We start from the raw sequence: 132,721 nt of genomic DNA on the forward strand, positions 1-132,721 counted from the left end.
GCTCTTCCAGAAGAGCTGAGTTCAATTCCCAGCATCTGCTTGATAACTTACAACTGTCTGTAACTGCAGTTCCAGGGGATCCAACATCCCTCACACAGACATACATGCAGGGATCATCTTGGTATTTCTGTTTCCTTTAAACCACAGAAATATAAGAGTGCGTTTTATTTTAGTCCCAGGTGTGGGGTGTGGGGCTGCTTTCGACTGTGCACAGCAGCTGACTAAGATTTGCCTCCTGCTCTGGCAGGGTCACGATTTTGCCAGCTGCAGATAGTTTTTACAAATTGTGTGACATTTGGAATTCTGGGGAATTTTCAGAGGATATAAAAATGCCAGAGCCTAGGCCGGGCGTGGTGGCGCACGCCTTTAATCCCAGCACTCGGGAGGCAGAGGCAGGTGGATTTATGAGTTCAAGGCCAGCCTGGTCTACAGAGTGAGTTCCAGGCCAGCCAGGGCTACACAGAGAAACCCTGTCTCGAACAAAACAAAACAAACAAACAAACAAAAATGCCAGAGCCTTGAAAGGTGGGGTGGGTTGTTATTTGTTGTTGGTTGGGGTTTGTTAAGTAGTCATTACCAAAGAAGAAAGGAGAAGAAACTAGATAATCTTGACAGCGAAGATCAAAGTTGTCCCCAGAAACTCGACCCCCCTAATCAGCAGGAAGTAGTCTAGCGATAACATGGCCTCCTTTCCTCTCCATCCGTTTTCCTCTCTTAGTGTGTGAGGGGGTCATGAGGGAGGATAAACAGGGAAGAGAGGAAACCTCAACTTAGCAAGGGACAAGCTACACATGCATGCAGGCAGAATACCAATGCACAGGAAGCTAAATATAGATTATTTTGTAAAAAGAAAAAGATGACTCTTAATGGGGCAGTCTCTATCATTACTTTGTAACACGAGTATTGCAAAGTTAAGAGGCATGAGGGACATCCCTGGGTTTTGGCCCACAATGGTTACACAGCAAGATGTTCCCTGTTGGGAAAAACTGATCAAAATGAACAAAAAATATGTAAAATTAAACAAGAAAGAAAAACTAACAAAACTGATTTTTTCTAAGTCTGTGTAGCTCAGGCTAGCCTTGAATTCATGGAGTAACTCAGACTAGTGGCGCTTTGAACTCAACCGATTTACCCTCACTTTCCGACTGCTGGGATTTCGGACACACACCGACAGACTCCACTCCAGGGTGCTTTTGAGACCTGTTCCAAAGGGCTAATTTCAAACACTAAGATGGAATAAATCAACACACCTTTCAAAAACACACATTTCAGGCCAGGCATGATGGCACAGGCCTTTAGTCCCAGTACAGGTAAGGCAGAGGCAGGTGGATCACTGAGTTCAAGGCTGGCCTGGTGTACATAATGAGTTCCAGGACAGCCAGGGCTACAGGAGAAACCTGTCTTGAAGAAAAATAAAATAAAAAAACAAAACAACAAACAATAAATCCATACACTGAAACGATTTAGCCAGGAAAATGGATGGTGGCTAAGTGTGGCAGTAATTCCAAACCTTGTGAATTCCAAATTAACTTAGTTTTAGTACTGTTACTTTTGAAACAAAATCCCAAACATTAGATTTTACCAAATGAAGATTCAAGAGCCAGATGCTGTGATGAAAGCCTGCTAGCTCAGAGAGGCAGAGAAAGCACCCATCTGACCCCCCTCTTCAACCCACCTCCCAGAAGGAAAAACCGGTTCCCTTCCAACTAAAAGACCCTCCTTTCTACTTCCTGTTTGCCTCTCTGTCCTCCTGACTCCTCTCACATCCCTATGGGTTTTTCCTATGTTCACTACCGGCCAACTGGTTGCTTGTTCCACCTCTTGACCTACAGTTGATGTTTTTCAATCTGGCTTATGGGTTATGATAAACAGAAAGATCTTGGACTAAAGGTGTGTGCTAGGACTGAGCCATAACACACTAGAGACAGGCTTTTCCAGTATAAGATCTAGGTCAGGCAGTGGTGGCACACGCCTTTAATCCCAGCATTTGGGAGGCAGAGGCAGGTGGATTTCTGAGTTCAAAGCTACCCTGTTCTACACAGAGAAACCCTGCCTTGGGAAAAAAAAAAAAGATCTAAGGGACTATAACCAGATATCCTGCAACAAGTCACTGACTGGTCTCCTGCTGTAAAGAGACACTGTGACCAGGTCAACTCTTGTAAAAGAAAGCCTTTAACTGAGGGGCTTGCTTACAGCTCTAGGAGGTCAGGCCATGAACCATGAACTGTCATGGTGGGAGGCGGATAGGTCTAGCCATGGAGCAGTAGTTGAGAGCTTTACATTCTGACCCCCAGGGAGCCAGGCAGAGTCATGAGCTGGATCCTTTTAAATCAATCATCAATCAAGAAGAGGCATCACCCACCGGCTGCCCACCGATCAATACAGCAGAAACGTTTTGAGCAAAGGGGTTCCCTTTTCCAAAATGACCGTAGCTTGTGCCAATCACTGATATGTATATTTGTACGTTTTTCTTCTGTTTTGCTAGGATTAAAGGTTGACCAACTTTTCGGTTCTTTCTACTTCCTGATTATGAACAACGCTTCTACAAAATAAAAACATCATCAGATGTGAATAACTGCACTAAATAAACATCTTTTCCTTATAAATATATACTTTATAAACTCTATCCTTTATACTACAAATTATATATTATATACTCTAAAGCAGAATACTCCGTCCTTGAATATTTTGCTATAGTATCACAAAAAGTACTGAGACTGTGGAAAAATCAATTGATAGGTCATATTATAACTCTATTATTTACACTTAGAGGAAAGTGTTATGGTTTTACTTTAAAAAAAAATGCTCCCCAGAGGTTCCCATGTTTAAACACTTGGTCCCAAGCTGGTAGTGCTGTTTTAGGAAGCTATAGACATTTTAGGAAGTGGAGCCTATATAAAGGAAGTGGTTTCCTGGAAAGTGGGTCATGGGTATGGTAACTAGACCTCACTTCTAGTTCTCCCTCTCCTCTCTCTCTCTCTCTCTCTCTCTCTCTCTCTCTCTCTCTCTCTCTCTCTCTCTCTCTCTCTCTCTCATTCTGAGTCCTTATTCCCCTACGCTGTGAGGAAGCAAAGAGCCACATACTTCCACCCCTGTGGAGCCACCGGGCCACTATGCCTTCCCCATTGTAAAAGGGCCCAGACCTTAGCACAGCTTACTCCATATGAGTGACGATACCATTTGGGTAGTAACCAGCACGTGGATAGCACCACCTGCCAAAATGAAACCGAAGGCCTAATCCAGCCAAGTTCACAGTTCTGGGAAAGTCTGCGGACTAACCTTGCTTTTTGGCCTCTGTAGTTCTGCTTCTGGCTAGCTGTCATTAACTAAAGTATGTCAACCCAGGACATACTCTTTTTTGTACTTAAAAGCTCATCCTGAGAAAGATTCAGTGCTACACCGGGATTCCAAACACCCAGTGAGGTCGTCAGCTGGCTAGTAAAGACTTCCTATTGGCTTCAATCCATGTCTGAAGAGTCTTCTCTTGTGGGTGCCCCACGATACCCACCAGGATGCTCTGCATCCTCTAAAGCTATGAGACAAGGAAGAATCTTTCTCCCTTAAGTTGTGTTTGACCCAGAGTGTCTCAACAGCGATACAAAAGTAACAGAGAATTGGTACCAAGAAATGTAACTGTTGCTGTGAAGTAACAGATGGAGAATTGGTACCAAGAAATGTAACCGTTGCTGTGACTTTGTGGCCCCGTGGCTCATAAGACCTTAGAGATGTTTTATGGGGAGACTAGAGGAAGAGTTTGGTTCTGTGTTCTAGCAAAACCTTAAATACTGTAAGGAGAGATTAATGAGTGCCAATTTGGGAAACCAGAATATAAAGAGAAATGTGCACACTGAAGGCCAGGACCTTAAAACTTAAGAAGGAAACCAGACTCTAACAGGAATGTCTTAGAAGCCATTTATTGTGTTCTGGCAAAGGGCATGACTACATTCTGCCTGTGTCCCTGAACGTTTGAATGAGGATAAATTTAAAAGTAACGGACCAAGTTGAAGGGAGGAAATTTCAAAAACCACACGATAGCCACGCTGCAGGTCTGTTACTGCTTGCCACTCTGTTACTCAAGAGAGAGAACAAAAAGAAAGGGAAAATGGGTGTTGGGGTAAGGGACCAAGCCTGTTTGGATTTAAAGTTGCTGAGACAGGTGGCATAGACAGCACAGGGTGCTTATTAACAAGATCAACACATTAAAGAGAAACCACGGGGGGGGGGGGGGCTGGTGAGATGGCTCAGTGGGTAAGAGCACCCGACTGTTCTTCCGAAGTTCTGGAGTTCAAATCCCAGCAACCACATGGTGGCTCACAACCATCCGTAATGAGATCTGACTCCCTCTTCTGGAGTGTCTGAAGACAGCTACAGTGTACTTACATATAATAAATAAATAAATCTTAAAAAAAAAAAAAAACCACGGACTTTACATTGGGACAATAAGATAAGTGTCTTGTCCCAACACAAAACCTCCAGGATATAGAAATGCAAATTCAGGGCTGGTGAGATGGCTCAGAGGGTAAGAGCACTGACTGCTCTTCCAAAGGTCCTGAGTCCAAATTCCAGCAACCATATGGTGGCTCACAGCCATTCCTAATGAGATCTGATGCTCTCTTCTGGTGACAGTTACAGTGTACTTACATATAATAATAAATAAATTTTTGGGCCAGAGCAAGCGGGGGCCGGAGTGAACAGAGGTCCTGAGTTCAATTCCCAGCAACCCATGCTCACAGCCATCTGTACAGCTACAGTGTACTCGTACACATTAAATAAATAAATAAATCTTAAAAACAAAAGAAATGTAAATTCATTTGGAAAAATAATGCCTAGAAATACAGAGCCATTAGGGTCCTGTAGTAGTTTAAACATGCTTGGCCCAGGGAGTGGCACCGTTAGGATGTGTGATTTTGTTGGAGTAGGGGTGGCCCTATTAGAGGAAGGGTGTCACCATACGGGTGGCCTCTGAGGCCCTCCTCCTAGCTGCCTGGAAGCCAAGTGTTCTCCTATCCACCTACAGATAAAGATGTAGAACTCTCAGCTCATCCTGTACCTTGTCTGCCTGAACATTGTCATGCCTTGATGATAATGAACCTGTAAGCTAGACCCAATTAAATGTTGTCCTTAGAAGAGTTGTCTGGGGGCTGGAGAGATGGCTCAGCGGTTAAGAGCACTGGCTGCTTTCCAGTTCAATTCCCAGAAACCACATGGTTGCTCACAACCACCTGTAATGGGATCTGATGCCCTCTTCTGGCGGTTCTGAAGGGAGCAACAATGTGCTCATGTACATAATAAACTTACTTTTTTTTTCTATTTTTTTCTATTTTTTCTTTTTTTTTTTTAAGATTTATTTATTTTTATTATATATAAGTACACTGCAGCTGTCTTCAGACAATCCAGAAGAGGGCGCCAGATCTCATTACGGATGGTTGTGAGCCACCATGTGGTTGCTGGGATTTGAACCTCGGACCTTCGGAAGAGCAGTCGGGTGCTCTTACCCACTGAGCCATCTCACCAGCCCTATTTTTTCTTTTTTAAAGAAAAGAGTTACCAGGGCTACACAGAGAAACCCTGTTTCAAAACAAACAAACAAACAAAAAACAAAGAAAAAGAGTTACCTCCGGTTACCTCTTCACAGCATTGGAAACCCTAACTAAGACAGGTACTCATGCTAGAAAATGACTCAGTGCTTGAGGCAGGAGTTTGACAAGGAGGGAGAAGGACCCTTAATGAAAACTATGTTTCTCACAGGTGTTACAGTAACAATGGACAATGGGGTTAAAAGGAACATTATGTTACAATGATGAGTCCAGGAGAATTAGAGATGAGAAAGGAAAAATGGACAGGTAGGTATGAAGTCATATGTACCAAAGCAAGACGCAGATAAAACTTGTAAAAAGCAAGGCCGATCGACGTTTGGCAGAATGGGTGGTTAGCTTTCATGAGACTTCCCCCAGGAAATCTGTGCTAGGCACTGTTCTTTTACAAACTCTTGCCCCAGCTGCAGCAAACTGTGACAGACGAATGGTAGATTCTAAGCAAGCTTCAGGAAAGAGATCCCAGCCCAACATAGACAAGGAATTAACTAGGATTAATTAAAAATATGCTGGGCATGGAGGCATACACTTTTGATCCCAGCACTCAGGAGACAGAGGCTATTTACAGAGAAATAGATTCCCGTGGGGGGTTTCTCTCGATATTTCAGTTTGGTTGTTGAGTCTTAAGTAATCTTAGGAGATTTAAGGTTATAAGGTAAGTCGGTGAGGTAGCTCTGTGGGTAAAGGGGCTTGCCAAGGAGCAACGCAGCTGGTTTAGTCCTTGGAACCCAAATGGAGGAAGGGGAGAACTGACTCCTGCAGGCTGTCCTCTGACCTCATCTCTCACGCCATGGCACATAAAGGCATGTACACACACACACACATACACTAAATAAAAAGTAAATAAAAAACAAAATCCTAATAAGACTCCTAAATCTCCTTTAAAAAAAATAAATAAAAGAATCCTTTATTTTATGTATATGAGTACACTATAGATGTCTTCAGACACACCAGAAGAGGGCATCAGATTCCATTACAGATGGTTGTGAGCCATGATGTAGTTGCTGAAAATTGAACTCGGGACCTCTGGAAGAGTGGTCAGTGCTCTCAACCACTGAGCCATCTCTCCAGCCTAAATCTCCTTTGTTTTTCTATGCCATTGCCTATTTTTAGGCTCCTACTCTAGCTGCTAATATCAAGCTAAATTTATATATGTTATTCCTCATAGGCACCTAGAAGTTGTTCTTCAGAAATCATAGAAACATCCTTAAGAAATGGTCCAAGGAAGTTGTGTGGCTCTACAGGAGAAGGGTCCAGGGAATGCTATCATCCAGACTGCTCTGAGAAGTCTTCATGCTCAGGCTAGAGTTAGGCTTCCCTTGTAGAGCCACACATACACAACCGTCTGTCATCCATTTGCCTGGGCTAGGGGTTGCCACCTAGCCTAGTGGCAGACGTGGGACTGTTGAGGGAGAAAACCCAGTGCTGGAACTGAGACAAGGCAAACTAGAACAAGTGTCCACCCTAAACTCAGGATGGAGTCCTGAAGAGAGCCAGGCAGGAAACGAGGACAGGAGAAATCCGGCGAGCTTCTCCCACATAAACGCATTTGGAGGAAAGTCTGTTGAGGTTTTAATCGTCTCAGAGAGCACAGACCTGAATTACGGGAAGTGAAAATTAAAGGCTTTGGAAAGCCTCTGCAGCTTTGTAACTTGAGACCCTGTTTCCTATTAGTGGGCAGGGTTAGAGCCTTGGGATTACAGGTTGTTTGAATCTGCTCTTAAGTCTGGAACCGTGCTCTGTGCCCACAGTCCCAGTCACTCAGGGTTCTGAGGCAGAGGGTCACTTGGATCTACAAGACCAAGCCTGTGCGTAGACAGACCCTCTATCTCAATCTTTCTTTGACTGGCTTTGTGTGAGCTGGAACTCACTATGGAGACTATGCAGGCCTCGAACTCACAAAGATCTGCCTGACTACCTCTTGAATGCATCTACTGCCACACCTGATAGTTGTCTAATTTTTTAAAATTTAATTAAATTTTTTTTTTTGTGGATCTTCAGCCCCCCAACAGCGGGTCACAACCTTCTGTAACTCCAGTTCCCAGGGATCTGACACCCTCTTTTAACCTTCATGGATATCAGACATGTATGTGGTGCACGTACATACATGCAGCAAAACATGCACACACATAAAATAAAGTAAACAAATCTTTAAAAATTAAAACATTGTATTTATTTATTTGTTTTATTTATTTATTTATTTTTACAGTGCTGGAGCTCAAACCTAAGGCCCGTGCATGACACTCTATCACTGAGCAAACCCCCAATTCACTTTTTCTTTCTTTATTTCTTTTTTTTTTTTTTTTGCTTTGTTTTTTTGAGACAGGGTTTCTCTGTGTAGCCCTGGCTGTCCTGGAACTCACTTTGTAGATCAGGCTGGCCTTGAACTCAGAAATCTGCCTGCCTCTGCCTCCCGAGTGCTGAAATTAAAGGTGTGCGCCACCACGTCCGGCTTTCTTTCTTTTTTTTCTTTTTCTTTTCTTTAAATTTATTTGTTATTATCACTGTATCTGTCTTTAGTCATGCCAGAAGAGGGCATCAGATCTCATTATGGATGGTTGTGAGCCACCATGTGGTTGCCGGGATTTGAACTCAGGACCTCTGGAACAGCAGTCAGTGCTTTTAACCCCTGAGCCATCTCACCAGCCCTTGATTTTGCTTTTTTACAACACTGGCTAACGTCTGTTGTGTACATTACTCAATATATTCATGATGCTTTATATGTAAAACATTTAGTCCCTGCAACCACCCTGCAAAGCAGGAACAATGATTATGTAACAGATTAGAGAAGGCTTGAATAGTTTGCCCAGCATCAGAACCTGAATTTGAGCTCTGGGCATAGCACTGTGGAGCCAGGCTGTTAATCATTATACACATTAGCCACACCTCTCACAGCCCAGGACTGCTAATGTAACTTTATAACATTCTATGAATTTTTTAAAACAAATAGAGCCTTCATAAGAAAATGGTAGTTATAGTTAACTTTACCAGAGGAAGAGAGAGCCGGGGTGGGGGGATAAGAAGAAAGTCGCAGGTTCTGCTCTTTTAAAATTTATTATTATTTTCTTAGGATTTATTTATTTATTTTATGTATGTGAGTACACTATCGCGGTCTTCAGACACACCAGAAGAGGGCATCAGATCCCATTACAGATGGTTGTGAGCCACCATGTGGTTGCTGGAAATTGAACTCGGGACCTCTGGAAGAACAGCCAGCTCTCCAGCCCCCTTAAAATTTATTTTTAAATCCATGAGTATGAGGGTTTGCCTGCACGTATTATAAAGGTGAAATGTGTTCCTGGTGCCCGCAGAAGTCAGGGAAGGGCATGAACCCCCTGGAACTGGAGCTGCAGAGAGTTGTGTGGGTTGTCATGCCAGAACATGAACCCCAGTCCTCTGCAGCAGTGTCCTTAAACACCAGAACCATCTCTCCAGCCCCAGGTTCTGCATTTCTGAAGTTAGGGATCAGGGAGTGGTAAATAGAAGTTACCAAGTAGTTTGAAGCCTCAGTGTTGTGCCGGGATGGAAATGATAAAGTGAGGGCCCCTTGGGAACAATTTGGGGATCCTCGTCTAATTTTAACCCTAAGGAAGGCACTGTAGCTCCTCTGATGACTGAGAACAACTCGGCTCCTGTGCAGTCTTTCCTTTTTCCTAGACCTGTCCTGATGTACTTCAGACTTATTTTCTTCTATAGGTGTTTTGCCTGCATGTTTGTCTATACATCACGAGCATGTCTGGTACCCAGGAAAGTTGGAAGAGGGCATCTTGGATCCCTTGAAACTGGAATTATAGATGGTTGTGCGCCACCATGCAGTTGCTGGGACTCGAACCCAGGCACCTCTTCAAGAACAAATGGTTTTAACCATTGAGCCATCTCTCCAGCCCTTTATTTACTCTGTACTCCTCTCAAATCAACTGACCCTGTTCTACCCAGTGATAACGAGAGCAAGAGCTGTAAGAATCCTTGTCCCCTTTCACCTTTCTTTACCTCTGCATTTCTCAGACAGAGTCTCCTGTAGCACGGACTGGCCTTGAACTTTTTTTTTTTTTTTTGGCTTTTCAAGACAGGGTTTCTCTGTATAGCCATGGCTGTCCTGGAACTCACTTTGTAGACCAGGCTGGCCTCAAACTCAGAAATCCACCTGCCTCTGCCTCTCAAGTGCTGGGATTAAAGGCGTGGGCCACCACCGCCCCGGAACCCTTGAATTTCTTATTCAGTGAAGCTGGCCTTGAATTCCTGGTTTGTCTTCCTTCCCCCTTTCAATGGTTGGGGTCATAGGCCTGTGCCACCATTCTTACCTCAGAAATAAAGCACTTCATCGTTCACATAACTTAGGCTGGAATTTAGCTCAGTGGGTGAAATGCTTGCCTAGCATCTGTGAAGAGCTCCGTTCGATACCCACATCTCATGAACTCAGTATAGCCGTGTGTGCCTGTAGTCCTCAAATTGAAGAAGTCAAGGTAGGAGGACCAGGAGTTCAGCATCATTCTTGGCTATTTAGGGAGTTTCCCTTAAGCCATCATAGATTTGTCATTCTCAGGAGGAAGTAGCTCTTTCCATGTCTCAGAGGCGCTTCAGATCAGCTCTGTCAGTGTTTCCCAGAAGTCCGTAGCACAGGAACACACACACACACACACACACTATATGATGAAAATCACTCTGCCTTTCCCTTCCTTTTTTTTTTTTTTTCTTTCTTTCTTCAGAACAGGGGTTCTCTGTGTAGCCTTGGCTGTCCTGGAAGTCCCTATGTAGACCAGGCTGGCCTCGAACTCAGAGGTCCTCTTGCTTCTGCCTCTGAGTGCTGGGATTAAAGGCAAGCACCATCACTACCCACTTATTTTTATTTTTAATTTTATTGTTTATCGTGGCCCTCTCTAACTGCTCCCTCTATGACGCTCCTTTCTCTGGCCTCTCATGTTGATTGTCTTTCAGACTGCTCCCACATTTGCTCAACAGTATCACATTGTCCCTTTCCTCCATGGTTAAACTAGAGTTGTTTCCAACTCTCTTCTCTTTCTTTCCTTTCTTCAACAAATATTTGCCACATCTCTCTTGTACACCAAATGCTGTATTAAATATTAGACATGGCTCATGCAAATAGGCATGGTTCCAGACCTTACATGGTTTTCCTTTAGTGGAGAAGACAAATGTCTAGCAAATACACAAGCAAACAAGTCAAAGCCTAGTTCCCCCCAATCCAAATATCTGCTTCCTTTTTTTTTCTTTTGTTTTTTCTTTTGGTGGGGGCAGGGTTTCTCTGTGTAGCCCTGGCTGTCCTGGAACTTGCTCTGTATGTAGACCAGGATGGCCTCTGCCTCCAAGTGCTGGGATTAATGATGTGTGCCAGGTCCAGCTTCTGTCTGCTTTCCTTTTAAAAATAGTTTTATTTAGGCATAATGAACATATAGCAAATGGTAAAATATATGTAAACTTTGATTTTGTGAATTTTGACAGGAAACAATGATCATAGCCGTATACCCTACCCCGTTTCCCCATTTTTTTTTTAGCCCCTTCTGCCTTTATCTTCCTCCATCCCAAATTATCATGATAGATTAATTGGACTTTTTTGTATTTTATATACATGGAAGCATGTAGCCTGTTCTCTCCTTTTGGCTTGGCCTTTTTGACCTAGTGAGGCTATTTTAAGATTTGGACACACAAGAGTATCTGGATTACCGTAAGATATTTATCTGTCTGCTGATTGATGGACTTGCCCATTGTACCCTGATGCTTTGTTTGTTTGTTCTGAGACAGAGTCTTGGTGTCAAGTTGTGGCCGACCTGAAACTGGCTCTGTAATCATAGGAATGTCAGCCTCTGTCCAACTACAGATCTTTGGGCATAGGTATATTTTCTATTGGGTAAATATCAAACAGAACAAGAACAAATCACTGTATTATATGAAAGATGTCTGCTTAGATTTTAAAGGTATTTATTTTCATGTTTTATAGGGGTGCTGCGTCTGTATGTGCGCCTATGTGCCGGAGGAGGCCAGGAGAGGGGTTCAGATCCTCTGGAACTGGAGTTACAGATGGTTTTGAGCCAGTGTGGGGGTTTGAATAAGAATGTCCCCATTGAAAAAAAAAAAAAAAAAAAAAAAGAAAAGAAAAAAGGGCTGGTGAGATGGCTCAGCGGGTAAGAGCACCCGACTGCTCTTCCGAAGGTCCAGAGTTCAAATCCCAGCAACCACATGGTGGCTCACAACCATCCGTAACGAGATCTGGCGCCCTCTTCTGGAGTGTCTGAAGACAGCTACAGTGTACTTACATAGAATAAATAAATAAATCTTTAAAAAAAAAAAAGAAAGAAAGAAAAGAATGTCCCCATTGGCCGGGCGTGGTGGCGCATGCCTTTAATCCCAGCACTCGGGAGGCAGAGGCAGGCGGATTTCTGAGTTCGAGGCCAGCCTGGTCTACAAAGTGAGTTCCAGGACAGCCAGGGCTACACAGAGAAACCCTGTCTCAAAAAGCAAAAAAAAAAAAAAAAAAAAAAAAAAAAAAAGAATGTCCCCATTGGCTCAGATGTTTCAATACTTAGTTCCCACTAGGTGGCGCTGTTTGAGCGGGTTTAGGAGGTGTGGCTTTCCTGGAAAAGGTATAGCACTAGAGAGATTTTAATCCAGGTGCCATTCCAAGGCTATCTCTGCTCAATATTTGTGGATGGAGACATAAGCTCTTTGTTTGTTTGTTTGTTTGTTTTGGTTTTTTGAGACAGGACTTCTCTGTGTAGCCCTGGCTGTCCTGGAACTCACTCTGTAGACCAGGCTGGCCTCGAACTCAGAAATCCACCACTATGCCCGGTTAAGACATAAGCTCTTCCAGGACAGCCAGGGCTACACAGAGAAACCCTGTCTCGAAAAACCAAAAAAAAAAAAAAAAAAAAAAAAAAGACATAAGCTCTTACTTCCTTCTAACCACCATGCTCCACTCTGCTATCACGGACTCTTAATCTCAAATAAACTCCTTCTGTAAATTGCTTTGGTCATGGTATTTTATTACCACAAAAGTAACTAGTACAGACGGTATGTGGGTATTGGGGGCTGAACCTGGGTCCTCTGCAAAAGTAGAAAGCTCTTAACCTCTGAGCCATACCTCCAGTCCCTTATTTTATTTTAAGATACATACATATGCATATACATATAGCATGTGTTTGTGTGTGTGCAGTACCCAGGGAGGCCAGAAGAGGGCACAAAACTCTCCTGAAACTGGAGTTGCAGACTGATAACTGGGCATCCTGAGAACAGAAGGTGAGAACAGGAGGTGGGAACAGGAGGTGGGAATTTCTGCTCTTAACCTCAGAGTCATCTCTCCAGCTTCAACTGCCCAGCCCTTTTCCCAGAGTATCATTTTACAATTTTACACAAGCAAGTCCCAGAAGTTTAATTTTTCTCTTTATATTCACCAATAGTATAGTCAGACTTTCAATTTTTAGCTATGTAGTGTTAGCTCTTTGTAAATTGACTAAATGGGTCTTTGATTTTTATGGTGCTGGGATTCAAAACCCCACTGAGTTACATGCCTTGCCTTTCATTATGATTTTAATTTGTATTTTTATGTTTAATGATATTAGATATCTTATTTGTCCTATTTTTCTTTTTTCCCCCTTTTCTTTCTTTCTTTTTTTTTTATTAAAGATTTATTTATTCATTTATTTATATGAGTACATTGTAGCTGTCTTCAGATACACCAGAAGAGGGCGTCAGATCTCATTACAGATGGCTGTGAGCCACCATGTGGTTTCTGGGAATTGAACTCAGGACCTCTGGAAGAACAATCGGTGCTCTTAACGGCTGAGCCATCTCTCCAGCCCCCTGTTCCTAACTCTTATCACTTGTTTTCAGTTCTCTCGTCAGTGCCTTTCAAAGAGCATTAGGAAGTCACATGTGGTTCATGAGTTCATGAACGTAATTTCTGTACTCATGAGGCTGAGGCAGGAGGATCAGCTTCAGCTACAGAGTGAGGTCCAAGACAGCCCAGGCTAGACCTTGTCTCACAAAACAAATAACGCATAGTGGATAGCTTTTGTTTTGTAAGGAACGGTGGCTCATGCCTCCTGGGAGGCAGGCAGATGGACAGCCTGACAGATAGAGTGAGATCTTGTCTCAATAAAGATTTAAGATGGGCTATCGTGGTAGCATATGCCATTAATCCTAGCACTTGGGAGGCAGAGGCAGGCAAATCTCTGAGATTTCAAGGCCAGCCTGGTCCACAGAGAAAATTTCAAAACAGCCAGAGCAGTTACACAGAGAAATTCTGTCATGAAAAAATAAATAAAATTAATTAATTAATAATAAAAACCATGAGCCATAAAAGATTCTACGCTTAGCATGTTTGATGTCTCTGTGCTGAGTTCCTAGAAGGGAAAAGAAGTTTCTTGTGTGTGGATTTGTTGCTCCTCTGTTTTGAGTGAGAGCATCACATTTGTAGCCTTGGCTGGCTTCTGGGATTATAGGCAGGAGCCACCATGCTTGGCTAGTTTTTCTTTTTTCTTTTTTTTTTTTTTTTTTTGGTTTTTCGAGACAGGGTTTCTCTGTATAGCCCTGGCTGTCCTGGAACTCACTTTGTAGACCAGGCTGGCCTCGAACTCAGAAATCCACCTGCCTCTGCCTCCCGAGTGCTGGGATTAAAGGCGTGCGCCACCACGCCCAGCTGCTTGGCTAGTTTTTCATTCTGGTGAATACCAATATATTAATCTATTCTTTTATAGGCTGCACATCCAGAATCCTAGCTAAAATAACTTATCAAATCTAGAAAACAGAAAGGGACACACTGCACTCCAAAGGGCAGACACTAAAACAGCCACAATGCAAACACTGGGCGAGGGTGTAAGTGCGGAGGAAAAGACCCGGTTTCAGAAAATAGAACCCGGGTGGACTTGCAGATAAACTGTGTCCCAGCTATGGTGGTGAGTGCTTCTCACTCACCCCTTTTACCTGGTGTACTTCCACCACAGGGGCTGGGCAGCTAAGACTGAGTCTCAGCCTGGCTTGCACGTACTTGGATCTGATTCAGGAATGACACAAAGGACGCCATCCTCCTTTGAATATTTCACAAGCAAGGCTGTGGAGATATTTCTTTTTGTTGCTGTTGTTTTGTTTTTTCGAGACAGGGTTTCTCTTGTGTAGCCCTGGCTGTCCTGGAACTCACTTTGTAGACCAGGCTGGCCTCAAACTCTGAAATTTGCCTGCCTCTGCCTCCCAAGTGCTAGGATTAAAGGTGTGTGCCACCATGCTTGGTGAGATATTTATTTCTATAGCAGCGATTCTGTGACAACTGTTGCAAATATTGAGAACTGGGTTACATCAGAATCAGCGGTGGCAGTGTCCTCATAGCTGCAGGATCCCTTGATTGTGTCTGCAGCCCCGTATTCTTACACCCAGCTGTCGCAGAGGCCTCCAGGGGCTTTTCCAGCCTTGACTGGCAGAAGGAACAGTTTGTCTGGCGCAGATCTTGTATTGCAGAAATGCTGGAACATTGTTGATGCTCTATTGCAAGGGCTCTGTTTCCTCTGTTGAGGGTGGGCTGATACAAGATGGCAGTCACATTGCGTGTGGGAAGAACGACAAAGAACAAAGGCCGTCCATCCTGTGGAACGAAGGTGAATGCAGGAGTTACTATGAGCATGCCGCAGACACTGAGTGACAGTCTAGCTAGACAAGGAAATATCTTCCTGTCCTGAGGAGTTTATGTAACCTGTTGATGTCATGGTATGATGAAAGAGGTATGTCAGGATGCTACATGCTCACAGGGATGTCCCTAGCCATTTTTGGTAGAGAAGTCTTGAAAGAGGTGACCTTTAAACTTGGTTTTTACGCATAAGTAAAAAATTGTCCAGGAGGATGACCAGGAGGAGAGAGGATTCTATCTGCAGGGCTGTTTTGTTTTGTTTTGCTGTTTGAGACAGGGTTTTTCTTTGTAGCCCTGGCTGTTCTGGAACTCACTCTGGAGACCAGGCTGGCCTCAAACTCAGAAATCCACCTGCCTCTGCCTCTCAAATGCTGGGATTAAAGCCAGGTGGTAACACACCCAGCAAAAAAATTCTTTCTTAAAAAATATGTCCCAATGTTGGGTGGTGATGGCATATGCCTTTAATCCCAGCACTCAGAAGCCAGAGGTAGGTGAATTTCTGAGTTTAGGCCAGCTTGATCTACAGAGCAAGTTTATGGACAGCAAGGGCTACACAGAGAAACCCTGCCTTCAAAAAAAAAATTTTTTTTTTTTTTTTGAAGACAGGGTCTCATTATACAGCCCTTGCTGATCTAATTACGTGAACCTGGTTGACTTCAAATCTGTGGCAATCTTCTTGCTTCTGCCTTGGACTACGGGCATGGACCACCAAATCTGGGTAAGAAAGAAATTGAAACGTCTGTGTTCACATTTCCCTCCACACTTTCCCAAGAAAAACACACACAAAAAAGGGACTGTATCATCTGTCTGTCTGTCCGTCTGTCCGTCCGCCTGCCTCTTTCAAGACAGTGTCTCCCTATGTAACCCTGGCTGTCCTGGAACTCATTATGTAGACCAGACTGCCTCAAACTCACAGAGATCCACCTGCCTCTGCCTCCCTAGTGCTGAGGTGGAAGATGTGCACCACGTCTTGCAGACGGGGCGTTCCCAAACACCCATGGAGAGAGTTAGGAATAATATAGACTCTACCATTATATATTAGATGTATAGTATAGAGGCTTTTTAGATGCAGGGTGAAGGATGGTAGTGGTGGTGTCTCTAAAAGGCAGGGATGGGGTGGAGGGGGTGGAGGAAAAAAAGCAAGAGTAAGTGCAAGTGGTTGACCTAGAAGAGATTCTGAGGGACCAAAGAGATGGCTTGGTGGTTAGGACTGTAAACTGGTCTTGCAGAGGACCTGAGTTCTGGTCCTAGGACTTACTCTGGGCAGCCTATAAATCCAGTTCCACAGTATGTGAAACCTCAGACCTCTGTTATATCAACACAGACATGCAAACTACTTTTAAAAAAAGAGAGAGAAAGAGAGAAACCAGGTTTAGTGGGCACACCGTTAAGGTTAAGACAGAGGTAGGTAGATCTCTGTGAATTGAATGCCAGTCCGGTTCCACATCAAGTTCTACGACACCAAACCTAGGAGACCCTGTCTCAAAAACACTGGAGAGAAAGAGGGAGAGGGTGAAAGGGATCGATTCTGGGCTTTCTACAAACCTAAGGGTTGGGACGTCTTAAACTAAGCTCAACTCTTCAGTCATTGTTATTCCCTCACACCTTATGAGAGAATTAGAATGATATGGAAATCTGAAACTGAAGCCCAGTTAGCCCAGTTCCAGGCCAACTGATTACTTGCTAGACAGCCTTTTAGTCTGCTTAGCCACATTCAAAATTAGGATAATAATATGTCCCTCTGATGATGTTATAATGACCAAGCCAGACGATAGACAACATTTCAAATCATAAAACATGCACCAGACAGATAGCTCAGTGGTAAAAGTACATGCTGCCAAGGCTGGTGACTTGAATTCAATTCCCAGAACTCACATGCTAGGAGAGAAGGGGCCGCTGCAAGCTGCCCTCCGACTTTAACACACACACACACACAATTTTTTTTTATCCAGAGTAACAAATTTACACTTAAAACGTATAAAACACTATAATATTTTTTACCATTATTTATCAAATAGTCCATCAATGCTGGTTGGTTTAGTTAGGATTGTTTTCAACTTCTGTTTTATCTTCCTGCCCTGATTTGGTTCAGCTCTTCTCCATTCTCCTCCATTTTCTGTCTGTAGACTTTTCTAGATTCCGAAATGCATTTATGAAAATCTTCCCAAAGAGTGTACTTAAAAGCTGTCCAGAAACTAGGTGTAGTGGCAAACCCCTGTAATCTCAGCACTTGAGAACCTAAGGCAGGTGGATCATAAGTTCCAGGATAGCCTGGGAGGCTTTGCTGTAAAAACACAAGCTACCCTAACCTGGACACAGAACGAGCTACAGACCCAAGTGTGAGTTCTTCAGCCCGGTGCAACCAGACCCAACTCACCTTTTGTTCTCCCTCTCCACACTCTATCCTTTGGCCTAGTTGAATGTTTTACTGTTGCTCAGCCTCCCACATTCTTTCCTAGTTCATTTCCTCCACTCCCACAAGGCCTTTCCCCTTCCTGGTCAACATCCCTTCCATCTCATGGTTCTTTCGTTCCCAGCTTAACTGCCGTCGTCTTCTCTCCAAAGCCTTTCTCCTAAAGCTGTCTTCAGCTTCTCGGTGTCACTCTGTATACATTTCCTATTGCAACATTTATCACAGTTTTGTAAACATTAGTTTGGGAGTCTACTAGGTTTCTTCCAAACAATGAACACCTGGATGGAAGACACCTGTTTCCTCTTCTTTACTGTTTGCGATGGCTGAAGAAAAAGGGGTTCATTTGAATGATTGGAGGCAGGTGAGATAGGAAACGTGGACTAAAGAGGCGTTAAGGTTGGGGAGTATTATATGTGGACCTTTCAGTGCCAAAAGGCAAAGCATGGTTCCGAGTGAGCAGGGTGTTTACAGTGAACGTGATCATGATCTCCTAGTGAGCTCCAGAAGATCCTGAGAGCATGGAAGTCGGGAGGTTAAGCATGAGCAACCAACAGCAAAATGCTGGTGACTAAGAGACCACACAGGGATGGAGGCTGGCTTCTGGGTACCAGACCAGTTTCTCATGGTCCTTGAGCACCCATGATAAGCGAATAGTGATTTATTTCCCTTCTTGAGTTATCGATTTTTGTTCAGTATGAGTCTACAGTTTTATCATCATGTCTCTGCTCTGGAAGTCTCTGTTGAGGGAATCAGGAAAGGGGCTGGAGAGGTGGCTCAGCAGTTAAGAGGCTCTGCTGTTCAGAGGACCTGGCTCATAACCGCCTGTAACTCCAGCTCCCTGGGATCTAAGAGCTTCTTCTAGTTTCCTCCGTGTGCACATAGACACGAGCTCATAAAGACAAAGTTTCTTTATCTTTCTTTCTTTCTTTCTTTTGGTTTTTCGAGACAGGGTTTCTCTGTATAGCCATGGCTGTCCTGGAACTCACTTTGTAGACCAGGCTGGCCTGGAACTCAGAAATCCACCTGCCTCTGCCTCCCAAGTGCTGGGATTAAAGGCGTGCGCCACCACAGTTTATTTTTAAAGTTGGGCAAGTGTATGTTTAGGATCGTGGAGAAGGAAAAGAGGAAGCTATATGTTTGGCTGATTTGTCAATATTAGAAGAGGTACCACACAGGGATGAAGAAGGCACGCTTCCCGTCAAATTTCTATTTATGCTCCATGTTACTTGAGTATTCATGTTAAACAGGTGTGCTCTTTTTGCTCACATATGTATCTTCAATGCTCAGAACAGCATCTGACATATAATAATCTTTTCAAAACAGCGTTTGTTGAATGAATGACTAAAACATTTGGGTGACAACTTGAGCAGTTAGATCTGGTTTCCAGTCATCTGGAGTCTGTGTTACCCTCCCAGCTGTTCTCCATGTACTAGCTTCATTTTCAGGCAGGCTGGGCTTGACGTGATGGCAAGGTAAGCAAGAAGAGCTGTAGGTTTATGGGTTAACAATTCACAAGCCCCAGGAACAGAGAGCCTCTTTCCTGACTCTTCCTTTATAGCCTTGACTAGTCCTACAGTCAGCTTGGCTTAGGTCAATTAACAATCTCTAACATTGGGCAGTCTCAGGCCAAGTCCTGCTCCTTGATAGGGGCAAAGTCCAGCTGCACTTCAGCCAGAAACAGAATCCAGTGGTTCTCTAAAAGAGAATGTGGTTCTATCACCAGAAGAAGAGGTATAAAGGCTGACAGAAATGACAGAAGTCCATCACCTTGTTAGTAATGACAAGCCAGAGCAGAGTTGTTCTCCTATTTTCATACCAGTTGATAAGGTCTTATTCTAAATGCCTCTTTCACCTGTCTCTGTCTGTCAGCAAGCAGCCTTCCTCCTCCCTGGATGTCTGTGTCAAATATATCTCCCTTCCAAGTCTCTTTTGGATGGAATCCCATCCTTCCTAATGCCAGGTCCACGGAAGGGCATGCATGACCTAGATCGCATCTCCTGACCTCTCCAGAAAGCAGGCATTGCCACAGCGTGGAGCGCAGCAGAGTCTATTGGTGAGCCAGCAGTCTTCCGTTCCATCAGAGCTGGAGGGCTGTGAGCAGTGGAAGGACGGAACAGATCGCTTTCTATCAAACCCAAGCCATTTACTTCCTCAGTCTAACCTCCATTCTCTGCTATGCTGTTTGTATGGTTTACTGTATGCATTGTACAGGAACTTGAGACCTGGAGAAGTCTGTGTAAGGCTCCAGAAAAAGAGATACCATCCTTGGATAATAAAATCCTCCGTGAGCCAGGCCGAAATGGACATTAGGTCACAGCAATCATCTTTTTAAAAACGTGCATTTTCTAGGTGTTTTGCCTACGTATCACACGTGTGAAGGTGTCGCGGATCCTTTGGAAATGGGAGTTACAGACAGTTGTGAGCAGCCCTGTAGTTGCTTGGAATCGAACCCAGGTCCTCCAGAAGGACAGCCATTGCTCTTAACAGCAGAGTCATCTCCAGCCCTCACAGGAATAATTTCAACCATTCTTTCAAGCGCAAATTTCCCCCTCCAGTCGACAAAAGCTCAGAAGGTGGTGGTGTGACTTCTCCAGGGTTATATACATGGCTCTCACGATAACTTGCTTTTTTTTCTGAGACAGTCTTGCTATGTAGCTCAGGCTGGTCTCCAATCAAGCAGTCCTTCTGCCGCAGCCTCTCCAGTGCTGGAATTAACAGACCTGAGTCACAGATGGTGGTCTCCCTAGTGTTCCCAGTTAACTTTGCAGTCCGCGCTCTGTGGCTACATCCTCCAAGAAACACAGCGATTGGATGCCCACCCAGGGCCACCAGGGCGCGCTCGCAGCCAGGCGCGAGGCCGCCGAGGGCGGGAGGCTCTGTGATTGGGAGCCGCGGCTGTCAGTTAGCCGCGGGCGGGGCGGTGGGCGGTGGGCGTGGCCTGCATGAATAAGGCGCGCTTCAGCGCGTCGAGCGCTTCGCCGCCGCCCGCCGGACTGCGAGGCGCCCCCTGAGGGGCGGAGGAATCGGGCCTGGGGAGCGGGCGCTGAGGGAGGAGCCAGGTCGGAGCGGCTGAGGGCCCTGGCGAGGAGGTGGAGGGCTGAGGCCCGGAGGAGGCCCCGCCGCGATGGGCAACCTGGAGAGCACCGACGGTGGCCCGGGCGAGCCGTCCTCCGTCCCGCTGCTGCTGCCGCCCGGCAAGACGCCGATGCCCGAGCCGTGCGAGCTGGAAGAGAGATTCGCCCTAGTGCTGGTGAGACCGGCGCTGCTGCCTTCCCGCCGCCCCCACAGCCCCCGCCGGGTCCCGCCCACCCCCGCAGCCCGGTCCACGCCTGGCCGGGCCGGCAGCTCGGAGCGGCCCGTCGGGGGTCGGGGAGGAGGGGTCCCCAAGCCCGGGACCTGCCCGAGGTCCAGACTCCTCCCTCCCCACTTCCCTCAGACTTCCCGGTCCGCTGCCGGAATTCCATTCCCGGGACCTCGCTGGTGGGACGGTGTCGGAAGCTGTTGGGTCCCCAGCCAAAATCAGGCATTTTTCCTCCCTTATGAGAGCGGGTCTCGCGTTCAGACCAGATGTTTCGGGGAGGAAAAAGGGGGATCGGAGAAGGGGCTGGCTGCCTTGGGGGTGGGGGGTGGGATAAGAAGCGATGCCATTCTACTTATTTCAGAACCGCCTGCAGGCATCCTGCTAAGTTATAGTGAGTGGATTTGCCTAGGCTGAACATGTGGATAAGCCATTTGACTAGACAGGTTTTTTTTTTTTTTTCCCCCAATTGAAACAATACACAAACCATCCCGCCTGGTTTTTTATCCCTACCCCCTCGTTTCATGTTAAGCTTTGGTGACTGGTTCGTGTACCACTGCTTGTGGTTCTTTGTAGTCCTTCTGTGGTTTCAAAAGGGATGGTCTCTAAAGATGAACTTTCAGAGCTGACGTTGGGATTCTCCTTTGCCCTGGGGCTTGGACGTTGATGTGAGTGACTCTGAATAGAGAGGTTAGTAGCAGGTATCACTGAGAGGAAGCGGGACCATGTTCAACATGTGTTCAACATGAAGCTTTAAAAAAAAAAAATTGAACATAACGCTAACAGATAAATCTGAAAAACTTGGGCAAATAGCTTTCACTTCTTCCCCCAAAGAGCTATTAGGAGATAGTAATAATTCTGGTGTATTGTTGGTATGGTCTGAAGGACTGACTTTGCCCGTGAGGAGGGATAAGTTGTAGACTTAGCAGCCTTATTGGATTTCATCTGCCTTGGAAGAGGGAGATTAGATCTGTTGGCAGCAGTGGAGCTGTCTAGAGATCCTGGCCTCTGCAATGTGGGGAGCCTCACATCATCATCTCAATGGCACCATCTTGGACTCACAGAGAGTCCAGGATGTTCCACAGAGGTGTGTCAAGGGAAGCAAGAAAGGATGGCCCCTGGCAGGCGCTTAATATCAGGGCACACCTGGAGGGGATCAGTCATGACCTTCAGCTGCCCCAGGGAAGAAGAAGGAAAAAAAAATCAGTATGCTTGCACACCTGTTGTGGTGTATCTGCGCCACCTCCATAGAGTCCCTGGTTTAAGGCACAGGGCTGCTGGAATCAATGTTCTGTGCAAATCACCCCAAGCTCTCCAAGCTCTGCCTAGGTCTTTGTGGGTCAGATCATGTGTCTGTACCAGAAAGCCAGGAGTCTGTGGTCTTGACTCAGCGCTGATACAACTTTCCCAGTCAGAGTGTTTTCCGGAGGAGTGTAGGGGGTGGGGCTCTGTAAATACAGTGGGTTTGGGAAACCTTCATCTGACAGGAGCAGGCATATCCTGTGACCAGGTGTATAGCATAGGGTAATTGCCTTCCTCAGATTTCTGCACCTCAAACTCCTTTTGGGGAATACAGGTGATCTCAGATCTGAGTCACTGTTGAGATAAACTTCAGTTAACATTTACTGAGCATACAGTGGGCAGCAGACTCTGCCAAATCTTTGATTTCCATGCTCATGAAATCTGTAGCACAGTCCCTAGCGCGCGTGGGAAGCTGGGAAGCGCTGCCATTAGGAGAGTGGAGCTGGAGGGATTCGGTAGTAACTTAGTGACAACCGCCTGAACAGAGGCTGAAGGAAAGTTGAAAGTCCATATCCTAAACCAGATACCAGAATCTCGCCCTGCACCCGCTGGTTTTTTCCCTAGAGCAATTGGTTACATTGGAGCTGACAAAGTGGGAAGAGAAGACCTGTAACAAAGGAGCAGCTTGTAGCTTACAGAGAGCGCCTACCCAGTGCTGATGTAGGTTACACACATCAGTTCTCACAGTCCTCCTACCAGGACAGAATTATCACTGCAGCCATGAACAAAACTGTGGTGAGTGCTCCCTTCGGCAGCACATATACTAAAATTGGAACGATACAGAGAAGATTAGCATGGCCCCTGTGCAAGGATGACACGCAAATTCGTGAAGCGTTCCATATTTTTTATAGGGAACTTTCGGGATAGCATTTGAAATGTAAATAAAGAAAATATCTAGCTGGGCGTGGTGGCACATGCTTTTAATCCCAGCACTTGGGAGGCAGAGGCAGGCAGATTTCTGAGTTCGAGGCCAGATTGGTTTACAGAGTGAGTTCCAGGACAGCCAGGGCTACACAGAGAAACTCTGTCTTGAAAAACAAAAACAAACAAAGAGAATATCTAATTTAAAAAAAAAAAAGCTGTGGTGAATAGCCTTTTGCTGTGTAATTTCCTTAGGATAGAAACTTTACATTGAACCTGATTAATTATAGGTTATACATTGTTTCTTATTTTCAAAGAAGTTACTATTACCATGTCTGTGAGGCAGGCACCTGTATGTATGGCTTGAGTGTAGAGATCAGAGAGTCAGTTCTCTCCTTCCACCACATGTTCTGGACTTCAGCTGGGGTTGTCAGGCCTACCCCGCAGGAGCGTCTACCTGCTGAGCCACCTTGCCAGCTCTATAAATTGTTTTTAAGGTCTTAAATACATATTTCAAAGTTTATCTTTTAAAGACAATAATGTGGTATGGTAGCACATTCCTGTAATCTCTTGTGAAGCTAAGGCAATAGAATTACAAACTTAAGGTCTGCCTCAGTTACATAGCGAGACACTGTCTCAAAACCAAATCTTCTTTTTCTTTTTGTTTGTTTGTTTTTTAAGGTTTATTTATTTTATTTATATGAGTGCACTGTAGGTAACTTCAGACACACCAAAAGAGGGCATCAGATCCCATTACAGATGGTTATGAGCCACCATGTGGCTGCTGAGAATTGAACTAAGGACCTCTGGAAGAGCAGCCAGTGCTCTTAAACGCTCAGCCATCTCTCCAGCCCCCAAACCAAATCTTCATCCAACCCCACCCCCCAAAAAAAAGTGTTCTCCAAGTGAGGAAAGAGGATTTTCCTCTTGATTATACATTAATATATATATATGTATACACACACACATATATATATATATAAAGCACATTTGGAAACTACTGAAAGATAGAAGAAAATCATCTGTACTATAGACTAGTAATTTTTTTCCTAGTAAGATTTTGACACACTTAAATATTTTAACAATTAATATAATACCCTTCAGACTATGTCATAAATTGAGTTTTTCTTCTTTTTTTATTAATTAATTTTTTAAATTTCACAAGTATTAATGGTTTTTGTCTGCATGTATGTCTGTGTGAGTTTCCCTGGAATTGGAGTTACACAGACAGTTGTAAGCTGTCTTGTGGGTGGGATGGTTGGAATTGAACCTGGGTCCTCTAGAAGAATAGCCAAAGCTCTTAACTGCTAAGCCGTCTCCAGCCCCCCCACCCCCTTTTTTGTTTGCTTTGTTTTTAGAGACAGGGTTTCTCTGTGTAGCCCTGGCTATCCTGGAACTTGGTCTGTAGAGATATGCCTGTTTTTTGCCTTCTGTGAGCTTCAGTTAAAGGCTGCAGACCACCACTCCCAGCTGAGTTTTTCTGTACAATTTTAAGTATTTTCTAATTTTTAAAACATGTTTGGTATCATGACTTTATGGCTACATAGCACTCCACAGTAGAGTTGGTTACTATGTTATCTTGTACTTTTTCTTTTTCTTTTTTTTTTTTTGAATTTTTTTTATTACGTATTTTCCTCAATTACATTTCCAATGCTATCCCAAAAGTCCCCCATACCCTCCCCCCCACTTCCCTACCCACCCATTCCCACTTTTTGGCCCTGGCGTTCCCCTGTACTGGGGCATATAAAGTTTGCATGTCCAATGGGCCTCTCTTTCCAGTGATGGCCTACTAGGCCATCTTTTGATACATATGCAGCTAGAGTCAAGAGCTCCAGGGTACTGGTTAGTTCACAATGTTGTTGCACCTACAGGGTTGCAGATCTCTATAGCTCCTTGGATACTTTCTCTAGCTCCTCCATTGGGGACCCTGTGATCCATCCAATAGCTGACTGTGAGCATCCACTCATGTGTTTGCTAGGCCCTGGCCTAGTCTCACAAGAGACAGCTATATCAGGGTCCTTTCAGCAAAATCTTGCTAGTGTATGCAATGGTGTACTTTTTCTTTTATCTCTATTTTGTCTTGTGATGAATTTCCTATGCACAAATATTTGTTTTCATCTCTGATTATTGTCTTAGATAAATTCCACAAGTGGCATTATTGGGCCAAAGGTTAAATGTTTTTTCAAGGCCATTGAGACCTATCCATTTTTAAAAATCATTTGTGTGTGTGTTGTGCTGTGGTATATATGTGTGGAGATCAGAGAGTAATTTTCAGGAGTTTGTTTTCTCATTCCACTTCTGGGATTGAACTCAGGTCATCTTACTCTGGAGCAAGCACCATACCTCAGTGAGCTATCTTGATCCCCAAGAACTATCTATACCTTCTCTTAGTTGTATCAATGACTTCCTGTCCTCTATAGTAACTTAGTATCTCTTTTTTCCTCCCATTTATTTCTCTTCCCTCTTCCTCTTTCACAGTGCTTGAGATCTAACTCAAAACCTCCTTCATTCTAGACAAGTGCTCTCCCCATTACCTGCATCCCTGGCCCTTCTTTTCTTCATCCATCCATCCATCCATCCATCCGTCCATCCACCCACTCATCCCTCCCTCCATCCATTCATATTCTGAGAGACAAGAGCTCTCTTCATAACCCTGACCGTCCTGAAACTCACTATGTAGACCAAGCTAGATTCAAACTCACAAGAGAATTGCCTGCCTCTCTAACCTGAGTGGTGGAATTAAAAGTGTGTGCCACAAGGTCTGATCTTTCTTTCCTTTATAAGCCAATTCTGGATGGTTTAGATTTTTGAGAGCTTTTGTCTCTTTGATTAATTCAAAACGCTATCTGGCTTTACTTTGGATTTTCCTGAATATTTTGTCATATGTGTTTTGGCTACCTTTGTCTTTTGTTCTTTATTGGGGGGTTATTGTATATCCACATGTCTATATCATAAATATGTTTTCTGCAGTTTCACATTATAGATCTTTTTTTCTACACATGAAAAAGTATAATAACTAGTTGTTCTGTAAGGATAAAACACTGGAGTTCCTGGAATTGATTCCTGCCCCTTATGCTCTTCCATGAGAAGCCTCTGGTGCTGGGCTTGTTGGGTCTGCGTGTCTCACAGCTGGGGCAGTCCAGGTGGCAGTCACTTACTCTTGAGAGAACTGCCACAGTTGGTGAGAACAGGAACAGGTTCCGGTGGAAATAGCTAGTCTTCAGTGAAGTGAAGAAAGAAGCCAAGGTGGAGAGGAAATGAAACCACAGATCTCTCCCCCCCACCCCCTGCGGCTTCTTGGGAAGGCAGGGTCAAGGTCTTCCCTGAGGTCAAGACCAAGGTATTTGCCCCAGAGCTGACTGCGGTGAACCGGGAGGACCCAGTGCTGTCTGCCTGAAGTCCGCATGGTGCCTGCTCTGTCAGGCGTCTGGCCTCCATTTTGGGGAGACATTTCTTGCATTTGAGCTGAGCTGCAGCAATGACAGGGAAAAGCTGGGGGTTTGTTCCAGTTTAGAAATACTTTTGGAAAAGAGAAAAGACCATTTTCTCTGAAGACAAGGAAGGTGTGGTGGTTACTTAGTCTCCTCTGGACATGAGACTTCAGGACTCCCACTTTGAGCAGCTGTAGATGAAACAGACGGTTTTAAGGTCTTCTGTCTGAGGAAGTGGGGTGGGCAGGGGATTCTAGGATGAAGCTGAACTGGGTAGCTAGGACCCCTGAGTTTTCTGTTTTCCTTCCACCGTGGAGAGTAAGTCCCAGGAGAGGTGTGGAGGCATCTCGCTGACCTAGTCCTCCTGGTACCCCTCCCACACTCCTGGCTACCTCTGTCTTCATTGCTCTCCTCCTTTTGCTGCTCTCTCCCAGGTTCTCTTCACACAGTAAAGGTGTGACTCAGGAACGAAAGGACCTAGAAAAGCATGGTGTTATTGTACTCACTGGCTGGTGAAACAGCTAGAGAGTGGCCGGAAGTGATAGAAGGAAAAGTCCCTGTGACAGGCAAGGGTGATGGTGCAGAGATTCTCAAATCCTGAACGTCCGTGATCTGCGTAGGCTTAGTTTGTAAAGTTCTCAGTGACACTGAAAAGTATTGTAAAGAACTTTAAGTGCCATAGAGTGACTAGCTGAGCTTTTTGCATGGCTGGCTTTAGGCTGGTCTATATCAGTGGGAGTTTAATTCCTACTCCATCCCCTCCGTCTTCTTAGTCACCTCTGACATTCCTCCAGGGCTAGAGTTGTCCTGTTGGTTTTGGCACAGGGTCCCCAGTATGCAGTAACAAGAGGGAATCTTTCTTCCTCCCCCCCCCCCTTTTTTTCTTTTTGAGACAGGGTTTCTCTGTGTAGACCAGGCTGGCCTCTAACTCAGAGGTCCATCTGTGCCCCCCAAGCCACTGAGCTGGGAATAAAGGGTGCCCACCACTACCTAGATGTATACTTTTTTTCTTTCCATCTCTGGGTCAGTCTAGAAAGGAGACCTTCACATTCTTCAGTTAACCAGCCCTTTTCTAAGAGCTGGGCTTGAGCCTGGATTTGGTTATTTTAAGAAATGGGTACTCTGTTTTAAGATCTACTTAGACTTCAGAGTGTAGCTGTTTTATTTATTATTTATTTATGTCAATTTCCTTCCTTGCAGGGAACAGTCCTTCTGCATAGTCCCTATTTCTCTTATTTCCCATGAAACTATTAAAAAAGCACACACACACACACACTAGCTGGTTTGAGATTTGCCAGCTCAGACTTAAAGGCTGTTAGTTTTATAATTGGGAGCTTAGGTTCTGATCCAATTTTTGTAGTCTGTTTTTCATCTGAAGGACTGTAGAGCAAATCTTATAGCTTAAAACTTTTAACTATATTTTTTACTCATTTACTGAGTGTATGTGGACACGTGTGTGCCACAGTATGGATGCCTTGTGGAGTCTGTTCTCTCCTACCATGTGGGTCCCAGGGATTGGACTCAAGGTTGTCAGATTTGGTGGTAAGAGGCCTTCCTTGCCCGCCAGTCCAATCCTGTAACTGACCTGAGCCTCTTTTGTTGTTTACGATATAAGTGAAGGCAAGACTTACTTCACGGTGTTTTAAGGGTACTCCTGGATGTTAACATGGTTTTCAGCTGAGGAAAGGGTTGGCCTATGTTGAAGTTTTGGGGAGCAATTAGGTTATTACACTAAGTGCTCCTATGCTTGGTACAGAAGTCCAGGGTTGTTAAACAAAGTGATCGGGTATGACTCTCGTACTGCTGGTCCCAGCAGGGCTACAAAGAGAGGCCTTGTATTTAATACTTTTTTTTTTAAATGGGATGAAAGTAAAGATAGAGCCATATCTTAATGAACTTATGCCTTAGGAAAGAGTAGACCTTTTTATTATCCCTGTCTACAGGGTTAGTGTCTGGTTCTTCTGATGCAGTTGGCTCCACCCTAAAATCTTATCAGAGAAGTTTGGCATATACATACTATATCTTCCCTCTGGGTCAGTCCATCAGACCAGTGTATAAAAGTCTTGTATTTGGGAATGTATTATCAAGAAATATTTTTGAGCCGGGCGTGGTGGCGCACGCCTTTAATCTCAGCACTTGGGAGGCAGAGGCAGGCGGATTTCTGAGTTCGAGGCCAGCCTGGTCTACAAAGTGAGTTCCAGGACAGCCAGGGCTACACAGAGAAACCCTGCCTCGAAAAACCAAAAAAAAAAAAAAAAAAAAAGAAATATTTTTGTATGGCTAGGATAGAGTTAAGACCGGATCTTTTGTAGCTCAGGCTAGCCTAAGCTCCGAATGGTCTGGCTTCTGCCTTGCCGACGCGAGGATTACAGGCCTGTAGTCCATGTCTAGCTGGATTTGTAGGTACATGTGATAGTGCTGCTTCACTTTGTGGATCACGGATCCCTTTGAAAGTCTTTTCAACTCCAGCGTCTCCTTCTGTGTATGTTGCATATCTGTGGTGTTTCCAGGGGCTTTGGGCCTGTCTGTTCATGGACCTCCCGGGAGGTCCTGGCCTTGATTGTGGAAGGAGGGCGAGGAGGCCCGAGGAGCCTCTCAGGACCAGCAGCGATGGAGTGTGCACTAGGAGAGAGTAGTCAGAGCAGATAAAATGGTGACAGCCAAGGCATCCTGTTGAAGCTTGGCCGGTCCCCATTTAGAGGGAGACATTCAGCCCCTTTGACACTGATTTGACCTTGACTAGGGATCATTTTGGGAGGGACTGCCTACACTTTTGAGTTAGGGGTCTAGCTCTCAAATTCTGGGAACATCTAGGTGGGAGTAACTGGGTGGGTTTTGAACCAGTGGCCTCTGCTTTCATAGTTCATGCTTACCTACTTAATGATAACAATAGACAGACCTGTACCTCTCGACTGCTTAGAATATCTTAAAATATTCGTAAAATATTTTTCGAAGATTTTACGTTTTTTGTGGGCTTTGTATTAAAATAGCACTCAGAAGGCAGAGGCAGGTTGATCTCTTAATTGAAGGCCAACCTGGTCTACATAGGTTCCAAGCCAGCCAGGGCTACATAGTGAGAGTGTTTTCTTTCTGTGTAGGGTCCTCCATCTCCTTTCAGAAATGACTGTTTTTAATACTGGCTGTATGGCCTGGACTTAACTTGCTGAAGTTACTCTTATTTATTGGATGTAGGGCACATGCTGTTACATGGGTGATTTCATTTACCTTGACAACAGCTCTGTAAGGCTAGTTTATGTGTGTTTTACAGGGGATGAAAGCAAGGCTCAGAGAGCTTAACCAGAGAAGGTCTCCATTTAAAGGTCGCTCAGGGAAGCCTCTCTAAAGACATTTCTAGTTGGACTCTTTTTTTATTTTATTTTTTTAGTGCTTAAAGGACGGCTAGAAAAACAGCTTTTCAAATGATGGATGATTTTTTCAAAATCTTTGGTTTTCTTTATAGATTTCAAATCTGTGGAAAATTTTTGGTAAAAATGTTAATAAAATACCAGGCATGGTGGCATCTGTACCTACCATCCAAGGATTTAGAAGGTTGAGGCAGGAGGATTGCTGAAGCTCTCAGGCCAGTCTGTGGTACAGAGTAAAACCCTATCTCAAAATAAGTATCAAAAATGTTAAAACAAAAAGCTAGACAACACCCATGGCTGTTGTTAAAGATAAATTTAGTGCAGATGTTGGGAGAGCTTTTGTCTGGTCATTCTGAAACAGGGTCTTGCTATGTAGCCATGCCTCTCCTATGTGTGTAAGCCAGGCTGTCCCTGTATCCCGGGCTGTCCTCCTGCCTCTGTGTTCTACAGGCATGAGCCACTATGCCTTGTTCTTAGGTGACACTTTTTAGGGCTCTGTCAGTTTGAAATGCATGCTTCTTTTACTTGAGCCATCTTTATTCCGGGAAGTGTTTCTCCAGAAGTGATTACATCTGTGCACAGAGGTCCACATGGGTACTCCGTGATGCTGCTAAATGCTGCTTGCTTCTTTTCTCTTTTTTCCCTTTCCTTTCCTTTCCTTTCCTTTCCCTTCCTTTCCCTTCCTTATCTTTCCTTTCCTTTTCTTTTTTTTTTTTTTTAAATTGAGACTTCTTCCATTTTCCTTGCTGCTCAAAGCAGATCCTGTGAGTACTCTCTAATTTTCTCTTCTTTCTCAGTACACAATCCATATGAAATTCCCCACTGTTTCATCTCTAACAACATACATCAGTTTTTCTCTACTGCCACCATCTCCATCCATGCTGGGATCAGCCTTGCTTGTATTACAGTCAAGCAGCCATTTTCCTCTCTCCACAAAAGAGCTGAATTTAAGATATTAGTCTTTCATCCAGAACATTTCTATGTTAGGGCCTTTGCACAAGCTCTATCTGCTTGGGGTGCCACTTGCCCGAGTCTTTAAATTACTCAGTTTATAACTCAGGGCTTCCACTTTGCAATCGCCACCTACTTCCCAGCCCTGCTTATGACTGTCTACCTAAGAGTCCTACCCTTGATTTTAGCCAAAAAGCTGAGAAGCGATTCTATCTTAGAATCTTGTTCATTCCTCTGTGTTATTTTTCATCTTGAAATTATTTACTTAATTACTTATTTATCCTTTTTCCTACATTACTGACTCCCTGAGGGTGGGGACATTATGTTTGCTTATCATTGTACAGCCAACTACCTGGTATAGGTAAGCATCATTTACTATCTGTAGCTGATGGGAATCTCCAAGATAGGAGTGTGTGCATGTACAAAAATAATAATCTAAAGAGGTAGTTCAGACTGTAATGCTGTATGAGAGAGTATGCACTTAGGTGTAAATGTGTAGAGAAAAGGCCTAAAAGAATCAGAACCAAATTGTGTTGACCATCAGGGAAGATTGAATTTATCAAAAAAATATATCTATATTATGTATTACTCTTTTAAGGAAAAATAGAAGACTAAAAATAGAGTTGAGGGGGGATCTTCAACTTTGAATGGTAATGATAAAAATTTCTCTTGCTTTGCACTCAGTCAAAAGATGAACAGGAGAGGGGGGGGGACACCCATAGGATTGGTAGCTCCTTCCTTCCTGCCTGTCACCTGCCTGTGGTGACCTGGGCATTGGCTCTTACAGAAGAAAGATGTCCGTCTGCCCCAAGGCTGCAACAATTTAGGTTGTTGAGTGGCATCCCGGTTCCTCGGACTCAGGCAGGTTGTATATTTTTAGTCTCTTTCATTTCAGGTCCAGCTAAATTTGCACGTCTCGCCTTGGTGGAGCTGCAGTGACATCAGCAAAGGCAGTGAGCCTCAGCTCTGACTTAGCTGCGCTGGGGCTCCTCAGGACCCTGTAGTAGCATTATTCTCTAGAGTCTTGTCTCTTAGGAAAAGGATAACTAATAGTGCTTTTAAATAATGAAAAACAGAAAAAGACAATGTAATGAACGTGCCACTCTGGAAAGAGGGACAGATGGCATCCAGTGGCCTTCCACCAAGGGAATGTTCCAGATAACCTTTTGATCATATTTACTGGATGGTAGTGGAATGCCAGCCCCAAGCAGTCACTTGGCACAAACCATCTTATTCCTTCATCGTGGCTGTGCAAAGCAGGGATTTTTTTTTTGGTTGGTTGTTTTCGTTTGTTTGTTTGTTTGTTTTTTGTTTTAGATTTGTGTGCATGCTAAAGCTGAATGCAGGGTCTCAAGCATGCAAGGCATCTGATCTACCACTAAGCTACAGCCCCAGACTGAAGCAGTTATTTCTGTGTTGTAGATGGGAAAGCTGAGGTCCTGGAAGGTTAAATGATTCAGGATTAAAGAATCAGTAAGTAACCAGGGTCTGACTCCAAGCCTTCTGACTCCAAAGCCATGTTGTATTTCCATTTGTTTTGAAACATGATCTCACATTGCATGGCACCAAACTAGCCTGGAACTCACTGGCTCACACAGGTGTCTCACTTGGGCCTCATCCTCTTGAGTGCTGGGATTACAGCCACAAACCACACTGGCTCGAGCCCACATTCTTACACGCTCCTCTTCCCAGAGTTGACCTCTTGTTTACAGTCGGGTGACGCACACCTGTAATCGTAGTGCTTGGGAGATGGTGGCAGGAAGACCAGTGGTTCAGGGCCAGCCTCATCTATAGAGCATGTTCAAGGATAACGTGGAATAATGAGAAGCTGTCAAAAAAAAAATGTAACTACAATATAGGTGTGATGGTGTGTGCACTTGGTGGCTTGGAGGCAGGAGGACTGGGTCTAAGTCATCCTGAGAGCCATAGTGAGTTTGAAACAGCTTGGGCTGGGTAATGAGTTTAGAGGCAGCTGGGACATGCAGCAGAATATTATCTCACGAATCCCAACCAAAAAACAAAAATAGGATTGTCTTTGGGAGCAAAGAATAGATTAAGAGAGCCAAGCAAAGACCTCATTTAGATTGGCAAGTCTCAGATTTACTCTGTTCAGTCGCTCCTTTCTATGCACGAGGCACTCTCCTGAGCGCTTTAGAGCATGCCAGAGTTAGAGAGACAAATGAGCATCGAGCACTGTATTTTGAACGGGAGCATTAAGCCCAGCATGTATTCTCAGGTTGTCTGTGAAAGCGTCAAAGTTGGCTTTCCCCATCAGAGGATACGATTTGCCTTGCTCAGCTACATGTCTCTAAGAAACAAAGAGCACTCTTGAGGCCGGGATGTAGCTCAATTGGTAGAGTACTCATAGAGCATGTGTGTGGCACTGTGTTTGAGCCATAAAATGAGCATGTAGTGAACTCCTGTGACCTCTGCACTTTGGAGATTAAGGCAGGAGGGTCAGAGGTTATTTTTACTACATAGTGAGTTCCAGGCTAGCCTGGGCTACACAAGACCTTGTCTCCATAGAAAAAGAAAACAAAAGAGCCACTCAGAGGGAATTCTTGAGGTACTGAGATGTCAGTCAGTCAGTTGTAACCACACAGGAGTCAGAGGAGGGCAAGATCAGCCTGGTTCAGGAATGAAAACAGGTACTGCTTTAAGTCTTGTCTTAAAAGTGACTAGGGTAGTCCAGAGGAGAGAAGGCTGCTCCAGACTGAGCAGGATGGACAAGATTAAAAAGGAAGAATGAGCAGGCTGTTGGGAAGAGCAGCCAGGAAGCCTGCCGTTTGGAATAGAGGAGCCTGGTTACAGAGAAATGAGCTTGGATCAGGATGGATCTTTCATCCACAGAGAGTTCTGCCTGAAGATTTACTGATGCTAGAAAAGGCTCTGAGGAGGCCCTGCTGCCCAATCTTTCATCAGGGAATAGAGATTAGCGATTAGTTGGTAAGTGGTCCCTGACCATTCATGAGTTTGCTCATTGAAAGTTAAATGGTTGAAATATGTGAGAAATAAACGTTTAATCCTCAGAGGTTAGAGAAGCAGAATCGTTTGAATAAAACTGGATTGGAAATGGTCCCACCCATTACACTTGAACCGTATGTAGATGCTTCAATTTATTGTCCAAACTTTAAACTCGTTTTTCTTTTCCTCTTTCTTGTCTTCTTTAAAGGTGGAAGGGCATCTCGTCCTAAGTAATTTGTGTTGTGAACAGTGCTTGGGTTGGGGAGCTGGCTCAGTTGGTGAGATGCTTAGGGCCCGAGTTCGATCTCTAGCACCCACATAGAAAGCTGGCCAAGGTGTTAATGTATCAGGGGTCCAGGGCTGGGGTGCAAGAGCATCCCTGGGTCAGCTGTGAAGCCGGCTTTGCAGAGTCTTTGAGCTCCAGTTGACTGAGAGACCCTGTCTGAGAGAATAAGATGGGAGCCCTTGAGGAACACAGCCAGTGTCAGCCTCTGGCCTCCACAGTCAAGGTCATACATGTGCATAGGCACACACTACACGGACAGATACACAAAAGGCTTTGATTGTGGTAGATTCTCAACAAGCATTTCACTGCATCACGATGCTGTTGCCCTCTGGCTGCTGTCGTAGTGTACATGCTATATTTTGGGAGGCAGGGATGAGCTAGTACCTTTCCTAGCTAATGGCCCCAGCTAGGTATCTGGAGTCATGCTGGACGATTTGACCTTCATCTGTACTGCCACACTGCAGTTGGTCTTCGGCTCCTACTTGGTCTGTTTTAGTAAACCTGGTGGTGTCCTTGCTTGAGTCTTGCAGGACCTAACTCTGTTCTCCATCCATCGTCACTGCCATATGCTAAAATCTGAGGGAACCGAAAGGAGTTGGGTTGAAAAGGATCCTAAAGAGGTCTGAAAGCCGTCAGATGTGCACAGGACCCAGACCACATGGGATCTTGCCAACCGTAGTAAGAATTTGAAAATAGGTGTGGGGACAGTTTTCGGGCTTCATAGTGTTGGGTTCACTGTGGCTGCTGGGAGAGTTCTACAGCCTGTCCTGCCCAGGGCAGCAGTCTGCCTGAGGGCCAGGTTCCCCTCTAGGCTCTGCCAGAGAGGGACGGCCCTCTTTATCTATCATTTCAGGTTTGACTGGTGCTCAGCTCTTAACTGCAGTACTTGCCCTCGGGCCAAAAAGGGCTGTGTCTCTGCTAGGCTGGCCCCAGAGTTTGGCGTGCCTACCCATGGCCTGGGCCTATAATTTGGTGGGTTGGCTGGTTACAAAAATAAAAAGTACGACCTATAACTAAAGCTGAGTGGATTCACTGAAGAGGGAGCTTTTAATTTGCCTGGGCTGTACTTACTGGAGAAGCAAGTCTCCTCCCCAGGCATAGCTCCAGGTCCTTCTTTAGCCCTGCTGTAGGGCCCAGTTAGGGCTTGTGCATAGTAGTGAGATGTGGGGGGCTTTCAGGGAGGTATTTGGAGGGGCTCTTGGGGCTCAACAACAGGCTTGATTTGGTTTCTTAGGAAGTAAACATTCAGTCTTGTCTCACACATTTGTTTCTGCCATTTGAAGTAGCATCCATTTTTTCATTCAACAATATTGAATGTTTTCTGTATTTTGGACATTAGTGATACTATAGTAAATAAGAGAAACAAAGACACCGGCCTCAGAATTCACATTGTTGTTGAAGAGAACACTATAAACATACAAGTGTGTAAAATAATGTCGGTGCCACATAGACAAACGGAGATGGAGAATAACGGGATTGGTGTTTCAGTGTTTTCTGTGATTGAAGTAAAGAAATGGGGGAGAAGGCGAAGTCTACTTCCTTAGGTTCTAGATCCCAGCACCTGAAGGTGCCTCCGAGGACGAGGCTGCCAGTGACAGCAGGCAGCCTGCTGGAGAGGCGAGCAGTGTGCCCTCTGGGGCCCAGCTGGCTCCTAGTCCCAGGTGGGCCCCAGTCAGAGCCTGCGGTGGTTTTCTCCTGGTTTCAAGTGTAATGTCAACTGTCTACAGGGCTGGCAGGGTGCTGATTAGCTGTAAATAGACACTGGCCTTCTCAGGATTTCTCAAGTGTGATTCTCAGAGTTTTCAGAAATGCCCGTGGTTTGGACAGAGGAGAAGTGTAAAGGTGGGTCTGGGAAACTGCTGCAGAGGGGACAGTGGGCTCCTCCTGCCTGTATCCAGGTGTACTTTTCCAAGAGATGAGGGGATTGAATTTGAATCTTTTTGTTTATTTTGTTTTGTTTTCAAAGACAGGGTTTCTCTGCAGCCCTGGCTGGCCCGTAACTCACAGAGATCCACCTGCCTCTGCCTCCTGAGTGCTGGGATTAAAGGTGTGCAGCACTATTGCCCTACTTGGATTTGACTCTTAATGCTGCTGTTTATTAGCTCTGTGATCTTGGCCAGTTCTCAACTGCCTTGAACCTCAACTTTTTCCCCTGTATAATAAGGATAATAGTTCTTACCCTCTGGGGGGTTTATAAGGACTAAATGGCATGGTTAAAAGATCCAAGGCAGTGTCTGGCATAGTGGGAAGCTCTATAATAAGATTTGTTTTGAGCCAAGCGTTCATATGTCCTGAATGATCTCAAACTCCCTAAGTGGACAAGGATGAACCTGAGTTTCTGATCTTCCGCTTCCATCTTTTGAGCATTGGGATCGCAGGCACGCTCCACCAAGCCCAGTTTATACAGTGCTGAGGATAGAACGCAGGGAGGCCCTCATGCATGCAAGGCAGGCCCTCTGCCACCCAACTCATCCCTAACCCAAGAAGGCGTATTCTAAAGGCATTAACCTTTTGAATCAAGAATCTTGTATTAGGAAGCCAAATGAAAATATTCAAGAAAATGAATTAGCGGGGCTGGGGAAAGACCTCAGCAGTTAAGAGCATTTCTTGCTCTTGCAGAGAACCTGGGTTCAATTTCCAATACTCACATAGCAGCTCACAACCATCTGTAACTTCAGCTCCAGGGGATCTGATACCCTCTTCTGACCCCTGTGGACACTGGGCGCACATGTGGTGCAATACATCTGCACAGACAAAGCATTCATGCACACAAGAACATTCTAAGACAGAAAAGAAGTGTGAGTTATTATTCACGGGTAGAGATTATGTTTTCTGTACCTCTGAAGTGCAGAAGCACTGAGGCACACACCACAGTTATCACTTTGCTGTCTGATGTTAGACTAATCATGTCTTATCCATAGGCTTTAGAGATTCCAGGGACCAGGGTATGCAACCCTTGATTCCTGTCAGCCCGCCCCTTAGTGCAGCCTGGAAGAGTCTGATTTGAGGAGCGTTCTGAGCTCTGGGGCTTTTGTCAAGGCCAGACAGTCATCACACACAGGCCTGCTGAGGCTGAGGATTGTGCTCTGAATGGACTCTGGCTTGTTATCTGGATTCATTCTGTGGGCTAGATACACCCCTTTCTTCTCAGTGCAAGCCCTGGGGATCATACCCTAGGATGGATGAACCAGAAGATGTACAGTGAGGAAAGAGCCCTTTGCATTGAACAGATTTCCCCCTACCCCCACCCCCACCCCTGAGACAGGGTTTCTCTGTGTAGCCCTGGCTGTCCTGGAACTCACTCTGTAGACCAGGCTAGCCTGAAGCACAGAGATCCACCTGCCTCTGCCTCCCAAGTGCTGGGATTAAAGGTGTGTGCCACCACTGCCCAGCTGGACAGACTTCTTGTTTGTGGTTTGTTTTTACTGGCCTCTCCTGAGCATGAGCCTCACACAACACTCTTAACCCACAGGTCCTTGGCAGGTTGGGCTTGGTGTGAATCCTGTTCTTTGAGAAGTGCTCACATCTATATGCAGGTTGTATTTGGATGTATCTGGCATGAGTTCTAGATTAGCAGTCCAGTAGTAGCTCCTAATTGCTTCATTTGGGCTTTTTAATTACTGCTGGCATGGTGGGTGACTAAGGAATTAAGAATCTCCTGTACGTTTATAGAGCAACAGGTTCTGGTATGTTCCCAAAGTATGTATCTTCATTTCCCCCAAAATATCCATGCTAAAAGTTGTGAACATAACCATTGGATGTGAGGGGTGGCCAGCTGAAGAGCATCAGGTGGCATTTGGCCTCTCGGTACTTGTTGCTCTGGATGCTCAGGGAGATGTCAGGGCCACACCATAGCCACATCGCCGCTATTACTCTTCTCGCCTGTTTTCAAAGCAAGGCTGTGAAGATGCCTTTCAGTTTCCTTCAGGGACTCTGAGGCAGTGAGCCAAAGATGCCAGTGTGCCATCTAGTCTGCCTAGACACAGGGACAGGGACATTTCAGCCATCAAAGGCTCAGCAGGCATTTATTGAGGGCTTAGAATTGTGTTAATTGCCATAGGACTAAAGATGACTAAGACAGTGTCTACCCCAGGAGCTCAGGCTGGAGGGGGAGCCAAACTCAGGGAACGTGTAATTACAGTATGTAGTTAGGTGAGGTTTTGGTGAACATCGACTGGAAACATGCATAGCACTGGGCGAACATCGCCTGCAGGAGGAAATCTCTGTTGGCCAATGGGCTAATAGGATTTGGACAGAGTCTGGGACAGAAAAAGCACTCCAGAGAGAGGACAGCATGGTCCTAGACATGGAGGGGACAGAGCATGTTGTGTGCCGAGATCTGTCCAGGGCAGCTCACTGCTGTTGTGTAGTGCAGGCTGGAGCAGTAGGGGATGAAGCCTTGGATGTCACGTGGAAGGAACTATACCTAATGCTTTTTCCAAGAGAGTGTTACAAGTAGATTGTGGGTTGTGTGTAAGGTCAGTCCCATGAGTCCCGTGGAATGAAGTCAGCAACGAGGAGGAGTTGAGTACTATATGATGATGGTGGAGGCACAGTGGGACTTCTGGGAGCATGGAGACGAGACCATGAAATTCAGGATGTCTCCTGAGGTTTCTAGCTCGCTTAGTCAGTTAAGTGAAAGTTCCTTCAGTGACAGAACACAGAACAACCTGAGAATGGTAAATGGTGAGGCCTGTCTGAGATATGAAGGCTCAGAACCAGATGTGGGAATAACATCTGCTGGGAAGCTGGAGGTTTACCAGTGGAGCTCAAAAGAGATCCTGGGGGCAGAACTATATATGTAAGGGTTACTAGTGTATTGGTCAAGTAAAACCTGGTCAGTTTATATTCCCACAGCCCAGCCCTTCGGGAACTGGGAGGGAAACTCAGAGGACTTGGTGTCCCAGGGAGCAAAGCGGACATGAGAAGAGTAGAGAGGAGGCTGAGAGAATGATTGACAGGTTTACAGACCACAGGTGGAACTGGAGGAAGTCAGGGACAGCTGGGAAAGTGAGGGATTTGAGGTATACCAGGAATGCTGGAAATCTGGTGACATCTTCCCCTAATCTCTACAGATAACCACACTGTGACCTGACAAGTTGAGTGGAATCCCAGATTTCCCGGCTGTGCTGATAGTGTGGCAGCTTAGTCATTGCTTCTGTCCTGCCTGTCTGGTAAACCCCTGATAGATGGCATGTGTGAAGCCGCTCTCCCCTGCAGAGTGGTTGGCTTGCAGGAGATAATGGACCTGTCCTGCATTAGCTGTTGGGCTACATCTGCTATTTTGCAGATGGGAAAACAGGCACAGAAAGCTGACAACTTTCCTAGTATCTCATGACAAATATTTTAAAACAAATGACCCAGATTCATATTCCTAGTCAGAGTCTCCTGACCAAGATTCAAACCTGCGTCATCTCCTGCTCCCAAAGCCTGAGCTGTTTTTTGTTTTGTTTTCAGGCAAGGTCTCACAGCCAGATCCTGGCTTACAGAGATCTGCTTGCCTCTGCCTCCTAAGGGCTGGGACTAGAGGTGTGTGCCAGCATGTGCTGTGTAAAGTTTGAGATGTTCCTTGGCTGTTAGAGCATGCTGTGTCTCAGAGGACAGTTCTTTCTCTTGTTCTGCGTAGTGACTCTTACTGAGGAACGCTGACAGTCAGGTGTCTTTGCACTGCCTTGCTCAGCTGGTTTCTCTCGGTCTTGCTAGGCAAGGAAGCATGGTTTAGAGATCAAAGCTGTCAGACAAATCAGGACCTTCCTGAATTAGAAATGGAGTTCCCCATGCTCCATCGAGGCTCATGGCAGGACATGGTAGAAGACGCTGGCTGTTGGAAACCACCTGTCTGGGCTTAAATTTGGATTCTAGTACTTTCCCTTTTTTTTTTTTTTTTTTTAACCCCTCCAAGTTTTTTTCTTTTTTGGGGGTGGTAGTGATGGTGGTGGTGATGGCAGTTATTCAACACAGGGTTTCTCTGTGTAGCCCTGGCTGTCCTGGAGCTCTCTGTAGACCAGGCTGGCCTCCAATTTACAGAGATCTACCTGCCTCTGCCTCCATCTCCCCAGTGCTGGAATTTAAGGCGCGCAGCCCCACGCCCACTGGCTTTATGACTTCATATGTGACTTTGAGCGAGTTGGTCTCCAGTTCTTACTGGGTTACAGGTGAAGGAGCATTTGCTGCAGTGGTTGCTGAGGGCGGTCACGGAGACAGAGTCTGAGACAAGTGCTAGTTACGAAATGCTTGGTTCTACCTCCCTTCTAACCTCTGACCCTGACTAAACATGCCACCTAGGGCGCCTCACACTTCCATGTGGTCTCAGTGGGTAGTCCTGCTTGGCCAGGGGCTTGCTATGTAGATCAGGCCTCAGGCTTAACAGATCTACCTGCCTCTGCCTCCCGAGTGCTAGGGTTAGAGATATACGTCACCACATGTAGCCAAAAGCTACTCAGGGTCTCCTTATTTAATTTTTAAAAATGTCACATTTACATTTAAAATTTTTATGTATAAGGGTGTTTATGTGCCTGTGTGCACTGTGCGCTTGCCTGATACCTGCGGAGGCCAGATGAGGGCATCAGGTTGTCTGAAACTGGAGTGTGGGTGCTGGGAGTTGAACCTGTGTCCTTTGGCAGAGCAGTCAGTGCTCTTAACCACTGAGCCCTCTCTGCAGCCCCCACCCCACCCCCAGGGTCTCTCTAGATTATAGAGAACTAACACACACTCATTCTCTACCCCCCCATTTTTTAAAGATTTATTTATTTATTTATTTTGAGTACACTGTAGCTGTCTTCAGACACACCAGAAGAGTACATTGGATCCCATTGCAGATGGCTGTGAGCCACCATGAGGTTGCTGGGATTTGAACTCAGGACCTCTGGAAGAGAAGTCAGTGCTCTTAACCACTGAGCCAACTCTCCAGCCCAGGGAAGGAACTCTTATTAGGCCAAATACAGGGAGGTATTCTCTTCTAGTTGGATAGTCCAGTGAAATTCAAAAACACTGGAACAATTGAAATAAAGTGAAATGTGGGTGGCTGTGACCTCTGTTAAGCTGTGGACTTGAAGGCACAAGGGGTGACAGCATTGGAAGACTGCTCAGAGGCTAAGAGTAGACTGAGTTCATTATAGCTCCTCCCAAAGAGAGTAGAAGCCGGAGCCACTGTGGACATGCCTCACTTAAGAGCCATTCAAAACGCAAGGAGAGACAGAGGACTTGGAGTGCCTCTTCCCAGCTCCTGTGACATGTGACAGACATGTGCCTGGGCTGGGCCTCACTTTACCCTTCTGTAAAGCAGGAGTCATGCCCTCCCACGTGTGTTTAGAAGTAGGAAGGGATTCATTAAGTTTTATGGTTGGATAATAAGCTCCTGGATTTATTATGAGACTCCTGGAAAGTCAGAGCTGGGCCAAGGCAGGTGCACTGGATGCTGGAGAGCTGCCTCCCATCAGCCTCTCCTGCCTTCTCGGGCCGCCCACGGACTCTACTAAGTTTTCTTCTGCATTTGCCACACAGCGTGTTTCTGTGCTAAGTGCACACCCTCATGGAGTGTACGCTCTGCGTGATGAAGTCATGCGAAAGGTGAGCAGTGAATAACTGAGGAAAACAATTTCTCTATGAAATCTTATAATTATAAAGGGATTAGCAAAGTGCCTGGTGCCTGGCCTAGAGCAGATGTTTATAAACTGAAGCTCCCCTCTCTTTGTAAATATACAAGAGTTTCTGCAAGGCAAACAGATTTTCTGGGCTGGTGAGATGGCTCTGTGGGCAGATGACCTGTATTTGATCCCTGGAACACACATGGTAGAGGGAGAGAACAGACTCCAGAAAGTCGTCCCTCTGATTGACACACAAACGTACATGCACACTCGAGCACAATAAAAATGTAAATACATGTGTTCAACCTTGCACAATGTGGTGTATAAGGCACTTAGGCTGTTAAAAGGAAGACTGAGAGTCCATAGGAGCTGTCACCTGTAGCCTCTTGCTGCCATCTGTGTTCAGCTCCATGGTATTCTTTGACATCACTGTAGATGACAAGTCCTTGGGAGTGTGTCCTTTGACCTGTTTGTAGCCAAAGTTCCAAAGACAAGAAAACTTTTATGTCCTGAGCACTGAATACAGGAGGACTTGATTACAAGGGTCTCTCGTTTTATAGGATGACACCAAGTTCATGTGCCTGGGTGGTGACCTCACACTCTAGTGGCACTGGCTGCAAATCTGTCTCCGGGAAGAAATTGAGGTTGAAAAAGTCATTCTGAAGCATGCAGGCTCTGGCATCTTTCTCATGGAAAATGCTGATCCAGTGCTAATAGTTGTTAGTCTTCCCTGTTAAGACTGAATGCTTGGGGCTAGAGAGATGGCTCAGAGGTTAAGAGCACTGACTGCTCTTCCAGGGTCCTGAGTTCAATTCCCAGCAACCACATGGTGGCTCACAACGACCTGTAATGGGATCCAGTGCCCTCTTCTGGTGTGTCTGAAGACAGCGACAGTGTACTCATATACATTAAATAAATAAATAAATAAAGACTGAGTGTTTGAATGACAAAGCCTGTGGTCTCTGGGAGGGGAAAGGAAGCCATGGTGCTCATGGAGGCCATGTAGTGCTTTGGATCCAGGTACAACAAGAAGACAACAATTGCTGACTTTGGACAGCTCTGTCTGACTCATTTGATATGTCAACTACTAGAACAGTTGGTAATTAGTTTAACTAAAAGTAATGATTTCAGCTTATTAGATTCCTTGACACATTTGACATGTGTCTGACAAGTCATTCCTTTCCATAGCTCTGGAGGGAAACCCTTCACCCCACCTACTTGAGACATCTTGATGTTTTGTATTGTTTTGTATTTATGTTTTTGCTTGCTTTGTTTGTTTGCTTGGTTTTTGAGATGGCCTATATTTTGTAGCCCTGGCTGTCTGGGAACTTGTTATGTGGGTCAGGCTGCCTTGCACTCACAGAGATCTGTATGCCTCTCAAGTGCTGTTGCAAAGACTCGCACCCATGCCCCAGCTTCTCAGTGCAGTTCTTGAGGCTCCAGGTTTTCCTAGTACCCTCTACACAGATGGATAGTAAAATTCATGATTATGAGTGAAAACGAAAAAAATGTTTGAGCATAACTGCTAATAGGTAATAAACCCCTCAGATGATCCGAGAAATAGTATACAGAGGTCTGGGTTGTTCACGGTGGGAAAGTTCATAAGGAAAATTATAATTCCCCAGGTCAGCCCCGAAGGGCACACAGTTTAGAAAGGTGACCAAGAGGGCTAAGATACTTCCTTGTCTCAGAGTAGGTACTATGTGGGATAAAGTTCAGGATTTGGGGTCAGATCTAGACTGCAGTACCAGCCCTTTCAGTATTTGCTTTGTGACTCCAGGCAAGTTCCACAGCCCTTTTTAGCTTTACCTTTAAATCAAAGAAAGCAATCCCTATTTTAGGGGTACCGTGAGAGTCGGGTGAAGTAATCCACACAGCACTCATGACAAGTTCCCCACTGAATATTAGCTTTGGTCATTGTTACTATTTAATTTAAATAGCAGTAGTATCCTCCTTGCTTCCCTATGACAGTAGCTCCTAGGCGCCTTTGCTAGACTGCTCTCTGCCCATGGTGATTTCCTAATGCACACTTCTAACTGCAGGTCCACTTGTAGACTCATGGCCTTGTTACAGTGTGTTGTCCTTCCACACATCTGCCGATACACGCCCTGACCTAGGGTGTGGCCATCTTCTCTAATACTTTGCTTGACCCTCTCCTGCTTGATGTTTAGTACAGATTCCTGGAACTTTTCTTCCAGTAACCCCTGCTTGCTTCCTTATCTCCTTAGATGCTATCCCTCAGGGATTCCTTGGGCAAGATCTGCCTCTTCCTCCGCAGAGCCAACCACAGCTCATCCTAGTTTTCTAGTCGACCTTGCCTCAGGATATACGCTTGTCCTAGATCGCAATCACTCCTTGTTTATTCTACTATTCCCAGACTCTAGTGTGGTGCTTGGGTGTGTAGTTTCATGGGTAGATGTTAGAATTAAAATCCTGAACAAAGTTCGAATTATGTGTAACGTTTTCTATGTGGGTTTCACGTGTAGATGCTTAAATATGCTACCTTAACTTCCCCATTCCCCATAGCAACTCTTCAAGGGAGTTGCTATTCCTATCTCCTCTTTACACATGAGGAGATTGGGTCTCACAGACATGAAATTCTTTCCCCAGGGACACACAGCCCTAAGTGGTGGAGCACTGTGTTTCTAGGAGGGTCAGGGAGATTCATCCTAAGGATGGTTATTGTGCATCTAAGAAAGGGTGGAGGAATATTCTTCGTAAGTCACAACTGTGACCACACTTAGAATAAATGTGTGGAGACTGTTGGGGAACCTCTCAACAGGGAAGATTTGCTAGAAGAGGCAGGATCTGGCCTGCTATGAGGTGGAGGAGGGGCGAGGACACATAGTGGCCAGAGGAAGAGGAGTAGATCCTTGGAGAACTGCAATTTGCTCAATCTTCATTGAGTTGGTGGTGACTCCTGTGCTCCAGCAGGCTATAAGAGTGGTGACTCTGGTTAAAGAGAAGGAAAGGGGTGGGACTAGGCTTCGGACTTGAAATGAGACCCTGAATGAGACCCAGGAGCTTACTGAGGGAAAATAGCCTAAACAGCTCAACGTTGCAATAGCAACAAGGCAGAGTGTAGGTGAGTGCCCAGCAGCCCCAAGGACAGTGGTGAGATGTTAACAGATGTTTCCTGTCCTTGAATAAGCAGGGGAACGGGACAGGACCAGAACAAGAAACCTCCGGGGACCTGGTGGAGGGCTAGGCATCACTCAGCACCAGCATGACTCAGAGTAGAGGCAAATGCTTTCTTCTAAGGATTCCTGTTCTAGTTGTAACTAGATAAACAGAGGAAGCGAACAAGAAAGTAGGAATATACGGGATCCGTTCAGATCGCACTAACAGCCCATGACATTAATAAGAATCCTTCCTATCCTTGATCCCAGCCCATCCATCCCATCTTCCTTCTTTAAGATATTCTTGCTGAATTGCCCTGACCTGCCTTAGATTCACAAACCACCTGCCTCATTGTCCCAAGTAGCTGGGATTACAAGTGTGTGCACCATGGCCTGATGGCAGTGACAACAGCAGTTGCTACTTTTTAGTTTTTCTTTCTTCAGTCCTAGGGTTTGTATCTAGAGCTTCATGCCTGCTGGGCAAGCTCCCTACCACAGCAGCGCATCCCTAGTCCCAGGGGGTTTTCTCTTGTTTTACTGTATAGACTTCAATCTTAAAGTCATCTCTTGGTTCAAAATCACTGCTCAAGTTCAGCCATTGTCTGTGTGTTTAACAGGACAGAGAAAGGAGTGTCTGCTTCATCTCTTCAATGCTTCTTCTCAGGGACTTTGTACACGACTGTTTACATTCCCCATGGTCATGTAGCCATACCTAAGTGACAGAGAAAAAGCTAAGCACATGGGAAGATAACATTGCTGAGGAGGATGAGAAGTTGGGGGATAGCAATGAGGCCTTTACTGGGTCAATTTTACATGTAATTATTTGGGAGTGTGATTTGTGACCACTTTGAATTTTGAAACAGGTAATAATGGGTAGGAGGGATTTAGAAGACCAAAGAAGTTGGTCACAGGCAAATCCTGGAGCTGAGAAATAGCTTGTTCCTTGAAAGCCAAAAGGAATAGCTGTTCTTAGATGCTGGGAGAAGCTTAGCTCTTGAGATCTTCTCAGGTAAGATTTGAGGAGCAACTGGCCAAGGACTTGTATTTTGTAAATGATAAGGAGCCAGAGTATTTCTGACTCAAGAAAAATCAGGATTTATCTTGGGTGTCAGGTATTGACTGTTTCATGCCTGTCTCTGGGAAGAGGAAAGGAAGTGTTAGAAGCAGCGGTGCCACCTGAGGGCTGAGGTGAGTAGGAAGGCATCTGTGGAGTGAGGGCAGGGAGGGAAGCTGGAGGCGAATGGCTTTGTAAAGAAAACTCACGCAGCTCAGTGAGAGTGGCTGTGGTGTGGGGAGAGAGAGGGATGTGACCCTAGAAATGATGAGGGCCTGGGGGTTGTGCTTGCCTGGGAGTCCCAGGGAAAGAGAGAGGACCCTGGTGAGCTGACAGAGTGGCGAGCTGTGCCCAAGACTCCTTGGCCTTGGAAAGCCTGTCACCCGCATTGGAATAGTTTCCATTCTCCGTAACTGGGGAGTGTGTGGGTCTGGCTAACCACGAGGACGGGCTGAGGAGCCAACGGTGGATCAGGTTGCTGTGGTGGTGGTTTCTTAGCTAGGGCCAGTGGCTCAGTTGGAAAATGACATCAGCAGTTTTGTCTGAAGTTGGGTATTCCTCAACTGCTGGGCAGAAGGGCGTCCTCAACTGTGGGCTACAGGCTAGCTGTAGAAGTTACCTGAGGAAGGTGTAGAGCAGTAGTAGGCAGAGAGTAGTAGAGCCTGGGGCTTTCTTGGTACTGGGGACTGGTCACTTTCCTTTGTCCTCTCAGCATCCAATAAGGGAATCCTCCAAGGTGACAAAGAGGCCTGGGGGTGATAGAATTGTTGGAAAAAGTCATCTCTTTGTTTGGGTGACACTGGCCTTCTAGGACCTTTCTCTGTCTGATTTGCCTGGTGTGAATTGCAGAGCTCAGCTGGAGACATCTGGCGAATCCATTTCTTTTTCCTCCAGGCTGCTTAGGGACTTGGCCCATAACTACTCGGCAAGTCACTTCTGGTTATAGAGTCATCAGTGACCACAGGAGCACGTTCTCCAGACATAGCTCTGTGCTGGCAGCCTGTCCCCAAGATGATGGCTTCAATTAAAACAAATCCAGAAAGGCAGACTTAAGTCACTGCAGATGCTTAAGTCACAGAAAAGCACACCCACTTTTCTGATGCCATTAGGAGCCCCAGCAACCTCCCTTTACGTCTAATAGTAGCTCTCAGGCCTCGAGAAGACTGTGTCAGAGAGCTCTGCGCTCTGCATGTACCCCTGTGCGTAGATCCCTCTTCAAGGGAGTGAAGAAATGGAATGGGGGTTGGGTACTGTGAGCTTATGAAACTTGGCAGAAAAGGGCTGGAGTCTCAGGGTCCAGGGAGGTGGCTGTTGCCCTCCCTGCCTCCTGCTTTAGAATACTGCTGGCCAGGGGGCTGGCTGGATGTTTACCCCACTCCATCACACCCTCAGGGAGCTAGCTAGCTCTCTGTGCTTTGAGTGTCTGCCCTTGGCCCCTCCTATGATTCTCTTGCTGGAGTAGTGCAGCTCTTGTCCAGAATCTCTTGTCCCTGACTCCAGCTCATTCTCTGAGCCCCTGCTGGAAGGGGAGAGGAAGTGGGCACGAGGAGCAAAACTGTGCTCCGTTTCCCAGGCTTGGCAGAGAAGACTGGATTCTGGGTCAGTGAGAGCCACAGTGAGTCTGCCTATCCATGGGTTTCATCTCCACCCCTGCACTGCCCCAGCCAGTCATGGGCTTGGGGAAAAGTGTGGGTGTTTGAAGGGGCTGCTGTGTTTCCTATGTCTGGATTTTCTACTCTTAGCTCTTGGACCTTTGATGGAGCTCTGATTTGTTTCCTTTTGATGGGATTGCAGTTTTGGGGGTGTTGGGAGGGGCTGTGCTGAAACAGTGAGATAAACAGTAATGCAGAGGTGGCAGCAGCATGGATCGGGTGGGGCTGGCCAGGCAGCCGCTGTCTGGGCTGGGTGGAGGAGGACTCCTGCCCAGCACACTGGCCAGCTGGCTTGTGTTAAAGGACTGGCTGAAAATAGCTCTCATTGTCTGGGAGCTGCTACTGCAGCAGGGCTGGCTGTGGCCGCCAAGAGGCTGATGCCTCCTACCTTTTGAGCTCTCATCCTTTGGTAGCTGTGCCCAGCCCGCCACAGCTGTGCCCATTGCCTACCAATGGGGCCACGATGAAGGCTGGCTGGGCTGTTCCAAACACTGCCCTACTGATGCCTGGCCATGGGCCTTCATGCCTTGTCTTGCCAGCTTTGCCACTGGCATTGGGGACGACTTAGTTGGTGAGATGGGGATCCCATTAGGCGTATAGGCTGGGAGCACTGTCAGGTCCTCCTGCAGCAAACTCCTCAGCTTCCAAGCTTCTGCTGCTTCACCATGTCCCACCTCTGCTCATCTGTCTACCGTGTTCATGGACATATGCCAGGGAGGCCTTGGTGACTCCTGCATCTAGGGGCACAGCAGCATGTTGAGTAGCACATGGTACCCAGGAAAGCACTTGGGGTTCCTACACGGAAGCTCCAGACTCAGCTATCCAGGAATCTCCACCCCATAGCCAAGCATAGGGCCTGGAGTGTCCAGCTTAGAAAACTATGTGGCTCTGCAAGAGAAGACGTTAAGATCACTGACTCTGTTATTGCTAAGAGTAAATACCATTTGTAGCTGTCCCCAATGCTCTTTTCCAAGTGAGGTTTCTGATGCTTCCAGTGTCTCTCTAGGAACTACACCATTTTTGTGTCCGTTGCTAGATCTGTCACGATCTGCTAGGACCAGGAGAGGCAATGAAGCAGAGAATTATGGGTGCTTCCTATTTTCTGTATGTTGGGTTTCCCCCAGGCTTGGCTTACAAAGACTGGCAGAGTAGTGGTGAGTCCAAAGTGGGCACACAGCTTTTAGGAAACGTCAGGCACATGGCATTTCCCTTTTCTTGCAGTGGGAGAGAAACAAGGGAGGGCTAAATGGACTTGGGGGTGCAAGGCAGACAGGGGACTGGAACCTCAGCAGAACCCCTCCTCCTTCCCAGCTTCTCTGAGGTGGACAGGGGTGGGGTCAGGGGCAGTAAGGAGACCTTGTGGAGGACTGGGACCACTTATTTACATAGCCCCCCTCGTGGGGAGCCAGGAGAGCAAGCAGCTTTGCCGGAGAAGCATCAGAGCCTCGCCTCTCAGCTTCTTCCATTGTCACCCTTTGATATGCAGCATCTTGCTGGTTACTCTGACTTCCAGATTACCATCCCCTCCCCCAAAGGTGGCGATGTTTACATTGTTCCTAGTCTTAGAGGAAATCAGAGAAAGATTAAAAAGGGGGTTCAAGGATTACGCTGTAGTTCAGTGCTGAAAAGCAGTTGCTGAAGGACAAATAGGAACAGACAACCCAGAAGCAAGTGGGTAGGCCTGTGGATGCTGACTACCACACAGGCTTTCTCGGAGAGTGGACTTTGCCAGTGCTCATCATATTCCAGATGTGTGCAGGCGTAAATTACGCCCATCATCTGATGCTCAAAAAGCCCTGTGAGATGATGAGATCAGCGTGATGAGTGAGTTCAGTGGGGCTGGATAGCTTTGACATGCCCAAGTGGATCTTGGGCACCCTGGCCCCACAGCTGGTGCCCTCTGCTGTCTTTCTATTCAGCAACACCTGACTTAGCAAGACCTTAGCTCTTGCCTCTGAGAGTCCAGTCTCCAAGGAACCACTGAAAGAAAATGCTGGTGATCAAGCTTCTGACTGAGTCTAGAGCCCTGCCCAGGTTAACCCCTGGATGTCTCTGGGAGCCAGGAAGTTGGTTCCCTCTGGACATTGGGCAGATTTATACACATTACCATGTGGAGACATGGGTCTCAGTGCTCTTGTCTGGCAGGAAGAGAACCACCTGGTCCTCTGCCTTAGTGCCTCCCGCCTGCCAGTTAGTGCTTTGCTCTGTGAGAATGCCGGAGGTTGCAGGTTCTCCTTTATCCATCTTCTTCCCATTACACTTTTCAGCCCGGACAAAGCTGGGGCCATTGTCCAGAAAAGCCGCAGAAGCTCCAGACAGGACGTGGGCCTCTGGCTAGGGCTGCTTCATGCTTTGCCACCTATCTCCACGGGGCAGGGGCCTATCTTCTCTGAGGGTCCTTGATGAATCATCTGTGTTTTTAAGATAGGAGTCCCAGAGGGAGGGGGTGGTGGTGACTGCTCAACCTTGAAGCCTGGAGAGACCCAAGCATTTTCTCACCAGCACACCTGCAGGGAGATGTGAAGCCACTGCAGCCCACAGTGGTTGGCCAAAAGAGGAAGTCATTGTAGATAGGATGTGATGTCTGTTAGAGCAGCAGCAGCCTATCCTGCTCTGTGGCAAGGTCTGAGGTTTCCATTGCTGTGACGAAACACCATGACCAAACACAGCTTGAGGGGAGAGACCATTTCACTTCCACTTCACAGTACGTCATCACAGGGAGCCAGGGCAGGAGCCCTCTGTCTGGAACACAGACATGACTGTAGCACACACCCTACTCCCAAACAGTGAGGGTAAAGTTAGTCTGTAGAAGGAAACACCCGTGTTTGAAAGTGATGTCTAATCTAGTGGCAGACAAAGTGACAAGTCACACTACAGGATCTGCCCAACTCTCAAGAGAGAGGCAAGGGAAGCTATTTGAGGGGCGGTGCAGAGAGAGAGGGGGACAGTCACCTGGGAGTGCTGTGCAGAGGCAGGTTACACGGAACAAGCTAGACACAGGTGAAGACAGGAGGAGGCAGAAGATCAGAACAGATTGCTAGAGTTAGTTGGAAGCCAAGCAGAGCAATTTAGGAGAAACTGACAGAAGCCAGATTGAGTCAGTCAGCCTGGAGAGGAGTTTGACTCATAACAGCTGAGTTGAACCAGCCAGCCAGAGTTTAGAAAGAACAAGAAAGGGTGAGCTAATTCAGTGGTAAGTCTCAGAGGCTGAAAAATATTCTAGGCCTAGATTTGATTGTATGGAGGCTAGAAGCTTCCAGGACTAGGTTAGCAGACAGAGGCCGTAAGCTTCAGAAACAACACTCTGTCCAGAGAATAAAAAATACTTTTACAGGAACTGCTACAGAGGTCATGGAGAAATGCTGCCTTTTGACTTGCTCCTTGAACCTTGCTCAGCCTGCTTTATTGTGATACCCAGGACCATCTGTCCAAGGGTGGCCATCAGGGGAGAGACCCACCTGCGTCAGTCATTAAGAAAAATGCTCCACAGGTTTGCTCACAGGGCAGTCTGAGTGGGGACATTTCCTCAAAGAGAGGTGGGTTCTCTTCTCAAATGACTCTAGCTTGTGTTTAAAAAAAAAAAAAAAAGGCAGGCAGCGGTGCACACCTTCAATCCTAGCACTCAGGAGGCAAAGGCAGGCAGATCTCTAAGTTCAAGGCTATTCTGGTCTACAGAGTAAGTTCCAGGGCAGTGAGGGCTACACAAAAACACCCTGTTTTGAACCCCTACACTTCCCACCCCCACTCCCCCAAAAAAGAGAAAAATAAAAGCCAGCACAACTAGCATTTTTCTTCCACAGGAAAAAATAGGAAATTCTTTTCCTGGCTGAGGCTTGGAAGCAGTGTCGTTAGATGACAGTGCTATGCTCAGGATGAGTAGAGCCAGGGCTGCCCCTAGAGACTCTTTGCTGAGTTTTAGGTTCAGCTGGTAGCAGCCTGTCCCCCAGCTGGGTAGGCAGAGGCAGTTCTGGATCCGCCTTTGACCTTTGTGTCTCTGTTTGTTCTATGATCCACACAGACACATAGGCCACCAGCAAAGCAGCCGCTCCAGAGGGATGGGGGTGTTTGCCCAGCTGTGGGGAAGCTGCAGCCCGACTCCTCGGCAGCAGACAGAAACCTGGGAAAGTTTATCACTGTTGGGATGAGGTTATCTGTCCTTCCCTCCTCTGGCCATTCTTGTCCTAAGTTCATTCTTTGTACATGCTACCTGGAGTCTGTTGAAGACTGCTTCCTGTGATTGAACCTTAAGGACTGTTTTCAGCCAGGACATGAGCCCTCTGCTCCCAGGGCCTGATAACCATCAGCTCAGCATCAACTTCTGTCTATAAATGTGTTAGAGGAGGAGACTCAACATAGACTGAGTCCTCGGGGTAAGATGAGTGTACAGATGGCATAATGGCGTGTGTGTGCCATCAGTGCATGATGAATAGATTGTGACAGAAGTAAGTAATACTTAAGGATTTTACTGTTGGCCCCTTAAGTAGAACCCCTGTCTCCAGGACTGTTTCGACCTCAGAGATCCTGAATACAGCATTTCTGTAAGGATGAGGATCCATGGGCTGGACAGGGGTGAAGCCAGCAGTTAGGTTTGGGTTACCAGGGAATGAAAGCTGGGTTCTCTGAGTAGCAGGGAGAGGTGAGAAGAAGGCATTCCAGAGGCACCTCAGATGGGACATCTCGTTTAAAGTAGGGTGTGCAGGTGCTGGAATCTGATTGAAGTGTCAGACTACCAGAAGCAAAGTTATGACCTAGAACAAAGGCAGCCATGACTGACAGCATTGACCGTCTGACTGAAGAGAGAAGGGGGTGGGCACAGCTGCAGGGGACACAGGCGGGGAGGTTTATACCTTGTCCAGGCAGACTGTAGACCTTCCTTGTACTGTGCTGCATATTAATTCAGTACACAGTAATGAGCAAAATAAAGTGATGCAGGGCCTAGCCTTCAGCATTGTATACTAGGTGCCCCAAGGGGTCTGGATAGCCCTGTAATGGTTACATGGAAGGGCAAGAGTTTGTAATTAGTAGCAAGTAAGTTGATACTGCTTTTTAAAGTTCTAAAGTTTCGTAGATATTTTTTAAAAGTATGTGAGTGGTTCTGTTTGCAAGAGTAACTTTATTCACTTGCATTTGTTCAAGATTCCTGCTTCACAGGCTATGGCAGAAAAGCAGACTGGAAGTGGCTCTCAAAGCTCTGATCTGTCTTCTGCTAAGAAGCACCTTTGGTGCTGGAGAGATGGAGTGGGTGCTGCTCTTGCAGACAACCCAAGCACCTCCCTCAGGCAGCTCAGAATCGCTGCCTACAGCTGCAGCTCCAGAGGACCTGGTGCCCTTTTCAGGACTCTGAAGTGAAGCCCCCAGCATGCACGCACGCGCGCGCACACACACACACACTTTAAAATAGTTTAAAAAAACACTTTTTAAAAAAAGTATCTTTTATAGTGTGACTTTTGTCAGTTTGACTTGTCTTAGATTACATATAGAATCTTTTTGTTTTGTTTTTCAAGACAGGGTTTCTCTGTGTAGCCCAGGCTGTACTGGAACTCACTCTGTAGACCAGGCTAGCCTCAAACTCAGAGATCTGCCTGCCTCTGCCTCTTGAGTGCTGGGATTAAAGGTGTGCGAGACTACTGCTTGGCACGTGTAGTACCTTGTACCGCATGACCTATGTGTATATGACGGACATGTGGAATGTTAATGAAGGCTTTGTAACACCTTTGCGCTTCCTACTCGGAGTGAATCTTGGTGTCTTCTATTTAAATCTTGTTTGCATTTGTAAGTATTTTGTGTGGGTATGTGGGGCACCTGTGCTGTGACGTCCTCAGAGGTCAGGAGACAGCTTGCAGGACTTGGTTCTTCTCTGCTCTGGGACGTAAACCCAGGACAGACTCGGTAGCGGGCAGTGGGCACCTTCACTCATGAGCCACCTCACTGGTTATTAGTTCACAGTTCAGATAAGGTTAATTTTGACTCACTAGATGATTCCATGTCCTTTACTTTGAAAAATATTGTTCAGCCAAGCTTGACAATTACAGTGAGGAGGCAGGAAAAGTGCCCCCCTCCATGATGCCTTTGCTGCAGGCAGCTGTAAAGGGGGGGAGGGGAGCTCACACACCCCCCCTGCCCTCCAGGTGCAGGTATGTGGGAGCACTCAGTTTGTTAACTCAGATTCTCTCCTCAGAGCTCTATGAACCTGCCTCCTGACAAGGCCCGGCTGCTGCGACAGTATGACAACGAGAAGAAGTGGGATCTGATCTGTGACCAGGTATGAGCTTGGCATGAGCTTGGTATGACCAGGTATAAGCTTGGTATGAGCTTGGCATGACCAGGTATGAGCTTGGTATGAGCTTGGCAAGATCAGGAGGTGCAGTCTGTGTCTGCCTGGACAAGACAGTAAAGCCGAAGGGTTGACTGCTGTGCTGACAGGAACCAGCCTTGATTTGGCACAGTGTAGGCTGCCTTGGTTTCTAGGGGCTGCCTGGCTGCGATAGCTGGTAGCCTGTATGCCCATGAGAGGCTGCCCAGTGAACAGTGATGTCATGGTGGTTTGTGCAGGATCAGCTGTGGGCTAGGTGAGCAGTTTTCCCACAAAAGTTTGTCAAGCTCAGGATTGTGGCTGGGCCTATAGGCTCTGCTGAAGGACCCTCTTATTCTGGCCCAGACATGACAAACAGTGAGGGGTTGGCGGGGGGGAGGGGGGGGCGGGGGGGGTTGTACTGCTGCTTCTATCAGCCACAGAAATCTCAGTGTAACCAAGGACTGCAGCTATCCTTGTATGGATAGTGTTTAGGACTGAGCAAGAAGAGAAACAAGATACTATAACACTCGCTGCCTGGGTCTGCACATGTTTGAAGGTCACAGGTCACGAGGCTTTGACTGCAGAGCTCGGTATGTTTTGGTAGGTCTGGAAGGACCTGCTTAGCATTGTCATGAACAAACCTTTTTTTTTCAGGCTCTGAGCAAAACCATAATAGCTAATGTTGGGGGGCTGATTACCTATTAGGAGCCCCACACATGCTGAAATACCTCAATCTCACAAAACCCTGAATAAGGTGTAAGGTCATTCAAAGAACCCACAGCCAGATTGGGCAAGACAAACAGGTGCCGGTCTTTATTAGCTATTTTCTTCTACCATGACTTAGGCTTTCCCTGAGCCGGCAGCAAGGTCCTGAGGTCCAGGTTCTCACCAGAAAAGGCCTGTTCCTTAGGCTCTGCGCTCGGCATTGAACTTAGTGCTAAAGTTCTCTACTAGATAAGTTCTGTCCTTTCTAGGAGACATCATTTCAGTTTTTCTCGGGGTCCTTCATTTGTTTTTAGGTCCTGTTTCCTAGCGTACTCCTAGACCCCTTTATGCGTTTCTTCCCCTGAGCTCTTCAGAGCGCTGCTTTGTGGAGGCCTTTAGAGGACCAGAATGCCAAGGGGTTCGCTGAGTTTCCTAGTGGGTAGACCTGAGTAGTGCTCTCTGTGGAAAGGTGTTGAGAGGTCACCCTGCTGAGAACGTCATTTGGTTGCTGGGCTCCATTTCCGGGGCAAAGAGCAGATAGGGTGTACTTGCTCTGAGCGTCAGCAACACAGCAAAACTAGTTGAGCCAAAGCGACAGAGGTTAGAGCCACAAAAACTAGATTCTTTGAGGCAAAGCTCCCTCCCTGTGGCTTTCCTGTCAGCCAATCCCGTGTTTGCCTTAGGTACTAATCACAGCTCTGTAGTCCTGCATCTTAGCAAGTGGTAGAGTCTTAAAATAGCCTCTGACATAAAGCACTTTAGGTGTTAGCACTGAGCGGAAGAGGAGACTCCAGCCGCAGTTAGGACGCGTAAGGATCGTCAAGGAAGGGAACTTAGGGTTTGGATGATGCCAAGGGACCACTAGAGGCCGAGTTCCCTCAAATTGAGCACTGTAGCATCCTCCCTCCTTAGCACCCTCTGGGAACATTGTGTTTCTGTGTGCATCCATGTGCGTTTCCCTTTCAGGAGAGATTTCAAGTAAAGAATCCTCCCCACACCTATATCCAGAAACTCCAGAGCTTCTTGGACCCCAATGTAACACGGAAGGTAAAGTCCAAGGCAGAAAGCCCTGTTCAGGCTCAGGCTGTTTGCCTTGACATTGATTCTTGATGAATATCTGGGCTTTGAGGTCTAAAGTGACTGTCCAGAGCTAGAGGGAAGCCTGGAATTGCACTCCCTGTGTTTTCTTCTCTGCCTCCTTTATTTATAGTGTAAACTTGGATAGCTGGGTATGGTAGTGTATGGCTGTGATACACTTAGAAGACTGAGGCAAGAGGATTGCGGGTTCCAGACTAACCCGAGCTACATAGCAAGATGCTGCAATGCATCCTCCTCAAGCATAGACAGGCAGACAGGGTTTAGAGGGAGGCTAGAGAGATGACTCAGTAGTTAAAAGACCATGCTGTTTTCCCAGAGGAGCCAGCCTCAGTCCTAACGTCCACAGTGTCTTACAACTCTGGAGTTCCCAGAGCTCCAGTGTTGCCTTCTGGCCCCTTTAGGCAGTGCATGCAAAGACATGCAGGCAGGCAAAACACTCATATACAAAAATATAAATAAATAAAATCGAGAGGAGGCAGGCATGGTGGTGCATGACTTTCATCCCAGCACTCAGGTGGCAGAGGCAGGGAGGTCTCTGAGTTTGAGGCCAGTCTGGTCTACAGAGTGAGTTCCAGGACAGCCAAAGCTACACAGAGGAACCCTGTCTTAGTAAAAAAGAAACAAAAGAAAGGAAAAGAAAGATGGTTGGCAGGGAATGTCCATCAAGTGACGGGAGACTCCCTGTTTACAGAAGTTCAGGAGGAGAGTGCAGGAGTCCACTAAAGTCCTACGGGAGCTGGAGATCTCACTTCGCACCAATCACATTGGGTAAGTCAGGTTTGTCATCCGCTCTCCCTGACACCAGACATTGCCTCCCACACAGGTTTGGGTCCCCTTTTTTGGTTTATCCTTCCTGCCATGAGGCAAGGTTGTCCCTTGAATAGCATCTGGCTCCACAGAGCTTTAGACGTGCCATTTCTGGCTCTTCTGCCCTTCCGTTCTGCCAGCTGCTGACTGGTTACTTCTGGCAAGCTTGGGGCCTCTCTTGGGGTCCTGTGGCTTTGACTGGAAGACATTCCCTTAGCAGCTGAGACCAGAGTCTGCCTGTGGTCTGGTGCTGGGCCAAGAGAGGCCCAGCAGAGGTTGGGACGTGAGAATGTATTATAGTGAACAATGAAATTAGTTACTAATTGGTGACTAGTTAGATTTTTTGGTATACAGATTACTTATTTGTTTGAAAGAAAATAATCTTTGTACATGAGCAGAAGAGGCTTCCTAAAGCACTGGAGATGTAAGACAGGATCAGGCGTTGGCTGTCTCTGGTTGCCAGTGCGCTGAGTGGGCCCCAGGGTCTGTGCAAGACTTTCAGCCTGAGCGGGGAACCAGGGGTTGCTGAGGAAGCTAAGGGCTGATGCTGAGGCTCAGGGAGAGTACAACGCCTCTGTCCTATGAAGCTGTTCCAGCAAGAGTAAGAAACAGCTGGAAAGAGTGGCCACACAGAAGGGACAGTGAACTAAGACCGCAGCACTTCAGGTGGGGGTGCCTCAGTGAGAGCAGTGAAGGATGAAGTGGGTTTCTGGGTAGATGCCAGCCTGCGTCCCTGAGCTTCCTGAGAGTCAGGTGGAAAGAGCCACTGACATCACCAGCTTTTCCTCTTTTGTCAAGCAGCAGCCTCCGTGTCTGCCCCAGGCTTGATGTGCCTGGACCCCTTTAGAGGGAGAGGACATCTGTATGTAGCCAGCTGCAACAGCACTCAGAAGGGAAGCAGCACAGGAGAGGACAGGAAAGGGACCCTTCCTGGTGTTGGGAGCTGCGCTGTGGTAGCCAAAGCATGGCTTCCACACTACAGTCATCTGTGACCCAGACATGGAAAGCCACCAAGAAAGGTGTGGCCAAACCCTGTTGTCCCCACTCCCACCCTTAATCTCACAGAAGTAAAACTGGGAGAGTTCATCACTTAGGCTTTGTGTGTGGTTAAGAGTGACACTGTGGCAGTCCCGAGCACCCCACGGGACCTCTCTCTCAGGCCTTGCCTTCTTTTCTAAGTCCTGCTATAACTGGTGTGAGGATGGGGGTCTGCTCTCCTTAGCAGAGGAGCACAAAGAAACAGTCCCCTGTGGTTAGCACAGTTCCCAGGCCTCAGGGCTTCTTGGCATTGGCTCACAAGTTTGAGGTCTAGACCCAGCCCTTGGTTCCCAGGGAAGAGTTAAGCCTGTGCCATCTAATCTGAGGCTTCTCTGGGTAGTTCTATGAGGAGACAGGCTCCTTCTCTTTAGGAAGCTTGTCAGGGGTGGAAGGAGGCCAGGACCAAGTGAGTCGGGGTCCTGCGGGAGTGAGTGCCCGCGGTGTATGGGGTCTCTTGCTCTGGGGGAGGCTGCCTGAGTAGATTCCAGGGCCCTCTGGCTCTTGTGGTTTGTATTGGTTTTCTGCCTTGTCAAAGTGCCCTTTAACCTCCCCTCAAAGTGTCAGGATCCCTAAAATAGCAGTGTAGACTCAGACAGGAAATGAGAAGGGGGTGGGGAGCTGGAGAGCAGACAGACAGGAAATGGGAGGCCTGTCGGCCCCAGAGAGGAAGCTAACTTGAGGCAGCTCAGTGTCAGCTTCAGCTGGAGCTTTGCTGGCAAATCAGCCAAGCCTGGTGCTCTAGCGCCAGCCTCTCAGCTGCGGGTGTGGCTAGCCAGGATGGAGCTGGTGTTCCAGCTGTGGGGTAGACACAGCCCTGCAGGGCAGTTTGGACACAGCTGGACTATGTAGTTCCATGGACATTTCAGGGGGACTAGAGTACTCAGGAGGACAAGGCTTCCATCCTGAGGGGTTTTTGTCTCTGCACTGAAACAGACCTGTCACAACCCCCCACCAATTCTAAGGGAGTTTGCTCTTCACTTTTATTCCAGAGTTAGCATAGGCCAAAGGGAAAGCAAAAATGCCCCAGGTCACTGTCCTCCTGTCTGCTCACCTGTCTACCTTCCCACATTGCCATCTTCCTGGGAGAGCCATGACTGGAGCGTGTATGTTCCCTAAGCTTTTTTGGTTCTGCCGGACCCACTCCAGCTGAACACAGAACTCTCACAACCATCTTTGCTCATTGCTTCTCAAAACTGAACTCAGCGGTGAGCCCTCTGGCCCTGTAAGGCTCTCTTTGAGGTTTATGGCACTAGGGACTTGCAGGCTTTTCCAGGCCCAGCTCTGTGAGTGGTGAATGTTCTGGATGCCTCCCCAATTCCTCCAGCACACGGTGGAAAAGGACTTCATGCCTAGCATTGTATCAGATTAAAGGGACACAGGAAATAATGAGGTTATAGCCTGGCCCACGAGGAGAGACTGGCTAGAATCTCGTCTGGCTGAAGCCCATTTGTGATGTGTTCTCCTGCCTCTAGGAAGGCCAGGCTGGCAGCATGGCCACATATGGACCTGTCATAGGTTATGGTTTTCAGGATTTTCTCAGCCTGATAGTAGGTTCCAGTAGCATGCAGGAGAGCAAATTTGTTGAGGGCTAAGATTGCTGGGTCAGAGCCCCCACCAAACCAGCCAGTTTGCACACTACATCCACTGTGTTTGCTGTATCTGCAGGTGGGTGAGGGAGTTTCTCAATGATGAGAACAAAGGCCTGGACGTGCTGGTGGATTACCTGTCTTTTGCCCAGTGTTCTGTCATGTAAGTACCACAGGGCAAAGGTTGGGGACTCACTGGGAAGCAGACAGTCCCCATATTTAGAAGAAGGATGAGGGCTGGGAATGCAAGCCAGCAGAGCATTGCCTGCCATGTGCTGAGGCTGAGGTGTCAGGCTCCAGCATGGGGGAAATGTGGGGTGGGAAAGAAAAAGGAAGAGTGAGATTCCAACAGAGAAGGTGGGCATGGGCATCCCCAGAGCAGGAGGAAATAGCTCAAGTGTTGCTGCAGACATGAGCAGGCAAGACAAGGGAATAGCAGGCATCAGCAAGGACTGGAAAGTTAGCTGGAGTAGAAGACATGTTCTAGGGAGCATGAAGAGAACAGTCCGGTAAGGGAGCTTGGAGTCAGAAGCCAAGTGATCCAAGTACCAGGCTACAGGACCTCCAGGAAATGGCCTGGATCCTCAAGAGACAGGCTCCTTAGGGTTTCATCATTTCAGCAACATTGAGTCTTCATGAAGCAGCTTGGGCCCTGAGATGTGAGAGGGTGACTACAGGCCTATTGTTGAGGAAGGCCAGTGAGCGTGACCTTCGACCTGAACAGATAGAATAAGTATTTGGGAACATTTTCAAGACATCCTTTTCACATGGAGGGAGTTAGTTGTTGGTTAGCACAGGAGAACAAGCATGGAGAGGTGCAGTGAATGAGAGCTTTTGGAGTCAAAGTTGTGTTGTGCACTATCTGTGGAACCTCAGGTACCTTTGTCCTCCTGACTAAACAAATTAGATGGGAAGGTGTGTATCCCTTTTAGCCTCCCCTGGTGGCTGCTCTGCTGTTAGTTATCACCCAGGTGATAAGCCTGCCTCTAATCTTTGGACATAGAGAAAGAAGGCTAACTGTGATAGTAAATGAAGTTAGCAGCATATGCAGGCTTACACTTTAGACAAGTCAGCCTAAGGAGGACAGTCCAGGTTTGCTTTCAGCTTCCCATGGGTCCCAAACTGGAAGTCCCTAGTCTGGAGAAATCCGGGGCTTGAGCCTTGGACCTTGCCTAGACGTCTGCTTGTCCACTGTCCCTGCCCTTGTGGCTCTTCTTGGTCCAGTGCGTTTCCTCCAGGGGACTCAGCAATGTCTCCCAGGTTTAGCTTCCCATCCCACTTGCCAGTCATTCTCTTTAAAGCAAGAGTAACCTGCTTCCCATCCACATCTCTGTGGAAGTCCTACATCACCATTCTCCTGTCCCTTTAAATAATCTTTTTATAGAAAAAAATGGGGAAGTTGTGCTTAAGTGAATTTTTAGTTCAGAACTTTTATAGTAAAAAGATATAGATCATTTCCCCAAATATGCCTGTCTTTCTTGAAACAGCAAACAATCCCATTGCTCCAAACCAAGACGACACTTTGTGTCCAGGGCAGTCAGTGCCTTTGAAAGTAGAGTCCAGGGAACAAGAGACAGTGTTTTGGAACGGCTCGAGAGGAAAGGGGTGGTCCATGGCTGGGTCACCCTGTTACATGTCACCTGTCAGGACACCTCCTGACCCTGGCAGCCTCTCCTCTGTGGGTACCCTTTGTTCCAGAAAGCCCCAGCCTTTTGACACTGGGCGTTCACAGTGGGCAAAATGTCCTAGGGGGAAAAGCCTTTGGGAGATATGCCCCAGTTCTTAGAGGCTGGGGTACAGGGCAGGAGGGGCCAGTGAGATGGGGGCTGGGGATGTAAGAGAAGGCCCCGAGTGTTGTGTGATGTCAGCTGACCTCTTTGCTCTGGACACTGCTGCTTATGGTAACAGACCTGTTGCAGGAAGTAACCAGAAACAACACTCACTTCCTCAGGGGCTAGAATACCTCCCTCTTCACAGTTCTCAGCTCCCAGTTCCAGGGAAGCTGAAGCTGAGGAGAAAGACATAGAAGCCTCAGTCATAAAACATCCGCCATTAAGAGAGCTAGGCCTGGGGTGTAGCTCACTAGGAAACCTCCTGTTAGTATACTGACCTGGCAGGAGACCCCTGGCTCACTCCTCAGCACTGACAAAGCTAAACAAGCCAAACCACAGAAGGCAGTTAGTAGGGTGAGACAGTGGTGTACTGGCTGAGCTTAAAGGGCTACCTCTGGCTTTTCAGAAACCTAATTCTTTTCTTTTCAGACCTGTCCAGCTCTTGATGAGCTAGGCTACTTTAGGGTGCTCTGAGTCTCTTGGTCACTGCCACTGGCCACTGAGTAGGACCTGCAGTTGGCTCATTTCCCTCCAGCATCTTTGGTACAGATATTTAAGTAGAGTCATGGTGATTTAAGATGTCCCATTTGAGGCTAGGAGCACAGGAAGCCTGCCAGCCCTCACAGCCCTTGGGCCATGGAGAAGACTTCAGACTCCCCTCTCCTAGAGCTGTCCAGGCCTCCTCTGCCCTGTCTTACGTTGGTAGCTCCAACCAGGATCAGGTGTCCCATGCCTAACTCTGTTTCTTCTTCTTGCTGCCCCTGCTTTTTGTTTGCTACAGAGGCCTGAAGAGGGGGAGGTGGGCTTGCTGGGGGCTTGGCACAGAATTTCCCTTGTATATGTGCCTGCGTGTGTGCATGTGTGTGTCCTCTCATGCTCTAGGTTTGACTTTGAGGGTCTGGAGAGTGGTGATGACGGTGCATTTGACAAGCTCCGGTCCTGGAGCAGGTCAATCGAGGACCTGCAACCGCCCAACGCCCTGTCGGCCCCCTTCACCAACAGCCTCGCTCGCTCTGCACGTCAGTCCGTGCTCCGGTATGTGCGTGCTTACTCTGCCCCCTGCCTCCCACCCCAGCCCCAGCCCTGGTCTTGGTGACCCGGTGAGTGCTTACGCTCCCCCCTCCACTCTTGCTTCCAGGCTCAGCTCTCTTGCCCTCTGCCTGTTCGCCTGTCTCTGATCTGTCCTCTCTCTCCCTGACTGCCCAGCGGTCTGTCCTGGGTAAGTACATGGCCCTCCTCTGTCCCCTGATGCTCCAGCTCTCCCCTTGCCCGTCCGCACTCTCTCCTCGCCATTCCTTCCCGACCTCGGGCAGGGCTTGGGCTTTACTGGCCAGTTCAGCTCCTGCCCCCACACCCATTTCCCCCTTAACTCTCTCTTTTGCCATCAGCTCGTAGAGAACAGCCCCAGCTACGCGCTGGCTCCTTCCTTTCCCTTCCCTTTCCCCTTCAGGTCTTTTCTCTCCAAAGTTGTGCCTTCTTTTGTCTGTGGTTTCACAAGAGCGGTCCTGTGGTGGACTGGATCACTTTGCAGAGGCCCTGTTACTCAGAGGCTGTCCTTGTAGACCCATAGCCTTTCCTTTGACCTGTGTCTCTCTCGTGACTCTTCTTCTCTTCTCGGATTTTGTGTCATGGACACTGCTCACCATTCTGGTCTTGCAGGAGCAGATTCTGTATGTGCTTCCTCCTCTCACAAAGCATTAAGGCAGTAGAGAGATGATACAGAGTCAGGCATAGCCCGAGCCTTCATAAGGCCTGTGTTGTCTGTTCTGCCTTTGGGGGACTTGAGAATGAGATGAGCACAAAGACTCACCTGCCCCACTGAATGTGCCAAAGATGTAACTAAACGAGCATGTCTTTGTGACCTACCCCAAAGACTACAAATTCCTCAAAACAATTTTGTATTTCAGAGGTCTCTGGGGTTAGCATGATTTTGACAGAGTATAGAGCTGGGGCCCTGGGCAGTTGCCAACAAAGGCCTGTACCAAAGAGGTGAATGGCTGGCTTCACTGCCTTCTGCACCCTGGCTGTCTTGGCATTTGGTACAAGGTCGTCTTTCCTCCATTTCTGTTGTTTCTACAGGGCAGCCTGGTGGTCTAACCTTCACCAGCAGCCTTGTCCCTACCTGATCACTTGGCCCTATCCCCCAGGTACAGTACTCTCCCTGGCCGCAGGGCCCTGAAGAACTCCCGCCTGGTGAGCCAGAAGGATGACGTCCATGTCTGCATCCTTTGTCTCAGAGCCATCATGAACTATCAGGTAAGGGGTGATGCTTGCCGCTGATGTACTGCCTGCTTTTGCCTCATCTCTCCAACCAAGACAGCAGAGCACCAGCTTGTGAAAGTCAGGTTTGCTAGTGCAGACCTGCTGGCGTCTCCTTTCTGACCATCAAGGGCCCTCCCTGTCCTTTCCTTTGCAGTATGGCTTCAACTTGGTCATGTCCCATCCCCACGCTGTCAATGAGATTGCACTTAGCCTCAACAACAAGAATCCAAGGTGCGTTGATTCCCTCATTATGTCTAAAGATCCTGATTGGTCTTTGCAGGTCCTTTAGCCAGGACCTCTTCTGCTGGAGAAGTGACCAGGCTCCAATTTCAATGTTCACAGCCTAGTGAGGGAACAGGCATTCCTGTTCTATCTCCTTCCTAAAGGAAATGAACTGGGAGCTTGGATAGGGTTTGGATGTTAACTTCCTTCATCTCTTAGGACCAAAGCCCTGGTCTTGGAGCTGCTGGCAGCTGTGTGTTTGGTGCGGGGAGGTCATGAAATCATCCTGGCTGCCTTTGACAATTTCAAAGAGGTTGGTCTCTTCTGCATGCTCGTGTGTGTGTGTGTGTGTGTGTGTGTGTGTGTGTGTGTGTGTATTTAAGAGGAGAAGGGGGAACTAGGTATACCCAATTTCCTGGGATCTCTAGTGACTTTAAAATAACTGCTGAGCAGCCTGCTTCATACTGAGACTACAACGAAAGCCAAAGCAAAACTGAAGTCTTTTAGATCTTGTTCCAGGACACCTCCCAGTTTCCAGTTAATGAGGCTCTGGATAGAGTGCAGACTGTGGTTGGAGACATGGCTCAGTAGTCAGAGCCCTTGATGATCTTGCAGAGGCCTTGAGTTCAGTTTCCAGTATCCAAATGGTGGCTCATAACTGTCTTTAGCTCCAGTTCCAGAGGATTTGGTGCCCCCTTCTGGCCTCCATAGGAACAGCACACACATTCATATATATTTATAGCAGCAAAACACAATCTTTTTTCTTTTTCCTTTTCATTTCTTCTCCTCCTCCTCCTTCTTCTTGTCTCTCTTCTCTCCTCCCCCCCCCTCTCTCTCAGCACAGGCTCCACTCCGCCCACTGGAGTGCAGTGTGGGCATCTTCACTTTATAAGACTCCTCAGGTGGCTCTGCTGCCATGAGCCTATGGGTGGGATCCAAAGCAAGAACAAGTATATCCTCCGGGAAGAAGGCTGTTAGGGAGGGGAGAGAGAACTCCTGTATGGAATTTTCCCACCCCTAGGACTACCTCTAAAACACTAGTTTGCTTGAACTCGGGATTCCTCAACATCCAGGCACAGCTGTGGTCCCACCCCTTCCTCCTCTCTGGGCCTCTTCCCTAGCATCCATTGTTTGGTTCAGGAAACAGCTCTTCCTCTTTAAAGTTGAGAAACTCACAGGAGCCCCTGGACCCTTTTTAGCAGAGGGCTTTCCTGCATACTGGCTCCTCAGTGTCCCCGTGGGGCCCCAACCTTCTGCTGAAGCCATGGCTTGACTCCTTTTTTCTTTTTATATTTTGATGGCTTCAGATCGGCTGTCTGTCTTTCTGGCCTAACTTTAGAGGCACCTAAATCCTAAGCTATACTGGAGACCTTCACTGTGGTGAGGGTCAGAGACCTAAAGTCAGATTCCGGGTTCTGGGTTTTCTTCTGGTGTCCAAAATGGCACAGTCTCCATATAGAGTTAAAGTTAATTTGGTTTTTGTTTTATTTTTATTTTATTTATATATTTATTGTGATATGCTTTGTTTGTTTGGTTGGCTTTTGTTTTCTGAGACACATTTTTACCTCCTATCACAAGCTGGCCTGAAACTATGGCAGTCCTCTTGCTTTAGCCTCCTGAAGGCCAGCGAGGATGTTAGCCACTGTGCCCCACTGAGTTTTGGCTAAACTTGGTCTGAACCATGTCTTCTCCATCATGTCCCTGGGAACCAGAATTTGGGGATTTCACTTCTGCATAGTAGAGATTCCTCCCTGAGACTTTTTGCGCATTCAGGTGTGTAAAGAACTGCATCGGTTTGAGAAGCTCATGGAGTATTTCCGGAATGAGGACAGCAACATTGACTTCATGGTGAGGACCTGGGTCTGGGACAGGTGCATGCCATGTCTACTGAAGCATTGCTACTGAAGCCAGGGCCGCACCATGTTCTGAGGCTGCCTCTCTTCCCCAGGTGGCCTGCATGCAGTTCATCAACATTGTGGTGCACTCGGTAGAGGACATGAACTTCCGGGTCCACCTGCAATATGAGTTTACCAAGTTGGGGCTGGAGGAATTCCTCCAGGTAAGCTGGGTATGACGGTGGGAAGGTGAAGTGTTTCAGGGTAGAGTCAGCTTAGACACATACACTAAGTACAAGTAAGGATATAGTCCTAGATGGATCTGAAACCTTCCTGTCTTTGGCCTGGGACCTGGGTCCTTCTGCCAATGTCTGGAAGACACTGCTCTGGGAGGAGCTGTGAAGCAGGGACAGGACACTGAGGGTTTCCAGGAGGCCTGTGCTGACTCCGTACATGCTGCTCTTCACTTTTCCACAGAAGTCGAGGCACACGGAGAGCGAGAAGTTACAGGTGCAGATTCAAGCGTACCTGGACAATGTGTTTGACGTGGGGGGCTTGTTGGAGGATGCAGAAACCAAGAATGTAGCCTTGGAAAAGGTGGAAGAACTGGAGGAGCATGTGTCCCATGTAAGTGTCTTTTGCTTGCCAGAGCCACTGTGGAAGGCTAGGCACAGCTGGGCTCCAGGAATGCAGGAGCTGACCTGCCTACCTCCAGTGGAGCCACAGAGAACCCTGAGACCCACTGAGCCTCTCTAGATGGAACTTGGGCCCAAGCCACTGGGCACTACTTACCGCAACTTACCGAACTCTGTGGCTGGGTTTGGCCTTGAACTTGGAACAGACTCTGCCTTGTAGCTGTTTCTCTTTCATAGTGTCAGGTCCGCTGGTCCCTGAGAGTCATGTAGGAAAGCCACCTGAATAAGACTGCCTTTTGGACATAGCTTTTCAGGTCCTGGTTTGGCTTTGAATCATGCTGGGTGTTGGGGCTTGAACACAGCTCTGAGCATGCCTTCCCCATTTTGTAGCTCACAGAGAAGCTCCTGGACCTGGAGAATGAGAATATGATGCGGGTGGCAGAACTGGAGAAGCAGCTGCTACAGCGGGAAAAGGAGCTGGAGAGCATCAAGGTGCCAGTGAGGGGAGGGGCAGTGGGGAGGCCTCTGCTCACCCAGGTTCCAGTCCTCTCCTCGGCACTTCTTTTCTTCTCAGATCATGTCAAGGGAAGACACTAATCTATGCCCAGTCCTCAGGCAAGGATGACCTGGTGATCCACTCTACCTCCTGGGTTTTTTTTTTCTTCCTCCTCCTCCTCTCTCCTCCCTCCTTCTTTCTTTTCTTCTTGAGATAGGATTTCTCTATGTGGCCCTGGCTATTCTAGAACTCAGTCTATAGACTAGGCTGCCCTCGAACTCAGAGATCTCTCCTGCCTCCGCCTCCCAGATCCTGGGGTTAAAGGTGTGTACCACCACCGCCTCGCTTCCTCCCCATGATTTATCTTGAGAGTGAATCTTGAAGCTGGAGTTGGCCAGGCCCGGACGAGAATGGGAGCGGATAATGTGCTCCTGGACCCCTAGGATCCAGGGCAGGCCGCTTCCTGTCCACTTGCTGGCTTGTTCTTCAAATGCTTCCCCGCTCTTTACTGAGCATGGTTAGAGTACCCAGACTGCTAATTACTGTCTACGGGGGTCCTGGAGGGCAGTGCTTCTCGTATCTCAGTCTCTTGAGTTTTTTCTCCTAACTTTATAGCTTAGTTATAAAGCCACAACCTCTTTGTCTCGGAAGAATATGGTTATGTGGCTACTGAGCTCGGCTCAGTGGATATCTGCTTATCCCTGCCTAGTACTGGAGAGGGAGCCAGGAAGGATAGAGCGATCACAAAGGCTTCTCCATGAACCTCCCATCTGAGCTGGTATCTACAGCCAATGAAATAAAAGCAGTAATGAAGACGTAAGGTCTGTGGAGAGAGCAGCAGTGCCGTGCCCATCTAGCAGGGGACCGATGGGAGTTTCAAAGGGGCATCCTTTTCCTTCAGCCTTGAGGGGCCTATGCAGTGAGGACAGACTTGAGCAGAGGAAGATGACCTATTACCAGTGGAAGCAAGCTTGCCTTTCTGCTCTGCCACACTCCAGCTTTCTTCTATTTTGAGCACACTGAGATGGCCCTTCTTGGGAATCTGTTGGGTAGGAATTCTGACTCCCAGGGGAACTGACTATAGAGCCTTCAGCCCATTCTTCCCTCAATGTTGCTGTCTGCCTGATAGGAGACATATGAGAACACAAGCAACCAGGTGCATACTCTTCGGAGGCTCATTAAGGAGAAGGAGGAGGCCTTCCAGCGCCGATGCCACCTGGAGCCAAGTGCCCGGGGCCTGGAATCCATGGGCGGTAGCGAGGCCCTAGCCAGGGTAGGCCCTACAGAGTTGACTGAAGGCATCCCACCCTCTGACCTGGACCTGCTGGCTCCAGCCCCACCTACTGAGGAGACTCTTCCTCTGCCTCCTCCACCAGCTCCACCTTTGCCCCCGCCCCCTCCTCCACTACCAGGTAACTGGGACTTCCAAGCTGGGAGGGACAGGTTTTTTGTGAGGCCAGTACTGTAGTCAGAAATGTCTTTCTTAGGAAACAGCATCATTCGAGGGCCAGGAGGATATCAAGTCAGGATGAGAGAGAGGGCTAAGGGAGGACCAGTATTTGTGGGAAATAGGAATGCTGGGAGCAGATTCTGCTTCAAGGATCTCTGAGGTGCTGCTCTCAATTATTCCTCTGAAGGCTGCCAAGCTGAAGGTTAAACTGACAGGAGAAACTCCGTCAGGGACTAGTGCTGGCTCTCCCCTTCAGTATACTTCTAGGATCAACTTGACCAGAGCTTCCATGGCACTCTTCTCTGGGTCTCAAAGTGGGGGGAGGCAAGCAGAGTTTGGGTAGCCTAGAGTCTTAGGACTGTGGGTCACGACGGCATTTATTCTTCCCAGACAAGTGTCCCCCTGCCCCACCTCTCCCCGGTGCTGCTCCTTCTGTGGTGTTGACAGTGGGCCTGTCAGGTGAGTGGCCTCAGGGCTCTGGGCAGTGCTATTGGAGTTTTTCCTCAGCTCTTACCTCACACCTGTCCTCCTTCAAAAACCTAGCCATTCGCATCAAGAAACCTATCAAGACCAAGTTCCGGTTGCCAGTCTTCAACTGGACAGCACTGAAACCCAATCAGATCAATGGCACTGTCTTCAGTGAACTCGATGATGAGAAGATTTTGGAGGTGACAGGGGTTTGGGGTCCAGAAGGGTGGGGCTAGTGTGAGGCCTGGAGACTGGGATGACTTTAGAGCCAGATCTTCTGGTCTTGGAAAAGCTTTCAGGCAGAGCAAGACTGACCCCATTATCTAGTCATGACTGGGTCCTTGTAGGGCACATGGTCGGTGAGTATTGTCACTGTCTGAGCCTTTAACATTGTGCCTTATTTCTGCCAGGACTTAGACCTGGACAGGTTTGAAGAGCTATTTAAGACAAAAGCCCAGGGCCCTGCTCTTGACCTCATCTGCTCCAAGAATAAGACAGCACAAAAGGCTGCCAGCAAGGTGACCCTTTTGGAAGCCAATCGTGCCAAGAACCTGGCTATCACCCTTCGCAAGGCTGGGCGCTCAGCTGAGGAGATCTGCAGGGCCATCCACACGTGAGGCTCCCACCAACTTGTGCCTGGTCCCCAGATACCTGTTGTCCCAGTTATCCCTATAGCACCTGGGTTTCCCTGGATTTCAGGGCTCCTGACAGGACTTGCTCACATTTCTCAGTTACCCACTAACCAGAGCAGAGCATACTGACTCCAGTCTGGGTGTCAGGCTTAGTGAGAGAAGCTGCATGTTCTGCCCAGTAGGAAGACTTTATCGGGAACAGCATCAGCAGCTGTGTCCTGTGTATTGCTCTCCAGTCCTTCTAAGGATAAGGGAAGATGTGGACAGATGTCACACCTGAAGTGCTGTGTTGTTCATCCTACATAGGTTTGACTTGCAAACACTACCTGTAGACTTCGTGGAATGCCTGATGCGCTTCCTGCCTACAGAGGCAGAGGTGAAACTGTTGCGGCAGTATGAGCGTGAACGACAGCCACTAGAGGAGCTGGCAGCTGAGGACCGCTTCATGTTGCTTTTCAGCAAGGTGGAACGGCTGACCCAGCGAATGGCTGGCATGGCCTTTCTGGGCAACTTCCAGGACAATCTGCAGATGCTCACACCGGTACAGCCTCTTCCCTAATTACTATGCACTGCTGTGACCAGTCATGTCCACTGTCCTTCCTTCTGGCCTATGCCTTGGCTTTATCCTCCTCCCAACACAGTGTTCATCTTATCTTTCAGCAACTGAATGCCATCATTGCAGCCTCTGCCTCTGTCAAGTCCTCACAGAAACTGAAGCAGATGCTGGAGGTTGGGAAAGGGAGTGCCTGGTGCTGGTGGGTCTCAGGTCCTAGGGCAGGGGGTTCCTGGGGCTGTTGTAAGCTGCCTGCCTTGCATCTTACAAACAGATCATCCTTGCATTGGGGAACTACATGAACAGCAGCAAGCGAGGTGCTGTCTACGGCTTCAAGCTCCAGAGCCTGGACCTGGTAAGATGGCAGGGACAGCATGTGCAGGACATATGGACCCTAGTGCCCAAGCCAGGGCGCTCAGTGCTGCCGCCACCTCTCGCTTTCAGCTGCTGGACACCAAGTCCACGGACCGAAAGATGACCCTGCTGCACTTCATTGCCTTGACGGTGAAGGAGAAATACCCAGAACTGGCTAACTTCTGGCAGGAGCTGCACTTTGTGGAGAAGGCTGCAGCAGGTGAGGGTGCCCTCTTCAAGACAATCCCAGGAAGCTGAACAGGAGGAACACCGGTCCATTTCTGGCTTTTTCTGTCTTCTCTCTTACTACTAAATCTATGAGCAGGGGCAACTCCAGAGAGTGAGCCTTCCGTGTGCTCAAGTAGGATCAGGCTTCTCTTAGCCTGGCCCAGAGAGTGTAGTTCTCTATCATATCTGTGATGTGATTAGAAAACCTGTAAAGCCCCCTACAGACAGATACACAGTACTACTGTTTCTGTCCTGCCCGGGCGGGGGGGGGGGGGGGGGGGAGCAGCACAGACCCACGCAGCTCCAGTCTGGAGACTAGCTGCTGTCTCTGGTTGTCTTTCCTTTGCTACCTTGTTCTTTGGGCCCATGAACTCTCTCCATTCCCTCCTACTGCCCGAGAGAACCCAGCCTGCTTGACACAGACTTCTGTACATGTACATCCCTGAAGTCTATGCTAGAGGGACATGGTGGGACAAATGTGCTGTAGGCCTGGGTAAGCCTCAACCACGCTCTTGGTAAACAGTGTCCCTGGAGAACGTGCTGCTAGACGTGAAAGAGCTGGGCCGGGGAATGGAGCTGATTCGGCGGGAATGCAGCATTCATGACAACAGTGTCCTTCGAAACTTCCTTAGTACCAATGAAGGCAAACTGGACAAGCTCCAGCGTGATGCCAAGACTGCCGAGGTGGGCGAGGAACTGGGGTGGGGGGAAACAAACATCTAAAGCCAGCACAGTGGCCACTTGAGGTAGGCATCCAACTCTTGGCCAGCAGTGTGGGCAGGCGAGGGGGTAGTAACAAGGGACTTTAAAGATAGCAGATATCCATGTCTGAAGTCATGACTTAGGAGGGGCTTGGGTAACTGGCTTTCCTCTCCTGGCAGCAGGCTTTGCTTTCTGTTGGGCTCCTCCCCACTGGGATGACCCCTCTGTCTGCCCTTTACTTACTCAGGAGGCCTACAATGCAGTTGTGCGCTACTTTGGTGAGAGTCCCAAGACCACACCTCCTTCTGTGTTTTTCCCAGTATTTGTCCGATTCATTCGTTCTTACAAGGTAAGTTGAAGAAACGTTTCAGGAGTTAGGCCAGTAGAAGATGATTAGTCAAGAGCGAGCCTGGGCTTCAAGTCTGAGACTTTTCCAGTTCCTAAGGTCTAGGGAAGGAACCATGGAAGCTGGCGACAGGCCTCTAAACTGTGGACTGGTGGGCAGGGTGGGGGCCCAGGCCCTTCCTTTCATTGTTCAGAGCAGGAAGTACCCCTCCAGAGAGTGGCCACCTGGGGTTAGCTGGTCCCACTGCCACCCACACTTCATGCTTAGTGTCAGCCCCTCCCTTCCAGCCTGTGAAAACCTCAAGCTCCTTCCCCTCTCTTGGTCCTATCTAAGGAAGCAGAACAGGAGAATGAAGCTCGTAAGAAACAAGAGGAGGTAATGCGGGAGAAGCAGCTGGCTCAGGAAGCCAAGAAGCTGGATGCCAAGGTGGGTGGGACCAAGAGCTGGTCTGGAAGACAAGACAGAGAATTGAGGATTCAGGGAGCAGGGAGCTGGGAGCAAGGAAGGACATGGAAAACCAAGACACGAACACACACACACATGCACTCCGTCTCTGTCTCCCTCCCTCCCTTGGAGTGGCTGACAGCGTGAGTCCAGAGGGAGGGTTAGATACAGATGGACAGGACACAGGGTTACTCTCAGCAGGGTCATCTTCAGCCTACATCTTGGGATAGGAACCAGTTGCTTGTTGGGTTAGTGATGACTTCCTTCCCTTTCTAATATCTGGCTTAGACTCCATCCCAGAGGAACAAATGGCAACAGCAGGAGCTAATTGCAGAGCTGAGGCGGCGCCAAGCTAAGGAACACCGGCCTGTTTACGAGGGGAAGGATGGTACCATTGAGGACATCATCACAGGTGGGACATTTGTCCACCGGGCCCAATTCCCAGAGCCTGACCTAATTCCCTTTGATCCGTCTTCCTAGTCTGTTTTCCCATAAAACCTGATCACTGTCTCTCCTGGGCCGTAGTGTTGAAGAGTGTCCCTTTCACGGCACGTACTGCCAAGCGGGGCTCACGTTTCTTCTGTGATGCAGCCCACCATGACGAGTCAAACTGTTAGCCTGACAGGTACTGGGCACTCTAGCTGCCCTCTCTGCATGCCTTGGAGTCATCTTCTGGTAGCATCCTCCCAGTGATGGAGACACAGACTTTGCATGCTGCATGCTCTGAGAAACACAGCTTATCCCTGCATGGGTCTTCCCACTAATACTGTCCTAGCTACTAAGATCCAAGGGTTAAGGTGTCTCTGGGCCAGGGTTAGGAGCTAGGCCAGAGCAGGCAAGACCTAATGCTTTGGATGACTGAGGCTCCATTCATAGACCCAAGATATCTTGGGTCCTGATCTCCCCTAAGAGCTCTAGTAGCTCCTACTCAGGGATAGATGTCCCTAACCTCTGCTTCTTGATATCTAGTTTGGCTTAATCTTTTCCTGGGTGGCCTTTAGTTTCCTATGCTACCCTCTGAAAATCATTCCAGCAGTTTTTCTAGCTGGCTCTCAAGCCTCCCTCCAAGAGCTTCCCTGACCTTTTCATGGCTGACTTCTTCCTCAGGTGCTGTCTTGCTCGGTCTCCCTGCCTAGTCACTGTTCATGCACTTGTTTTCCCCACAGGCTTTAACCACCAACGCATGGTCGTTCACAGCCAAGCCAGGAGTACTGTACCACCCAGTGGCCCTCCTCGAGCTCCAGGTCCCCACTGAGATCCTCCTGGAGGCAGAAGTACCTTAATTCTCAGAGTCCTGCAAATCTGGACAGTGGGCCCAGGGCCCAGCAGAAGGCTGTGTTGTTCAAGCTCCTGCTGCTCCAGCTGAGGCTGGCTCGTTCGTGTGCCACTGTGGGCACTAGGTCTATAGGGGTCTGACATTTCCCTAGTGCCCCCCATAGTGCACTTTGCCCCAAGCCTTCAACTTCATTTCCTGAAGGGTCAGTTCAGGGCTGGGAAAAGCCACTTCCGGCTTCAGCACACGAGGGTACACAGCCCCCCTCTTCCCAGGGTCTAGTGGGATCCTAGAGGAGGATGTACATCCAAGAAGAAATACGGGTTCCCCCACCCCGCCTTTGCAATCCCACAGTCAGCTCTGGTTTAGAGAGTATCCACACTAATGGATCCCCGGACTCTGCCAATATTGGATGATCTTTGCCTGGGCCCACTCTGCTGAGCCCTAGTAAAAAGGGGTAGAGGAGCAATGGCAGGCCCACTGGCCGCCTGAGTCTTCAGGGGTTTTTTGTTGCTGTTCTGCTCTCTGAGACCCATGTCCCACCCACCTTGGCTTCCTGAGCCAGCTGCTGTCCTGCATTGCCTCCTGCTTCTTGCAGGAGCTTCTTGCTCCACTTCCTTAAAACCAAAGGATTGTGGGGGAAGACCTGTGGCTTTCAAAAGTGGAAAAGGAAGGGCTAACACTTAACATGCAGAGTGGGTGGCAGTGGGAGCAGCTGACCCCTGGCGGTCACCCTCTGGATGGGCACTTCCTGCTCCAAACAATGCAAGGAAGGGCTTGGACCCCACCCTGCCCGCTGTCTTCCCCCTGATTGAAGAGCAGAGGCACTGTCTGTCCCAGCTCCAAGACTGCTAGAGGAAGGATGTGCCGCAGTCTTTCCTCAGCTAGGTGGACTCGGACCCAGGAACAGGCAACAGAGGATCTTCACCGACTATTTGCTCAATTCCCTACTGGGCTCTGACCCTGGAAGGGAATGCAGGGGCACTTTGTTTTGTATATGTATCTTTTCCTTTCTTGTACATAAACCCCAGACCTCTCAACAAAGTCTTGCGCCAAGCTGTCTTCTCTTTGTCAGTTAGAGTGGCCATGAGGATATGAGTTTGGGTGGAAAGTGTTTTCCTCCATTTCAGGAGTGATGAGCCTAGATGGCAGGGGAAGCCTGGCTGGGCTTTAAACACAGGGAGGAAGCTGTCAGAACTGGAGTGCCCTCTGCTGGTCCCCAGTGGAGTACATGAAGAGGACAAAGTAGTTGTAGATCATGTTATAAATATTATTTAAAAAACAAAACAGAACACATACATCGGGTCCCAGGGGAGAGGAAGCAGTGGTGGAGCCCCAAGGCCAGGTCAGGCAAGAGCAGGCACTGATGCTAGAGGGTGAGGACCCTGCCCTCGGCCACCCAGGCTGTGTCCAAGCAGCCTGTCTCTTTCCTGGAGACCCCTTCTCACACTATCTACTGGCATCACCCACCCCGTGGTATGACTGCCCATCTCTGGTCTGGGGCTGAGGGCAAGGACTGCACTAGTTGTCAGAGAACTAGGGGACCCTTCAACACCAAAAGCAACCTTGAGAGGTGCAACAGTAGTGTGTTGGGGTGGGTTACTTTAGGAAAAGTGGACACAGACCAGACAAGACGAAGGAGTCTGAGGCAGATGCTGAGGCGACCCTGGAGCCACTGCCTCACGAAGTCCAAGGCAGAAAGTAGCTCGTGGGGTCATTGGTGGTCGTCCAGCTGCTGTAGGAGTGTTCGCCTTCGCCTCTCCAGCTCCCCCTCACTCAGCTCGCTTTCTGATGTGTCCCAGCCTGTCTGTTGAGCAAAGGTGTGACTTACCTGAGCCCCCTAGTCTGTGTCACAGGCTGGGGCGAAAGCCAGGTCCTCCCATTCACCTTCTCCTTCTTGATTCCGAAGCCTGGGGAACGGTTAGGGAGCTCTGCCTGCCGGGGTTCCCTGTCCTGTTCCTGTTCTCTGTCTTCACTCTCCTTACCAACTTTGTCTTCGGGGTCCGTCTCACTATCAGGACTGGTCTGTAAGAGTTCAGAGCCCATCTCAGCAGTTGAGCAGCACAGCTGGGAGGCAGGTGACATGACTGCAGAATCTCAAGACGACTCCTCCACTCACCGACTTGTGTCTTCTTTTCTTGGTTTTCTTTTTTGGTTTCTTGGTTTTCCGAAGACCATGATCTATAGGGTTTTTTGGTTTTTTTTTAAAAATCTATGGTGAGTCCCACTGGGAGAAGGCAGCTCCTTGCCTGGGCAGAGATAGGAAGTCTTGCTCCACAGTGAGGCCCTCCCATCCCAGTCAGCCCCTCAGGGGTCTGGGATTTGCTGTGCCTCTATTCTAGCACCCACAGGGCTGGGGCAGAGGAAGGAAGGGAACTGGAGTTGGCCCAGGGCTTATGCTGTGACTGGGGTGGGCCCTAGTTCTCGGGCTCCTAGAAACTGCTTACCTGACCCAAGAAGAAGGTGGGAAGATGGGGAGCCTGGTCCTCCAAGAGCAGCACCCCCACTTTCAACTGAATCAAGTGAGGAGGAGGGCTCAGAGCCAGATTCTGAGGGGTTCCGCCTCCTCCGCTTGGGGGGCCGGAGGGATGGTGGAGGCAGCTCCTCTTCATCCGACTCAGAGCCCTAGGCAGATGAGTAATACTGGTCAGCCCAGAGGTTCTGTCTTCCAGAAGCCCTCATCTGGGACTCGGGACAGGGAGTCCAGAGCCAAGGAGATAATGTATGGGGAGAGGTGTTTAATTTCTATGAAACAGTCCAGCCTCACCCATGTCCCTCTACCTGCCGACTCACTGAGGGCGAGTGTGAACGCTTGCGATGGTGTTTCTTGCCCTTTCTGCCATGCTTTCGGCCTTTGGTGTGGAGGTGCTGGCATTCAGTCTGCTAGAGGCAGAGGGAGAGGTGAGAACCTTGCCTTCCTGTCTCAGCTAGGGCCCTCTGTCTATTCTTGGGCACCCTCAGTCCTTCCCTTTAGCTGGGCAGGTAAAAGAGCCTTCATGGTGACAAGCTACTGAAGGTCTCATGCAGGCCTAGAGTTCAAAGATACACAGATCAGGGTGGCCAAGTGCCTTACCTCCAACACCTGCAGGAACTCTCGGAAGAGCCGGATCCGCTCCGACTCCAGGGTGATCTGCTCAAAGGCTGAGTCGCACACAAAGCGCTCACGGACCTTGAACGGGGAGAGCACTGCTGATCAGACCAGGCCCTGCCTGGACCAGCTTGGACACCGCCACGAGAACTGGGCAGGGCTGGGGCAGAGGAAGGAAGGGAACTGGAGCTGGCCCAGGGCTTGTGCTGTGACTGGGGTGGGCCCTCAGTGGTGGAGAAGCTCCGCTGCCCTCAGGCCTGAGGGTGATTGGGACCAGGCTGTGCTTCTGACCTCTTCCCAGGCAGTGCCCAGTTCCAGAGCAGGCACGGCCTGCCTCAGCATGCTTCGAAAGGCAGCTTCTCTGCGCCGCATCCTTCGGGCCTCCTCCTTTTCCCGTTCCCTCTCCCGTGCCTCTGCTTTTTCCAGCAGCTGAAGGCAAAGAGAAACAGAATAGGGTCAGGGGTACCTGAAGAGGTAGGAAGATGTGTCCCAAACCCAAGATAATCAGCAGGGCAGTTAGGAGGAACAAGACATTGGGGTAAGTGAGAGGACCACCCAGCCTTGCCCATCCCCTCACACTATTGAAGGTCAGCTTGATGTTGCCTGCGTCCAGCGCAGCAGCCCTCTTGTCAAAGCTTATGACGTGGGCGAAGTCCTCAAATGCTGTGTTCACCTCCACACAGAAGCCCCGGTCCTGTGGGCACAGCAGTGTGTGAAGGCCAGGGGTACCACAGGCCAGTGGGCAAAAGGGATCAGGCTGCAAGGTGTTCAAGCCTGGCCTCTGCCCTCAAATAGGATCCATAAGACTTGTGACACACCTTAGAAACCATGCTAAGTCTTCATCTTACTGGCCCCATCCGACCTGTGTGGATTCATACGGAGCCAAAAGAGTCAGCAAGTGTCTTCCGTCTTGATAGATGACTGAGTTTTTACAATTAGGTCTTTGTTCCTCTGGCCACAGCTGGGCCTTCCTGCTGCTCATGGAAGCTGCCATGCATGCTTAACGTCTGGTCTATACCCTTTGCCTCTTGTTCTGGGTGCTTACTGGGTAACTGGTTCTCCTGAGTGCTTGACACATTTCTCCACTAATCCTCTCATACTAGGGCAGTCTTCTAATTTTATGCAGACCAGAAAAATGAAATCACTTATTCTAACATCCCAGGTCTAAATCCCAAATCTGCTTTCAGCCACTACACCTACCCTGAATGCATAGGTCCAGGAAGATGTTGGCCATCAAGTGTATAGCTCTCCATCAATATTTAAATCATGTTCATTGTCTTAAGTACACAGCCAGGTTCTGTATTTCTCACCAAAAAGCCTCCATGTGCTAGTGAAGTTAAGGTGCAGGAGAGGAATCTCACTTGGCCAAGCTGATAGGTAAATGGAATACTGTGTCACAGGCCAGCTTTCCTGTCCTTTCACACAGCTGGCTTCCTCCAGTCTTCCTGCCTGCTGATGGCAGGAGTATATATTGCTTTTTCCCAGGAGTCTTTTCTCTGTCAAGGCTCAGCCCTTCCTGAACACATCCTTTCTATAAGAGTGAGGTCACAACAAGAGGACTTTGGGTATACAGCTCTCTGTCTCCCTCCCTTGAGACCTCAGTCTCGCTGAAGCTGAAGCCTTCTATTTTTGTTAAACTATCAGGCCAGGATCATGTCTCTGCCATGCCTCAAGGCTGGGGTTGCAAGCATACCCAGATTTTATGTAGGTGCTGAGGACTCAAGCACAGGTCCTTGTGCTTGCATGGCAGCCCTTATCTCCCTAGTACGGGCCTTCCCCTGGGAAGGCTTGGACTACATCCTCTTCACTCTCCTCCCCAGAAGCACACAGCTCACTTCACTTAGAATATCCCTCCATCTTGCTTTTAGCGTCTCAAGCTAACTAACTGGTTCTTTCCCTCGGTTTCAATTCCTTAGACACAGCACAAGGAAAAGAAATAAACAGTAAGAGGCTGTTATAAGCAAGACACTTGACAAAATGGTAAAAAAAAAAAAAAAAAATTCTAGCTGTTATTTATCTCTTATATATGGATTGTCCCCAATTCACAGAGGTTTTTGGGCCAAAGAGCAGATTACTGTGAGATGTGTGCAGTACTCTCCTCTCCAGGGCCTTTTTTGGTCACTTTGCCCTTACACTAACTTTTACCTGATCTCCATCTTCCCTAGCAGTGTCCAACCCATGCCAGACTGGCTACTCTTCTAATGCAGCGGCTCTCCTGTCCCATCGCTAATCTTCTACCTGCTCCAAGCTCAGGACCCTGCAGCCTTAGGTGACGAGAGATGCCCTGCAGTTCATGTGACTGGATGGACGGCCACAGGAACTTCTAAGATCATCAGGCCTCCATGGCTAGGATCTCAAACGAAGGCTAGAAGTCTAAAATAACCAGTTGCTTTGGGTAGATAAAACCCATCAGGCCACTAGTTCCTCTAACCAAATGTTAGCTATCTTCGGATAGACATCTATCCTTCGTTGGCTTTACTCCTCCCTGCCCAAGCTGTTTTAAAGGATCACGTCCCAACTGGAATGCTTGTCTTCTGTAGGCACCTCTTATGGCTCAACCCTCGTTGCTTACAATCTTTAACACTTAACAATAAGAATTGCCATTCACTTCACAAAACAGCCTGGCGATTTTATTTTACTGGTTCTATCCAGAGTCTAAACATTTATTTTGTATATATGTGGGCACCCATGTGCCATGGCACATGTGAAGTTGGCTCTTTCCTCCTAGTATGGGTTCCTGAGAATAAAACTAAGGTCCTCAGGCTTGGTGGTGAACCCCTTTACCTACTCAGTCATCTCACCAGCCCAACTTTCACCATCTTTAAGACAGTTTTTCAGGCTGGAGAGATGGTTAAGAGCACTGACTGCTCTTCCAGAGGTCCTGAGTTCAATTCCCAGCAACCACATGGTGGCTCACAACCATCTGTAATTGGATCAGATGCCCCTTTCTGGCGTGTCTGAAGACAGTGACAGTGTACTCATGTAAATAAAATGAATAAATCTTAAAAGACAGGGTTTCTCAGTGTAGCCCTGGCAGTCCTAGAGCTCACTCTAGACCAGGCTGGCCTTTAACTCAGAGATCCACCTGCCCCTGCCTTCCAAGTGATGGGATTAAAAGCATCTGCCACCATGCCCAACGAACTATAACCATCTTTTTAATAAAAATCTTATACATGGTACCCTAAGGCACAAAAGAGATACAAGTTTTTCTATTAGAAAATAGGGGAAGAGCCACCTCCAGACTTGGCCTTGATGCTGTTTTCTTCTCAGCATCCCTATAGTGTCTTGCTCTTCTTTTTTGCCACTTAGATTCTTCAACAGCTGCCTGACTGGTCTTCCCCTCACCCTCTTATATCCCTCTAACCCAGTCTCTGGCATGATGTGGTTCTCCAACCTTTGTATCAAAGAGCACTGATAATTGGAGAGTACTGAGATCAAGTCCAGAGACAAGGGTGAGCTAAAAAGTGTAGTTCAATCCAAAGCCCTTTGTAAAGCTCTAGAGGGCATGTGGTTTCAGAGAAATAGGAGAAAACCCCAGGTCAATATGATGCATCTCACTGAAGAGTAACTTTGAAACATTGAACTCTTAGGGAAATTTATTCAGGTTTTTAGATGGGATCCGTTGTGCAGCCCAGGCTGACCTGCAGCTCACCTGCTCCTCGCCTTCAAGCACTGGGATTAAAGGTGTGAGCCACGGTGCTTGGTTTATTAAGTCCATATTGAACAGGTGACTGTATTACAATACAACATTCATGGCTTTGTAAGGCAATCTGCCTAACAGTACCATGTCCCTCTCCACGTAAGACACACAGTTGCTATCTTTGGTAACTGGGGGTTCCTTACCATTTCTGAGACAAACTAATGCTTAGAAAAGTTCTTAAGGGCTTAATCTGGACTCTTTAAAAAAAAAAAAAAAGATTTATTTTATGTATGTAAGTACACTGTAGCTGTCTTTAGACACACCAGAAGAGGGCATCAGATCCCATTACAGATGGTTGTGAGCCACCATGTGGTTGCTGGGAATTGAACTCAGGACCTCTGGAAGAGTAGTCAGTGCTCTTAACCACTGAGCCATCTCTCAAGCCCCTAATCTGGACTCTTTACCCCTAGGTCCTGCTTTTAGTCACCATACTGTATGGTATCTTAATACATACAGTATTTACTAGAATAGAATAGTGTTTACTATCAGGATGTTAGAGTTTCTTTTTTTTTTTTGGTTTTTCGAGACAGGGTTTCTCTGTGTTGCCTTGGCTGTCCTGGAACTCACTCTGTAGACCAGGCTGGCCTCGAACTCAGAAATCCGCCTGCCTCTGCCTCCCGAGTGCTGGGATTAAAGGCGTGCGCCACCACGCCCGGCTGATGTTAGAGTTTCTATTAGCATACTAATAGAGATATGTATTTAAAATAGTATTCACTTCCATGAAGAAATACATTTTTTCCTTTTGGAACAGAAAGATCCCTTCACTTACACTTGAGAGTTTGACAAACATGAACAACTATTTCTCCAGTAGAGAAAATGACAGGGCACATGGACTAGTGAACAGCAGCTGACACTTGCCAGCACTAAGATGTAGTGAGGTGAAGAACGCCTCACCCTCCTCCTCTAAGAGGGCAATGGCATCTCAGCCAGTGTCCATGGTACGCCTTGCAGAACGAGCCCAGTGCTGACATCATCCACACTGGCAAGAGACACTGAAGATTTTATGTGAAGCCAGGCACAGTGGTGTACACTATAATCCCAGCATGTGGAAGTGAAAGAAGGATCAGGAGTTCAAGGCCAGCCTGGAATACATAAGACCCTGTCTCAAAAACCAAAACAAAACAGGCTTTTATGTGAAATCTCCAGATTGTAAAGTATTAGCAACAAATTCCAAATTCTTCAAAACCCCGTCCAGGCAGGCAGGCAGCAGCAGCAGGCAGGCAGCAGCTTAGCATATGGGAATTCGAGTTTACAAATGCTATGCTTGCCCCTTGGGCTGGCGTGCCCTTTCTCCTGTAGCACCCCTATGTCACAACACCCCACCCCTCCATCTCCTCATCCTGAGGGTGGGGTCCACATCACCTTTCCTGGTAACCCCTGTCCCTGGCTAATACTTCTCATAGAAGAGCAAAACAATGATTTGTTGCTTTGGTTTTTAGTCTATTTTTTCTGACACAGGGTTTCAACCTGGTTGGTACTTTCTTCCTCACACTGGCTTTGAACTTGTGGCAATCCTCCTGCCTCAGTTTCTCAAGTTCTGGGAAAGCTGACCTGCATCAATCACTACATCTTGCTAGAAAATATGTCTACTTGTATCCCCAATGCAAGCTGCCAGGTTCCTGGAAAACATGACTTAGGGAGTCCCGGTTCAGGGAATGTGGCTTACACCCAGTCTACCCATGTGTAACCCCAGGTCTCCCTCACCTTAAGGATATCCTTTATGATCTTCTTCTCATCGTGGAATCGAGCCTTCAACTCCTCCACATAGAACTTGAACAAGTCCAAAGGAGTAGAGCCTGCAGAAAGGGAGAGATGGGGCCTGGCGGGCGGCAGCTTCCCAAGGCTCAGGGTAGGGTCACGGCCAGGACCAGGGAGTTAGGTCCAGAGAGGCTGGCAGGGTAGGAAAGCAGAGCAGACAAGGGGGAAGCCTGGCTGCCTTACCCGGCTGGCCCAGCATGTTGGCAAATCGAACATCAGTGCTGACTGCCGGGTACAGCTCCATCCAGGTGGACATGGAGTGCAGCTGCCCTGTCTCATGCAGCTCGTCCAGGAAGCTCTGCACAGGAAAAGGCCACAAGAGGAGGAGAATGAGATAGTTGGGGACACATGACCAATGTCTAAGGAGGAGAAAAGGGATGGCAGAGGGACGAGCAGAGGCAACTCAGGCAAAGGCACTACAGACAGAGAAAGCATGAACATACAGCCAATATGCCAGCCTGGAGGCCATGAATCACAGACCTACCTCAGAGCACAGTTTCCTGCTATGATCAGCTTCATCAACCCACTACCACTCCTAAGCCGAGGAAAACTACCTGTCTGGCTCTCACCCAAAGGAAAAGACACTTGGTCTAGCTGCCACTCCTGTCTGAGGGTGGTACATACAGCCTATCTCCCTGAAGGAGCACTTCTGCAGAGTGGCCTGGTGGAACTTCAAAGAGGCCAGTCAACAGCCAACCTCGTTCAGAGGCAGGCCACTGCAAAAAGGCTGTGCTCTAGAGCAGAGCAGAGCTGAGCCAACCTCTGATCATGAGGAGTATGAAATACCTGAAAGGCCTCCCGATTCTTCCGCTGCTGTCGCCGCTCCCGAAGCCGGGCTCGTTCCCGCTCTTCCTCCTCCTCTCTCTCCAAAGCCCGGATATGCTCCTCAAAGCAGATAAGTGCATCTTCCTTGTCCATGTCTACGGGCAGGGAAGAAGCTTAGCACGTACCAGATCAGTAGGCCGTCCCTCGGACCTCAAGAATGCTTCCCATGTAGGTGAAGCAGGGTTATATGGGAGCAGTCACTATACTGGGAGTTCTTGGGCAAGAGTATTAATTGTACTGAAAAAAATTAGCAAGCATTCAACTCTGATGAATTCAGCTTTTAGAAACCACCCTGGAAACCTAGTTATCCTGCAATCTGAGGCATCACATCCTGGGGAACTGGACACAGTCAGGCTTCAGCGCAGGCTCAGAAGGTCCAACAACTCCTAACTACAGTTAAGGCCCACAAGACCATGTTCACCATGATCTATAGATACCATCACCATCATCTCTAGGAATTTCACATTTCTATTCCTAAAAGACATACAGTGTTCATATAAACAGTGGACCCCAGGACTAGGGGTTAAACTCAGTAGTAGAGTACTTTGCCTAACTGATACCCCAGGTCAAATTCTTACCATCACAAAATAAAGTAAAAAAATAAGATACAGGCTGACCTAAAATGTATGTAAGGGCCAAGGTTTAATCTGTCGCACTACACACACAAAGCCAGCCAACCAGAGAGGTGACATCAAACATCTGGAACCCCCAAATCCCAAGAGGAACAGTAACCAAACGTAAGGGGGTGGGCAAGGGGGCAGCTCGAAGGTCTCAGGACAGTGCGGAGGGAAGAACAGAGAGCCAGGCTTACTCTGTAGCTGCTGGTCCTGAGCAAAGCTGGGGTTATCCATGAGGTACTGCTGGGCCTGGGACCAAGTGGTTTGGAAGTTGACACTGCTCATCCCATCCAGGATGCTCTTCAGGGCCTGGATATTCCGACGCCGGAGCTGCTTGGCTTGTTCCTGGGAAGACACAGGGTTAAAGTGAGGCAGGGCCAGCATGGGAGGATCCTGGAAAGGAGGACAAGACTCAAGACTTCTGGGTCCCACAATGGAGAGGAATCCCAGGTCAGGTCACAAACCAGTGTCCTCCTTGCCCTCCCTCACCCAGGGTTATTGGCTCGTGACAAAGTTCCACACCAGCTTCCAATTCAGAAGGGACACTGAGCAGCCAGGTCCACAAGAAATGGAGGGCAGCAGAGTCCAGCCAGTGACTGTCCATTACCTTCTCCTTCTTGGCCAGGAAGAAGAGGACATCATCATAAACTTCTTTTCTATCTCTCTCAGGGACCACAGCCCAGACCTCCAGGTCCCCAAAAGTCTGTTCTGCCCGCCTGTGGAGCACATGGGCTGTGAGTAGGTAGAGAACCGGCCATGCACCTGTGTGTTCTCAGGGTCCCTGAGCCACAGCCCAGTCTAGTACAGTTCCCTGACCGGTAGCGGGTGGTGGAGGTCATGCGTTCATGCTGTTCCAGGAAATGCTGCAGAGTCTGCTTGGCCTCCTTGGCTCGCAGCCGGGCCTCCTCTTTCTCCTCCTTCTCCCGCTGAGCCTTGTAAGCATTAAACGCCTGCTTCTTCTCACTTAGTTTGGGCAAGGCACTAGAGTAGACAGTTGAGGAAAGGAGAGGATGCAGCGTGAATTACCCTGTTAGCCCATGAAGCAGGGTCACAGACATGGGGGAAAGGTCTCCACCACACCAAATTGGGGACCTAACATACAGGTGGGTGGGATGAGGCATGAGGGAAAGAAATACTGGACCCTGTTGCTCCAGTGTTCTCAAGTTACCATCAGACATCTGTCTCCTTAGGGCCCCTATTTCCCTAATTTTAATTCAAGCCAGTAACCATTTACTAAGCATCTCATGGCTGTACCATTTCCCTCTTTGAATCTTGGAGCTATTCTAGCTTTTCCTTCTCTTGCAGCCCATCCCAGCCACTTAGACCTGAGTGTCAGCACCCAATTGGGAGCCAACTCAGTTGAATGTCAATTCAAATTGGGACATCTCAGAGAGTTCCTGGCCCAGTTGCTTTCACCAACAAGAACTATCCACTCTGACTCAAGCATACCTGTAGCGGGGGTCAGTGACTACCATCTTCATGGCCTGTTCCCATGAAGCATTGGAAGGGACAGCCTGGAACAGAGAGGCACAGGTCTCAGAGCCTGTTAACTTTCCAACCCTCCAGGCCTTCCCTGGGAACACCACCCCCAGCACCTTGTCCCTTAGCAGTTCTTTGAAAGCCTGTTTCGCCTTCTCCCGGTTGCTCCAACTGAGGCCAGATCGCTCTGGTTCTGGCTTAGCTTCCTCCTCTTCCTGTGGCTGCCGATGCTGTCCAGTAGAGCTGGAGAGTAGAAGGGACTCAGCCACGGTGCCCATAATCCTTACAGTTTTCAGTGCCCTGCACTCTCAGCAATTTATTGTCCTTTTCTTGTTCCCCAGAAAGCCCTTCCAGGGTCATGCTCAGCTCCTGACATGTCCCTCCCAAGGCTCTAAAGAGAATGAGGATGGAGAGTTTGAGGCTGCAATGAAGGGGGGGCAACCCATACCTGCTGGGGCCCTCCTCCCGCTGCAGGAAGCCCTGCTCCAGGGGCTGGGCAGCCTCCAGCACATCACAGTCTTCACTTCGACCTGGTTCAGGTTCCAGGAGGGCCATAGGCACTGGGATGGGACCCGGAGGTATAGGTGGAGGGTCAGGCTGTGGCTGAGGTGGTTGTGGCTGTAGTGTCTGTAGTTGCTGGGTCTGCTGTTTTCTGCAGGCAAGCCAAAGAGCGATGGTGTACTAAAGCAGGAACAGGAAGGTAGGGGTGGCCAGGTTCTCTAGCCTGGGTCTAAAAAGCAGCTGAACCCATAAAGAAGTAAGACTCCTCTTCCCACAGAGGAAGGTTAACAGTGAGTCCACTCTCTCCCCAGAGTGCTCCAAGGAAGGAAGGAAGGAAGGAAGGAAGGAAGGAAGGAAGGAAGGAAGGAAGGAAGGAAGGATACAGAGTCAACAGACTTACCCTGCAGACTCTTGTTTGACTAGGGCTGTAAGGGGAAAAGAGAGCAGTCACGGGATAGCAAAGGACTCCCAGCAGCCTTGCCCAGTCTTCCCCCTCTCCCTCCAGCATGCCTCACCTTCCAGGTCATCCAGGTCCTTGGGCCGAGTCCAACGAGACTCCTGACTCTGGTTGTTGTAGTAGTAAGGCTTCCCTGTGTCTGACTTATACTCTTTCCAGGGACACTGGGACAGCAGCAGCTGTAAGGGAAGGGGTCAAAAGTCATCAGCACCTGGAGTGCTCTCCAGCCTGGCAGGGGCTAAGGGGACCCAGTGAGTACAAGACAGTAAAGACAATAGTCTTTAGTTGCCACCTGGCCTTGCCTGAGGGGGAAGTGGACTTCCTAAGATCCTAGGGAGGCAGTTACAAGGAGCATGGAGGTGGTCAGGGATCTTGGGGTCAGAGGAACCACAATGAGAATGGTTGGAGGCTCAAAGGAGGCGAGAACTTGGAAGGACCAGGGAAGCTGAAAGGAAGAACCAGAAAGCCCCACTCAGGACCTCTGCCTTAGACTTGAGTACGCTGGGCTTCTCCCACACGGATTGCTTATCATCAGCATTGTAGTAGTAGATGCGCCCGTCAGGGGCCACGTGTTCACTCCATAAGGCCCTCTGGGGGAGGGGGGGGGGGAGAGCACAGAATTGTCATGAGGCTCCTTTCCCAAAGACTTAGGCATCAGCCTCCCTCCCACTTTCTACCCAGAGACCTAGACTAGAAGCACTCACCGGAGGGCCTGTTCCAGCCACAGCAGCTAGAAAAGAAGGCAAAAGAAGCCTACTAAGCCCTTGCTCCAAATTCCCATCTTCTCCCCACTTAGTCCTCCCTTATTCCATCCCATAAATGTTCCCCTGTTCCCATCAACATCCCAACAGGCATGATCCAGCGTGGGCTCCAGTCCATGGTCCCCTCTCCCCTGTGCCCCCCAACCTCCGAGCCTGGGGGGAGCAGGCCCCCAGAAGACTCACAGCTGGCGGTGTCCGCACCCGGAGCCGTCTGCCGAAGAAAGAGGAGGGGGAAGGGTTGGGGCCAAGCCCGGTGGCCCCCAGGACCCAGGCCATGGGGGAATGGAGAAGCAGGCCAGGCCAGGATCTGTGTGTCCTGTTCCCAGGGATCTCTGCCGACTAACAGTCCTATTCCCTCCACCCCCACCAAGGCTGTGATCTCAGATCCCAGCAGCTCCTTTCTTCATTTTCCATAAGAGTGTTTTGTTGAGCCAACTCCTGGGATCCATCTCTTCACAATAGATGTCAAAATTCAACACCCAACTCAAGACTCCACTACACTGAGCAACAGCAGCACAAGAAGGGGCCACTGCCCCTTCCAGAGGAAAAGAGGATGTGGTATGGAGAAGCCTTCTCAGCATGTGTAGGATGCAGAGTATCCGGATGAGTGTGTTCTCTAAGGTGCTGAGTGGCATAGGAAGGAAGGAAGGAAGGAAGGAAGGAAGGAAGGAAGGAAGGAAGGGAGGGAGGGAGGGAGGGAGGGAGGGAGGGAGGGAGCGAGCATGTTGCCTTCGTCCCACTGAGAGGGAGGGAACCACAACTGCTGAGTATGGCTGTCGAGAATGTGAATGTGAGGACTGCAGCCAGGGACCACGGGAGATAAGACAGGAGGGAAGAACAGAGTGCAGCTCCATGCATTCCAAGTCAGACAGAGCCTGCTTCCTGCTAGCCCCCCAGCGCGTGCTTACCGCTGCAGTGACAGGCACCGCTGGCATCAGCATCCCGGGCATCATCGGAGGGACCATTCCTGGTATCTATGGATATAAAGACCAGCAGCCAATGTTAGGGTGAGGAAGGGCAAGGCAAAGGAAGATCCCTTTGGGGTTCTGACCCTCACCATGGGTGCGCACTCTGATAATCTTCAGGTTCTGGACAGTCACGTGCCTAAGAACTGCTTTAGTCACTCAGCAGACAAACAGGCATGCATCTAGCCCAAAATTCCCTTCCCTCCCAGCTAAAGACCCCTGTGGAAAGCAGTTACCTGTGTAAGTGGTGGCGGTGCCCCCATTGGTGGAAGCATTGGGGGCAGTATGCCAGGTGGCATGGGGGGAATGGCTGGTGGTCTCTGACTCATAGGGGGGAGCCCCATCGGAGGAAAAGGAGGTGGGAGCCCTGGAGGGGGCATCTGGAAATGAGGAAAGAAAAAGAAACTGTCTTATTATGGCAGAGACCACTATCTCAGAACTACCCAGCCCTCATCCCGGCCTAGAGGTGATTCCAAGGCTTTCCATTGAGAAGTAAAAGGCATAAGACTGTCTCCCTCCCCACTACTGAGAAAGACAGGTAGGAGTTCTCGGGCATAATGGCAAGCACACAGCTTCCTGATGAGGGAGGGAGAGGAAAAGGGCAAGGAAACAGTGACAGACTAGGGAGGCTGCACCCCTGAAGCCTGTGGAGGGAGGAAGGGACAAGGCAGGGTCCTAGTCTCTTGCATCCCATCCCTTTCTAACTCATGACCACCAATGATGTTCCAGCCCAAAGGCAGAGGCTTTTATAAGGAGCACAGTAAGGAATAGTGAAAAACAGAAGCCTCCCAGGCCTCGCTCTGCTGAAGTCTTTCCCTTCCATGTCTCCTGCCTCCAGCCCCTGGCATCCCAAAGACAAAACAAAAAGGGACAATTGTCACTTTATAGACTAGAGCTTGAGAGCAGCTCTCCCACCCAGTGCTCAACACCACCCATCTTCCAATGGCAGCAAAGGCTGTGTAACAGGTTGTTCCTGGCAACACAGCAGTGGTAGGGTGGGGGCTGAGGGTGCAGGCTGGAAAAGCCAAGCCCAGGGAAACACATAAAACTTACGAAGGGTGGTGGCATCATGGGGGGCCCCGGTGGGAAGGGGGCAGGCGCTGCTGGGGGCCGGGGACCAGAATCGGGAACCGACTGTTGAGGGAGAGAAAAGTCATAGGACCCAGGATGGGCACAGAGATGGGCTTTTGCAGAAGGGAAGCAGAAGGGTGAAGATGAAAGAGAAACACAAGTTGAGGAGGGAGTTTCCAAGCCCCATTTATTTCCTGCCCATCCCAAGCCTGAGCCCTTCTAAGCTCTACACTCTAGTGCTAGCCCAGAAAGCCAGATGATGGAGTCCTTCATATCATTTTTTTTGTTTTGTTTTGTTTTTTTGTTTTTCGAGACAGGGTTTCTCTGTATAGCCCTGGCTGTCCTGGAACTCACTTTGTAGACCAGGCTGGCCTTGAACTCAGAAATCCGCCTGCCTCTGCCTCCCAAGTGCTGGGATTAAAGGCATGCACCACCATGCCCGGCTCCTTCATATCATTTTTACTTTGGGAGTTCCCATTTTGCCAATGCCACAACAGAGGCACAGAAGGCGCTGCAACAGGCATGTGATTCTTCCCATGACTTCAACCCACTTCCTTGCCCCTCTCTCAAGCCAGTTAGGGATTGACATCTTTCCTCGTTCAATTTACTAGGTTGAAGACTTGATCCAAAACTGCTGCTCCTTTACAGCACTGGTCTCTTTATAACCAGCTTCTTCCCTAACTAGACTCATGTTCACTCATCCACATTCTCCATGTCTACTAAACCATCGTCCCCACCTGATGGTGCCTTTTCTTTACAAACCCTAAACGTGGACACAGGCTTGCACAGTCCAAGTGTTCCTATCTTGCCCCTAATGGCTGACCACACGATACTATTTAAAGTAGCTTTCTTCAATTTCTCCTCTGATATTTTGCCCTACTAGAGAGTGATGCCATTCCAGAGAGGCTGGGATCACATGACTTGCTGAAAGCTGGATTCCTGGTACCTGCCTCTGGGTCTGGCACATAATAGGTACTCAATAAATACTGAATGAATTTAAAACTAAGGAAGCAAATCTCTTTATAAAATTTTCAAATTCTAAAATGTCATTCTCTCTCTTTCTGTATATTTATATACAGAATGATAGATGTACAAATCATTGTGTATATATGTATAAAATAATAGATGTGAAAAATCTTCATTTTAACATATTTATAAACAGAAATAAGAATAAGCTGAAATATCCATCAGTAAAGACTAATGAGACGAAAACATAAAATGGAACACAGTCATTAGAATGAGGAAACTCATTACTAAGATATGGATTGATGCCAACATCTAAAGATATGCTGCTAAGCTGAGGGAGGCAAGATGGGGTGAGGCTTTATTGTATAAGACACAAAAGACACTCTCTTGTCACTTTATGGACTAGAGCTTGAGAGCAGCTCTCCCACCCAGTGCTCAACACCACCCATCTTCCAACAGCAGCAAAGGCTAGATCCTTCCTGGCACAGAAGGAAGAGACTTTCCACAGTATGTCATTTTATGCCTTATGAATATGCCAACTATATGGTTTTATTACCTGTTCAAAAATACCTGGGGTGGGGCAGAGGAGACATCCCTCAGCACACAAGACAGCTGCTCTTCCAGGAGCAAGGATCTGGGTTCAATTTCCCAGCACCCACATGATGGCTCACACGTGTGGATACCCCCAGTTCCAGGGATCTGACACACTCCAGTAGGCCTCCATGAGTACCAGACACAGGCATGATGCACAGATGTACATGCAGGCAAACTTAAATACATGGAAAAAATATATATATATAATGTATTTTGGTGGCTGGAGAGATGCCTCAGTGGGTAAGAGCACTTGCTGCATGAGTACCTGGGTTTGGATGCCAGCATAATATATACAAACACACATACACAGACAGACAGACACACACACACACACAGAGAACTGTGCATGGTTGTAACACTAGTGCTATGAAGGCGATCATTAGGGCTTGCTGGCTGCCAGCCTACCTCCAGGTTCAATGAGAGGCCCTAGGTCTAGTAAATTTGGCAGTGAGGGATGAATAAAATGCTGGTTGACTTCCTCTGGCCTCTGGGCATAGATGTAGACACAGACAGACAGTCTTATATTGTTTTTGTTTTTGAGACAGGGTGCCACTATGTAGCCCTGGTTACCCTGAAACTTACTCTGTAGACTAGATTAGCTTAGAACTCAAGAGATCCTCCTGCCTCAGCCCACCAGGGGCTGAAATTAGAGGTGTGTCCATGCCTGGCTCAAACACTTTTTTTTCCCTTTAAATTATTTATTTATTTTTTGTATGAGTACACTGTCTTCAGACACAAGAGGGCACTGGATCCCATTACAGATGGTTGTGAGTCACCATGTGATTGCTGGGAATTGAACTCAGGACCTCTGGAAGAGCAGTCAGTGCTCTTAACCTCTGAGCCATCTCTCCAGCCCAGCTCAAACACTTTTTAAAAGGTGAGGATATGGCTAAAGGGCTGTTTTTCTCCCTAAGCAGAAGCTGAGGACCAGCACAAGAGCTCTAGAAAGAGGCGGAAGTTTGGACGGACAGGAGCTGCCTCACAACTGTTCTCAGTTACCCCGCTCCTGAGGAGGCCTGGCCAGTTAAAACTGCTTTGTAACCTTTATCTCTAGAAATATCTTTTTACCTTGTCCTAAGTAGCTATGTGCCAAACTATTAGAATTCTCTATTGTCTACCTTCAACTAAGTGTACTGTTCCTATCCTCTGGAGATTTTATCTGTATGGAATGTTAGAAATGACTTGCATAGGAGATACCAATTTTATGTTCTACTATTTCACTATTTCTACTTAAGCTGCTTTAAGAGCCTTTAATATGTGTGTGTGTGTGTGTGTATACACACCACATTATTATGTTATGTGCATTGGTGTTTTGCCTACATGTAAAGGTGTCAGAAGCCCTAAAAATGGAGTTACAGATATATGTAAGCTGCCACATGGGTGCTGGGAATCAAACCAGGGTCCCCTGGAAGAAGCAGCCAGTGCTCTTAACCACTGAACCATTTATCCAGCCTCTTAAACCTACAAAGTAATTATCCTTCAGTCTTATCAGGCCCAGCACCACCATGTTATCTAGTCATCTGTTGAAGACAGACTTGGAGTCACTCTCTAGAGCCTTCTTGATATATCACCCAGCTCTCTCAGTTTTACCTCCAAAAGAGTTCTTCCATCTAGGTATTCTTTCCATTTCTTCTCACACTTCTTGCCCAAACCACTTTTCCCATCTGATCTATGATGTGGCCTCCCAAACTGTTATCCTCATATCCACTTCTATCTGTACCCACAATGCCCTCCAAAATACACATCAGACCCATAAGCACCTGCATAGAATTCTCCATTGGTTTCTCACTGTTCTGAGAGTGAACACCAAGACTCTACCCAGGTCTCTGAGGCCACTGACCTTGCCAGTCTCTTCTATACCCATCTCTGTGCTCCAGCCACACTCACTTCTCCCAGCTCAGGCATTCAACTGTGTATCAGGCACCTCTCCTATGTCCTATACACACTTCACAACCAACAAATATTTCCAATGAAAACCTTCAGCAACCCACTGCACTAGCCAGAGCCTGCTTTTTATGTTCAACACCACACACCTTCCTGCTAGGAGTCACCCATCACAAGTTTACAGTCACTGGTATAATTCCAAAGTACCATCTCATGGCATCAAAACATATACTCTATTAAACATATACTCTATTAAACATATACTCTATTAAACATGGGTTCACAGGCTGAAGAGATCGCTCAGAGGTTAAGAGCACTGGCTTTTCTTCCAGAGGTCCTGAGCTCAATTCCCAGCAACCACTTGATAGCTCACAGACATCTATACTGGGATCTGATGCCCTCTTCTGGAATGCAGACAGAATATTGCATACATAATAAATAATTTAGAAAAAGTATTTCTAGAAAAACAAACAAAAACATGGTTCCTCACTTACATCTTGGATTTAATGAATTTAGAGCAACTCCACTAAAATGTAAAGTCTTAAGGGCAGAGGTAACTCAGCACAGCGGCTCAACATTGCAATCCCAGCCCTGGGAAGATGGAGCTAGGAGGATCAGGAGCTTGGGTCACTGTGGGCTGTGTAGTAAGTTCCAGGCCAGTCTGGGCTGCAGAGCCTCTGCCTCACAAATGAATGAAGCAGTAAATGAGTGGGTTAGGGAACTTGCCTTCAAATCTGAGGACCTGCATTTGAGCCCTGGGACCCACACAGCAGAAACAGAACTGATTCACAACTTTCCCCTGACCCCCACACATGCACTGTAGCACATGCTCTGTCATCCAAATGAGTAATAGACATTATAGAAAAAATTAAAGTGGGGCAGTTCATTGACTTGGTTTTGGCAAGTCCTGCCAAACTCAGTGGCCATTGATAAGGTTAGAGCTGGAGGAGCCTCTGAATATCCCCCGAAATGTTCCGGAAACCTTCTATGAGACAGGTTATCACTTTATAATAAGGCTGGCTAGGACTCGCTCTATACCCCACTCTAACTCTAGCCTCAAACCTACAACCAAACAATCCTTTCCCCTCAACCTCCCAAGTGCTAGGATTATAGCCATGTGCCAAGGTTGGTGGCTTGACAGTGGCTTGACAGTGGCTTGGACTGGTCCTGAACTCCTGATCTTCTTGCCTCCATCTCCAAGTGCTGGACTTAAAGGAATGCCACTTCACACACTGGTACTCCTCTCTTAGCATGTGAGAAAGGTCAGAGTAATGGTAAATGGTATGTCAGTCCCACAGCTGGCTTCAGATGAGCCAACTAAATCCCATCTCTCCTCCCTAGAAGCACAGTGCCTGCCACAGAAAGCAGTGTTTTCATACTAACCTTCCCTGAAAGTGACTAAATCATCAAGATTCAAACCTCATCTTAAGAACAAACAGTGGTGCCTACTGCCTGCCCTATAAAATTCCTCAACTTAGAGTCAGGTGTTCTTAATTTGGCATATGCCTTTAAGTTTGGAGGCAAAGGCAGGTAGATCTCCAAAAAGTCAAGGCTATCTTGAATCAAGTTCCATGACAGCCAAAGCTACAGAGGGAGACCCTATCTCAAAATAAATATATAAATTAGTAAATTGGACATGGTGGCATACACCTTTAGTCCCAGAACTTGGGAGGCAGAAGCAGGTGAATTTCTGAGTTCAAGACCACAGATTCTAGAGTGAGTTACAAGAGAGCCAGGACTACACGGAGGAAACACTATCTCAATAAATAAATAAATACTTTTTTTCTCTTCATCTACCATCCAAAGCCTTTCACTACAGGCAGTCCCACATCTGGCCCATCCTGCGGCCAGGGCCTCCTAGTTAACTTTCTGTACAGGAATTGTTACATTTCTCTCATTTTGTTCAAGATGATCCAATGTTCACTCTGTTTTACTTTCACATTCACACCCGCACACCCGAGCACTCTGTCCTCTTAGGACCAAGCACACCACGTGGCAGTCGCTTGTACCTCTGTGAATGTTTACTGGGCTTCTGAGAGTGCCCGCCTCTCCAATCCAGTGTGCCGCATTTTGGAAATGAGCTTTCTTTCTTTCCCCATTTCATAATGTCTGAGGACATGTGGGGCACATGAGCATGCAGAGGCCCAAAGCTGATGTTAGGAATTATCCTTTATCCTTCATCAATCTTTTACCCTATTCCTTGGGGAGAGCCGGGTCTCTCAACCAAACTCAGAGCTCTCTGATAAAGCCAGCCTCACTAGCTGTCACACTCTGGTGATCCAGTCTCTGCACTAAAGGCTAGAATTACAAGGAGCTGAGCATTTTGTATGTTCTGGGGATCTGAACTCCAATCCTTCTGCCATCGCAGCAAGCACTTAAGCCACTAAGCCATCTCAACAGCCTGGGTTTTCTCTTTCTCAAACTCCCCAACTGTCTAGACAGGGTGGCCCTCCACCTGAAGTGCTTTGATGACACCGTCTCATCCCTAACCTTGGTGGATTTTTGGATACTACCTAAAATACTGTTTGCACTCATTTGTTTGTATAAATTCTCTTGATTATCGTCGGTAATAGAAACATGTAGAATAGTAGAGATTCTTTACCTTGGTGGAAGGCAGTGGGTATCAAATACTCAATGGGAAAGGTTACAGGATAGAAAGCTAACTGTATGGAGACTTCTGGACAGAATTCAAACCCTGGCCCATTTTAATCAGTTACCCAGGGAAGACAGAGGGATGGGATGAATGGAAATGACCATGGACCTTTCAGAGCCTTCCTTCCCTCCCCCTGTGCCATCCTTTCTTTTCTGCTCCTCTCACCTGCTGCAATACCAATACAACTTTGGGACGGTAATACTTCTAAGTGGACTCTGAAGTGACCAGTGCAAAAGGACAGTAGAAAGAAAGCTGAAGACAAGCAGATTTGTCAGTCTTCCCCGGAACAGAACACACATTGTAGGGCAGGGGAGAGTCAATACTGAGACTCTCGGCCATCTAGTCATCATATATTCAGGGAGACCAATGGGAACATCCTGATACAAGATGTAATCAATTCTCAGCCTTCAGATCTAAGGGGTAGCTCAGAACTGAGCACTCAGAAGAACACGGAAAAAGACAAGAATAGAGAGACAGGGAAGAGAACAGAGACCACGGCTAACGGTAATGTTTGCTGGGTGCATATTATGAGCCAGAGTCACACCACACGTCCATTTAATCCTTACAACCTTCTGAGAAAGTATCCCCATTTCATGGAGAAGCGGGGGTTCTAACAGGTTACTTCGTGGCTACAGTTCTCAGAGATTAAACGGCGGAGGCAGGTTTGGAATCCAAGCAGTCTGACCCCATAAAGCTGCCTCCCAGAAAGGATGGCACAGATGACATTTCTTAGCCTCATCTTTTTTTTTTTTTTTTTAAATCCCAATCCTGAGATTCTGAGACAGCCAGTTGATCCTAGGTAGGCCTGGGCTGACTTATTCACCAAAGGAACTGTAAGAAAATGAAGGCTAAGAGGCATGTTTCTCAAAAAGAGGCAGCCATCATCAAAAAGAAACGGGGCTGGCAAAGTAGTTCAGCACTACAATTCTTGCCGGCATTAACAAGGCCCTAGGTTCAATGTAGAGTGCTGCAAAGAACAGCTGAGCCCTATCACCCTGTTGTCTCCACTGACCTGCAGAGCCCAAATAGGACCAGCCCCTCCCCCACCTACTTCCTAGCCTCTACTCTGGTGTGTAAGCCCTAGCATTTCTTCTGCTCCCCACAAAGAGCCTAGAGATCTTTCTAGACTACAACATTTTGCTTCTCTGATCCTCCATCACCTCTTCACTCTCCCGAAGAAACAGAATGTTGTTACTTCTGGTTCTCATCGTTTTTGAACTTCCAGGATTCAACTTCCTCTGTCTATAGAGTTCTCCCATTTCTCCAACGGGATTCCCAAGGCCCAGGCCTGCCAGGACCCAGCCTTGCAAGCTTTAAATCTCTTATCCGTTAATCCCGAGAAATTTTCCCCAGTCAAGCTGAAGGTCTCCACTCCAACATCCTCCTGCTTGCCGCATCCTAGAACCCCTTCGACTGAATTCCCTCCTCAAATCCCGCCCCCTTCTGCAACTGATGGAGAGTCCGTTTATCATACTGCCCATTTTCCTTTTTAAAAGTCAATGGGAAATTCAAGGCCCAGAGAAAGGTAGTGACTTGTCCAAGGTCACACAGAGTTACCACAGTCTGTCTGAAGGCAGAGCCAGGGTTGGGACCCAGGGGCCTCTGCTCCTCCATTTCTTGGACTACTCCGATTCTGAGGTGAAAACCAGGAACGTCTCTTTCCTCAGAAGCCCCTCCTAGCCTCGGGAGACAGGTTTTGTGAACGGGTGGGTAAGGAAGGGTGTCCCCTAAGGTCCAAAGGGGCACTTGGGGCTTCCAAAAGGCACAAGCCTGGGTCTGGGGGAGGGGCACGGGCCACGCCAAATAGCCTAGGATTGGCAATTGGTTTCCAACGCCTGCCCTCCCTTCGCCCCCGACCTTTCTCCACAGACCCACCGTTCACTTCATCCCTTCCTCCTCCTCACACAGCGCCTCGGCTCTCCGTCCCCTCAGCTCCCGGTCGCACCCGCCCCCCGCCCCCCGCCATGCTCCATAATGGCCTCCCCGCCCCTTCTACCCTCACTCCCCGCCCCCACCTACCTACAGGGCTTCTTTTCCTCACCCCTCGGTCCCCTCGCCCTCCCTCAGAGTCCCGGGTACCCCGGCGGCCCTCCCGCCTCCCCGGCTCGAGCCCGGGCCGCAGGGGGCGCTGTGAGACAGCCCCGGGCCTCTCCACCCCCGCGCGGGGACGTTACCATGCCAGAGCCTCAGAGCAGCTGGGCCGGCTCGGCCCACTCGCCAGTAAAACCAGCTCTGATTGGCCGGGCTTCGGCCGGGAGGGCGGGGCCAGTGGGGGGGTCGCACCCCTTCGTGGCCGGGGCTCCGGTTGCTCTCGCCGAGGAGCGGAGCCCCCAACCGGCCCGGTGTGCCCGGCCCGGCTCCGCCCCCGGCCCGGAGCGCCAGGCCCCGCCCCCACGTGCGCAGAATCCTGGGACCGCCCCCTGGGGCGGGGCGCGCCTGGGCCCACCCCCGGGGGCGGAGCGCGCCTGGGCGGGCCTGGGACTGACCGCGTGCTGGGTGCGCAGGGCGGCGTGGCTCTCCCGGGTCACAGCCCCCTTCTTGCGCGCGACTCCGCGTTCACCATCCAGACCGGACCGAGCCATTCATTCCTCTCACGCAGAGGGCACTACAGCGGTTTACAGAGCGGCTCTTTTCCCTGCGTATTTTCTTTAGTTTTAATTTTTTGGTTTTTTTCGAGACAGGGTTTCTCTGTGTAGCCCTGGCTGTCCTGGAACTCACTCTGTAGACCAGGCTGGCCTCGAACTCAGAAATCCGCCTGCCTCTGCCTCCCGAGTGCTAGGATTAAAGGCGTGCGCCACCACGCCCGGCTTTAGTTTTAATTTCTTAATTCAAGAACTATTAATTAAACTCCTGTGCCAGCAGCCGTATGTGTCGGGCAAGGCCGACAAATCCCCTAAACGAGTGCGTATGTGCCTCTCGCTTAGCGCTGGGTTACTTTCGGAATCTGCCTCTGTAACATCTACAGTGTGAGATAAATGTTCAGTTATGTAGATAAGGGAACTCGAAGCTACTTAATGGGCATGCATGCTCAAGTTTTTGGGCTAGTACAGCTGGCCCTGGTTGGAGGCATTGCACCTCTTTACCCCTCCAAAGCCGGGGTAAAGACCAAGACGTTGCCTGTTTCCTTCGGTAGGTTTCTGAACCTGACTCAGAAAAACACCTCTTTATGTCTATAGACAATTTGGCTTTGTATTAAAGGTTCTTATATTCATTCTTGGTTTCTTTGGTTTTGTTGTTTTTTGGTTTATATGTTTTTTCAGTGTATCTATGTCCCTCTGTCAGCCTCATTGCTTCTCACTGGGTAAGGAATCCAAGGAGATATCCTGATCCAGTGCTACTATTCCCTTACTGATCATATTTTGATGGATACTCGAAGGGATGGGAGAACTGCCTTGCCAGTTTGTTTCCTGGACCATCTCCCGTTTTTTGCTGGATTCCCTCATCCCTCCTCACAGAGACCTTGCAGATGATGTGGGCATCCCCAAGCCTGAGGAATAGCAAGGGCAGCTGTTTGCAGAGCATAGACCAGAGGTCACTGACCCCTGTAGGTTCTCTCAAGGCAGAACACAGCCAAGAGCAGAAAGGAAAGAAGGGAGCAGAGCCAGGTTCTGGGCACTGCCATTTTCGACTGTGGAACTCTGGAGACTCCCAAAACTCTAATTTAGAACCCGACCTTCCAGGTACATTTTTATGAAATTAAGTTTTAGAATGTATTTTACTTAACAGTTTGTTGGCTTACAGTGTTGAAATATTTAGTGTATGGTTATTGATTCTCAGTCTTGCCTCAGCCCCAGAAATAACGGGGGCAGATGTAAGGATTTAGCTCATTCCTCTTCCCTTCTCATAAGTTATACACCATTTATCATATCCATCTGCAAAATCCATCCTGTAACACTTTGTTTGTCTAGTCATCAGTTCCGACCACACCCTGATTGCTCTGCAGAGCCGAGCCAAGTGCAAAGCTGAGGCATCTCATTTTCCCAGCGGACTTTCATTATTCCCCGGGGATTTGTCACTATCTGCTTTTTATTGTGTTCATTTGCATTGTGTTATTTGCATTTTAACTTTTTTTGTTAACTTATTTGTGTGCAAATGTTAGTGTGTGTGCTCCACAGGCAAGCTGTGGAGCCCTTTCCCTTCTTCCACTGTGTGTGGAGTCCTGGCATCAAACTCAAGTCATAAGGCTTGGTGGCAAGTGCTTTTATTGCTAAGCCATTGAGGTTACCCTCATTTTTCTTCCTTCCTTCTTCCTTCTCTGTCTCTCCCCCCTCCTCTCTCTCTCTCTCTCTCTCTCTCTCTTTCTTTCTTTCTTTTTCCTGAGACAGGGTTTCACTGTGTAGCCCTGGCTGTCCTGGAACTCACTCTGTAGTCCACCATGCTGATCTCAAACTTACAGAGATCCTCCTGCCTCTGCCTCCCTAGTGCAGGGAGTAAAGGCATGTGGCATCCCAGTTGGCTTACCCGCCATTCTTTTGTGTGTGTGTTTTAACAAGTTAAGCTTATTGTTCTCACATATGCTCTGAATGTCATTTTATAGCATCTTAACCTGTTGCAATAACCTGTCTTGAAAAGAACTAGGTATTGAGTGATTGTGTTTTATTTAATTATTTTCTCCCCAAAATCTCTTTGCTCGAATTTTATTACATTCATTCATTTAGAGAGAGAGAGAGAGAGAGAGAAGTATTTTATACTCAAACCCAGAGTCTTGTGCATGTTACACAAATGCTCTTCCACTGAGTCACATTCCCAGCTATAAAGTTTTAAAATGATATGTTTGTTTTCCTGGTTTGTTTTTTTTTTTTTTTCCATTTATGCAGTGAAAACTAAAACCTTGAGACAGGGAGACGGCTCAGTCTGTAAAGTGCTTGCCTTGGAAGTATGAAGACCCAATTGGTCCCCAGAACTAATGTAAAAAGTCAGACTTGGTGGGTCACCCTAACAGCTCCAATGCTTGGAGACCTTATCTCAAAAACCAAGATAGACGGCTGTCCAGAGGAATGCCATCTGTGGTTGACCTCTGACCTCCACATGCAAGCATGACGTGCGTACACCTGTCTGACATATCACACGCCTGGCTTCGCTGAGGCAGCTTCTTCACAGTGAAATGATGTCCTCACACCGATGTCACAAAGCTGAACCTCTAATGTAGTCGAGGACCAACAACACAACAGTGTCTGCTCTAGATGAGGACGTTCTGCGCGGAGTCTGAAGCGGGCTAGATGGGGTTTTTAAAGTTAGTGCCTCTCCTAGACGTGCAGTGATCGCCTGAGAGTGGCCTTTGAACGATGCTGGATGCTGAAGCTATGGCGGCTGGCCCAAGGTGCAGGTCTCAGAATGACTCGTGTCTAGAGATGTCCCAGGCCTAAGGGGCAGGGATGTAACTAAGTCTGGCTGCTTCAGAGAGGAAGAGTCACCAACCCTTACATTCCCCAGTGCTCACCTAACTTCTGGGCATATGCACCATCTGCCCAGAGCCCAGCTACAGTTCTGAGTGTTACATGTTGCATCGTGTGTGTGTGTGTGTGTGTGCGTGTTGTAGTGTACTGCATATGTGTGTTGTGACTATAGGATGTAAGGAATGTTAAATGGCAATCTTTTCTGCAAAGCATTGTGAAACTTTATTGATAATGAATTAAAATATTTTTATCTCATGGCTAGAGAGCTGTCTCAGTGGTTAAGAGCACTGGATGTTCTCCCAGAGGTCCTGAGTTCAATTCCCAACAACCATATGGTGGCTCACAACCATCTGTGAGGGTACCTGGTGCCCTCTTCTATCTGGCCTGCTGATGTATATGCAGAAGAATACTCATACAGTAAATAAAAATTTTTAAAAATATTTTATCTCCCCACTATGTAAAACCTTTGTAGAAATGTTTTAACCCTCTCCTTCCTCTCTCTCTCTCTCACACACACACATACACACGCACACACACACACACACATACACACACACATACACACACATACACACACACATACACACACATACACACACACATACACACACACAAACTAAACCATCAGTCCCTTTCTTTTTTTAAAAAAAGATTTAGGCCGGGCGTGGTGGCACACGCCTTTAATCCCAGCACTCGGGAGGCAGAGGCAGGCGGATTTCTGAGTTCGAGGCCAGCCTGGTCTACAGAGTGAGTTCCAGGACAGCCAAGGCTACACAGAGAAACCCTGTCTCGAAAAACCAAAAAAATTTAAAAAAAAATAAAAAAATAAAAATAAAAAAGATTTATTAATTTATTTATGTATATGAGTGTGGTGGTTTGAACATGCTTGGCCCAGGGAGTGGCATTATTAGGAAGTATGGCCTTACTGGAGTAGGTGTGGCTTTATTGGAAGAAGTGTGTCACTTTGGGGGTGGCCTTTTGTGACCCTCCTCCTAGCCACATGGGAGACTGTCTGCTCGTGACTTCCTTTGGATGAAGATGTAGAACTCTCAACTCTCAGCTCCTTCTTCAGTGCCATGCCTAGACACTAAACCTCTGAACCTGTAAGCCAGCCCCAACTAAATGTTGTCCCTTAAAAGAGGTGCTTAGATCCAATTTAACACATCTTTTTTTTTCTTCTTTTTTCTTTTCGAGACAGGGTTTCTCTGTGTAGCCCTGGCTGTCCTGGAACTCACTCTGTAGACCAGGCTGGCCTCGAACTCAGAAATCTGCCTGCCTCTGCCTCCCAAGTGCTGGGATCAAAGGCGTGCGCCACCATTTCCCGCCTCCAACTACCTTTGTTAAAGACAGGATCTTCATTCAGGTCATTAGTGTACAGTTTGAGTCTTAAGTTCTCTTCTCTCCCTTTGTCTCATCAGGGTCTCTTCATGTAGCCTTAGCTGTCCTGGAACTCGCTACATAGACCCGGCTGTCCTTGGACCCATGGAGATACACTGCCTCTGGCTCTGAATGCTGGGATTGGTTAAAGGCATCCCCACCACCCTTTTAACAGAAAAGCTGGGACTGCGTAAGTTGTGTTCACTCTGAGGAAGAAGCTCAGAGCCTTAGCATGTCTGTTTCATACACTACATTGAGGAGGTATCTTGGGCTTTTCTTAAATCATACACTGTCTACATTTCAATGGCCTTGCTTAGATTATCTATATACAGTCTCCTCATCTGTGTGGTTGAACTTAAAAGAAAAGTAGAGAGGGGGAAGAGGGCGGAGAGAGTTCAGAGAAGGAGCTGGAGTAAAGAAATCAAGTTCGAATCCTAACCCCGTTCTTCCAGCTGTACCTAGGTGTGACCCACCACCCTCGGAGCCTTTGCTGGCTTAGGCATGTTGGTGACGGTAAGTCATTCGCGGTTGGGTCGTGCCCAGTGGTAGAATGTGTATCTAGCACGCACAGGGATCTGGTTCTGATCCTTAGAGCAAGAGTGTGAGCAATTGAGAGGGGCTAAATTTAAAAAAAAATTAAACATGGTCAAACTAAAAATGATTTACAAACTATGAGATGTCTGAAATCATAAGGGTTCAAAGGATCGCCCAGAACAGACGTAAAGATCGGTAAGTACCCACTAGCCAGGGTCTAAGTCGATCTGGGGCTTAACGCACTTCTGCTTGGCTGGCACGGAGCCGCAAGCAAAGCACTGAGAATATTACCAAAGGTGAGTGTTTGCTGAGTGAGCAAGCAACAGAGTTACCATTACCTTAGTGAACGGACAGTGAAAAGCGGCTGTGTGTCAGGAAAAGTCTTATGTGGGTAAGACAACTTACGATGCTTAAGTTGTTATCTATTAGATGGCAGTATTTTTGGTGACGAGGGAGAACATTTTTCATGTCTGTGAACCTGCACTTTGTATCCATTCATTCAACAGGTGCTTAGTGCCCTAGTATGGGCCAGGTACAATTCTAAGTCCCAAACATACGGCGATGTTCAAAAAAAGCAAAAAAACGAGGGGGCTGAAGAGATGGCTCAGTGGCTAAGAGCACCGACTGCTCTTCCGAAGGTCCTGAGTTCAAATCCCAGCAACCACATGGTGGCTCACAACCATCTGTAATGAGATCTGACGCCCTCTTCTGGTGCATCTGGAGACAGCTACAGTGTACTTAGAGAATAATAATAAATAAATCTTAAAAAAAAAAATGAAACAAAAGCCTCCTGCTATGATTATCAACTTTAGCTAGTAAGAGTGTTGACTGAGCCTTGAGCCTGGGGGCAGAAGCAAACAAATCCTCATTAGGTGTTGATTGGCTCTGATTTTTTTTTTTTTTAAGATTTATTGATTATATCTAAGTACACTGTAGCTGTCTTCAGACACTCTAGAAGAGGGAGTCAGATCTCGTGACGGATGGTTGTGAGCCACCATGTGGTTGCTGGGATTTGAACTCTGGACCTTCAGAAGAGCAGTCTGGTGCTCTTACCCACTGAGCCATCTCTCCAGCCCGGCTCTGATTTTTAAAGTCAGATGTTCCCTTTAGAAAACTGTCTTGTCAGCCTTCTGGTGCTGTAACAAACACTTGTGGGGATTGACTCAAAGGGAAAAAGGTGATTTGGCTCGACATTTTGGGAATTCCAGCCTGTGACCAAAGAGCTGTGCTTCCAACGTGGTGGAGTAAAACCACAGATCAAGGAGAGGGCAAGAGGAAAAGGCTGGAACCCAACAATGCCCTTCAAGAGGACACGGTATCCTAAGGCCCCCCCCCGCACAAGGCCCTACCTCTCAAATGTTCCACAGCTTCCCCTTGGCACCACACTGGGGACCAGAACCTTCCACGTACGGATCTTTGGGGAACCGGGATCTAAACTGCAGCAGGAAGTCATTTTTCCTAGTTGCTTTTTTTCCTGGTTTTTTTTTTTTTGGTGGGGGGGGTTGCCATTAATATTTAGTTTGGGAACATGATTTTTAACGGTGAGGCAAAACAAACAAACAAAGGATAATGGCAGGCAACGGCTGGCATGCAGCTGGGAGGTGGGAAGTTTAATCTTCTAATTCTTTAAGTCAAACTGATGATGTCACTGGGGAAAAAAAGAGTCAGTTGGAACCTGGTGTCTGGCAGTTACTAGAGGAGCTGTGGCCGAGCAGAGGGTACCCAGGAACCTCCCTGGGCCCTTAGCCCCTAAAGCTGCCCATACTGTGTGTTCAGCCCTGTGTACAAGAGACATGGGACATCTTCGGACTGAGAGAATTATCTAGAATGGAGAAGGATAACCCTCCACACTTGGTGACTCCCACATCAGTGAAGGCTATTATCTCAAAGATTGAGACTGCCCAGCTAATTCGGACTCAGGAGGTAACCCCAGAGGCGAGGAAACTACCCTTCTATTAGGGTCTGATGTAGAGGCTGGGGACTGAGCTCTAGTTTACACAAGACTCCAGCCTTTGGGCCTTTGGGGGTCCTGGGAGACTTGACAAGCCAGGTTTGCAGCCAGGTGAGTTCGGAATGCCTACATCCTGTATCTGACTTCCGCAGGGGAGGCTGAGACCAACCACCTCTGTAAAGCAGGGAGGTAAGGTCACAGCCCCGAGGTAAGTGGGCAGGAGGCTCCTGGACAGCACCTAGCGATGGATCCTAAAAGGTTTTGTGCAGGGGTAGATTTTTTAAATTCAGACTCTGAGCCGGGCATGGTGGCGCACGCCTTTAATCCCAGCACTCGGGAGGCAGAGGCAGGCGGATTTCTGAGTTCGAGGCCAGCCTGGTCTACAAAGTGAGTTCCAGGACAGCCAGGGCTATACAGAGAAACCCTGTCTCGAAAAAACAAAAAATAAATAAATAAATAAATAAAAATAAAAATTCAGACTCTGTGTTGACAGACTGCTAGAATCCCCTAAGCTATGCCCCGGAAACACTCGGGAAGATGTTCAGAGGCTCGGATCACTCTGGTGATGAGGCTCTGGTGCAGCTGTGCTCAGTGTTTTTCCATCCCCCTCTGAGGAGCACTTACAAGGAGGGAAGTAGGTGTGGACTCGGGACAGCTTGAACCTTTTATCCAGTGTTTCTTTGGGATTTCCCTTTTTGTTCCCATGTTGCTTCTGAGTCCCTTGTGAAATTCCTGATGTCTCCAGCCAATTCTGAAATCCTAAAGGCTTAAAAATTAAAATGGTAGGGCTGGAGAGATGGCTTGGCAGTTAAGAGCACCGACTGCTCTTCCAGAGGTCCTGAGTTCAATTCCCAGCAACCACATGGTGGCTCACAACCATCTGCAGTGGGATCTGGTGCCCTCTTCTGGTGTGTCTGAAGAGAGCAATGGTGGACTCATATACATAAAATAAATAAATAAATCTTTTTAAAAAATTAAAATGGTAATAAGAGCCGATGCGCTCTGTGTGTTCTGGGCGCAGTTTTAAACCCTTTACGATATCATTTCATGCCATTCTCATAAAAACCCACGGCATAAAGTACTATAGCAAGCTCTGCCTTAACAGTGGGAAAGCCCTGAGAACCAGAGTTACATACACTGCTAGCACATGGGCAACCTCCTCCAAGATGGTGACCCCCAACCTCTGCCATCTACTGCCTCTGCCCCATCTAGGATATTTCCACCCAGCTCTCAGACATCTTGGACAATGTCAACTGTGCCATCAACCGCTTCCAGGAAGAACTGGGATATGACTTAAAAGAAAGGGCGAGGCCTCACCAACCAGAGCAGAAAGGCAAGAAGAGGTTCGTCTTGCTGGAGAAACTCACAGCCTTCTCTAACGACGCCAAGGCCAAGGAGAAACACCTGTATGAGATCCTCCACTGGCTGGGCGAATGGGGTGAGTGAGGGCTTGCTGCAGGCGGGCCAGAGGCTCTCCACCCAATCAGCACCTTGCAAGGAGGGGGTGGGGCTGGTGGCAGCAGACAGCAAAGGATAGACTGAAACTCCTCTTCCCCAATGAAGGAGTCTCCTGTCGCAGCTCACTTCCCAGAAGGGCTATGTCAGTCTTTTGTTGCTCTGACAAGTAACGGAGAGAAAGGAAGAAGGGTAAAGGGTAAAGGTGGCTTCAGAGATGTCAGTGGTGATCTCTTGGCCCTATCACTTAGCTCATGGTGAGAGTGAGTCCCAGGGATTGTGGCAGAGGAGGCTGCTCCGCTCATGCAACTAAAAAGCAGAGAACAGGAAAGAGGCCAGGGGCAGGACAGACCATTTAAAGCACACACAGACACAAACACACACACACACACACACAAATACACACACACACACACACAAATACACACACACACACACACAAACACACACACACACACACACACAAATAAACAAACACACACACACACACAAACACACACACACAAACACACACACACACACAAACACACACACACACACAAACACACACACACACACAAACACACAAATACACAAACACACAAACACACACACACACACACAAACACACAAATACACACAAACACACACACACACACAAACACACACACAAACACACACACACACACAAACACACACACACACAAACACACACACACACACACAAACACACACACACACAAACACACACACACACAAACACACACACACACAAACACACACACACACACACAAACACACACACACAAACACACACACACACACAAACACACACACACACAAACACACACACAAACACACACACACACACAAACACACACACACATACAAACACACACACACACAAACACACACACAAACACAAACACACACACACAAACACACACACACACACACACAAACACACACACACACACACACACAAACACACAAATACACACACACACACACACACACACCCATGACCCATCTCCACCCCTGTCCGTGACCCACACCCCCCAACTTGGTCCTACCTTCCACACTTCTGTTATCTCCCAACAGTCCACCTAAATTTGAAATCTATCAGTGGGTTGATGCGCTGATTAGGTCAGAACCTCGTGCTGTGATCACCTCTGAAATGCCCCTGCCCGGAGGCGTGGCTTCCATCAAGGCTGTCAAAATTAATCACCACAGGCGGGGCTGAGAAGGTAGCCCAGTGGGTAAGTGCTTGCTATGCAGACTTGAGGGCTTAAGTCCAGACTCCTAGAAGTTACGTAATAGGCTGAGAGCAGCAGTGCCTGTCCACACCCTCAGCACTGCATCTGACAGCTTAAGTAATGGTTAAGTTCCAGGTTCAGTGAGAGGAGGCGGTCCACTGTGATCTCTGGGCTTCACCCACACCCACACAGGCAAGCAACGCAGCTGAGGCTACATATTGAGACTCTACCTCAAGAAAGCAGACAAACGCCAGGTGTTGGTGGCGCACGCCTTTAATCCCAGCACTCGGGAGGCAGAGGCAGGTGGATTTCTGGATTCAAGGCCAGCCTGGTCTACAGAGTGAGTTCCAAGACAGCCAGGGCTACACAGAGAAACCCTGTCTAAAAAAAAAAAAGCAAGCAAGCAAGCAAGCAGACGAACAGAAGCACAAAGAAAACTTGATCGAACTTAATCCATTTAGTGGCCCAGATGTTAGATTATGCAACTGGCATAGATTAACATGGCTGGCCTCACACTTAAGCAACACTGTCTGGTGTCTACGGTGTCTGCATGGTAGGCCTTGTGTCAGTCATTTCACGAGTATTACCTCATTCGGTCCTCCCCCAGCCCTTCTGCAGGGAAGGGAACAAGGCTCAAGAGAGCAAGCTGTCCGATAGCCAGTGTGCACTGAAACCACCCTGCCCTCAGGTCTGCTGCCAGCCCCTGTGCTATGTGGGGTCTCTAGAGGACAGACTGTTCTCAGCCTGACCCCCATCCCGCTCAGGTGACAGTCTGACTTATGAGATAAAGAACAGGAGTTCGGAGGAAGACGAAGCCCTAGACGAATGGATCGAGGTGATGGAGAAGGTGTTGCCTCTTTCCCTCATGGCCACCAAAGGAGGCATCGAGTCTCTCATCTCTCTGTGCTCGAATCTCATCGAAGACCAGAAGAAAATGACACAAAGTAGGTTCCTGGAGCTTCCAGGAGAAGAGCCGGGAGGGGGTAGGCTGGAGGCCATCTCAGGGGCTCCTGACCATCCTCCATGCCGCACATGTGAAAAACTGTAGCACGGGAAGCCAGGGTGTAGGGCTGGGTAACAGACCCATGCCGATCACAAAGCAGTTCTGAGCTTCACTGCACAGGCTGATTTCCCAGAGGGCCTGGGTTCAGTTTCCAGCATCCACGTGGTAGCTCACAACTATCTGTAACTCCAGTTCTGGGGGGTGGAGTAGGGGGTGGGGAGGGTGCTGACGCCTTCTTCTGGCCGCCACAGGCACTGCATGCACATGGTAAACAGACCAAAATCCCAGCACTCAGAAGGCAGAGGCAAGTGGATTTCTGAGCTCATCTCTGAGTTCGAAGCTAGCTTGTTCTATAAAGTGACTTCCAGGACAGCTAGGGGCTACACAGAGAAACCCTGTCTCGAAGAAAACAAACAAACAAAACCAGATATAGTAGGAATGAAGTGAAGAAGAGCTTCCTGGAGCTGTGGCCTCATGGGAGTTCTGAGAGACAAGGCCTAAACGCCAGGAAAGTTGGAGTTTGTAGGCAGAGGTTGAAGGGCACCCTGTTCTCACTCAAAACCCACCCAGTTCAAGCCAGTTTGGTAAGCTTCAGCTAGAAGTCCCCCTAGAGCCTTCCAGAGAATTCTGGATTCTCCTAAGGTCACCAGCCTGGCTAACTCTTGAAATTTTACTCCTATCAACTCTATAATTGACCTGAGACTACCTCCCAAATTTTGTAGATAAGAGCCCTGAAGCTCAGAGAGCAGAGGGGGCCACAAGAGATGACGAAAGCCAGTCCCCTGCTTTGGTTAGCACCACTCGTGCTGCAGAGTGAGGCAGATTTCCATTTGAATCTCACCTCTGTCGCTTGGGGCTGTGTGTGGCTGTTATTTTATCTCTATGAGCCTGTTTCTTCAGAGGTTATTATCTAACTTCAGGATCAGGAGGAGGGGTGCATGATATATGAGATGTCTGACACCATACCTGGCATATTCTGGGCTTAATAAACAGGAGCTAACGGTAGCGTTTCCACGGATTCTCTTGGATAACTAAGTGACGCTGAAGCTGGGCATGGTGGCACATAGCTTTAATTCCAGCGTTCAGCATGTAGAAGTGCAACATCGCTGAGTCTGAGGCCAGCCTGGTTGGTTTACATAGTGAGCTCCAGGACAGCCAGGATTATATGTAGAGAGACCCTGTCTCAAAAAAATATTAGGGGGCCTGGAGAGATGGCTCAGCAGTTAAGAACACTGACTGTTCCTCCAGAGATCCTGAGTTCAGTTCCCAGCAACCACATGGTGGCTCACAACCATCTGCAATGGGATCTGATGCCCTCTACTGATGTGTCTGAATAATAAATAATTCTTTAAAAAGAAATTAGGTTGAATGTTACAGGAGGAGGAAGACAGAAAATGGAGACGACCTGACCCAAAACCTGTACTACTCTGTATGTTGCAATACAGTTATTTGTATACTTATTTTCTTGCCAGAATTTATGGGGTGTGCTATGTGTAGGCCAGAGATTAATACTGCACATCTTTCTCAATCATTCTCTACCTTGTTTTTCAGACAATCTCCCCTTGACCCTAGAGCTTCCCAGGGGGCTGGGCTGGCTCACTGGTAACCCCAGGGATGCTGTCTCTGCCTCTCTGGTAAGGGGACAATGAGGTCATAGGTATGCCTGGTGTGTCCAGCTTTTTACGTCGGTGCTGGGGATCCAAACTTAGGCCCACATGCTTACAGGGCAAGCGCTTCCCTAAGACCTGACCATCTCTTCAGCCTCACACAGTGTAAACTTTCTTGTTCTTGGTTTGTTTTGTTTTGTTTGTTTGTTTGTTTGTTTTGTTTTGTTTCTCAAGACAAGGTCTCTCTGTGTCGCCTTGGCTGTCCTAATGCTAGTTGTGTGGACCAGGACGGCCTCGAACTCACAGAGATCTGCCTGCCTCTACCTCCCAAATGCTGGGATTAAATCCAGCACTGCCCGACTTGTGGTGCAATTATTCATTGAACACTCACCGTAGGGCTATCACCCATGGCCTTAATTAAATATGTGCACTCTAAGTTCCAAGAATTAGAATCTTTGGTTGTTCCCATTTTTCCAACGAGGACACTAAGGCACTGACCAGTAAGAAAATGCACCCAAAGCACATGGTACAAATTAGATTCGGATCCAAGTGGCTTGGTCTCAGACTTCTGAACCCCAGGGTCATGTGACTTACCTGACATGGTGAGATCTGGACTGAGCTCAGTGTCACGGAAGTGCCATGCACTCTCTCGCCTCACATCCAGAGATCCCCACTGTTCTCCCCGCCAGTGATGCTTGAGAGAATGCTCCAGGGTGACCATTCCATCAGCCCACACAGAGTAGGCACAAAGATATACGGCCATGAGCAGCCCTGGAAGAGCTGAGCTCTGACACTGGGGTCGCACACAGCGCACACAGTCTCTGCTTAGTTTATTTTCTTGGGGTGACAGTCCCTGATATGGGCAAAGACAACCATTAAAACAACAATGGCACACGAACAGTTGTTATAGATTCTCTAATAGGCACAGGACAGAGGCAACAGAAAAAGGAAAGGCAACGTCTAACAGATTTGGGTAGTTGACATGAAGGAGCCAGACATGATTAGAAATGTAACTCCGTGTTAGGTAGTAGGCTGAACTGAACAGAGCCTGCCATGCTATGACAGCCCCCTTTGGGTTCTACAGGCGCTATGCTGTTGATAGACCTAAGGTTACACTCTGGGCAATCTCAGGCTTGGCAGAGGTGTCTCCTGATAACCAACCCATCTCTGGCTCACAGTGCCAGCTCCCTGCTCTTGCCCATCCCAAACAGGGGTGGCTGAGCATCCTGGCTCTGCAGGGTCCGAAGGGTCAGTACGCCTTTCCCAGTACCTCGTCACTTCTCGATGGCTGCTTGCTGCCTTTCTCCTCTCCGTCCCTCCCAGGGTACAAACATAACTTCTGGCAGGACTGGCATGAGAAGAGCCCACAGAATAAGGAGCAGGGACTCCCTGAGCCACCGAGCCCGGAGCAGATGCTCGAGGACAAGGACACCGCCCATCTGAACGTCTCGGAGGTCAGGTCCATGCTACAGGAGCTCCTGGACTCCACGATGTTCAACAAAGGGGAGGTCAAAGCCATCAGGTACATGTCTGCCGTGGTGGAGAACCTCAACAAGGCCCTGACCCTCCAGCACAAGGAGAACAAGAGTCTGGAGACAAAGTACAAGTACCTGCAGGTAGAGAAGAACAAAGAGCTCAGCACCCAGAGGCTGCACTTCCAAAAATCCATCCAAGTCCTGGAGAGCAAAAGGGACGCACTGCTGAAACAGGTCAAGATTCTAGGGGACAAATACCATCATCTCCTCATGTTAAAGCACACCCTGGAGTTCCAGCTGAAGATAGCCCAGCCTGCTAGTGGTCCAGAAGAACCCGCCAAGCATTTCATTCATTACCCAGAACCCCCTGAAAAAGAGCCCCTTCCAGGGCGGGGTACAGCCCTGGAGGAGGAGAAGCAGGAGCCCAAGGAGAAAGGACAGGCAGTTTCAGCTCTCTCTCCAAGTCCCCTGACCAAGGCCTGGCACAGTGGCACTACACCTGCAGCCCCAAAGCCACTCTTCGGCACGGACACGGATTCGAGGGTGAGGGATGTGTTCGTTGACCGCGCCCAGGCCCTGGAGCCTGTGCTGCTGCACGCAGAGGTCCCCCAGATTCCCACACAATGGGAGAAACTAGTGGACATGGAAGACAAAGACCAGGGGGACCATATCCAAGAGGAGGGAGCCCAAAGCAAGTCCCTGTCCCCAGGGAGCATCAAGAGGAAGCTTCTGGAGAGCCACATGGGACACAGGGAGGAAGAGCTGGACTGGGAGACCAGAAGGCAGCAATGGCTGCAGGAGGAAGAGATGTGGCTTCAGCGGCAGAAGAAGTGGGCCCTGCTGGAGCAGGAGCACCAGGAAAAGGTGAGGCAGTGGGAGGCAGAGGCGGCTGCCAGGCAGCAGTGGCAGAGGCTCACCCAGCCAGAGGAGGAGAAGCCCAGCCCCAGGAAGGAGCAGAGGGCAAGCTCGGAGATGATCTTCACCACCACCAAGAAGTGGAAGAACCTGAAGAAGTCGGAGTCCACGCCGACGCCCCACTGCAGGGCCCAGTCCGCGCATCAGAGCAGGTCGTACATACTCACGTCCCCACACACCCAGCAGTCTGGGCAGGGGACCCAGAGGACCCTGAGTTTGGCCGAGTTTCTGCAAAGGCCACCGACCCGCCAGGTTTCTGCGAAGCCCAAGAAATCCACCTCCTTGCCAGTCACTGGGACGTCCATCCTCCGAAGGGTGTCCCAGGTCTCTCTTCAGCAAGCCCCGGGGACACCTAAGGACAAGGTCTACCACATAGACATGGAGGCCCAGCTGAAGAACCTGCAGGTCCTGGGCGGTTCGGAGTCAGAGGTGGCACTGCCACAATACCTGCGCAGCAAAGCCCTGGAGATCATTGCCATCGCCATGGAGCTGAGCATCCTCCGGCTGCAGTACCTATGCAAGAAGTATATCCAATACAGGCGCTTCCAGAGCCTCCGGTAGGTGACCCACCCGGGACCCAACCTGTGCCCGCTACAAATTGTGGTAGAGCTAAAACCCAGGGGAGAGAGAGAAAGAAATGCAGGCAGGAAACCATGAGGGACACCCCCCAGGTCTCCTGGGGAAAGGAACTATTGAACGCTGGTGCCAGGCCTTGGGCAACCCTTGAAGGTGTAGGAGGCAAGGCATCCATATACTGTTTTCCTTTTAGTGGGCCTTCCCTCCAAACCCACTTTCCCTACGCGTAACCCCTCTGCTCCTGTCCTTCACCCCACATGGTCCCTACCATTCGCTTCGACTTTTCCTTCCCAGCCCCGAGGCTCCTCCGCTCATACCCGCTTCCACCTTTCAGTTCCTTCTCATAGATCCATTCCTTGTTAACAAAGTGGAGATGTCTTTCTAGTCAACTGACTCGGGGTAGGAGGGTGATGGTGTGTGGGGGGGAAGTCTCTCTACCTCCTAAGTTTCTTCTCTCTTTTCCCAGACTAGAAGTGATCAAACACATAGGAGCCATTCGACAAACAAGAGCTACCTGTAAGGCCCAGAGCCTCTATCTGTTCCTGGAGAACATTGACCACCAGCAGAGCCTCGGGCTGCAGGCCTGGGCAGACAAGCAGAGAGACCTGGAGGAAAGGCACCAGGAATGCCTGCACACCATGGTGGCCATGTTCCCTAAGGTGGGTTTCCTGCCCCGCCACCTGCTCAGTGAGTGAGGACAGAGTGAGGGTTGTCAGGGGATGGGAAATGAGGGGACTCTAAGAGCCTCTGGGCTGGGAGTGTGAGGGAGGGCAACTGCCCAGTGTGTAATATATGGAGGGCAGAAGGGAAGACTCCTGCAGGCCTGGGAGGCCTGCATTCTCTCCTTGGCACTGGAGTTCTCCCCTGCCCCTTCAGCGCTGGCTGCGGTCCAGGCTTGAGGCACAGCTGCCTCTTCCCCCTTGCAGAGGCCCGGCTTTGCCCTTGCTTCTGGATCCTTCCTTGACTCTCTTCCTTGGTTTGCTGGAGTCCTTCCTCCCAGCACTTCCTAACAAAGAATGCAAAGGACGGCGGCCGTGGTGGCCCAGAGCACCTCTTTCCAAATTATTCATTTATTTTTATTTTATGTGTGTTGGCGTTTTGCCTGCATGTGTGTCTGTGTGAAGGTGTCAGATCCCCTGCAACTTGAGTTACAGACAAGCTGCCATGGGGATGCTAGGAATTGACCTTGGGTTCTCTGGAAGGGCAGCTGGTGCTCCTAACCTCTGAGTCATTTCTCCGGCCCCCTATAAGTGCCTCTATTTAAAAGTGACTTTATTTGCTGTGCATATGTGTCCCCTTCCATGGTAGTGGGATGGAACATGGGTCAGCAGGCTTTCATGGCAAGCCCCTTTCCCAGCCATCCCACGGGCACCAAGAATGTCTTCCCGGGGACCCTGCTGACTTCTAGTTGATAGGCTGTCTACTCATGGAACCCGAAGTAGGCTCTGCCGTCCCTCCCAGGTAGTAACCACTACTTGGTTTTTGGTTTTGATGTTGTTTAGAGACTAAAATCATCCGGTGGCCTGAGCCTTTGGGCTTGGCTCCCTGTTCTCCTCTCAGCTGACACAATCCATCCCTCTCTGTCAACAGTACTTCATGACTGTCCCCCTGGCATGGGTCTATCTTTGTTAACTTTATTGGGCAGTTAATCAACCATTTCTATTTAGAAATGTAAACCCTTTGGTTCTGGCATATATTCTTATATTGTACAGTCGTTCAGGTGTGATCTGCTGGCCCTGGGACTCCTGGCACAGCTAACCTGTGGCCTGCATGCACCCAGCAGGACCAATGCACCCAGGGGCCCAATGAAAATCACAATGCTCAGCCGGGCGTGGTGGCGCACGCCTTTAATCCCAGCACTCGGGAGGCAGAGGCAGGCGGATTTCTGAGTTCGAGGCCAGCCTGGTCTACAAAGTGAGTTCCAGGACAGCCAGGGCTATACAGAGAAACCCTGTCTCAAAAAAAAAAAAAAAAAAAAAAAAAAAAAAAAGAAAAGAAAATCACAATGCTCTGGCATTAGGGGGTCTCTTTGTTTCCTGCAGCTCTAGAGTGTGACCGTCATTATTCGCAGCGCAGTGTGAAAAGGCCGATCGTGCCTGTTGAGTCTACGCTTTTCCGGGGGCTTTGTGAGATTAAAAATTACTGTGTTTGTTGATGGTGAATGTTATTGTGTGTGTTTGAGGTGTAGAGCACAGGATGAAGTAAGATACCCATCTTTTGTAAAATGGTTGCTGCAGTAAAACAGGCTAATGTATCCATGGTGGCAAGGCAGAAAGGTAAGGGACAGGAACGGGGATGTGGGAAGGAGAAAGAAGATCCCAGCTCTGGACTCTGACGGAAGGAAGCCCAGATTCAAGAATTCCAATGCAATTCACATTTGAGTTAGGCTTTTGTCCACCTCAGGCTGTAAACCTGAAATTTTCTAGAATCTCACCAAGACTCCTGGTGCCACCATAATGGCTTCTGGCTCACCTTATCACATCACAGTCTGTGCCCCCCTCCCAGCCCCCCCCCAAGTCACCTCTGGCCTAAGTCAAAGTCCCTAAGAAATGAAGGTAACTCTGCTGAGGGAGACAGAGCTGCGATGCTTCGCTTCTGTCCCCTCAGCAGGAACATTGCATTGCAGGTAATGTCCCGTACTCCCTCTGTGGCAAAAGCAGCTGTGATCTATCCAAGTGGCAAAATCCTTAATACAATCCACAGTGGTTAACTAGAGCCCCACACCGTACTTATGCATACTAGACTTGCCTGTCTGTTACAGGAGTCTTCAGGGTGCGAGCCTGGTCTCTGGCGGCCCTGGAAAGCCGGCCCCAACTGCTCATCTATGAGATGCCCCTTAAAGAGAAAGTCATAGTGAAAAGCAGAGACAGGTCACTACGGTCACACTTGGGGAAGGAAGGATCAAACGAGAGGGTCTAGTGATCAGTGGTTACCTGGTGCAGGTCACGAGGTGCAGGTCCACACAGAGGGTGCGAGGCCTATAGGACTTCGTAGTTCTAATCACGACATGCCCCCATCGCATCCCAGACCCATGGGTGCTCTGCTCTAGTCTGCATCTCGAGGTTGTCAGAACCGTGTGAAACCTCTTCCTGGGAGTCGGGCTCCTCCTCCTCCAGCACCAGGGCTCTAGCTTTCCCCTTGCATGAGGTCTCTGGGGAGTTCCAGTCCCTTGGGGACCACTTTTCAAGTAGCTGATCAAAGGTGGGGCACAAGTGTCTCCCTTTAGAACATCTCAGTCCCTACAAGGACGGTCACAACTGGAGCCATCTGCTCTGTCCTTGGCCCTGCACCTCCCCACTTCCTGGCCCACACCCCAACTTTGGTAACTACTGTTTTATCTTTTACCTCTATATATCTGACATCTTTCCTTTTAGATTCCATATATACATGTGAGGCCATGCAGTATCTTCTTTCTGCGTCTGGGTTGTTTCACTTAGCATGCATGTGGTAGCAAATCACAGGAGTACCCCTTAGCAGGGGCTGGGGTACACCAGAGAAGAAACGGGGTTCATCAGAGAGAAAAGGTAAGAGAAGGACCAGTGGCGTGGATGAAAGAGAGCCTTTGGATACCGCTGGTGGAGACAGAGATTTGATTGCAGCCATTGTGACATGGAAATTTCTAAAGAAACTGACAATGGAATCCCCAGAGGACCCAGCCATGTCTCTCCTTGGTTGTCATGGTTGAATTTAAAATCTCCCCACAGGCTCAGGTCTGGAGTGTTCAGCGTCCAGTCTGTGGCACTACTTTGAAGGCCTGCGGCCTTCAGGACCAGGGTCTGGCTGGAGGAGAGTCGGACCCCGGAGGTTGTCCTCAACGCTGGCTCTGGTGTAGCTCTCTGCCTCCTGCCTCTGCTCTGTGTGGGATGATGGTGGTGGGCTGAAATCTCTCTGGAGCAGGGGGCTAAACTACACAGTGTGTGCACAGCACAGGGGAAGTGAAACCACCACCACATTCTTTATAATGGGTGAGGGGTGAGAACACCTTGCTCTGCCACCTCAGAATGAGGCACGAGATGGCTCAGAGGTTAAGGGCACTTCCCACACAAGTTCTGACAGCCTCAGTTCTGCCCCTGGGACTCACGGAAAGGTAGAAAAGAGAACCAAGTCCATGAAGCAGTCTTCTGACGGCCGCGCACACTACATGGCTCTGGTGTGCACATGCATCAATAGTAAGGAAGGTTTAGAAGAACACTGAAATATCACGAAGCCTTTTAAAGAAGGCAGGTGTGTGTGTAAATAACGCCGTGTGGGCTTCCCAGAGCCTTGCCCCGCTTCATGGCTGGTTACTCTGCACCTCAGGCCCTGCCCTGAAGGGCTGTTGGTGCAGTACGGCAGCCCAGCTTCCCCCTCACCCCCTGCTTTCTTTCCTCTGTTTTGTCCATGGTCCAGACTCTTTACAACAAGGGAAAAAGTAGAAACTACCCCAGAAAATAAGGACTTATTTTTTTTTATTTATTTATTTTATGTATATGAGTACACTGTAGTTATACAGATGGTTGTGAGCCATCGCTCAGGTCAGCCCTGATCGCTCCGGCCTAAAGATTTATTCATTATTATAAATAAGTATACTGTAGCTGTCTTCAGACACACCAGAAGAGGGCATCGGATCTCATTATGGGTGGTTGTGAGGCACCATGTGGTTGCTGGGATTTGAACTCAGAACCTTCAGAAGAGCAGTCAGTGCTCTTGCACTCTGAGCCATCTCTCCAGTCCCAAAGGGCTTTCAAAGAACATGTCATATGCTGGGGACCTGGGGTTTGCAGTCAAAGAGCCTTTCCTCCACTTAGCAGGGTCAGTGACAATCAGACAAGACCTCCACCCATCTTAGGTCCTCAGTACCGTGTGAAATCTTCCTGATGCCCCCTGCTGGTCCCTCTAGCTCCAGCAAGAGTGGAACGTCCACCTGAGCGTCCCCGTGCTCACCCGTGTCAAGCCAGTGAAGAGCAAGTCATCTTCAGTCTTGCTTCAGAGAGTCCGCTCCAGCCACTCCACCACCAAACAACCTCCTCCGCCCAAGCAGCGGGAGTCTGTGCCACTGCGGATAACTGGGTAGGTACTGGTGGGTAGGGACAGGCAGTAGGATTAGAGGGGAGGCAGGGGGCAGGGGGTCAGCTAGGCTAGGGAAGCAGTGGCAAGTGAGGACACAGGCAAAGGTCACCTTCTTGGCTTCAAGGCCCGCCACTCAGCTACCCTGACTGGCTCTGGCGCTCAGATCCAGGACCAGAATTCGTGCATAGCATTCTGCGTGTGACAATGTGTATGGCTTGGGGGAGCAGCCTGGCCGACTCTGAGAAAGTACAGGGGACAACCTCCATTTCTACCCTGAGCCCACTGAGCCAGCATCAGCCGTCGGTCTGTCCATGTAAACCAGCCCAACCCTTCCCACCATGCGGGCTTCGGGCTCGGACATGGTGAGCCCCTGGGCAGTCAGGGTGAGTCACGGAATCGCCTACCCCAGTGAGACCTGATCAGAGCTCCAGCCTCAGCATATGAGCCTAGAAGTGGAACTAGGACACAGAGCCTCTGTGGGGGAGGTGACGGTGGCAAGGGGTGGCGACAAACTCCTTAACAAGGGAAGAAAACAAGGCCCAGCGTCTCGGACCTTAGGGCCCTGAAGAACTTGTGGCTCCTCAGCCTACTTCTGTGTTTCTTTGTCTCTCTTGACATTCTCCGCTCTCCCACTCCTAGCCAACAAGGGAGCCAGATGGAAGCCATATGGAAGGCTGATGTGGCCTCTTCGAGTCACCCCATAGAAAAGAAGACCCCTACAAACATGTGCTGGGAACAACTAGGGGGCTACCCAGACATCCCCAGGTTACTGGTGGTGGACGAGCATCCCTCCTGCCCCAGAAGCTCGGTGTCCTTCAAGGCTCGGTAAGGAGCAAGGGTGGGTGCTTAGCCTGGATTTGGGGAGACCTGTCCATCAAGGCTGTCCTGGTTCTACCCGGCAGCCCAGGCACCCTCTCAGACACCGGTCCTGGACCCGGTTATTGCGCTACCCCAGAAACAAAATCCTGCTTGCCTCACAGGCCACCAGCTTGGGTCCTGAGACCAAGACTGCTTCAGGGTCTCCCAGGACTTCCCACAGTACTTAGTGCTGTATAGGGTTCCTGGGTTTCACACGACTTTCCCAGCTGCCCCAGCTTGCCCTGAGTATAGGTTTGTTCCAGAGAAATGGATCAGAGGAGAATGAAACTGGGGGAAACCAGGAACTGGTGCCTGGGCCTGTCTTGGGGGTTCTCGTTTCCTGACTGTCTTCAAGAACTGTCACTAGGAAAAGCTGCTGAGGAGAAGGCATTGGGACACAGGCCTAGCTCTCGGCACTTGGGAGGCCAAGATAGGAGGCTCTCCAGTTTAAGATCACCCTGGGACAAGAGGGGAGGGGAGGCAACAGGACTCAGGATCCAGGGGATCTGTTGAAGGCCTCTCTGGTTAGAGCAGGCTTATCTCCTTTGCCTCTCGTGGCTTGAAGATGTCACTAATGAAGACTCAAGGCTCTTTCGAGGGACCTCACATTCATCTCACCTGCTGCTAGTGGGACTGAGCCTATCCCAAGAAAGATCTGTAATAAAAAGAAGTCATGGGGGGTGGGGGGAGACCCCGAGTCACCTCTTTGTTCTTTCCATGTATAAACGCCAGTGTACATATCCAGTGTGCACACTATACTAGACTCTAGGCATTTAGGGCATTGGGATCTTCCTAAAAATAAAAGGAGGTGGTAGGTGGGGTAACAACTCAGTCTGTACACTGCTTGCTGCCCAAGCACAAGGACCTGAGTTTGAATTCCAGCTGCTACATAAAACACCAGGTGTGGCCGCACACATTTGTAGTCCCAGCATCAGGAGGTACAGTAGGTCCTTGCAATTCAGTAGCCAGCTTAGCTAGTCTAGTCAAATTGGGGAGCTTCAGGTTCTGAGAGAACCTGCCTCAAAACATACAGTAGTAGAGGGCAACTGAAGACTCCCAGTGTCCACCTCTACCTCCCCATGAACTCACACATATGTAACATACACATGTTCCCACGCCTACATGAGCATGTCCGTGCACACACACAGGAAGAGGATGATGGGAAAAGAGAGTCACAGAGAACGGCCCTCAACAGCAGCTTCCTTCCTTCCTTCCTTTCCTGCCTTCCTTCCCTCCCCACCCCCACCCCCCCACTCTGAGGTATAATATGCAGAATTCTAAGATCTCTTTCACGTCTCAAGAGGAGCTGCTCCACCCACCCCTGAGCCTCCACTGGGATCTCAGCTGCAGGCTGAAGCACATATCAAAATATTGTTCCCAGCAAAGACAGCTTTCTCTTTGTGAGAGGATTTAGATGAATACAATTGTCTTCCATCCCCCACCCCCCCTTTACAAAACTCTGCAGGAGTTTATCTGACTTACCACAGTTTAGAGACAAAACCCTGCTTCTCTCTCCATCTGAGCACTGTGCTAGGCTTCTGGGTGATTTTATGAGGGTTTCCCTATGTTGCCCTGTGGTTATGGCATGAGGGTCATGCAGTGTTGTTTTTCTCTCTTGGGGATGAGGGGTGAGGCGGGGTCGAGACAAAGTGTCTGTCCTCTATAATCCCAGCATTACAGAGACTGAGAGAGGATCCCAGGAAGTCCAAGGCTAGTGTGGTCTGGGGAGTGGCTGCAGTGGAACTCTGCCTAACAAAAAGAAGAAATGGGTCAGGAGAGGAGGGAGGGGGAGGAGGGAGAGGAGAGGGAACAGAGGCCAAGAGGCTCCACGGGTTCAGGGCTGGCCTGAGTCCAAGGAGACCAGGGCGCCATAGTGAGACCCTGCCTCAAAAACAAAACCTCAGGAAAGAAAAGGAGATCATGGTGTGCCCAGCTGGCTCCGAGCCTGCCGCCAGGAGTAGGGTTTTGCTTTGAGCCGTAGCCTGAGCCAGCAAGGAAGCCTGGCCCAAATGTTAGGCTAAGCAGCTAGCTGTATGCTCAGGTCAAGTCTGAGCCCAGCTCAGGATCTGTGCCCGCGCTCTGGGTGGATGGCAGGGCCCTTGTCTCAGTCACCACCCAACCTGTAACTGTATTAGCTCTTTCAGCGCTTCGTCGGTCCAAAGGAAGGAAGGCCAGGAACCGTCAGAGGAGCTCGCTGGGCCCGTCTGCAAAACGTCCAGCCAGTCACTCCCCGGATCGATCCGTACAAAGCGGGAAGGATCGGGCAGCTCCAGTACCCACTCCATCCCTTAGTTAGCGACTCTCAAACTTCTGGGCCACTAGCAACTGCACAGCGGCTTGTTCTAACCCTAACCCTAACCCAATTCGGGAGCCCAGCTGGTGCTCTTAAACACACACAGTTGTTGCGAAGTTGTTCCAGAACTTTGGGAAACTCTATTTTCTTTTTTTTTTTCAGTCCCCAAACTATTAGTTTGTAATAAAATAAAGGTTGGTTTATTTTATTACCAGTCTTCTGTCTCATTGCTGAAGGTCACACACCCCCAACTCATCTTTGGAACTAGGTCCAAGGCCATCCGACAATAAGCTGAGCGTCCATCAGAGAACTGCCCAGGTGGTGTCGCTGGCTCTGGGAGCCAGCACGACAGAGGCATCATCAGTACCTGGCACATAGTCACTTAGAGAACCTGTTTAATCAACTACAAATAAGTATCCGATGACCAAATGATTAGTGTGACAGCTCAGACTATAAGAGCAGGAGGCATGGTGGCTCATGCCCGTGTTCCCAGCACCTGGAAGGCAGATCCAGGAGGACCAGGAGTCCGTGGTAATCCCTGGCTACACCAGTAGAGGCAATGCAGATATGGAGGGTCTAGGTTCAGATCGTGGGGGGTCACATGGCTGTCACCATCAGCCATATGTCTGGTCAGTGGAAACCCTGTAGCTGTACAGATGGTTGTGAACCTTCATGTGGTTGTTGGGAATTGAAGTTTTAGGACCTCTGCTCACTCTGGTCAACTCTGCTCATTCAGTCCCTGCTCGCTCCAACCCAAAGATTCATTTATTATTATAAATAAGTACACTGGAGCTGACTTCAGACACACCAGAAGAGGGCATCAGATCTCATTATGGGTGGTTGTGAGCCACCATGTGGTTGCTGGGATTTGAACTCAGGATCTTCAGAAGACCTTACCCTCTGAGCCATCTCACCAGCCCCCTGCTTTAGTTAATATATCTGTCCTGCGCTCACCCGACCTGCCCCACCCCCACTCAGTCCTCCCTGCCCTCTCTTCTATTTACGCAGTCACGAATGGCGTAGGGATCAGGCACAGCAAAAAGCGGATGCCCTAAGTGAACCCATATGTAGGTTCTCCTCAGGAATAGTGCCCACCTTTGGTTCAAGTTGAGGTTAAAACCCAGGAAAGAGCTGGATAGGGCGGCACATCCATAGAATCCCAGGACTAGGAAGCAGAAGTAAAAAGGTCTCTATGGGGGCTGGAGAGATGGCTCAGCGGTTAAGAGCACTGACTGCTCTTCCGAAGGTCCAGAGTTCAAATCCCAGCAACCACATGGTGGCTCACAACCATCCATAATGAAATCTGGCACTCTCTTCTGGGGTGTCTAAGGACAGCTACAGTGTACTTACATATAATAATAAATAAATCTTAAAAAAAAAAAGTTCTCTATGAGTTCAGGGCTAGCCTGAGCTCCAGGATAGCCAGGGCTACGTACTGAGACCCTGTCACAAAAACAAAAACTCGGGAAAGAAAAGGAGAACATGGGGGATGCCCAGCTCGCTCTACGGCTGTTATGAGGATCAGGTTTTGCTCTGAATCATAGCCTGCGCCAGCAAGGATGCCTGGTCGGGAGGACATCAGCATTCATATGCAGGTCGCAGACAGCACAGGATGTGGCAGGAAGAGGCAGTTTCCAGCCTCATCTCAATCACATCCAACATTAAAACAAGTCCACAGTCGGTCTCTGGCTGGAATCCCAGCACCACAGAGGTGCAGGCAGGAGCACGGTGAACTCAGGAACAGCCTGGTGACACAGTGAGGGCCGGGCACGGTGGTGCACGCCTTTATTAATCCCAGCACTCGGGAGGCAGAGGCACTTGAATCTCTGAGATCAAGGACAGCCTGGTCTACAGAGAGAACTCTAGGACAGCCAGGGCTACACAGAGAAACCCTGTCTTGAAAAAACAAAATAACAACAACAATAAAAGCCTTCATATTAAATTATATTGTTTCAAATATTTGAAATGAATTTTATAACCTTGCTTTGGAAGCTAATCGGCTATAAGTAAGCTATGTACTGTGTAACTGTGACATCTCTGTACCCATCCGGAAGAGAGATGGACTCTAACAAACTTTACTAATGCACTGGGCATATTCTGAATATTAAAATCAGTAGTGAGTGAAGACAAGATGGTATTTTATAAGCACTTGAAATAGCATTTGAAAAGGTTTTATACAATTTTTTTTCACAGTCTTGTCATGGTGCTTAAGGTTCTTAGCAGCTAATCACCAGGATGGAGGGCTCTGGCTTCTTAGATGTGTGCGTGCCTCTGTGTGTGTGTGTGTGTGTGTGTGTGTGTGTGTGTGCGCGCCTGTGTGCCGGGATGTGTGTGTGTGTGTGTATGTGTGTGTGTGTGTGTGTCTGTATGTGTGTGTGTGTGTGTCTGTATGTGTTGTGTGTACATGTGTTGGTTTTCTAGCAATGGAGTTGATACACAAGACTTGTTTGTTTTTTAGAACAGAGTTAGCCTATCTGATCAAACAGGATATTATCTGTAAAACAAAAATCACAACCTGAGGGGAGCCAAGGAAGGCATGGAAAGGGCTATATTAAGCATTGGCCATAACTTTGCTTGCATGGTTCATGGCCTCGGAGGCTCAAGACAACGAGTCAAAAGTAATGTGGGAAAGGACCCGAGGGAAAGATCTGTGTTAGCCCCAGTCACGACAGCAGAGACTTGGAAGAAAAGGGGACAGGATCTTTTGGAAATAACTTAGACAAAGAGCCAGGGATAGAAAGATATATTTTCCTGTCTCACTTACTGTGGGAGGCTAAGGATAGGCAGAATTCCTGATAAGTCATCTCAAAAAGAGACGTGGGCATGGCTGAGATACTGTGCACGTCAGCCGGGGCCGGGGAGAAGCCGGAGCTAAAGCGCTGAGGGTCTGGTCTGTCGGGAAGGCGGACATTACACATGAGTGAACGGAGCTCTGAATAAAGAGCAGGAAGTTCTAGAAAAGGAAATTAAAGATGGGGATCTGGAAATTAGAAAGTTAAGAGGCTAGGGGGACGCTCAGTGGTGAAGAGTAGGCACTGCTCTTTGCAGAGGGCCTGGGGACCTTGTCAAGAAGGTCACAAACGCCTGTAACTCCAGCTTCAAACCTTCTTCTGAACTCCGCGGACACTTCACACAGGCGAGAGCACACACTCTCCCCCCTACACACACACACACACACACACACACACACACACACAAATAACATGGGGTTGAGAATCCAGCTCAGTGGTAGATGCTTGCCTGCACACTGAAAGTCCCTAATTCCAATTCCCAGCACACAGAAAAAGTAACTATAAGAATTCCTTCAACAAGGTTATTGGCAATCTAGACAAAAACCAAAGGGGGTGAGAAATCCATGAACTCGAGGCTGGGCTAGCAGAAAACAACCAAATGTAGCACCTACTAACACCCAAGCCCCCAAGCTAAGCACCGAAGGCACGCGGAGCGATATCTCGTCTGTGGAGTCCCAGAAAGAGAAGGGGAAATGTCTGCAGAGATAATGAGAATTTCCAAACAATAGAAGAATGAACTTCAGGTTCAGAGAACCTAAGCAGAGAAGTATAAAGAAAGCCATACCTAGTATCACAGTGAAGCCTGAAGCCAAAGACAAAAGAGCAATTTTAAACCAAATGTTTATTTAAACTTTGCACATATGTGCTTTGCAGCATCCATGTCTGTGAACGATGTGCATGCCTGGTGCCGTTTGGCCCACAGAGGGCATCAGATACCCTGGAAAAGAGTGGCAGATAGTTGTGAGCTGCCAGGTGGGCATTGGGATTCAAACCCAGGACCTCTGCAAGAGCATCCAGTACTCTTAACTGCCAAGCCATCTCTCCATCCCCAAGAGAACATCTTTTTTTTTTTTTTTTTTTTTTTTTTTCTCGAAACAGGGTTTCTCTGTGTAGCCCTGGCTGTCCTGGAACTCGCTCTGTAGACCAGGCTGGCCTCGAACTCAGAAATCCGACTGCCTCTCCTGAGGCTGGGATTAAAGGCGTGCGCCACCACGCCCGGCCCAAGAGAACATCTTAAAAGCAGCCACTAAACAAACAAATAAATAAACAAGCACGCTTGGGCGTACCTCAACAGTAAAGTGCTTTCCCAGCTTGTATAAAGCCTGGGTTTGAGAGTCAACTACACAAGCACACAGAGGTGCACGTGTGTGCGCCGTAGAAACATGAGAAAGCAGCTTTTTGCTGGGCGGTGGTGGCGCAAGCCTTTAATCCCAGCACTTGGGAGGCAGAGGCAGGTGGATTTCTGAGTTCGAGGCCAGCCTAGTCTACAGAGTGAGTTCCTCTTGGCAGAAACTTTGGTTTCTGAGCCCCAGGTGTTTCCCTGCCTTGTAGGTTCACAAGATCACCAAGTGCTCTCGGGGTTAATAGCTTAGATTTCTGTTAGGTGCAAAGCCAATTGGCTAGAACACAGCAGTGGCTAGCTCCTGAGAGGCACAGGCCCTCTAGTTCTCCACAGGCGCCAGACTTCCTCTCATGCTGCGTGCTGTGAGGACCTGGCTGCTCTCCTCAGCACCCACAAAGACATCACTTAGAGTTGGGAGAAGGCAAAGCGAAGACTGGGTATGCTACACTAGTCACTAACTTGAATATCCCTCAACATGGGTAAGATTGGCCTGTTGGCTCAGGTCCATCCTTCCTTCTTTCCTCCCTCCCTCCCTCCCTCCCTTCCATCCATTCTTCCATCTATTCTTCCTTTCTTTGAAACAGAGTCTCGCTATGTATCCCTGACTGCCCTAGGACTCACTAAGTACACCACGGTGGTCTTGATTCTTCTGCCTCTCCCTCCAAGTACTGGAATTGAAGGTGCTTAGCTCTCTTGAAGCTAAGTACCCTAGAACCCCTGAGGAGAGCTGGCCCAGCAGCCAGGACTCAGCTGAGGAATGGCTATGGCTGCTTCCCAAGAGTCAGTAATAACTTGGGGTTGGGAAATTCAGGAAGATTCAGGTGCCCTCTCCGGTCACTGCCATGCTTCCAAAGAGAGGCCCTTTATTGTAGAAGCCACTAGGAGGCAGCAGAGTGCTTGTTTAAGAGGCTCAAGGGCCTGCCTGGGGAGAGGTGACATTACAGGAAGCTTAGGAACTGCCTAAGGTGTACCTCGGGGCTCCAACTGGGAAGGTGCTGGGCTGCAAGTGAAGAGCGAGGTCAGCAAAGGGAGAGTGAAGGCACAAAGGCGAACTTCTGTACCCTACAGATGATTAGCAGTGGCCAGTCTTCTCTCCTTCAGCCTTGGGCCACTTTCTCTTTGCCTGGCTACCAAACACATGCCATACCCTCATTCATTCATTCATTCATTCATTCATTCATTCATTCAACAAATATCCCTTCAGCATCCAATACTAGGCATCCTGCTCAGGAGACTGAGCACACAGTAGAAACCAAGTCAAGTTCTTCTGAAGGTATAGACTGCCTACTCCCATGGGACTGGTTGAGCCGCATCTGCCATCTTGCCCCTGCTGTGCTTCTGCGTAGAAAGCAGACTAAATTAAATGACTTTGTATTACGGCTTGTATTTACTGTTTTGAGACAGGGTCTCATGAGGTAGGCCTGGATGGCTTGGAATCTGCTCTGAAGACCAGGCTGGCTTCAAACTCAGTGATCCACCTGCCTCTGCCCTCCTGAGTGCTGGGATTAAGGGATGCACGACCACATCCAGCTACCGGCTGATTGCTTAATCACTTTCTGAACACCTATTGTGGTGTCCTGTGTTGTACCACACACTGAGGACATAAATATGAACAAAACACTTCCAATGGGTGAGCTTGTCACAACCACAGGGTAGTGGCTATAAGTTCTGAAACATTACAAAACCAAAATTAAGGTTCTTAGGCTCCTGAGAACTCACCATCCATGCATCCTTCCAGCTATCCATCTGTCCATCCATCCATCTGTCTGTCTGTCTGTTCAACCACTCATTCAGCAATGGGCTCCTGACTGTGTTGTGCTGAGACCATTTTCTTAGTCATGATACTGAAATGCAATGTCTCTGTCTTCTCTGGGTGGGAAGGTGTGCTGGGCCCGCAGAGCTGGAGAGTGGCCTCTGGCAGGTGTGAGGCAAGGCCCATGAAGGAGAGGCCTTCAGGGCTCAGAGGGATTTCAAGCAATGTCGAGTTGGGAAAGATAGATCCACCACAGGGAGAATGGCGGACAGACAGACCCTTGTGCTAACTTAAGGGTAGACAGACAGGGAAACCATCAAGAAGAATAAAGCCCATTTTATATCCTCAAAGGTTTTCAGCCAAGTGAGAGACAGACTAGTTATTTTTGCCTCTCTCTCTGTAGTCTTCCCCCACTCCTGGCCTGCCTCCACTGTTGTCTCCTGCCTGCATTCCTTGGGGGGGGGACGCCCCACTGCTAGGACTCTTGCCTTGCCCTGGGGCTGCAACTGTCAGCTGACGAAGGAGATTCCTCCAAGTACCTCCAGTTCTATCCTGAGTCACAGAGCTGGATAGCACACATACAACTAAACAGCCCTCTCTTTTTAAACATTTTACGGATTAGGTTTGTTCATTTTACCCTTTGTGTGTTTTGCGTGCATGTTCGTGTGTGCAGTGCATGTTTGTGTGTGTACCATGTGTGTGCTCAGTGCCACAAAGGTCAGAAGAGGGCATTGGATCCTCTGGAACTGGAGTGATGGATGGTTGTAAACCATCATTGTGGGTTTGAGAAATTGAACACACAACTAAAACCAAACATGTCAGACGATGGACGCTGGTACCTTCGCTCCAAACCAAGCCTGTTTCCACCTCAGCCAAAGCCTGTGTTTCTTTCTTTCTTTTTTTTTTTTGTTTTTTTTCTAGACAGGGTTTCTCTGTATAGCCCTGGCTGTCCTGTCCTGGAACTCACTCTGTAGACCAGGCTGGCCTTGAACTCAGAAATCCGCCTGCCTCTACCTCCCGAGTGCTGGGATCAAAGGCGTGCGCCACCACCACCCGGCAACTCTTACTTTTCTTAAAATCACTCTGTAAAGCTTTTATGCCAGCTCTTCTTCCGGCTGGCTGTATGGCACCCACTGCTTGGATGCGCTGTACAGTTGATTGGTCCTGTGCTGTTAAGTGTCTGGGTGTTTTCTAAACTTTTGCTACCAATGCTTTAACTTTCTATATAGTTTATCATCCATACATTCATGTTTGCTGGATCAAAGGTCATATGGAGCTGTAATTCCAACAAGCAACGACAATTTGCCCTTTGACCCACCATCAAAGGTTTGAAATTGTTGCCGGTTTATGGGTGAAACATATTTAAATGTAATTTCAATTTTCTTATGAGGGACTTGAACATTTTTTTAAAATATGTCTGAGGGTCATTTATCTTTCCTTTTCTGTCAGCAACCCGTTTGTAGGAGTTTTATTCTCTTTCATATCGATTTGAAAGGATTTTGTATACATAAAGCAAATTAGCTCCTCTGTCTGTTGGATGAGCTACAGGCGCCCCTTTGGTTCGCCATTCGTCTTTGTTTATGGTGTGCTTTCGCCCTGCAGAAATTATAGATTTTTCTGATGACAGAATTTGTCTTTCCTACGCTTTGAGAGATCTTGTACCACGTGAGAAATACTTTCTCCAGTCTGACGTTATAAATTTGTAATTTCACTCTTTTGTATTTATTTAAGCACAATTGATTCCTGTAGATGCGATTTAGTGTAAGAACTGAAGCAGAGAGGCCACATTATTTTTTTCCAGGTGGCTACACAGTTGTCTCAATAGTACTTACTGAATAATCTATCCTTTCCCTGCTGACAGACAATGCTATCTTTATAATATACTACATTTTTTTTTTAACAACTTGGATCTATTTCTGGACCATTCTGTTCTCTTGATGGAGCCGCTTATGCATGCACTGGCATTCTCTAGAGTTCACTGTGCTATGTGGGAGAGCTTCCTCCCCCTGATTAACCTTCCCTTTCAACATGCTCCTGGCTAGCTTGCTGTTGTTGCTGCTGTTAAATCGGTATAAATTTACACGTGAACTTTATATTCAGGTTATGTAGTCTATTGGTATTTTTATTAGGCCATATTAAATTTATAGATTAATTTATGGAGAGCTGACATCTTTATGATAGCGAGTCTTTCTACTTCAAGATATACTGTGCCTTTCCTAGTTGTCCAAGCTTCCTGGTGTCCCTTCACAAGCATTTTTAATGTTAAGTACCTAGATCTAACATATCTAGATTGTGACTATGTAGTCAGCTTTGTTATTTCAATTGAATATCACATATTTTATTTCCTTTACACCTTTTAAAGTATGCATTAACTTATATCTGTGATGCTTAAAGCATCAAGCCTGATGATCTGAGTTAGATTCCATGTGCATGTGTGCACATACACGCACAAACACATGCCTAAATAAATAAAGTGAAACATGTCTTATTTGTATTACTTTTTCAGTGGATGTACTTGGACTATCCAAATAACCTATTGTCTTAAGTTGCTTTCTGTTGTGATGATAAAGATGATGATCAAAAGTACATCAAGGGGCTGGAGAGATGGCTCAGTGGGTAAGAGCACCCGACTGCTCTTCCGAAGGTCCAGAGTTCAAATCCCAGCAACCACATGGTGGCTCACAACCACCCAAAATGAGATCTGACGCCCTCTTCTGGTGTGTCTGAAGACAGCTACAGTGTACTTACATATAATAAATAAATACATCTAAAAAAAAACAAAAAAAAAAAACCAAAAAACAAAAACAACAACAAAAACAGCACATCAAGGGGCTGGAGAGATGGCTCAGCGGTTAAGAGCACTGACTGCTCTTCTAGAGATCCTGAGTTCAATTCCCAGCAACCCCACGGTGGCTCACAACCATCTGTAATGGGATCTGATGCCCTCTTCTGGTGTGTCTGAAGACAGCAATGTATACTTTACATACATAAGATACATTAAAAAAAAAAAAAAGGCAAATCAGAATGGATAATTTATTTATTTATTTGGATTGCAGGTCCATCCTCAGGGGAAGTCGGGCAGGAACTCAAAGCAGGAACCTGGAGGCAGAAACTGAAACAGGAGCCGTAAAGGAATACTGCTCCCTGGCTTGCTCTTTATGGCTTGCTTAGCCTGTTTTCTCATACACCCAGAGCCATCTGCCCTTCCCCACTGCGGGCGGCGGGGGGGGGGGGGGTAGGGTTCGGGGGGCAGGGGCGGGGCCCTCCCATGGCAATCAGGAATCAGGAAAATGCTCACAGACCTGCCCAAGGCCACTCTGATGGAGGCACTTTCTCAGTTGAGCTTCTTCCCAAATAACTCTACCTTGGGTCAAGTGGTCAAAAATCTAAAAAGGAAGGATATTGTCCTAAATATTTTAATTCTTTATTTTTTATATCTCATTATTTTCCCTTCTGTAATTATATAGGCTATTATATTCTGTAATTATATAGGCTATAGCTATTTCAATTTAAATTGAAATAGCTACAGGAGCAAACTTTGTCACACATCTCACTTTAAAGGGAGTGATTTTTTTTTTTTTTTTGGTTTTTCGAGACAGGGTTTCTCTGTGTAGCCCTGGCTGTCCTGGAACTCACTTTGTAGACCAGGCTGGCCTCGAACTCAGAAATCCGCCTGCCTCTGCCTCCCGAGTGCTGGGATTAACGGCGTGCGCCACCACGCCCGGCGTGATTTTTTTTTTAAGTATAATTATGAACTTTGGACTGAGATGTGTAAATTTAGTCATTTTTTTTTTTTAAATTAACTCTGGGGCCAGTGAGATGGCTCAGTGGGTGAAGCCATGGGCTGCGAAGACTGACAGTCAGAGTTCAATCCCAAGACTTAGGAAAATGAGAATTAATTCTCACAAGCTGGCCTCTGACATCCTTGTATTTCTCATGATATGTGTACACTCATACAGATACACACACACAGAAATAAATACAATTTTAAATTCTAATTTTAAAAAATTAGAGTTGTTTGTGTACCAGTGGGATGTGCCAGGAGGTAAGGGTATGTGCTTCAACCCTGACGATCTTAAGTTCAAATCCTGGGAGTCACACAGTGGAAGGAGAAGAGAACTAACCTTCACACATGCTAAGACATGGTGGCTGGGCATGCATACACGGGCATGGGAGGGCATGCATGTATGTAATGTGTGTGCATGTGTGCATTTGTACAAAGAGAGAGCAAGATAGAGAAACAGAGAAAAAAATAATAAAAACAAATCTTTTACAAAACCAAACCAAATGCGAGGTGTGATAGCCCATGCCTTTAGTCCTGGCACTTGGGGGGCAGAGGAAGGTATATTTCTGTGAGTTCAAGACCAGCCTGATCTACATAGTGAGCTCCAAGCCAGGCAGGACAGAGAGACCCTGTCTTTAAAAACAAACAAACAAAAAACAAGTAATTTGGCTGCAGATCCTGTGTTCCCAACCACTGCATTCGAATCTTCCAGAAGAAACATGGAGTCGTAAGCAAAGATTCAAAAGGACCCATGAACCGTGGCTCCCACGTAAGCTCCATCCACACCAGGGAAAGAGAGTGCTGGACTGCGACTGGTCTCCACCACGGTGGTTGACTGAGATGAATGGATGGAGTCACTGCGAGCTCTTTCTTTTCATCTATATCCTGTTTCTTTCTAGGCTCCAAGTCTCCACTTCATCATGAATGCTGGAGGGTCCCGTGCACTGGTCTTGGCTCTCCTGCATTGTACCTATGTCTACTCTCCTCCCTGGGCGTTCACGTCTGCCGCGTCATGATGCTGACTTCCTGTATCTCCAGGCCTCTTTCCTAAGGAAACTAGTATGTCTGCCTCTTAAACAAAACACCTCCACCAGGATACCTCGCAGGTGCCCAAAACTGAACCTATTTAACTCAGAGCTCTTTGTTTCTGCTCCCACACAACTCTGGGCTTCCCACAGGCTATTCCTTTGTTGTAATTCAAGATGATTACTCAACAGATATCAAGCATCTACTTTAGTACTGAAAAGAAGAAGAACCCGAGCCTGCCAAAAGACTGAACTCGGAGCTCACCAGCTGGGCAGCGGGAGGAGCGCAAGGATGGGCAGGGGGAGGAGCAGAAGGATGGAAGGGGGGAGGAGCAGGAGGATGGAAGGGGGGAGGAGCAGGAGGATGGAAGGGGGGAGGAGCGCAAGGATGGGCAGGGGGAGGAGCAGGAGGATGGAAGGGGGGAGAAGCAGGAGGATGGGCAGGGGGAGGAGCAGGAGGATGGAAGGGGGGAGGAGCAGAAGGATGGAAGGGGGGAGGAGCAGGAGGATGGAAGGGGGGAGGAGCAGGAGGATGGGCAGGGGGGAGGAGCAGGAGGATGGGCAGTGGGAGGAGCAGGAGGATGGGCAGGGGGAGGAGCAGGAGGATGGAAGGGGGGAGGAGCAGGAGGATGGAAGGGGGGAGGAGCAGGAGGATGGAAGGGGGAGGAGCAGGAGGATGGGAGGGGGGAGGAGCAGGAGGATGGAAGGGGGGAGGAGCAGGAGGATGGGAGGGGCAAGTGAAAGCATGAGTGGGTGATCCTTTAGTGCTGAGAGCCAGGCTGACCCAAGGCTTTCCCCTGATGAATGGAAAGATAACAGTAGTTCCTTGTGCAAAACCAGAAATATGACTGGCAAGGCTTTGTGGGTCCTGAGAACCCCACTCTTCTCCCTAAGGAGCAAAGGTTACCCTCCCCAGCGCTCAGTCTGGCTGACATCCTGTGTCCCTTTATGCAGCACTGCTTGAGTAGCCTTCTGCTGACTTCACAGTATATGATAGTTTTCTGTTGACCTAAGACACAACTTGTGCAAGACCTCCCGACTCCAGCTCTCGCGGCTTCCGTCTTCTCGACTCCCGCTCCTCCCTCTGAGGACCCTACTGCTGAAAAATGCCTTACTAGTACAGGTCAGGTCAGTTTCTCCTGGAACTCCGTTTGTTTTTCATGACACACACGAGCCCTCCTGTGTGCGTGCATGTGTGTATACTAGTGCATGTGGCACCAAAGTTCCTCCCCCTTGCATGTATTATGCATGTATACCCCTCTCCAAACAATGACCCTAGCAACCTCAGAGTTCCTTCAGTGTATTGGGCTATGAGCACCCTCATCTTTTTTTTAAAGATTTATTTATTATATGTAAGTACACTGTAGCTGTCTTCAGACGCACCAGAAGAGGGCATCAGATCTCATTACGGATGGTTGTGAGCCACCATGTGGTGGCTAGGATTGGAACTCAGGACCTTTGGAAGAGCAATCAGTGCTCTTAACCGCTGAGCCATCTCTCTAGCCCGAGCACCCTCATCTTTGACCAATAGTTTAAACTTCCCCACTCCTAGTAACAATCAAATTAAAATAGTTCTTATTCAGTTGTATTCCCAACATGTCGGGGAGTGACGAATAGAAGGCTGGCCCGACCTGAACTGGTTTTAGGTACATGTGCAATAAAGGCAAAATTGTGTCTTCTGGTAAAATTTAGGGGGAATCCCGTTTACCATCTTATGCTTGTGCGTAATAAAGTGTGCATATGATTAAAATCAGATGCACTATGGGAAGGGATGTGTGTAGTAGAAAAAAATTTTAATATATGACTTAATCTCTCCATTAAAATAGAGAAACCCCCAAACCATACTTCTCAGTAAGTAGCCCTTCCTTCTGGATCCCATTGGAAGAGACCTCGGGCAAAGCTTGGGGCCCTTCAGTGACCTCCCCGTCCTGTGGCCTGACATCAGTCTTGCTATCACGGTCCTCTATAACCTGAACTATTATTGCTTTGCTCTGAATAATATTATCTTCTTCCATCTGCAAACCTGCCTGAGCCCTTCTTTTCAGTTCTTTAGACACGAGGCCCGGAGCCTGGAAGCATCTGTCCTAGGAGGCCAAGCCTGGTAATAAAAGAAGGCAGCGATGAAGTCGGAGGGGTGGAGGTGTTTGCTTCCAAGAAGAGAGGGATTCCCACAGTAGTCAGAGAGAAGCAGAGTTTGAATCATCTGAAGAGGAGCAC

General features: G+C 48.3%; 3 protein-coding genes and 1 non-coding gene across 11 annotated transcripts; 3 read left to right on the forward strand and 1 right to left on the reverse strand.

Annotated features, from left to right (window-relative positions):
• The first annotated feature begins 20,574 nt into the window (after positions 1-20,574).
• Fmnl3 (formin like 3) lies at positions 20,575-73,892 on the forward strand. 3 transcript variants are annotated; one of them, XM_021182736.3, is made up of 27 exons: positions 20,575-20,885; positions 53,683-53,766; positions 55,471-55,551; positions 56,294-56,370; positions 59,113-59,196; positions 61,748-61,900; positions 63,013-63,121; positions 63,282-63,358; positions 63,569-63,662; positions 65,123-65,197; positions 65,298-65,408; positions 65,662-65,811; positions 66,210-66,311; positions 67,445-67,727; positions 68,156-68,224; positions 68,309-68,433; positions 68,644-68,846; positions 69,172-69,406; positions 69,526-69,594; positions 69,693-69,773; positions 69,863-69,992; positions 70,524-70,684; positions 70,950-71,051; positions 71,382-71,474; positions 71,781-71,904; positions 72,018-72,117; positions 72,659-73,886. In XM_021182736.3, the coding sequence occupies exons 1-26, from the start codon at positions 20,760-20,762 to the stop codon at positions 72,107-72,109; spliced, it is 3,090 nt and encodes a 1,029-aa protein (XP_021038395.1). In that variant the 5' UTR covers positions 20,575-20,759; the 3' UTR covers positions 72,110-72,117; positions 72,659-73,886. The 3 variants fall into 3 exon arrangements, with proteins under 3 accessions (XP_021038395.1, XP_029325499.1, XP_029325500.1); XM_029469639.2 differs by lacking the exon at positions 61,748-61,900 and having other exon boundaries at positions 72,659-73,888; XM_029469640.2 differs by lacking the exons at positions 61,748-61,900; positions 72,018-72,117 and having other exon boundaries at positions 72,659-73,892.
• Positions 22,975-23,081, forward strand: LOC115029518 (U6 spliceosomal RNA). The gene has a single exon (XR_003835079.1). It is a non-coding gene; the product is annotated as a U6 spliceosomal RNA (small nuclear RNA).
• A 129-nt stretch (positions 73,893-74,021) lies between the features above and the next one.
• On the reverse strand, positions 74,022-96,338 carry Prpf40b (pre-mRNA processing factor 40B). 6 transcript variants are annotated; one of them, XM_021182739.3, is made up of 26 exons: positions 96,259-96,315; positions 87,970-88,050; positions 87,153-87,296; positions 86,860-86,925; positions 86,135-86,162; positions 85,895-85,920; positions 85,670-85,780; positions 85,249-85,369; positions 85,134-85,158; positions 84,681-84,884; positions 84,349-84,475; positions 84,203-84,267; positions 83,570-83,734; positions 83,361-83,469; positions 82,948-83,098; positions 82,098-82,231; positions 81,495-81,609; positions 81,258-81,349; positions 76,431-76,547; positions 76,145-76,282; positions 75,839-75,934; positions 75,559-75,645; positions 75,213-75,390; positions 74,885-74,946; positions 74,653-74,790; positions 74,022-74,572 (listed from the first exon to the last, which is right to left on the reverse strand). In XM_021182739.3, exons 1-26 carry the CDS (start codon positions 96,259-96,261, stop codon positions 74,480-74,482), a joined length of 2,676 nt encoding a protein of 891 aa, XP_021038398.1. In that variant the 5' UTR covers positions 96,262-96,315; the 3' UTR covers positions 74,022-74,479. The 6 variants fall into 6 exon arrangements, with proteins under 6 accessions (XP_021038398.1, XP_021038397.1, XP_029325501.1 ...); XM_021182738.3 differs by having other exon boundaries at positions 75,559-75,648; XM_029469641.2 differs by lacking the exon at positions 96,259-96,315 and adding an exon at positions 96,104-96,140 and having other exon boundaries at positions 75,559-75,648.
• Positions 96,339-103,097: 6,759 nt separating this feature from the next.
• Fam186b (family with sequence similarity 186 member B) lies at positions 103,098-119,969 on the forward strand. Its single transcript, XM_021183547.2, has 8 exons — positions 103,098-103,314; positions 104,555-104,780; positions 106,797-106,976; positions 109,966-111,589; positions 112,075-112,267; positions 116,488-116,657; positions 117,297-117,482; positions 119,651-119,969. The coding sequence occupies exons 1-8, from the start codon at positions 103,219-103,221 to the stop codon at positions 119,805-119,807; spliced, it is 2,832 nt and encodes a 943-aa protein (XP_021039206.1). The 5' UTR covers positions 103,098-103,218; the 3' UTR covers positions 119,808-119,969.
• Positions 119,970-132,721: the final 12,752 nt, after the last annotated feature.

This window comes from Mus caroli, unplaced genomic scaffold, assembly GCF_978045245.1.
Source record: "Mus caroli unplaced genomic scaffold, Mus_caroli_1 scaffold_16, whole genome shotgun sequence".
NCBI classification, from domain to species: Eukaryota; Metazoa; Chordata; class Mammalia; order Rodentia; family Muridae; genus Mus; species Mus caroli.

Bases quoted from the DNA above. Each gene is read 5' to 3' on its own strand.
- Fmnl3 (XM_021182736.3), top strand. From the start codon at position 20,760: ATGGGCAACCTGGAGAGCACCGACGGTGGCCCGGGCGAGCCGTCCTCC. The intron at 66,312-67,444 runs GTGCCAGTGAGG...TCTGCCTGATAG, and splicing joins AGGAGCTGGAGAGCATCAAG to GAGACATATGAGAACACAAG. The intron at 67,728-68,155 runs GTAACTGGGACT...TATTCTTCCCAG, and splicing joins GCCCCCTCCTCCACTACCAG to ACAAGTGTCCCCCTGCCCCA.
- Prpf40b (XM_021182738.3), bottom strand. The intron at 85,781-85,894 runs GTGAGTGCTTCT...CCCCTCCCCCAG, and splicing joins TGGCTGGAACAGGCCCTCCG to AGGGCCTTATGGAGTGAACA. The intron at 85,159-85,248 runs GTGAGGCATGCT...TTCCCCTTACAG, and splicing joins GGACCTGGATGACCTGGAAG to CCCTAGTCAAACAAGAGTCT.
- Fam186b (XM_021183547.2), top strand. From the start codon at position 103,219: ATGGAGAAGGATAACCCTCCACACTTGGTGACTCCCACATCAGTGAAG. The intron at 106,977-109,965 runs GTAGGTTCCTGG...CGTCCCTCCCAG, and splicing joins CCAGAAGAAAATGACACAAA to GGTACAAACATAACTTCTGG. The intron at 116,658-117,296 runs GTAGGTACTGGT...TCCCACTCCTAG, and splicing joins GTGCCACTGCGGATAACTGG to CCAACAAGGGAGCCAGATGG.